Genomic DNA, 144,179 nt, shown 5'->3' with positions numbered 1-144,179 from the left:
TGTGCACATCATCTCAACATCAATCAATCATAAGCATCATTCAGCATTACTTATCACACAATCACAGTTAATAGCAAACCATCACAAGAAACCAGGTTTCAAATAGAGTACATCAAACCCTAATCTAAAAACAGATAATACTTACAAAACACTGGGTTGCCTCCCAGTGAGCGCTTGTTTAACGTCACGAGCCTGACCCAAACTTTCAAGGATCAACCAACAACATCATTGTAGAAAATTGTTGCACCTCTCCCCCTAGATAAGGTTTGAGACGTTGACCATTCACCACCCAACTTCTTTGTGGATCAGCAGCAACTGGATTAAATATTTCAATTGCTCCATGCGGATGCACTTCTTTTATCACATATGGTCCTGACCATTTTGACTTCAGCTTCCCAGGAAATATCTTCAATCTTGAATTGAACAATAATACCTGTTGTCCTGGATTGAAAACTCTATTCACCAACTTTCTGTCATGATATGCATGTAATCGCATTTCTTCAAGCTCCAAAATCTGCCGTCTGCGTGTGCATTTAGTTTCATAAGGATCAAAATTCAAGAATTTCAAAGCCCATAATGCTTTATGCTCCAATTCTACAGGCAAATGGCATGCTTTCCCATAGACTAATTGAAATGGTGATAATCCCATAGACGTCTTCATTACTGTCCTATAAGCCCAAAGAGCATCATCCAATTTGAGAGACCAATCCTTTCTTGATGAAGTCACTGTTTTTTCCAGGATCCTTTTTATCTCCCTGTTAGATACCTCAGTTTGTCCATTGGTTTGTGGATGATAAGGTGCAGCTACCTTATGTTTTACTCCATAGTGTTTGAGTACTTTCTCTAGCTGATAATTGCAAAAATGAGATCCTCCATCACTGATCAACACTCTTGGAGTGCCAAAACGTGAGAATATCTGCCTCTTCAGGAATTTAATTACCGTGCTAGCATCATTTTTAGGACAAGCTAATGCTTCCACCCATTTACTCACATAATCCACTGCTACCAGAATATATTCATTGTTGAAAGATGGAGGGAATGGTCCAACAAAGTCAATACCCCAACAATCAAAAACCTCAACCTCTAAAATACCTTGTAAAGGCATCTCATGACGTTTAGTGATTGTCTCTGCTCTTTGACATTTGTCACAATTTCTAGCATGATTATGAGCATCTTTAAACAAAGTTGGCCAATAAAATCCTGATTGAAGGACTTTTGCTGCTGTTCTTTCTCCATTAAAATGTCCTCCATAAGGTGAATCATGACAATGCCAGAGAATTCCTTCTGCTTCTTCATTTGTAACACATCTCCTCAGAAGATTATCTGCTCCAATTTTGAACAAATAAGGATCATCCCAAACAAACTGCTTGGCATCATGCAAAAATTTCTTTCTTTGTTGCCAAGTTAAGTCTTCCGGCATGACCCTTGCAGCTTTGAAATTAGCCATATCAGCAAACCAGGGTCTCTGCTGAATATACATGAGTGATTCATCTGAAAAAGATTCCCAGATTTCAGACTCCTTGCTAGTGACTTCATTGTTGACTAACCGTGACAAATGATCAGCAATTAAGTTTTCACTTCCTTTCTTATCACGGATGTCTACATCAAATTCTTGCAATAGTAAAACCCATCTAATCAGACGTGGCTTAGAATCTGGTTTTGTCAACAAATATTTGATAGCTGCATGATCTGTATAGACAGTTACCTTGGACCCAATAAGATAAGGTCTAAATTTCTCTAGAGCATACACAATAGCAAGAAATTCTTTCTCGGTTGTAGCATAATTCAATTGAGCATCATTCAGAACCTTGCTAGCATAATAAATTGGATGAAACTTTTGTTCTTTCCGCTGGCCAAGGACAACTCCTATTGCATAATCACTTGCATCACACATTAATTCAAAGTTTTGATTCCAATCTGGCGCTACAATTACTGGAGCTGACACTAACTTCTTCTTCAATGTGTCAAAAGCTTTCAAACAATCTTCATTCATCACAAAAGGTGCATCCTTCATCAAAAGATTACTCAATGGTTTAGCAATTTTTGAGAAATCCTTGATGAATCTTCTATAAAACCCAGCATGACCAAGAAAACTTCTAATCCCCTTTACATTTGTTGGTGGAGGTAGTTTCTCAATGACTTCTACTTTAGCTTTGTCTACCTCAATTCCTTTAGCAGAGATTTTATGCCCCAATACAATTCCTTCAGTTACCATGAAATAACATTTTTCCCAATTCAAAACAAGATTTGTCTGAACACATCTTTTGAGGACAGTGTTCAAATTAGCCAAACATCTTTGGAAAGAATTTCCAAAAACTGAGAAATCATCCATGAATACTTCAATGCATTTTTCTAAAAGATCCGCAAAGATTGCCTGCATACACCTCTGAAACGTAGCTGGAGCATTACATAATCCAAAAGGCATCTTTCTATACGCAAAGATACCAAAAGGACAAGTAAAAGCCGTCTTCTCCTGGTCTTTTGGATCCACCACAATTTGATTATATCCAGAATATCCATCTAGAAAACAATAGAAAGCCTGCCCTGATAACCTTTCTAGCATCTGATCCATGAAAGGAAGAGGAAAATGATCTTTCCTAGTAGCTTTATTCAGCTTCCTGTAATCAATGCACATACGCCAACCAGTAACTGTCCGAGTAGGAATAAGTTCATTCTTATCATTATAAATTACTGTCATCCCACCTTTCTTTGGAACCACCTGTACTGGACTCACCCATTCACTGTCAAAGATTGGATAGATGATACCAGCTTCTAACAGTTTCAACACTTCTTTTCTGACAACCTCCTTCATAACAGGATTTAACCTTCTCTGTGGTTGAGCACTTGGTTTATAATCTTCTTCCATAAAAATTTTGTGCATGCAGTAAGTTGGGCTAATACCTTTGAGATCTGATATTGACCACCCAATTGCTTCTTTGTTGACTTTCAGAATTTCTATCAATTGCTCTTCTTCTTGTAGAGATAAAGAGTTATTGATGATGACTGGCTTTGTTCCATCTTCTTCTAAAAACACATATTTCAGATGTGATGGCAATCTTTTTAATTCTGGTGTCTGTGTTTTGACTGTTTCTTCCTTATCAATTATTTCAAATATTGGATCTTCCTCTGGACTCTTTTTCAATGTTTCCAAGTCCATCAGACATTCATCAATCAATTTCTCTTCTTCTTCATCTAAATCTTCACATGCATCAATGAGAGTTTTTTCCAATGGAGAAATATTTCGCACCATCCTTTCTTGCACCATACAAACTTCGTCAAGTTCATCAAATTGAAAACATGCTTTGTCATCATTTGGATATGTCATGGCCTTGGATACGTCAAAAGTGACTTCTTCATCATCAACTCTCAATTTAAGCTTACCATTCTCTACATCAATCAAAACTCTAGCAGTCTTCATAAAAGGTCTCCCAAGAATAAGAGGAACATCACTAGTTCCTTCCATCTCCATCACAATAAAATCCACTAGGAATACAAATTTGTCAACCTTCACTAGAACATCTTCAACCACTCCATATGGATACTTAAGAGACCTGTCCGCCAATTGAAGAGCCATTCTGGTTGGTTTAATTTCCAGCCCCTGAATTGTTCTGCACATGGATAGCGGCATTAGATTAATGCTAGCTCCCAAATCAATCAATGCTCTTCCAACTTTCACATCTCCTATGGTGCATGGAATAGTGAAGCTTCCTGGATCTTTAAGTTTAGGAGGTAGTTTCTGTATGATTGCACTGCAGTTGCCCTGTATATTGATAGTTTCCTTCTCAATGTACTTGTGTTTCTTTGTGAGGAGTTCCTTCAAAAATTTCGCATATGCTGGCATCTGTTGCAATGCTTCAGAGAATGGTATAGTGATCTCCAACTTCTTAAACAATTCCATGAATCTTTCCAACTGCTTTTCTTTCTCCTTCCTTGAATAACTCTTTGGATAAGGAAGTGGCTTTTCATACTCTTTTTCTTTCTGTCTCTCCTCTCTCTCTTCTCTCTCTTTTTTTTTCTCCTCTCCTCTTCTTCTTTTTTCTTTTTCTCTCTCTCAACTCTTTCTTTCCACTCACATGTTTCTTTTTCACTCTCACTCTCATTTTCTTTCTCCTCTCTTTCTTTTTGTCTCTCCTCTAACACTCTACCACTTCTAGTCACAACCGTTTTACACTCCTTTCCAAGATTATCATGTTTCATCTCGTCAACTATTCTCTCAACATAAACCTCCATTTTTTTAAATGCAACATCCACATTATGACAATAAGACGCATTCGTCTTCAAGAATCTTTGGAAAGTCTCTTCAAGCTTTGTTGTTTTCTCAACTGGAGTAAATTGCATCTGCCATTTTTGTTGTTGCACTTGAACCATTGAGACCTGTTGTATTTCCTGTGGTATTTGAGAAAGTTTCATAGTTACTTCTTCAAGCTGTTGAGAGATAATTCTATTTTGAATAAGCAAAGCCTCATTTGATTGTAACAACTCCTTCTGACTAAGATCTCCTTTTTCAATGTTGAGTTCATTGTCATTAGTAGCCATATTTTCAATAATTTCAGTTGCTTCCTCTGGAGTTTTCCATTTAATGTTTCCTCCTGCTGAGGCATGAAGCATCATCTTAGTTTGTGAACCAAGACCTCCAAGGAAAGTTAGGACTACTTCTTCTTCTTTGAAGCCATGCGTGGGTGTTTTTCTTAGCAGACTTTTGTATCTATCCCATGCATGCCCCAGTGATTCTTCCATGCCCTGCTTAAATGAAGATATCTCTTGCTTGCCTTTTGTCACCTTTGATTGTGGAAAGTACTTGTTCAAAAACTTTGTTACCACTGCTTCCCACTCTGTGAAACTTCCTTCTGGAAAAGAGTTCAACCAAAGCTTAGCATTGCCTCCCAATGAGAAAGGAAACAAACTAAGTTTGATTGCTTCGTCTGGCACCCCATTGATTTTTACTGTGATCTGCATAAGATATACAATATGTAAAAATATAGAGCGTTTTAAACCTAGCGGTCGAACGTCAATAGGATCGCATGGTAGAGCGGTCGTTTCGATAGATGGTCGAGCCGTAGAGGTCGATCGTTCGTGAAAAACGAACACTGGGATGCTTGAGACGCAAATCGCCGAACGACTGAGGCGAAAGAGTGGAGGCCAGGCGACCGAACGTCATTGAGACCTACACGTTGAACTGAGGGAAGCAGACGAACGATGTTTGAACAAATGAGACCGATTGAGCGTTCGGGAGGCCGGATGGTTGATTGCCGGGGAGGCCGGATGGCTAACGGCCAAGGAGGCCGAAGTGTCGAATGGTTAAGGCCAGGTGCCGAACGTCAGGAGGCCTATCATGAGTATGGCCGAATGTTGGAGCGCTCGTGTTGGTTTATTGTCGAGCAGTAGAGACCGAGCGACATTTGAGGTCGAAAGTGAGGAATGTGTGAACGCTCGACATATAGGTTGTCGAGCGGCCGAGTGGCACATGAGGCCTAGCGCTAGGGACCGAACGTTATGACGAGCGAAGTGCCGAACGCTCTAGACCGAACGGCCGCGAGAACGAGTGCTTGAACGTGTGAGACGCTATTGGCCGAACGCTTTAGGCCGAACGGCCGTGAAAACAAATGCTGGAATTGCTTGAGACGCAAATGGCCGAACGATTGAGGCAAAAGGTTGGAGGCCAAGGGGTCGAACGTCATTGAGGACGACTGGGCGAGCCTCATTTTAGTCGAATGGGCGAACGCTTGTGGATCTGAATGACCGAACGGCAAGGAGATGGTCGACCTGGAAATTGTCGAACGACAATGAGGAAGGCTTTGTCGATCGGTCATTGTCGACACTCGGTCTTGCTGGCGACCAAGATGGACGACCTTGGAGGGACGTGGTGTCCATGTGTCGGACTTATCAAGGTGGATGACCTTGGAGAGTGGCGCGTCTTTGATGGTCGACCTTTCAATGGTCGAACGGTGGATTGCCAGGGAGGCCGAATTGTTGAACATCAGTGTGGTCGAACGCTGGAACGTTCGTGACGATGGGTGGTCGAGCGTCATTGAAGCCGAAAGGCAGAACGTTTGGCGAGGATGATTGCTGGACGCTTGAAGCCGAACGTCAATGATGAGCCAACATGTGTATGGCCGAATGGTGGACGCTTGAGACCACATAAAACATCGCAATTGAAGCAGAAGGGATGAGCACAAGTGACCGAACGTCCGTGAGACTTAATGGCCGAACGACGATTGAAGCCAAGAGGACGAACGTCATTGAGGCCAGATGGCTGAACATCAGTTGGGTCGAACGGTCGCGACGGTCGAATGCTTTAGGTCGAACGTCCATAGGGCAGAATGTCGGACGTTTTAGGCCGAACGCTTGAGACGCGGATGGCTGAACGACTGAGGTCAAGGTGCCGAACGTCACAGATGCCGAGTTGTCAACCAGTCAAGGCCAGGTGACAAACGTCAGGATGTTTGAACGCTCGACACATATGCTGTGGAGCTTGACATTGTCGAACGGTGATGAGGACGGTTTTGTCGATCGGTCATGGTCGACACTCGGTCTTGCTGTCGACCAAGGTGGACGACCTTGATGTGCGGCTCATTCTTGGTGGTCGACCTGGACATTGTCGAACGACAAGGATGCAGGTTTTGTCGATCGGTCATGGTCGACACTCGGTCTTGCCTTCGGCCAAGGTGGACGACCTTGGAGTGGGTTGAATGGTTGATCGCCAGGGAGGTCGAACGGTGAGGTCGGATGAAAAAAATATTTGTGAGGGCGAACGGCGAGAATTTCGGTCGTCCGTCCTCGCTGTCGTTCGTTCAAACGAGCGTACGATTGGTTAAGGACGACCGTACGTTGTCGATCACCAGTGGTCGACTAAGTGGACGATCGATCGAGGTGTTGTCGTATCAGTGGTCGCCAAAATGTACGATCGGTCGAGGACGACCGTCTGCTGTCTATCGCCAATGGTTGACAAAGTGGGCGATCCTGGAGGATCGTTGAGTTTATGTGTCGGACGGATCAGATGGTTCAGTATCTAATCCTTAAAAATAGGGTTCAGGCCAAGTTAGTTGGATGATGTGGAGGCAGAATCGAATGACGCGTGAATTGTGCGAGGGTTGCGGAAGACGTGGAGAATGGCTCTGACAAGACACCGAAAGGGCTTACCCTGGGTGACAACCGTCTTCTTCCCGCTTCTCTGTAAAATCCTTTTCTGCCCCAAAAAACCATAGAATCAGCCACACTGCGGAACGGCCGATCAAGGTGATGGAAAACCATGGAGTCCCCAGGTTTGGGATGGACTGGCGGAAATGCAAACCTAGCCCTGGCTCGTGGCGCTGCGGATGGCGCGGAGGCGGAACCGGACGGCAAGGTGATCTTTCTTGTGGGAGTCCTTCGCGAAAACTGCGAGTTTGCTGCCGGCGAGCCTGCTCATGTGACTGGAATCGAGCTCCTGGCATTGGGTTGTGATTTGGGAATTTTAGGGTTTTCGGTTTGCGGATTTGGGGTTTGTGGAAATTGGGAAATTAGGGATTTCTGTTGTAATTGGATTTTCATTGATTGGAATTGATTGGAATTGTGATTTTGATCTTGTTTTGTTTTTGCGAGTAGAGATTGTGAAGTTCTCGAATTGGGGTTGGTGTTGATTGCGCGTTTTGGGACCTGAGGAGTGGCGCCAATGAGGGTGTTAGTGTGGACTGTCATGGCGTCGCGGTGATTGGCGAGAAAGGCTGAGACTAGGACCGAATGGTGTCGCGTTTGTCACAGGTGTCGTGGATGACACAGAGGCTGGTATGTGATTGAGGACTCTGACGTGTCTACGAAGTTTGGCGGTGCATCCAGTAATCAGGATGAACGGCAGGCTGAAGGTGTTTGATGGCGGGGTGAAGCCAATGATTGGGGAGGTTCAAGGCCTCCGGTCGCGGAATAGGATAATGAGAGAATGTTGCTGATGAGGAATCGCATGGTACTGACGAGGTGGTCGCGGTGGAGTCAATGGCTCACGGAGGAGAATCCTGGCGATGATGTGGCAGCTTCATCTTGTTGGAGTAGCCTCATCCGAAGTAGTGACTCAGCGAGGCCGAGGCTCCTCTTGTGGCTTCTTTGGGTTGGCACTCGGCCCCACGGTGGGCGCCAAAATGTTTTGGTGTACATTTGTCCGGTGTGTCTTTATTGCTCCTGGTTGTCTGGGACGCTTGCTCTTCTCCAATTGTTGTTGTTCATACTCGCCGAAGGAGGGGGAGGTACCTGCAAAGATACTCCGACGCTCAAGTCAGATGTGAGTTATGGAGCCTTAGCTCTCAAGGGAGTGATTATGATACTGCTCTGAAATATTATTCAGGGTCTCTAGAGCATAAAGAGAACGTACCTGGACCTTGGCCCTGTTACTGTATTTATAAGCAAAATAAGAAATAACCACCTTACCTAAAAATGTGGTTAGTGACTTTATAAATATCTTAACCGTTTAAGATATTTTATGTAATAAATATAATATTTTAACTTTTTGAAGAATATAAATTTAATTTATTTTCTTTGCCAGAATTTTCATATTCTAATTTCATTGAGTGAAATATATTAACTTGGCATTTTATATGTTGAAAGTGAGAACAGCTGATGAATTAAAAAGTATAGTTAATTATAATTTTATCAATCACAAGAGAATCAGTTTCTCACTCCATATATTTTATTTCCTTTTCTGCCAAACGTAATTTTTGGGCTGCAGGTGAGTAAAACACTACAAAAGTTTTCAATTTTTTCGGGGATTTTTTTTCGTTTTTGGCGGTTTTAACCTTCGGAAAGTGCGTTGGTTAGAAAACTGTTGGAAAAAATCTTGTTGAAAATTGTGGAAGGGAATGAAACTATGTTGGTTTAAGGGTTTTATTGCGAGTCCCTAGATTTTCTAAAGATAGATGGAGGAGGGATTTCAAAGAGAGAAAAGCCAAAGAATTAGAGATTTAAAGAAGGGGAAGGCCGTGAAGGATGAAAAATTGAAAGACAAAGAAAAGTCATTTGCCAAGAAAATCATGGAGGCGTAAAGTAATCCAAGGTTTTAGAATTAAAAAACATAACTTTTAATAAATAAAACATAACTGCCGAAAAATTTAAAATTAAAAAAATAAACAAAATATAACTGCGGTTTTAGAAAATCCATCCAAAATTATCTAAGATTTTCAAAACCCTCGATAAAAAAACTCCTTCTAAAATACGTCATTTTTGTAGTGAAGGAGTTTCTCATTTTTATCATAAAAGAGTTTAGAGCAAGATTAATAAAAATAATTAGAATAATTACATCACACTACACTACATTTATTTTAGTTTTTTTTTTCATGTAAAGATAAATGTTAGACTATAAGAATTAAGAATCAACAACCACTCTTGCAGTTTGAAATAATTATGTTTGTTTTATAAGGTTTCCTTTTCTGGCAAAACATATTCATTTGTTCGTTTTAGAAAGTTTAACTAACAGCTAGGGATGGAAGTGTTTGACTCTTGGTTGTTTGTTTGACTGTCAGATTTTCTTCTGTCTTAAAAAGTAACACTGTGTTGTTTTAATATTAATTTTAAAATGATATCATGAACCTCAAAACTATGTGCTGAACAAAAAAAACTGATACTTCTTTATTCCCTCCTCAACTTTATCTAGAAAATTCTCTATTTTAGAATAAAAATATCACTAAATTATAACGTATAAATAGAAAATAAATTTATTAAATTTATTTTGTAAAAAATCTCATACTCTCTATTTTAAAATAGTAGAGTTTAAAATAAGGTAGACTCATACTTTCTTCATACAAAGAGCATGATTCAGATTGAGTGTTTTTCTTGAAAGAAACGATATTGAAGGAAGTTGAAGACCGAAGAATAAGTATTCAAAAGTATCGAATGTATGGGAAATGAATGTGCAGAAGGTATGAACTTAGCAGGATGTTTAAATGAATCTTTCTCCTTATAAGTAGATGTGCTCTTGAGTTTTTTTAATGTTAGTTTAGGTTTCATTAATAATTTCATTTTTATATTTAAGTTTATAATTTATTTTAGTTTTTATATATTATTTTTATTTAATTGAGTTTTAATATTTATTAAGTATAGTGATTTTGATCTTTTGGGTTAAATTAGCATTAACTCTATTTAAGAGTGTAATGTTGTAAATTTTGGTTTATCTTTGATATTAGAATTTAGAATCCTTTTAGTTTTATTTTTTGTTCTTTCTTTTTTTTTTCTTCTAAATTTCCTACCATCTTTTTCCACATTTCTCTCACCACTCCCTTAAGTCTAGATGATGTATATTCATTTTGCACCATTCAAGAGAATAAAAACATTAAATAACCCTATTTATGCAATTTCAAAAACAATAGGTGATAAATTTTAAAATCTCAACTTTATTTTTTTTTAACTACAACCACTAATAATAATAATAATAATAATAATTTAGAATTAACTTCATTTTTTTAATTACTTTTGGTAAAGAGAGTAAAGGGAGGTGAAAGAAGATATAAAAAAACAAAAAAACAAAAAATAAAGTAAAATCAAGGGTTTCATAAGTTGTGGTTGATACGTATTAATATTACTTAATAAAAGAAACTATAGGATTCTCAAGTAAATAGTTAATAAATTAGATATGATAAAGTAAATCATAAGTTATTTTTCAAATAAATACAACAGAATCTATTCTTAACAAATTAACTCTTATAAAAACATGGTTAGTAAAACTCAATGAAAAAAAAATGAAACTAAAGAACTAGCCTAATGTAATTGAAGTTAGTTAATATAAATTATTTGCAAAAGTATAAAGGTGATTTTGATAACAATAAATGAAACAACAAATTAATAAAATAACTTTAAAACAATAACATTTCAAAGCTAGAAAATAGACAAATTTTGACACGTATATATAAAAGACCAAATTGACTATATTTAATATAATTTTGAAACAAATATCAGATTACTAATTAAGTTTTTCTCTAAAAGAGTTAAAAAATTAAGAAAATAATTTATTTCATTCACTATTTTTCTCTTTTAAAAGAAAAAAAATAGTGCTGCCAAAAATTCGTGAACCAACCCGACTCATCACGGGTTTGAGCCGGATTAGACTTGAAAAAGATGTAATTTTTTTATGCGGGTTAGTTTTCAACCTGGTTCACTTAGAATCTGGTTAAGTAACCAATCCACCTAATTTAATTTAATTATTTATTATTTTGTGTTTCAATATTATTAATTAACATTTTTTTATTATATTGTAGATGGTGATAAAGAAGATGTTTTAAGAGAGAAAAATATTATAAATTTATCTATTCAAAACTCTAATATTATAAATGGACAAGTGATACAAAAATTATCAATATTAAAAACTTATTTGTTCACCTTTTGTACGTGTTTTTGGATTACGTTTGTATTGTATGATACTGTTTTTTAATTGTCTTTGTAGATTAAAATCATTTTAGTGTGACATTTATTTAGATTTGAATTAAAAATATTGTAATTTTTTTATTTTAAACATGATTTATAATTAAATGAGTCAACCCATTTAATCCATCAACCGTGAGTCAGAACAGATTCAAATTTTTTCAGCTCGCTAATATATGAACCGGATTAAATTGACTCACTAAATGAGTAACCCGTGGTGGTCCAAATCCAATCGAGCTGGATTATGGGTTTTAAGAACTATTGATTGTGAACACATCATCGTTAACCCCTTTTAAAACGGTTACTTTTATAAAATTTAATCCCCTTTATCATTCATTTCTTTATTATTTATTTTGTTAAGTCTCTTAGTAAGTAATATTATCTTAGATGAAACTTAAAAAAATTTATATCCTCCCGTTGTAGCAGTAAACGTTATAAATGAACAAACAACTAAATACATAAAATAGAATTCACATTAAAATTACTAATCATTCTTCATTGTGAATTATTAGTGTCCCACCAACATACTTTACAGCTACTAATAGTTATTCCCATAACTATTTCTAATTAAGTCCATTTTAAAAAAAAAACAATACATGTGATTCATTAAATTCGAATCCACCAATACAAAGCATTTATATATAAGATACATACTTACAAAATGACAATTAAAATATGCACAACTACCTACTTCTTTTTTATATATATAAATAAAACTAATAATACTTGACAATTGTCTGCAATTATATTCATCAAACAATTAGTTAACCTTTAGCTATAATTGTCTTATAACAAATTTTAATAAATTTAATCCATATATCAATATACTTAATAATAATTTATATCAATTTTTTTTACAGAATAAAGATTCTAAATTACACATAATAATGCTAATTAATATATATATATATATATATATATATATATATATATATAATTTAGCATCTTTATTCTGTAAAAAAAATTGATATAAATTATTTCTAATTTTGAATCATACAAACTTTAAATTTTGGCAGCTAAGGAACTTTATCATACCTTCATTTCTAAACAAATATATTTGATTTATATATTTATTTGTTATTAACTATATAGCATCTAATTTCATTCCACTAAAGTATCCGTGAAACTTTATTTTTTAATTAGACATAAACAAGTAATGTGTGATGGGACAAATAGGTGCATGGAGACTATCCATTTATACAATTTATATAATATTCTTCATGACATTTAATAACACACACAAAAAAATTCTTTCAACACAATTGGAATACATTTGAGTATGGACCATTGTACGGCAAAGGTCAAATCTTGATAAAGTTTAAACTTATTGTTAAACAAATCTATAAATTAGGAACATAGTCTTGATAGAAAGTATTAAGTAACGTCGAATAGCATAAAAAAAAGTTTAAGAAGCATTTGTAAGACTAATAAGTATTGGTGTTTAGTGGCGAATTTTTAATAAATATTTTTTGGAGTATAAAATATCTTTATATAGATGAATAATTTTTTTTGAAATATTATATATCAGTATTAGATAAAACATAAAACTTAGAACATCTCAACATAATCACACAATGTTTTAGGTGACCAAATGATAGTATGCATTTAAAACCAATCATTATGACTACACAACAATTAAATCAACATTAAGAATGATATAAGTTCATCCCAAAGCCCATTTAAATAAAGGTCCAATAAAAATAATATAAATAGACAACTATTTCAAAGTATAAAACATAAATATTATTATTTATTCTAGTATTGCATTAAGTGTGTTATCCACACGTATTAACTTAGAGTATTAGTAGAGTATCTTTTCATATATTTTACTTTCGAATTCAAGATTGAAAAATGACGGTGAATTGAAGAATTCCAAAAATTAAGATTAATCATAAAGGTCATCTGAATTTACAAATAGTATATAATTTCCTATAATATGCACTAATGAGTGGTGGCAAAGCAAAGAGAAAAAAATTAAAAAATATTTTTTTTCTCCTAAATACAAATCGTAAAATCTTAAAAAATTACATTTTAAAAATAATTATGGTTTAAAAATAATGAGACATGACTATTTTAAAATTAAAAGATTTTAATATAAATAGATTTGTTATGAAAGAGTTTTTTTTTAAAACACATAATTTTTTTATAAATAATTTTTGTAGAGTTCTCTAACTTTTCATTGAGAGTTCTTATCTTTGTTTGTCTGATTGAAGAATCAAGATCGTAGGATTGATTCTAATAGAGAGCTATTTAATTTGGACTGATTAGTTTCTCATATAAAATAAGTTGGTTTTCTGCTCTCTCTTTTGTTGGTTTCGTTCTTCCTATGCATATGAGTTGTGGTTCTTTGCATATGTCATCTAAGTCTTTTATAAGACTTTTTTTTTATCAGTGGTACTAATGGTATTCCCTGATCATGTTTATGTGACTTGTAGGAGCAGATAGAGTTCATTGAGTCATTGGAGCTGTCTTAACACTCTTAAAGCAATTTGATTCTTTAAAAGGTAAGAGAAGCTAATTACCTTGATTTTAATTGATACAACTTTTAATTGTTGATTTTAACTAATGGACAACTTTGAATTATTGATTGTATGTTTGCATGATAGTTGGTTTGTGTTATTGAGATGATTGATGAAATATGACCAATTGAGTTGGATTAGACGGGTTGAATTGTCGTTGGTGATTGTATGTTAAATTAGAGATATGTTGTATATTTGAGATGTCATTTAAGGTGATTTGAGTAATTGAATTATGTATAAATTGATGTTTGGTTGTTTTGAGCATTTATGGTCAGTGTTAAACTGGTTTTGTAGAGCTAGAATGACATAAATCTACATAATCCTATTTTGCATAGTTATTCAAACTCATTGGGCGAGCTTATTCTCGTTGGACAAAGTCAAAGTCATAGATTTTGTTGACTTGATAGTTGTTGGGCAATAATATACTCACTAGACAACTTTTGGGAGAATTTTAAGTTTGTAAGTTTTAGTGTTTTTCTCGTTGAGTGAATAGAATCGGTCGCTGAGCGAGTGTACTGTTGCGAGTATATTTGGTGGTTAAGCAAAAATATCAAAATTTTAACTAAGTTTACCATACCTCTTATGGCGTGCTTAATGTATATGATTATGTGAATGATGAAACCATGATTGGTTAATAACATGATTGTGGGTATATATGATGTTTATTCAAGTATGATCAGGTAATGATGATGAGGTTGTGTAGTTTTTTTTTTTTGTTTAATGAATCTTGTGTTGTTTGAAGTGGTTTCAATAATATAAATATATGTTTATTTGAAATTGAGAACGCTTATTGACTATGATATGATTGTGAATGTATTGACATGTGGTATGAGAAGAATTTCAAGGAAAAGTTCTTATATTGGTTATGTATAATGTATATATTGATATAGGGACTTCGTATTAGAGGTTATCTTGACACTCTTAATAACGATCCAGTCTCTAGTAGAGAATGGTTGGATATATCGTGAAGAGTACCAAAAGGTTGTTAGTCTAGTGGTTGTTTTCTAGTCATATATGTTTGACGAATTAACTTTTGTGTGTGATAGCTTGGGTGTGCAACTTGTTCCACCACACATGGGCGTTGGACCCCTAGAGTCTGATATCAATAATATCAATATATGTATCTGGATGGTCAAATCTAGAACGAATGATCGTATGTCTTACGGTTGACTGATTTATTTGTGCTATATGCTTACTTTTATAAAAATGAGATATGATACTTTTTGGTACACTAGTTTATCCTTTCCTTTCTGTTTGTCTGTGTTTCTTCTTATTTGAAAATGATCACCTTAACGGTGTGAGTAGATGAAGATGTTTTAATTGGTCCAAGACAAGAAGAGAGTAGTATTGAAATTTAAAGTTAGACTCTCATATTACCTATCTTATTTAGTTTTTATAAAACAGTATTAGGCTCTTAACTTGGTGTAATAATATTCTTATTAGTATAGTATGCTTATATATGTATACAGTGGATGCTATAGTTACTTTATAAGATAAGTGCAATAGTCTTATATACATATTTTTTGGAATAATACGTTCTTTTAATAGTTGACGTGTGAGGTTTTTTTAGTAGTTATATTATTTAAATGAAATTTTACACAAATCAAACAAAAAATAGGAACATTAGTGATAAAAAAAATCTCTAAATTTCATGTTCACAAAATTAAAAAATAATTACATAATTTCTATACCGCATATGTACAAATATTTGAATCGTATTTAATGATTCTCATTTTTATCTGAAAAAAGAAACATATTATACTTTTTTTTATAAGAGGCCAATCTTATATTTTTGTGTGAAAGACAACCTTTTTTATGGATCCTTCTAATTCTATTATGATTGTATTTTTTTTAAACTAATCTGCCATTTAATTCTTCATTCTTTATTTATTTTTCGGTCTTTTGACAAAATCATAAATATCCAAATTGGATCTATACAATAAATTATAAAAGTGAAGTAATATGTTGATACCTTCAGGATTTATGCTCCCTTGTTACATTTTATTAATTTTATTTAATATTTTAATTAAATACTTTATTTTAATATTTTATTTTATGTAGGATTGTTAAATGGTGGTAATGAAGAATGCAGGGTGCCAAAACAACTTTTTTTCATTGAAAGAAAATTACCATTTAACACTCACTTTTTTTTTAAATCTATTTTCTTATTCCTTCTAAATATAAAATACTATACTTAACTAATAAAGTAGATATAAATAAAGTTTTTAAATAAATAATATTTATTATCGTTAAGTGGTGGTATAAAATATAATAAGTGTCAACCATTCATGATTGATAGAAAATAAGTCAAAATGTCTTTAATAACTTCTTTTTTTTCACCATAGTCATAATATTCTTTAATTTAAAAGGAAATTACATTGTAAAACTCAAACTTGGAAAGACTAAATTCCATTAAATTAAAATAACAAGTTTCTTCATATATCATATCTTTTATATTACTTATATTTCTTCTGTTTCTCATATCTTAAAAAAAAATGAAAAGAAAACCCAAGAAAAAGATGACATTGTCTCTCTTTTGTGGTCTTCTCATTCTCTTTATGACCATCATCTTTATTTATATATTGTGTTATGGATGAACTTGTATAATTTGAAAATACATTTTTATTTTTAAATTATAAAATTGAAAAGTCACTTTCTCATTTTCAGATTGCATAAAAATAAATTTTGGATTGTGTAATATATTTTTTTCTCAATTATACAACCTAAATATTAGAAAATAGGTTTACTCATATAAATGATCTCTATTTTTGGTGATTTTTCTCAAAAAGATTTATCACTTTTTTTTTGTCTCAACTAGGTTTCTATTTTTGAAAAATTAAAGCAATTATGTCTTTGTTGTTAGTTTCGCACTAACATCGTTAAAGATGGTGTCATGTGTGAGTTCGTGATTTTTTAAAAAAATTTAAAAAAATTTTGAATTATTTTTATTTTTTATTTTAATTCTTTTATTTTTTTTAAATAAAAAATTATCACGTGTCAAACTGACTTTGTGTCATGTGGCAATGACAATGTGACGTGGCACTGATAGTGCCATGTGTCATTGTCAGGCCACATGTCATTGCATTAGTTTCAATTTGGTCCTCTATTTTTATTTTGTCTCAATTTAGTCATAATTTTTTTAAAAATAAACAATTTTGTCCCTCCCCAAATTCAAACAAAATTTAATTTGTATATAAATCTTTACAAATATTTTTATTAAAATTGATATTTTTATTATATATTTTTAACAAGATTAACTTTATTTATATTTATATTTAGTTAATTATATAAATGTTAGTTATGTTATAAGAGTTGTTGTGAATAAGGGCGAATCAAGAGTATTAGCGTTTGACAAAATCAAAGTTGTGTGTAATCAAGTAAGTTGTGTAGTACTTCAAAGAGGATATAAGATTATCTGAAGGGATATCAAGAAGGCTTTAGTTTGAAGTCAATGCTGGCTAAAGTTTTGAAAATAAGAGTTAATGGAAGACATTTGGTAGGTGAGTTTAGTTTGGCATATACAAATTGTTTGATCAGGCTAAAAAGGATCCTTAAAAGATTAGGTTTGGGAGTTGAGAAATTGTTTTAAGAGTAGTGACTAGACCAATCTACACTATTGAACAGTAGAGAATTTAGCGCAAAGTTAATGTTTTCAGTCACTTAAGTGTTGGTGATAGTATTTTGATCAAGCTGGGTGTTTGTGATAAGAAAGAATCAAGAGAGCATATTTTTCTTCCTACTTGATAAGTGAATTTTCAAGGACAAAAATTTTTCTTGTAGGGAAGAATGTAAAGACCTAGGCTATGACATTTTAGAGGTGACAGTGGTTTAAAAATAATGAGACTCGGTTATTTTTAATATAAAAGGTTTTAATATAAATATTCATTCTTTTAAAACACATTATCTATCTAAAAACCACTTTTCTAGAGTTGTCTGACTTCTCTTTAAAATTTCTTGCTCCTTGTTCATGTGTTTGAAGATCAAAGACCACCATAGTGATCCTTGTGACAAAATCTTCAAGTCTAACCGATCAGTTTCTCAAATAGAGTAAGTTGGTTTCCTGCTTCTCTTTTTGGGTCTGTTGCTTCTTCTTTGCATGCTAGCCCTTTTTGTTTTGCATGTAAAGTTTGAGTCTTCTATAAGACTCTCTGCTGATCAATGGTCCTAACAGTGAATCTTGATCGTGCTTTTGTGGTTCGTAGGAGCAGATAAAACTTCTTGTGCATTTGAAACTATTTTAGGCTTTCTAGAGAAGTTTAGTCATTTATCAAGTAAGGGAAGCTAAATTACCCTGATTTAAGTGTATGATGTGTTGATAATCTGAGTTGCATGTTTAAGTTGCTTGAAATTGGTTGAAATGCTGGTATTGGTGTTTATGCTGATGAAATATGACATGTAGAGTTGAGTTAGGGTCTTTGAATCGTTTTTAGTGATTGAATTTTGAAATATTGGTATACTATTGTTAAGATATGCGAAATATTCTATTTGTTCTAAAACTATTATTATTAATGTCAATGGGGTATCATCTCCTATTAAAGGTATATGTACTATATCCCTCTCACCCTCCTTATCGATTCCTGATGTTTTATTTGTTCCTACATTAAACTGTAATCTTATCTCCATCAGCAAGTTAACAAAATCATATTCTTGTGTTGCCTTGTTTTACCCAACCCACTGTCTTTTTCAGAACATCCATTCCAAGGAGAAGATTGCTAGTGGTAGAGAGAGTGAATGACTGTATTATCTTGAAAATGTCTCACAATCAAACCATAAAAAAAGATTGGCTTGTCTTGCGAACGATCACATAAAAGATAAAAAAAAAAAATTGGTTGTGGCATAGACGGTTGGGACATCCCTTTTTTGGTTATTTAAAAAAGTTATTTCCATCACTATTTCATAAATGCAATATTTCTGGTTTTCTTTGTGAAACTTGTGTTTTGGCAAAAAATCATCGTGTTGTGTTTCCTTTAAGCAATAACAAAACTGATTTTCCTTTTTCATTAATTCACACAGATGTTTGGGGCCCTGCCCCGCAATCTACACATAATGGAAAAAAATGGTTTATCAGTTTTGTTGATGATTGTACTCGGGTAACCTGGGTATATTTGCTTAAATATAAAAGTGATGTGTGTGATGTGGTTCGTTCCTTCTATCATTTGAGTGTTACACAATTTAACACATCTATTAAGGTCATTCAATCAGACAATGGAGGGGGATATTTTAAGACTGAAGTAATAGAGTTCATGAACTCTAAAGGCATCTTGCATCAAACTACATGTCCTTATTCATTACAACAAAATGGAGTGTCTGAGAGGAAAAATAGACATATATTAGAGGTGACAAGATCACTTTTGATAGATGGTAATGTCCCATCTCATTTATGGGGTGAGGCTGTGAGCTCTGCCGTTTATTTAATTAATCGAACCCCTTCTAGTGTGCTTAACTTTCGAAGGCCTTTTGATGTGTTGTCTGATCATTGTATCCTTCCTCCCATAGTTTATTTACCACCTCATATTTTTGGATGTGTTATATATGTTCACTTACACCCACATCAACGTACAAAGCTTGAAGAACGAGCGATCAAATGTGTTTTTGTTGGGTATGGATCAACTCAAAAAGGTTATCGTGCTTACCATCCACCATCAAGGAAATTTATATTTCTATGGATGTGACATTTAATGAGCATGAATTTGTTTATGTTGATTCTCCACTTCAGGGAGGCAATGAAAGTGAAATGCATAATCATGATGTTGGTATGTTTGATTGTGGAGATATATTATCGTGTGAGGATCATTCTACAAGAAGTGAGCCAATCTTAAATATGGACCCTTCTTTTCTGGATAATACAGTGTCTTTTGATCATGACCAATTGGCTCAATCTTCTCCACAGGTTCAACTTGACTCTTCAGAGGTACCTTATGATTCTATCTCTGATAATACTAATTTAGATGAAATTGATCATGGAATTGATTCTTGTCTGCGTGAGACCACCAACACACCAAACACTGAGTCTACTACTATTCAATATATTCTTCCACCTCGTTCTAACCGTGGCCAACCTCCAGTTAAATATGAACCAGACCTCCAAGCCAAAGTTAAATATCCCATTAGTAAATATGTGTCATCTCACAGGTTATCTCAGTCATATGCATCATTTGTATCTCAATTATCTTCAATTTATATTCCTAGTAATGTACATGAAGCTTTGGCAGATCCTAGATGGACCGAAGCAATGGTTGAGGAGATGACAGCTTTAGAAAAAAACAACACTTGGGGTCTTGTGTCCTTACCAAGAGGAAAGAAAATTGTGTGCTACAAATAGGTCTTTACAATTAAGCATAAAGCTGATGGAACTATTGAGAGGTATAAAGCACGACTTGTGGTCAAAGGTTACACTCAGTCTTATGGTGTAGATTACTAATAACAGTTGAAAAACTGTTATTTTCATGCTTGAAATTGATACTAAAAGCAACCTTTAACACTTAGAAACTAGCTTGAAATCATGCTTTTATTCATATTTTCAGAAAGAAGAGAGCTGGACAGGTTTATGCTTGATTTCAGTGTTTTTGTGCAGGTTTTAAGGTGAATTTGGTGAAAAAAGTGAAGAAGGAGAGAGATGAAATCAGAAAAGACATCAAAAAGTGCAAAAGGAGAAGCCGCAACTGCCGCTCAGCGGCAGTTTACCGCTGAGCGGCACTCAGAAGCTCACGGGGGATCCGCTGAGGGGCAAAATGGCCGCTGAGGGGAAGAAACCAACTCACGCACTTACCGCTGAACGGCACACTTATGGGCTTGGGCCTAAATTTTCTGTAATTTTAGAATAGTATATAAGCTTTAGGATGTCCTAGGGTTTGTATCTTTGGCAGAAACGAAGCAAACACTCTCTCTTCCACCCCTTTGAAGGAGGATCTTGGATGCTCAGGCTACCTCTTCACCTTTCTAGGGTTTTATCTTTCATTCTTTCATTATTATTCATCTAGTTTCACCATGAATATGGTGAACTAAACCTTGTATTGTTGTTGGGGAATCAATGTAGTCTTGTGAAACTCTCATATATGGAATTTGTTTTTATATCTTATATTTAAGACCTATGCTTTCTTTCATCATTAGTTAGGGTTTTTCCTCTTTGCTCAATGCTTGCTTTGTTTAACTCATTCAATGCATGATAATTGATTTTGTCGATACGGGAACGTACGGGGAAGTCTAGATCCGGGGAATTTCTCCCAATAGTATATTGGTTGCCGTTAAGCTCCTGCACTAAAAGAACTAATTATTAGGAATGCTAGGAATCGTATGAACTCGTAATTAAGGATAGGCCTTCTTGCAAGGTAATTTAGAGAGTGACATTAACAATGATGAAAAGAATGTTGAATTCCTAAAGTATATGAGAGTGGATAAGATGAAATTGATAACCCCAACAACATACTCATCCATATATTCCATTGAAGTGTTTGTATTTTGTTTTAGCCATTGATCAAATTCATGCATACATGTTTATTTTCTGTTTTGCATATTAAACTCCACTTATTTCGTTCTTAAGTCTTAAATAATCAACGAATCACATAACTAAACTAGGCCGTGAGTCCTTTGGGAGAACGATACTTGGTCTTACCGAGTTTATTACTTGAAACGATTCGGTCACACTTGCCGATTGTTAAACAAGTTTGTGGCGTCGTTTTTCGGTGTTCATAAATTTGTCATCAATTACCAAGAGGCGTTCGCACCAGTAGCCAAGCTCAATACTGTGAGAATACTTTTGTCGCTAGCTGCAAACCAAGATTGGCCTCTTCTACAATTTGATGTGAAAAATGCTTTCCTACACGGAGAAATTTCAGAAGAAATTTATATGGATTCTCAGGCATGACTGATTCAATTGGAATGAAGGTTTGCAAATTAAAGAAGGCTCTATATGGATTAAAACAATCCCCAAGAGTATGGTTTGAAAGGTTTACCAAGTCTATGAAAGCTTTTGGCTATAAAGCAAGTAACTCTGATCACAATTTAATTTTTAAGAGAGGAAAAGGAAAAATTACAGCTTTAATTATATATATAGATGGCATGATTGTTACAGGAAATGTCCAAGATGAGATTTCTAGTTTACAACAATACCTTGCATCTGAATTTGAGATAAAACAACTTGGAAACCTCAAATATTTTTTGGGTATTGAAGTAGCTAGATCAAAACATGGTATTTTTCTATGCCAAAGAAAATATACTATTGATTTACTATCGGAAACTGGGCTGCTTGGGAGTAAACCATAAAAAACAACCTGAAGTAGCAATATATAGTGTTGAAGCAGAATTCAGAGGCATGACACTAGGTGTATGTGAACTTTTGTGGATTAAAAATGTGTTATCAGATTTGGGCTTTAAACAAAATGAAGTTATGAGTTTGTATTGTGACAATACTTCGACTATAGCAATTACTCACAATCATGTGCAACATGATAGAACAAAACATGTAGAGAATTATAATTTAGGCAATCAAATATTATGTTAGTTATAATTTAGATATTATTATAATTTGTGCAAATTTGTGCACATGTCATTTCTTTAATAAATGAAGAATTATAAGATCCTTGAATGTATATATATATGGTACTCTACTCTTTGAAATAATACATCATAATTATTCTTTAAACATTTTATTAACTATGTGATTAAGATTGCATTTGAGGTGAATTGAGTCATTGATTTGTGTTTAATCTAATGGTTGGTTGTTGTGGGCATCTAAGATTAGTGTTAAATTATTTTGTAGGATTGAAATAACATACGCATGTAGAATTCTGTTGTGCAGAATTATGACCTGGTAGAGCGAAGTCAATTCAACTAGGATCGGGTCAACCCCAAATGTATATTTTCTTCTGCATAAACATTTCTCCATTACTGGAGCTCGACAGTAGTACTGGCGACAACACACAGTGAAGTTTGACAGAAGACGACAATACATGACGGAGCTCAACGACAGCACTAGACGGTAGGACATGGTGGGTCTCTTAGGGTCTCAAACATCTCATGGGCTTTCTTAACCCTTTGATACTCCTTTTTAGCTTCTTTGGATGCTTGAGTTTGTATCTCTTTCAACTTGTCCAGAGCCTCTTAGCATGATTTTAGACCTGTGACAACCATCAAAGTTCTTGCTTCTTGTCTTCTATCATTGTCCCAACACCAAAATCATACCCTTAGAGAATTGGATCTGTATCATTTTAGACCTGTGACAAGAATTGGATCTGTATCAAAACAATCTTACAGGAACCATACCCTTAGAGATTTTCAATCTGTCATCTCTAACAAACTTTCTTGATTTGACACAAAACTCTGAGTGGTAGCATACAAGAAGAAATGGGCAACCTAAAACACGTTGATTATCTATCTCTGGCTAACAACTATTTGTCTGGTAACATTCCTAGCACTATCGGGGAATGCATAATGTTGGAGTACCTCTTTTTGGAAGGAAATTCCTTACAAGGAATCATACCATCTTCTTTGGCATAACTCAAAAGCCTTCGATGTTTAGACATGTCACAAAACCACATGTCACAAAACATTCCTTTCTAAGAATATTTCAATGTATCTTTTAATACGTTGGACAGTGAGATTTCCTGAAGGTGTCTTTAGAAATGCAAGTGCTTTAGGTGTAACTGGAAATAGTAAGCTCTGTGGAGGTATTTCAGAACTGCATCTACCACCATGTCCTGTCAAAACTAAGAAACTTGCAAAACACCACAAGTTTTGGTTGATTGCAAACATAGTTAGTGCAGTTGTTTTTCTTCTCATACTGTCATTTATTTTAATAATCTGCTAGATGAGGAAAGAAAGTAAGAAACCATCAGTGGATTCACCAGAATTGACCAACTAGCTAGAGTTTCATACCGAAGTTTGAACAACGGAACTAATGGTTTCTCAACTACAAACTTGATAGGATTTAGAAATTTTAGCTCTGTCTACAGAGGAACTCTTGATTTAGAAGACAAAGTCGTTGCCATAAAGGTCCTAAATCTTCAAAGAAAAGGAGCTCACAAGAGTTTCATTGTTGAATGCAATGCACTTAAAAATGTTAGGCATCGAAATCTTGTTAAGATTTTGACATGTTCTAGCACAGATTACAAAGGTCAAGAATTTATAGCTCTAGGTTTTTAGTACGTGAGAAATGGAAGCTTGGAGCAATGGCTGCATGCTACAACATTAAATAGAGCACTCAAGAACATTGAGCCTTGATCAAAGATTAAATATCATGATTGATATTGCTTCTGCATTGCATTATCTATATCATGAATACGAGCAATCAATCATTCACTGTGACTTGAAGCCTAGCAATGTCTTGCTTGATGATGACATGGTTGCTCGTGTTAGTGATTTTGGAATAGCACCACTTCTAAGCAAACAACTACAACTGGAATAAAAGGCACGGTTGGCTATGCTCCCCCAGGTATTATGTAAACTTTTGAATAGGATTTTTTTTTTTTTATTTGTTCTCTTTTATTAAGAACTTATTTACTAATGAAAGTTTTATTTCTGTACTTTTATTTATTCTTTTGTCAATCCTTCAAAGTTATCTTATGCGTATGTATGTAATAATTCATGGAGTAATGGATTCGATGTACTTTCTGTACTTTTATTTCCCATGATTTGGTCAATTTTAGTATTATTTTTTGCAGTCCATATACTTTTCTTTAGTTCCCAGGATGCACTGATTGTATTCTTTGCACAGACAATCTCTCTATCGAAAGGAATTTCACATTTCCTAGTCCAAGTTCTTGTGTAAAATCATGTTGAAATATTAAGATAACAGGAAAAGATGTCAAACATATATGCAGAGACTTTTCAATCTATCCAAAGAGTGGTACTTGTAATTTGTAAAAACAATAAATGAATTCAGAAACAACTTTTCTAGGATACATACAATAAAAAAACAATTTAATCTAGTGATTGTCTGTCTGTTTGAGACAAATCATCAAACGTGACTGAAAATATAGACTATGAAACATTGTAGAGATCAAATTCCATTTTCTACTCGTCCATCACTTTTTAATTATAATTTTAGTTGTTTGTCTTTCTCATTAAACGTAGCTTTTAGCGAAACAGCAGGTACTTTTATTATCAAATATGAGCACTATGTTCTATATCATCAGTTGTTTCAATGTACTTCAAGTTTTGTTGTATGTTACTCAAACTGAGCATAACTGAGTTTTTTCAGTACTCATGAGGCCTAAACTAATTTAATGTCATTTCAAAACCCCTTACTTTTGTAACCATGTGAACTCTTAATATTATGCAGCACGGTTAGTTGAAACACCACTTCTCTTATAGTTCTTTTAGAGTCTGCTCTGTTAAAGTCAATTAATGAATTCTTTTCATCTGCATCCACTGATTTTGTTGTAGTTTCAGAATTAGAAATACACTAGTGCAAGTCATGACAAAACCATTAACTGTTTGAAGACTGGTTAAAGTGAGTCGTGTCATATATATTTGACAATTGTTCTCATTATATATATGACGATTTCTAAACAAGCAATCATTTAGTAGTCCTCACTGTTTTCATGCTTATGGTTATCTAATATTTAAATATTGAACCAAGTATATCTAATTCTACATTTTTTAGTATTGTTGATCAGGAACTGGTTGAAGAACAATATTTTCTTGATTGATCTTCTTTGCAGAAGAGTACTATTGGTTGGAAAATATTTTCTTGATTGGTCTTCTTCTTTGCAGGAGTATTATTGGTACGAAAATATTTTCTTGATTGATCTTCTTCTTTTCAGAAGAGTATTATTGGTATGTTTAAGTACACAACCATTACTGACAAACTAATATTGGTATTTTTTAAATAAACATGTTAGGTATCACTATATGTATCTTGACATCTCAGCTAAGCTGACATCTCAAAGTACACTATATTGGTATGTTTAACTATACAACTGTATAGTATATGTATTGGTTGCTACATACCAATTGAAATACCATGACTGATCATTCAAAACTAGGAGAAGACCGATCGATTACGATCAGAATCAGTTAATCATCTAGTTAAGCTAAAGAGATCAGTAATCAGGTTTAAATTGTGATTAGGTCTACCCTAATTATAAGTCAGAAAACTATAAATATAGATCAAAAGTGTGATTGTTGAGACTTTTTACAATGCATTTATTACAACATTAATTACTTAACTGATCAAACCCGAACTGACTTAAACATCGAAGTATCTTGAGTAGATACACTCGATTGATTGGAGAACAGACTGTCCGAACAGGAAGAGAACAACTTAAGAATAAGAAAGGGGAGAATTATTTGAAGTGGACACTTGACCTCATATACTCGAAAACAGACAAACTAATACTAGTAATACTAGTATTTTTTTAATAAATTACAATTAGGTATCATTATGTATTTTGACATCTCAACTAAATTGACATCTCATAATACACTAAGATTACTAACATCGAAATAGTATTAGAATTCTTCCCTATATAATTTACAATGACAATAACACAAAGACTCTAATATCATGTTAGATTTTAGCTTTAGACAAGCGACGTGGGACTTTCCAATATTCTCGTTCACGCACTAACGTGCCCTGCCAAACTAGGTGATTACTAAGAGGAGCTACAGGCTCTTATACCATAATAACATTAAAACAAAGGATGAGACACATGAAAAAGAAGAGGAATATAATTTTTTACATTAGCCCAAATAGAGTCTGAATACACAGGACACTAATATATAAATATGTAGCATAACACACACACACACTTTGTGTATAATTATCTAACAAATATATCAAGCTTAGTCAGTATTCTTTTTTTACTGTATATACACGATGATTACACCAAACTGCAATATCCATACAGCTTGAATAACCCTTCATGATTACACATGCACTTTATTCTCCACTCTTCTAATGAGAATGATTTCTCATATAATGAAAAGAGCTGAAGAAAAGGATGAATTGGCCAGCTCAATTTCACGTGAACTGGTTGTCTAAAACTGTAAATCCATACCGTGCAGCACAGCATGTGCATTAATATTCAAACCATACACACAGACAAAGGCAAAAGATAATTTAAAACTTTTCCAAATGGAATGAAGTAAAGACAAATACACTGCCACGAGCACAACACCGCCATAATGTATCTGTGCTCTTTCGTTTCAACCCCATTTTTATTTCCAAATATAGCTTCTCGGTGCTATTTAACTTGTCTTTCGATTAATTGACTCTCACCAATTTCACATTTTGAAAATCCATACTGATATGATTAAAATGAAATGTAAATTTCAATTTATAAATCAATTTTTGTAAGATTGATTCTATCCAAATTCAAATTTTAAGATGATATTTGAACTTATTTTAATCATTGTTGATTGCTTACAAATATTGTTTTCATGTTTAGGATGTAAAGTTTATATTAAAAGAATGAAACTTTATGTTACAAATCAGTTTGGTGTGATTGGGTTATGTCTAAATATATTTTTCTAGAGTTTTCTGCTACTTAAAAGTCATTATCAATCAACAAAGAAGGACATTACTGTTTCATCCTAGCTTCCAGTTTTATCTAATGACAAACTTTCATATAGCTAGGTTCCACATTTTCATGGACGATAACTAATACCTATTCATGTGATTGAGAGATAGTGAGAGTTTATAGTGAAAACATTTTAAAGATAAAATCAGAAAATAATGAATAAACCTACAGAAATCTGATCCATGCAGGTTTGTTTACTTAAGTTTTTTATAGTATATGGAATACTCCTTCAACAAATTAACTACGTCTTTAGAAAGTACTTGCTGACAGAACAGCTACGAAATTTGTCAGTATATTTTACCATGAAACTTGTTAAAATAAGTTACAAGCTAAATGATGTTAAATAAGTATTTAGTTAAGTTATTTATGCAAACTTAGCTTAAGACATATTAAAAATCTAGGAATAAGGATTTTCTGTGAAGTGAATTTGTTCGTACAGCAAATAGGTAAGGACAAGTTCATATTTGAGCAGCAGTTTTTTATGATTTAAAAAAAATACTTCAATTAAATTAAATTAAAAAAAAAACACCCTTTTGTATATTTATCTGCCACAAACTGATTTCTAATATCGAAGCCTTACAGAAGTAACAAAATTTGTGCTCCAAACCATGTAATTGAGTGATCCATGATTCCTTCCACCCCCAACTTGCATTTCATTGAAGTTGAATGAATATGACAGTGCTATCCAGCTTGTTCTAATAGGTCCTACACTTCACGTGCCACGTACTTGTTCCTAATTCTATGGGACCCTCTTTTATTTCTCCCATTGCTTTTAAACCAGTAACACTAACTGTTGCTAGGCCTCAATTTGTATTCAAACTCTGATGTCACACTCATCATAGGCTTATTATTTAACTTGAACAAGCTGATATTAAGTTAATTTTATCAGGCATTTTTAGACTCAGTTCTTTTCTTAATTTTCCTCTTCTGAAGGTGAAGATAAGTCAGATATACTTTCCAAAAATCTCCCACAATATTAAGCAGTTTAGCTTTTGTGAAAGAAAAATGAACACATACTTTTTGGAAACAGAAACTTGGTAAATGATGAGTTTACCTAAACTTATGAGCTATTCATGTCACTTTCTATCACAATTTCTTGTGCTTGTCAGTTAGTGTGTGCAACACAACAAAGGGTGTGAAAAGATAAATATTGGCCTAAAAAATCACACCAGTATAACTTCAGGCCAATGCTGGCCTTCTCTATATAAAGGTCCTCATCATTACAAATCTCAATTAGAATTTAGAAGAGAGGTGAGAGAGAGAACACTCCTTGAGCTCCACCCATATCACAGCAACACTCTTGTAAAACTAATTCCTGGCCACGTACATGGCTTCCCATAGTGTTGTAAGATCCAAGAGACTGATGCACCGTGCAGCCTCTTATGGAGAAAGAGGGAGCCTTTGCTCACTGTCTCATCTCCAAAACTATGAATATCTCCGAATCCAACCCCAAGGTAACTTCAAAGAACATCATACTAACAACATGGGACGTGAAAAGGGTACAAAACGTGGCACGAACCGAGGTAGACAACAAGCACAAAAGCTTCACAGGTTGGGCTTCTCGTACCTTGCATCTTCTTTTCTTTACATAGTCATAAAGGTTAAAGCCTTCTACAATGGATTCCTTGGAGAAGTTTCTGGTGAGGCAAAAACAATGAGCATTGAAGCACCAATGACTACTGAGACATACTTCTCAGTGCCAGTTCTTCCAAATTAATACAGTTCCTCCCTCAGTAGGGGCAACATGCATGTTCTCATGTCTGGTTCACTACTATGTTGGAGCACATAAAGCAGAAAATAAAAAATGTCCCGATTGTTTATATTATTAAAATTGAGTAGAAATTTGTAAGCGGGTTCTGACTGGAGTTGCACTTCTATGGGCAGGTTTCCTGAGAAGTTCCCTGCTGGATTATGAAGTAAAAATACATTTTTAGGGAACTAATTGTAATGATGTAATAAATAAAAGTTGAACAAATGTTATGTTGTTCTACATATTGGTGACTTTTTTTTGCCAAAAAGTTGCTGATGTGCCAATTAACTACATCAGTATATGTGTGTTAATTAAGATGAACTAATTGCACCACTAAAACATTGAATACAAATATGTTACATTTTGAAAGTTCTGAGAAAGTCGAGATATTTGAACTAAGACTATATTTTTAAGAATCGTTTCAAGCTCAGAGACTGTGATTTGATTAGACCAGCAAACGTTATTCCAGAAGATTCAGAGACACATTTACATTGTTCCAACTAAACTTGAATGTGAGATTAGCTAGCCCACATATATTCTTTTTCTGTGTGAGATCAGAATAAGTTCACCAGAATTTGTAGAAAATTCCAGAACATGGACTAACATATGCCATTTCCCACTATGAGACGAGTCATGAATTTGTCACCACTCTACTTGATGGATTTGTTTGGCTTCTTCATCAGTGGAGCTTTCTGAAGAGAAGGAAGCATGACATAAAAAAGAAAAAGCTAATACAAAAATAAATTTAACAGTAATTAATGTATGAGATGGAACATGTCGATTCTCATCATCCAATAGGAGAAAGAAAGAGCAGTGTAAGACTAATAATAACAGCACATGTGGAAAACACACCCCAGCAAAAGATGAAATTGAAATGTTTGAATCATGAATGTGTTAAAAGTGAAGATTAAAATTTGGGTGCCTTGTTTGCCGTATAGATAACGGTTGATGAGCACTCAAAACTCAAAACGTGAAACTATATTATGAAAAATCAGAGAGAAAAGTTATATATTTACATGAGATTTAATGTGACTAAAAAAAGACAGGCAGAGAACAAGGATGTGAAAGAGATGCTCGTTAAAAGTTAGGATAAACTTGTTTAACTTTTTAAGGCATTCCTTGAAACTATTTTATTTTAACAATGAACATAGTATTTTGGTTACCTCAAGAATCTAGGTCGAGCTCGATTCCATTTCATGGAAGAGTTAGTTGAAATGTCAAATATTTGATGTACCGAACACGGCATCCCAATTAAAGTTTCTGATGGTGACCTGCGATATATAGCCATAAAAGGTACCTCTATCTGTACACACTGTTTCCGAATTCACGAGGGAAAACTTTCCTTTATGTTCCATCCAAAGACAAAAATGCAAGGATTTTTGTTAATCGCCATGAGCCCCACTTCCTCACTTTCCTTCGGCTCTGGTTCAGATTTCGGAGACAGGTAAATGCTATCTATCTAAAGGCTTATATGACCATGTGACGATCTAATTTTTTTAAAGATATGAACTTTCCTCAAACAAAGTCATAATGATTTCAATTGGTATTAAATCTAAGCATTTTAGAATGAAGCTCCCGTTAATGCATCTGAAGAATAACTACTCTGCACACTTCAGATTATGTAGTTTACCTCAATTGATACGAAGCAACATGAGTGATTAAATTGAACCAACCTTTAAAACATGAAAACTGAGAACACAAAACCTACAACACCCGCTCCCCAACTTGCAACTTGCAATGTTGGTGGTCCCAAACGAAACGCGCCAATCATAACTGTTGGTGTCAATTTGTAAGGGCCCTGCTGCAATATATGCCATTGGTGATAACAGTACACTGTGCTGAGCATCACGCGAATAGACAGATGAGAGCCGTCCAACGATTATACACAACAGAGCAAATTAGAACATCTAAAATTTCAGAATTCCTACACCAGCAAAACAAGTAAATTGGTGTCATTATTGCACTGACAATGTAAAAATATAGAGAGCAGTTCTGCATCCACTTCTCAATCTTCCTTCTGCACCATAAATTTAAAAAATTTACGGACATTTTAAAAGTTTACTTTTTTGTTTTTATTTAATAATAATAATAATAATAATAATAATAGAAATAATAATAATAATATTAAAATAATAATAATAATAATAAAATAAATAAAATATATAAAATTTTAAAAATCATTAAAATCTTATTTATTAAAAAAAATAAATAAAATATATAACAAAATTAAAAAAAAATATGTTAACCGTATTTGAAAATACTATTAACATATTAAAATATTCAAATTAAATATGTTAATCATATTTTACTGTTAACATATTTTTTAAAGTTTTTTTGTTTTTAATTTTATAATATATTTTATATTTTTAATAAATAATATTTATAAATTAAAATATTAATATATATTTAATTATTTGAAAAATATTAAATTAATTAAATATTTATTATATTAAAAAAACAATTTTTGATTATCAAATTTAAATAAATAATTTTTTAATTTAGTTTTCCAATTAAATATTAAATTTTTAATTTTTTTAATATGTTTTATTATTATTATTATTAAATTAAACAAAAAAAGTAAACTTAAAACAAAAAATCTTAACTGACGTTTAAAGCCAATAAATTTCTTAATCCGTTTGATTGATGTATTTTTGACATTTTAGAGATGCAGGAAGATGCAAGAAAAACTGCTCAACAATAGATAGTTAGCTAATGAGTTTAAATTATTTGTTTGATAAAAAAAAAGGAGAAATATAAAAGATGAAGATAGAGAAAAAAGTGATGGGAATAGGTAGGAAATAAAGACAAAAGTGATGTCTGGAATTTATAGCCAATAGGAAGTTCATTCTCGCAAGGTAATGTGTGTTGTGGGAAAACAGTGATATGTGAAATCTGATAGGGTATAGGCAAACATTGACTTTGTAAATCAATTCGGTAGTGTTTAACTGCCAGCCGTTATCGTTGGGCCATCAAAGCATGCCACAATCATGATGAACATCAAATTTCTGTCTCGTATGGACAGGTTCAAAACTTGCACCACAACCATAAAATAATAATATCCAACGAAAAAGATCATGGTCATAAGGCTGAAGGGGCCGGTAACTGATGATGGCCTGAAAAGACATCCGACAGCCAAAATTAATCACTTTGGTTTCAAGATTAACAAAGAAATTTGGAATAGACACTTTTTCCAGTATTCCTTTGAAATAAATAATGACATTTAATCAAAAAAATATTTATCTCCAAAAAAATACAAAACAAAATATTGTCTTAAAATGATACATATGTTCTCAAAATTTCTGAAATTGACTGGCTGAGAATAAAACTCAAACGAATTTTTCATCACAAAACAAGGATTCCCGCATAACATTAGCATTTTGGTGACTGTTAGCCACCTTGCCAAGTGCCTGTGATGATTTTAAGACATAATTCATTGTACATTTGCTCCTCGAGCCTTGCTTGCATCTCCAAAAAGGGGAGGAGATGGAACATGAAGCCTGGTGATTTAAAGAATGTTTACTCCTTGATGATTTCGAACTCAGCACCAATTGGCAGATGATCACTAGGATAACTAAAGTTTGGCAGTCCACCAACAATATCGGCTGCATCAGAGTCTGGAAGCTCAAGAAAACTAATTGGTTTAATGTGATCAGAAGGGGAAAATAAAATATAGTCGAGTGTTCCAGTGAAGCCAGGTGTGTAGTTTGTAAATGGTGGCTCTCCTCTTGTAGAAGCATAGACACTACATAAGGGAATAGGAGGCGACTCGTCTAAACAGTTCAGCACCAGATTTGATGAAGGATTTCCAGATACAAGGTACTGGTAGACCTGAAGAAAAAAGGGGAAAATGCGATCAGTTAGTAAAGCATTAGAGGAAATACAGCTCGTATTTTGAAGGCACATCCATAGCTATGACGAGTAATCAAGCACGATTAAATGTTACACAGACAACAACAAATTCATACAAGAATAGAACTATGACTGTACAAATTAGTCAGTGTTGCACTGGTCATTCTAGTGCTAACTAAACAAAATCTCGAAAGCTTCTATATTTAATATAGTAAAATATTTTTCACTGTGTTAAATTGATTTAGCGATTATAGTCATACTAAGAGTTTTATATTTATTTTTGAACAATAAACAGTTTTTAATCAATTGCTATGAACATTGAATTGTGTACAACATCTTTTGTCAAACTCAGAATTCGTGCGTCAGATCACTTGCATAGTTTGGTCAAGAGTTTATTGAAAAATATTGTAATTCTTCAAGGGAGAGGAGTTAAACTGTGCAACACTCAACTATGACATCCCAGGACACATTTTTGTGATTTCCTTTTCCCAATAACTTTTTTTATGACATTCTTCTCTTTTCCACTGAGGTTGAAGGTTAATCCATGACTATGAATTGCTAGCAGATTATCAGACAGGATCTCTTCAAATTCCAAGAGAAGAGAGTTGGGCTAGATATGACTAAAGCAAAAGCACAGGGACATTAGAATTTAGACAAAAATAGAGAAGTTGAGATTTAAGGAATGCTAGTACCGTGTCTCCTGGCTGAGAATTGAAGTCACCAGCCACAATGACTTCAGGTATGCATTCATATCTATCTGAGACCAGTGTTTTAAATTTTGCCAGGCGGGATAGAAGATATTTAGCTTGTGCAAGCTTGACATCAGCCCATTCAGGATCCCTGGGGAAAAATTATATGTAATTTATTAATTCCACCACCAAAGCTAAGCAAACCCATGTTGCCATACACACAATCCAAATTGAGTTAAACTTTCATTCGAAGACAACAACTGAAAAAATGAAGTAAAACACACATAAGTCACTTCATTACCAATAAAGATGTGTGTTGGCCACAATAACAATATGACGAGAGGGATCTTTGAATTTGAATGCAGCCATTATTCCAACACAATCACGCTTAAGTCTCACACGGGGGTCATTGGGATCTCCACGATCTTCTGTATTCGATTTAGAACCTAAATCAAGAATTTAGTTAATGAAGAAATAGTATACTCTAATCTGTACAGACATCCAAGTAACCTCAAATTCTATGTATCAAAACAATGAACTTAAACCATAAGAAAATAACAAAAGGAAATAGCTAAGAAAAGGAAAACAGGGAACACTGCTGCAATAGAAATGAAGTTGAAGAAATACAATTGAGCTTCCGCCAGTTCATCAGTCATTCAATAACAAAAACCTAAACAGTATATAGAAGAAAATCGAAAATCTTTAAGTATCCCTAATATGAGAAGAAAATCTACATTTCAAACAGATCTTTAATTTCATTTTGCATTTACCATTTTTGGGTGCCACGTCCTTTTGTTTATCAGCATGGACCGTCTGAATATTGGTGTGATCATCATCGTTTGAAGAGTTCCCATCTGGAATGGACTTTACAAGATCATTGTATTCAATTTTTTCCTCTAAGAGCAACTCTGCACTAAATGAAAAAATTTAAGGATAAATGTAAGTAGATAAATAGGACTAGCTAATATTTTAATATTGTAATATTAAATTCTTTTGGAGAGAAAAAAGTAACTAATAGTTAACTCCAAAAGATGAGAGGGGGAAGAGAGATAAAAGAAACAAAGAACCATTCCAATATAAATATTAAATAACCAATATCAAGCAGAGTATGGTTATTACTAGCAAATTAAGTTCGAATCGTTCCAAGGTATGTTGGTTATTGCTAGCAAATTAAGTTCGAATCGTTCCAAGGTATGTGTGTGCATGTAATACACTGACTTTGGAAATTAGATTAGCAAAGTTATTGTAGTTCTCCTCAACTTTCTAAAAAATACTTGTCTCCACTCTAGTTGCAAAACTGTAGCCACTCACAGCCACTGCTCCAATACTCGAGGTAAAATTAAAATCATTATAAATCACTCCCTTACTTTCATAGCTGCAAGCTTATGCTTGTAAAACAACCGAAAAAAATTTGAACATACCATTCATGCTTGTAAAATAAGCCACACCCATCACGCTTCTGACCACTTCTCTTCATATAAATCGAAGAATATCCTAAATTCTGCATGTTTCCTTTGTAAAAGCTTTCAAATTCATCAACTTCCTGAAATGATTCATGATAAGAAGAGCGTCACTTGAAAGAAAGTAATCAAGGGGTTAAAATTTAGTCATAAGTTATAAATTAAAATAAACAAATTGGAGATTGAAATTCAATCTTCTCACTCATTTAGAGTGACATTCTCGACAATCTCCCTATTCACTCTTTTGGATAAGAATTCACAAATTACCTTGACAACTAACCAAAAATTTCTCAGCCATCCCCAACTTTCTGAGTGTAGTATATGTAATCTTCTTAATAACCAATTCTTTTCTATCTTACTTATTCCATCTTTTATCTCCATGTTAAACTTCAATGCTTTCAATGCTTAAGAATAACCTTGTATCAAAATGTAAACTACTCTCGTTGTAAATCCAAAATATAGTTTACATTCAACAATATTTGTTTATTGTGAATTTAATCAAATAATAATTGACATATTCAAAATATCTATTTATTAATTGGTTTAATAGGTTCGGAAGTTCCTATATTTGCAGGTTAGTTTTAATTGGGTCTTCCAATTTTGGAAGTGATCAATTGAGTCCCTGTTTTGATAAAATTAAATCAATAGTGTCCTTGCCGTTAATTTTAGTAAACGGCGTTAACTTTCTGGCGAAGTGTCATGCTGAGGTGGCTATAGCACGTGGCACTGGGAACCTTCTCCCCTTCCCCTTCCTCTCCAACTCCAACCTCACCTTCTCCCATCTTTGGGAAACTTTCTTCTCGCCCTCCCACACCGACCTCTTCAACATCTACATCCACACCCATCCCCAATCCAACCGTCAAGCGCACCTCCCTTGCTTCCCCATCTCTCATCGTCGCTCGACATCTCATTACTGTCGCACTCCTCCACAACTTTACAAAAAAAAACTTTACAGAGTATCAACTCATCCTCTGTTAACTCTAAAGATTGTAGTATGGAAATAAAAAAGAAGGGACTGATGATGACATGATCTCAATCTAATTGATTTAGTTAGAAATGACAAATTTTGACAACATATTCGTACATGCCTCATATATTTTAGAGGTTGGTTTTTGCTGGAATCAATCAGATGTCTAAAAAATTCATAATCTGCTTCTGTGATCAGAAATTAAAAGGCTGTTACAGAAATACACCAAATTTCTTGTGGTTCCTTTTGCCATGTATATCATGTTATCCATATGATTAACTTGCTGCTCCCTTGATGAACCTGCAGTGTAATTAAATATCTGTCACTTAATTTTCCTTCACCCATGTCTTTCCAAATACCTAAAATGAGTTACTGTATCCAGCAAATTATGCTTCCTTGTGCATAATGACAAACAATTTCTGTTTGAAATTCATTTATTCCTCTTGTTTGCATGAGTAAACTCACCAAGATCTAGTGATTTACTCAACTATTGTGACAGACTCTCGGTAACGGAAACATGAACATTGTCCAATCACCCCTTGAGAGGCCCTTTCTCATCAGCAACTGCACCAGTGAGGAACGCTTCCAAAAGCTCTCCAGGTACAGGAATAAGAGGACAAAGAGGAACTTTGGGAGGAAAATCAAGATAATTGTTTCCCAAAGATGGGAGAAGGTGAGGTTGGAGTTGGAGAGGAAGGGGAAGGGGAGAAGGTTTCGAGAAACGAGAAGGGGAGAAGGTTTCAGGAAACGGGAAGGAGAGAAGGTTTCGGGATACGGGACTGGGAGAAGGTTTCCAGTGCCACATGCTAATTAAAAGCCACTTCAGCATGGCACTTCGCTAGAAAGTTAATGCCATTTACTAAAATTAACGGCAAAGACATTATTGATTTAATTTTACCAAAACAGGGATTCAATTTATCACTTTCAAAATTGGAGAACCCAATTAAAACTAACCTGCAAATATAGGAACTTCCGATCCTATTAAATTTTGAAATTCACAATATTTGTTTATTGTGAATTTAATCAAATAATAATTGACATATTCAAAATATCTATTTATTAATTATATCAAAATAAGCATGTAACTTGTACTGACTACTAATAATCAGTGCCCAACTACAGTTTGACAAAAATAAAAAACCTGCAGGCAGAAAAAATCAGCTCCCAAGTCCTTGATAACTTCCAAAATTGCGTTTGAACGAGGTTTCCATCTACAGGAAGCAAAATCAATCAGTCAAATCAGCGTGCAAATTTCACATTCATCATTTGAAACCTTAATAATTTCAAAGCACATTAATTACTTGAGAGACGAAGATGGAGAATGCGGGAACAGCGAGCTCTTCACATAAACCTACATTACAATTAGACATTTTATATATATATATATAAAAAAAAAAAGAGTAAACGAAACTGTAAGCGTATGTTCGTCCATACAAAATTCAAAACTGTTACAATTAGCGTACCTGCGCCAATATGTTATACGAAACAAGGCTGAATCTGAAGCCTGAATAATAAAAATTGAGAAGCGAAAAAACGTAACTTAATTGAACAACGTGAAATTCAAAGGAGATTGAAAAATCAAGGTTAGGTTCGTTACCATCAGGTTTACTTCTGGAATGTATGTCTGAGCCTTCCACGGAAACGAACTTGCGAGATGCCGGCGCAGAACTCATCTTACTTACAACACTTCATCCATTGATTCATTCAGCATACACTGTTAAAAGGAACTCAAAGATTTGTCCAAAAGATTGTTAATGGGATTTGAATGTGTAAGCACAGTACCTAGTGGAAGAAGAGTTCGAGCATAGCGCTGCACATGCACCCAATGCTTTCAGCATCTCTTCAGACGATAGAAACAATGTGGCGGCGCTTTTCGTGATTCTAAATACAGGCCCAAATTAGTTCACTGTGGGCCCAGGGGACCTTTTCGGCCCATCAAATCTAGCAAAATCTTTGATTTGAGGGTTTTTCATCCTGCACCCCGTTTTTCATCCTGCACCCCATCACAGGCTTCTGAAAATTTTGATCTGGAATAAGGTGGGATGAGTGTCAATCTCTAGCGGTTTCTTCCTTTTCAAGTGTAATTTGTCTTATTGACTCCATTAAAGCCAAATCATTGCTCTTGTTGTCTTTTATAGAGACTTATCATACTGAAAAAATACACTCTAAATTTTATTGTCTAAATATTTTTTATTTATTTTATGAATATATTTTATATTTCGAAATGTATAATCTAAAATTTATATTATAAAATAAATTATATATTTTGCTTTATAAATTTAAATTCTGAATGGTGTAATTTAATATGTATTTTTTGTTTTATATTACAAAATATACAATTTAAAATATAAATATCTATCACAAATTGTACATTACAAAATATAGAAGTACAGTTAAACATTTTTAATTATGCATAATAAAAATCTGTCCAGACACCATCATTAACTAAAACTAAAAGTCATAAAGGTAAAATTTAGAAATTTTCAATTTATGTGATGTAAGTGGAAGTTACAGGAGTAGATAAAGAAATGACCGTTATTTTATGAAAAGGACCTATAAATGGAAAATAAGGAAGCGTGAAATTTATTGGATGTGAGAAAGCGTGGTGACTATGGATAAGCTGAAGCAATCCATTCGTCAATTTAGATTGTTGAGATTCCACTTGCGTGGCAAACAAGTCTTCAATTTTCGTTCTATAAAATGGCAACAAGTTCAGTGGACATAATCTTCTTTTTCATTATCACTTTCAACCGTTTGGTGCACCAGATTTTGATTGTCATTCACATTGATCTATCTGCCATTAATATTATTTCTGCTCATTGATTGAATTTCTGTGGGACATGTCTTCTGATGAAGACAATTTGGTTTCATCATAACATGTTTATGTTTCAAATTCAAACCCAATAGCATCACTGTATTTGAGGCTTTATATCTATAAAATAACAAAATATATATTGTGATTTTAATCAAATCGCATGGCTATTTTCCATTCAAGTGTCCAATTATTGACCAGTTACACTGTCATCCATTACGATAAGATCGCATAATCACCACCACACTTCTTTTTTTTCTGAAATTTATTTAAGAATGGTTTCCAATCTTATTTCTTAGTGTTTGTCGTCTACCACTTCTCTTCCACTTTATCGCAAGTTTTTCATTTATTCTTTTCACCTAAATATTTTATTTGTTTGATTTTTTAATTTTTTTTCATAGTAAATTTGTACACTATGATGACATGCTTAGTGAACAATCAACAAATATTTTGATTCTACATAAAATGGTCTATGGACCGATTGATCATATGGATGAAATTAACACTAAAAATAATTACATCAATTCTAAGTGAGATAATTATTGTTTGGATTGTAATTAGATCAATATTATTCCATAAAAATCTATAAATATAAATTTAATATTCAAAAGTAATTAAATGTTTTTATTATGTATTTATTATTAGAATATTTGGATAAACATGAACTTTAAGATGGAAGTATTTTTTTTTGCATATAACATCTCGATTAGACTAAAAAACAGACAGAAAATTGAAGATAAAACCGTAACCTAAAAGTTAATATTATCTTTCTAAGACTAACCTCAATCTTAAAAATCGAAACACACCCATCTTGAAAAGAAAAATTCACAAATTAATCTCTATCAACATTAGTTACCATAATAAACATGTTCAATGTTCATATTCATAATATTTTTAAATAGTCAAATATTTTGATATAGTGTCAATCTGTATTAGAAAGATGATTGTCATTTGATTTTTATGAAGTTGATAGAGTATATGGCCTTTTCACAACAGTTGTCATAAAAAAGACAGATACGGACCGCGGTGAATGCCATTAATTGGTTTAAATAAACACATAACGGGCACCACAGAAATTCTGAGAAGCACGTTTCCTCGGCATGTTAAGCCGTTGCTTATTCTGATTGTTGAATAACTTGCAGGTGCAGTTGGTGGCTTCCTTGCTTGTTCCGTTAGTTTAACCAACTGAATTAATATATTTTTACTTGAGGAAATGCAGAGTTAGGTTTAGCAGTGACGTTTTGCGATTGCTTTCTTCTGCCAAACTTTGCATAACATGTTATCCAAAAAAGTCCTTTTCCACTTTCGCTTTCCGCGTTCTCTCTCAACTTCCGGTGGTTCCATATTAAATGCATTTGGCCATCACATGTCCCATGAGAAGCACTTAATTTTTTCAGCTGCCACTTTGTTCCATCTTGCATATGCCTTGCCTCCTCCTACATACTTTATTTCTCTATGCTTATCTGCTTTTCTTTCCACAAATCATTAACATTAATTATTTTCTGCAAGATTCTCATCAACAATCGATTAAGACTGTTTTAGACTTGTACTCAATGTATGCATCATATATATATTCTTTTCATAAACAACCATATCTTCTTCTACAATTAATATTGTTTGACTCAAATCAATAGTAAATATTCTCTAAAATATTTAATATAATTGTAAAAATATTCACGACCTAAACTAAAAATTATTGTTTTCGTTTTTCTTCCAAATATGATTCCTAAGTAATGGTTTAATATTGATTTCTTTCAAAAAATTATTGAAATGAGTTTTGTCTTTATCATCAAAATTATATGGTCAGAAATGAAAATTATAACAAAATACACCTTGTTAGTTTCTCATAATTGATTCAATACAAATAGTTTTATATTTTCTTATAATTGGTTCAGATTCAAGATGTATTAAAGTGACTTTAATCTTAGTCTTCTAATTTATATTATATCGTTATATTTTTTTTCTTGTTTCAGAACATATACTTAATAGGTAAGAATAATATTAAATCAATATAATTATTCTGATAATACTTTATTTAACATAATAAATATAATTATAATATGTCCTATAATATTTTATTATACAAATATAATTATATATAACACAAATCTCATCAAATTTAATAAATTTAATAATAGTTGATCACATCAAAATAATAAATCAAATATCAAATATTCCGTTAATTAACTTTATTTGATAATCGCATTTATTTTTTTTTATTTCTACTTATAAATAAAATGTAAGAAGTAATTATTTAACTTTTTCTTATACTCATTTGTATGTTTATATATTTTATATTCTTACTTATATGAGTATTAGAGAGAATTAAGACTCTACTGAATTAATTTTCATTATCAATAATGCATTAACAATTCTTTAATGTCAACAGTATATTAACATGTTTATTGAATGAATTGGGGTATCCTAATCCCTTGATTTGATGGGAGTTAGAAAGTGCTTTTGCGTTTGGCACACAAAGGTGAAATGTGAGGTTGAAAAGAAAGACAAGAAAAGGAGGTTGGTGGCTTTTGGTGGCATTGGAGGACAGCTTTTCTCATTAATGGGAATATAACAAAACATCATGTATAAATTTAGTATAGGAAGTGTTTGTTTAGTGAAACTATGATGTGGTATTTAAGAAATCACCGTCAATCGCGTGCCACTTTTTGTACCTCAACATTGCTACCAAATTCCTAACTTTTCCCACACCCACTTTACAATCCAATCATGCCCTTCACATTCCTTAGATTAGTACTACACTATTCGCTACTTCGTAACACTTTAATTTCTGTATAAACTTTATTCATTTCAAAATTTTATTTTAAATTACAAAACTTTGACATCATTACACCGATCAATGAGGACGAATGCATGCCGATATGTCTCTCCCAGAAAGCAATAATTTACGTTTGGACTCAACGAAACATCGATGCATGTTTACCTTTATTTCGCAAAGACAATCTTAGAAGAACATCATCATCGCCGTGATGAGAATTTGTTTTGTGAAACTGAAAACCCTAAAATTCAATTACTTTAGCATTTTGTCAAAGGAAAAGAAGTGGAGACAGAGAGAGGCGAGCTCATGATGATAAGAAAAGGAGCGTCCACAGGAGAATATTGTTAGGGTTTTGTTTTGTTCCATACTTTTATTTAGCCGGCGCCAAGATTACACATTTGAACCACTCATTCATGTGGGAACACTAAACAACGATAAGATTCGATGCTTTTCACAAGAAACATTCGGGTCGGACCCTGGAGCCCCAGACACAGTATCAATATTCTTATTGCCGTAATTATTCAATAAAGTAATTAAAGTATTTAGTTAATTAATTATGAACTACCCGAAGGCAGAAAACACCAGCACCGTGAAAAATTTGCTGTCTTTGAACTTAGATCCCAGTTTAAGGACATTCTGCGACTAGGTTTACTATGTCGGACTGTTTTATTTTTTTTCTTAAAAACAAGTAAAGAACTTTACTATATAAATCTGCACATTCTTTCACAGAAAAATATAAATTAGCACATTTTTTTAGTGTAGTTTTTGAGGAAATGAGTGTCGGCTCTGGGTTTTTCTGACCAACTGAGAAAAACCTTTGTACTCACAGAACTAACTGACACCATAATTCCATTACTTAGACTGAAGATTTAAGCTCGATCCTCTCTCCACCCAACACTGTCACAGAAACAGACTTCTTAACGATTGTTAGTTACATTGTGTTTCTTCACCACCTTATAAGCCTTCACCACCTTCAATTGCCTTTCATTAACAAACCTTCTTCAGTGTTCCTTCACCTGTTTTCCTCAACCCATTCTCCATCTCAGGTACACCTGCTACCGTTTATACTCATACACAAACTGTTATCTTTTTAGTTTTGCCTTTGATCATCTGAATGTTTGTGGGGTTGGAGTGAAGATTTTGATCTGCCTTTGCCTTAGAATATGGGATTAGTTATTGGAATGGAATAGGATCAGTGATTGTGTTTGTGATTCATTTTGTGAAACTTACGGGAAACCTGTGCAGTGCAAGTCGGCAGTTTTGACTTCCATTACGGTGTTGTATTAATTTCTGGTGATGACTGAAATAAATAAGCCGAAATCAAGATTTTAGGAAGCTGTTTGTTTCACCATTTTGAAGGCAACATCGGAGTTTTTCTAGTCGCTGTAACTGCAATTATGGCACATGTGTATATAGTTTCTGGCCATATCAAGGATCACGAAACGTCGATGAAAAAGCAGGTTTTTGGATTTGTGTGTGTGTAGAGGCTAGTGGGAATAGGGGCATTGGGTTTTTTCACCGTGGAAGGAAACCAATATTCGTACAAAAGTCATAAATTCATCTGAGTTATTCTATAGGAAATCAAACTCTTTGGCTCTATGATTTTTGGAATACCAACTGCATGAATAGATCCTTTTTCGGTGAGTGTTAGGTCGAAGTGAAAAGGGAGTTGGAACGATGTATTTTTACTTACATATCGATGGAAAGATCTTGCTCTGTTTTTCTAGTTCTATATGCGTATGTATGTTTATCGTTTTCTATTGGTTGGATTTGTGCAGAATGGAGGGTGGGAACATAAGACAGTGGTTGAACTTTCTGGTTTGTGCACTGCTGTTTCTGATAGCAGAGGCTTCTTATGTGCCAATCACCTATCTTCAGAACGCTGTAGCAAAAGGAGCTGGTTAGGAAATTTGGTTATGTCTTTTCGTATATTAATTAATTGTGCTCTTAACATCATGCTTATTACTTTCAATGATGTTTATAATAATTGGGAAATTGGATTTCAAAATATCGCGCAGTTTGTTTGGATGGGAGTCCACCAGCTTACCATTTTGATAGGGGATCTGGAACAGGGATTAACAATTGGTTGGTTGCTTTTGAGGTTGTTCCTCCCTAAAAGTTTCCATCAATAATGAGACTCAAATATGAAATTTGGTTCATTGTTTTATCTGACTTTTTTTGACAAACTATAGAAGTTCATTGGCTCTTCATCTATTTTCTTTCTGCTAGGGAGGAGGATGGTGCAACAATGTCACTACTTGTCTCTCTCGCAAGACCAATCGTTTAGGTTCATCTAAGCAAATGGCAAAGCAAATTGCCTTTTCGGGAATTATGAGCAACATGCAAATCTTTAATCCAGGTCTTCCCCACTGATCAACAATCTTGTTTCTTTTCATCAATCCAACATTGGTTTAACTTTCTAACGAGTGTTGTAAATTACAGATTTCTACAACTGGAACAGAATCAAGGTTAGGTATTGCGATGGTTCATCTTTTACTGGTGATGTAGAAGAAGTCAATCCAGTAAGTTCAGCTAAACTCTAGGAACTTTGACTTCTAAATTTAATCAAAATATTAATCATGAGTCATTCTGGTTAAACTTTAATACTGTGGTGTGTAAATAAATTAGGTTACTAAGTTGCACTTTAGAGGAGCAAGGATTTTTGCTGCTGTCATGGAGGATTTACTAGCAAAAGGAATGGAAAATGCTCGAAATGTAAGAAATTTTGGTGTTTTGCAACTCTTTTCTTCCTCTTTATTGTTTTTTTTCATTCACTCACCAGAACTTGTTACTACAGGCAATTATTTCTGGATGTTCAGCTGGAGGATTAACTTCAGTACTGCATTGTGATCGCTTCCGAGCTCTATTACCTGGAGGAGCCAGAGTGAAATGCCTCTCAGATGCTGGTTATTTTATCAATGCGTAAGTTATTGCTTTTTACTTTGCCTCTTCCAATAAATATTAAGAGTTCCTTATATCATTTTATGATTCAATGTTACTGTTAACAGAAGGGATGTCACTGGGGCATACCACATTCAACAGTACTTCAGTCAAGTTGTTACTACACATGTACCGCTACTTTCCTTTTATCTGATCAATTTCCATTTTGGCATATGCTGTGTTCTACACACGCACAAAAACTTCTTTCATGGAAGATCTAAGATATTCAAGTCTTTTTTTTTTTCATTCTAATTTTAAAAGGGCTCTGCAAGGAATTTGCCTCAGTCATGCACTTCAAGACTTAGCCCAAAGCTAGTAAGTTTATGAATTAGTTTTATCTTTCTACCTCTGCAATTCCCTCTTTGATTTTACTAATTCTTCTGATTTCTGAACAATCTTGCAGTGCTTTTTCCCACAATATTTGGCGTCACATATCACTACGCCGATCTTCTTTGTAAACGCGGCATACGACTCATGGCAGGTCAGATAATTCTTTTGCTCAAGATACATGAGTGTATTTGCAGAGTGAGGCTTCTGTTTTATTGTTTTGGTCATGCTAAACCGACATTGATCTGTGTAAAACTTGTGGTTTCTTATGCAAAATAAACTTTGTATCAGAAGTTGAACCAAGATTATTTTACTTACTCTTCTTAAGATTTCTATCATTTGATGTTTTACTACTAGCTCTTAATAACTGGAGGGATGATTCCAGTCCTTTCCCTGATCCTCAGAATGTTGTTTTGATTCAGATTAAGAACATTTTGGCACCTGGTGTTGCTGATCCTGAAGGCCATTGGCATAGCTGTAAGCTGGATATAAACAACTGCTCACCTGATCAATTAGATCTAATGCAAGGTGAGTATTCTTATATTAATTATTTGTGTACCATGGAATCATGGTAAAATCCAAACTGAGAAATTTTATTTTGTAAAATAACCCTCAGAATGATGTCTGTTGTTTAGAACGCCTCTGTCAACAAGTGTTCATACTTTTAATCGAGTTATAAGGAAAACAACTTACTGAGATCACAATATCATACCTTGTCATATCTGAACTTTGGCCAAAGCTTTTAAGGGCCAACGAAATTCCTGATTTCAAGTCATACGTGGGTTGATTTTCAGGCTTCAGGACAGAATTTTTAAGGGCATTGACAGTGCTAGGCAACTCTTCATATAAAGGAATGTTTATAGACTCTTGCTATGCCCACTGCCAAACTGAAATGCAGGAGACATGGTTGAGAAGTGACTCTCCAGAGCTGGAAAAGACAGTAAGAAGCTGCATTTTCTAAACCCCACCCCCTCTTCAGAAAATATAACATACTTACAAACATTTTTCCATCTCTATAAATATACCAACTTTTAGTTATAGTTTCTTCAAAATATATTTATGATCCTTGTGATGTTCAAACTTTAAGTTTTTCTGTCTTTCTTATCAGTCTTCATTACAAAAATGTCTGGTGATTCCATAAAGCATTGCCATGTGACAATGCCACATTACAAAATACGCTAGCCTCGGGTGTCAACGCCTGATGAAATCACAAAACCTTTTTGTAATGGAGATTAATGGGAAGACAAATAAGTCACAAAGTTTGAACATTATAACATAAATAAATAAAAACACCGAAAGAAAAAACTAGTGTGTTTGTATAGATTAAAAACATATTTGAACATATATAACATATGATGAGTTACATAGTGTTTTTGCCTTGTTATTGTCTTTCCTTCATAGCTGACTTGTCTGCGTAACACTCTGCAGACAATTGCAAAGGCTGTAGCAGACTGGTTTTATGAAAGAAGGACATTCCATCAGATAGATTGCCCTTACCCCTGCAACCCCACTTGTCACAACCGCGTTTTCGGACCAGAAGACGACCACCAAGGAGTATAGATACATTCATTTCATCAAAATTTAGCACACATTTATTTCTACCATTCCTAAAAACCACACTTATTAGTTATTGGTTAGCAACATCAGATTGAATAAGAAAATATGATTTCCAATTCTATTAGGCCATAAAAATAAGGAAATGCCACCACTGCACTGAACTTGTGTGCTGGGTGTACCTCCACCATTGTTTAATGCCACTTATTCTCAATAAAAACTAGTGATAGTATATTCTTTCTATGCTTCTGTTACTTGATACGTAAGAGCTTTATGTGTTGTGTGTATGTTAGAAAAATGTGACCTCGAAAGGAACGTCAGATGCATCAGCCAGAAAGCTCAATTTTCCGAAACTAACAAACAAGGTGAGCTATGCTTAGTTGCAGTATTCTGCTATGAACCACTCATTTTATTCCAAGGGTTAGAACCAGACACGGGAAAAACTGAAATAGACCACAATGTAATTTGCTTCAATCATTGATTGTGGTATTAAAAAAATATTATTAACATACATGCTTTTCTTTAAAACAGAGAAACCTTATCTTACTGAAATATATTATTGACTAATACAGTGCCATATTTTCACAAATCAATTCGACATAAATTTAATTAAACACGAGCTTTGAGCGATTGCAATTGTCCTTTCTCAATTTTCATCTCTCGAAGCTCTAATCACCGTCGCTAGCCGCCGCGAACTAAACTCACCTTGGCCGGAATCCTATCGTTTGAAGCGGCGTTAGCTTTGTAACCTGTCTTGTCGTTTACCTTCTTCAATCATGTCGTTTTTTCTAACACAACTACAATTTCTTCTCACTGGGGTGACCAAAGTAAAAAAACATATATGTCTGGATTTTGAGGATTCGCTTGTTCATACTTAAATCATCGGTACCACGTTTTATACAGTATAAATGAAAACATTTTTTGCGGTACATAGGATTTCATTCTAGTATTTTTATTTTGACTGTCTTATGCACCTTAACATCATGAAGTATGACGAGGAAACTTGAACTTTGTTTACTTAATGTTTCATTTTGTTTTTCTATTCCATTTTTAGGCACAATGGATTGAGCTTGTGTGCATTAATGGAGGAATCAATGGGCTTCTACTAACGTTGGGTCTTATGGTAAACATAAATGTTTAAAGCTGTTTTTTTTTTTTTATAATTCTTAGTTCATAAATTCTGCAAGAGGGGTGACATTTATATGGGTCCTACTTGCATCTTGTAGATCATCGTATAAAAGCTGGTTCGAATTCTGACACGGCTGGACCATATCTTCCACTGTCTTCCATGTAAATGATTTACTGTTGTGAACTTTCGACTGGTGTGAATTTTGTTTTATTGTTGAGTGACATGTTGCTGGAGTAGTTTCCAAAGCTGATAGTGATAGAATCCTCTAGCTTCTCGCACTTGTTCAGTAACAGTTTCCCAATTCATTTCATGGGACCACAATCTTTGTTAGTATCACAGGGTCTATGACCCTATTCACAGTGAAACTGTTTTGGTTCTTGTGGATAGATATTGTATGATCCCCTTGTTTGTTGTAACATAGCTTTTTCTTGTGTGAAATGGAATTATGTGTTGATATGCCGTTTGAGATTATCAAAATTTCCGATGTTGTTTGAAAATCAGTGGTTGAAATTTAGTACTTGTTTTTGTTGAGAATTTTCAGTTGTTGTCTGGTAAACTTTCTGTTGACTTTGTTGAGGAACTGCTACTTGGATTTTTCTTTTTGTTGGTTAAAAATAATGGATTGATCAATTGGGTGCTGCTTGTGCAGAGGAAGCAGGAAAAAGCCAATCCCATTGGATTGAACAATTTTGTGGCCTTGTACAGACTGCAATAAATTCCAGACACAGCTTCATAATTGGATTCAGTCAGAGTAAGCTTGAACTTACTGCAATTGCTTGGCCTAAATAATTATTTTCTGCCTTATTTTTGGGAGAGAGGATGTTCTGGTGTTTCTGTTTGACTTCTTTTTCTGTGCCATCTATTATGAGAAACATTTATGCATCTTTTGTTTAAGGTGAAACAGTTGGAGGAAGGGCGTTTTGGTAGGATGAAAAAGAAATGAAAGTTCAAAACTTTGGTGGGCTAACTTTCACTCAAAAAGAGAAGAAAACTTGAAAAATTAGGTGGATCATAATTGATTATACGAACAACATGCATCTTTATTTTCAAATGCTGTGTCAATTCACGCGAACTGGCTAAGTTCAAGGTGCATAAAGCCTGCTGGTGAAGCTGCAATTGTAATACTGACAGCATATATCATAGTATCTTGTTTTGTAAGAACAAATTCATAATTTCTAATTCACCATTTTAAGGAGTTGCTTTCAATATAATTTTAAACATGGCATTAGTAAAAGAATGTTACTGATCATGGAATTCATTTGTTTTTCTCTCTTTGCAGACTAATCTGTTACTCCAACAGGTGTGAAGAAGTTCCATTGGCTCAGCATCTTGCACCTACTAGACACTTTGTTTTGTTTTGTTTCTTTCTGTAGTATTTGCTCATTATAGTTTTGAAGGCTCAACTTGTCAAAGGAATACAAAATAAAATAAAAATATCATATGATCATTTACATATCTCTGTAGGTGACATCATCATTGTTAGATTTTCTATGAGGCTTTAAGATGAGAGCTCCACTGGCCACTAATGGGTTATCAACACACATAACTAGTGCATCCATATCCACTATTATTGTATCCATTCATATCAACATTGCTGAAACACCAAGTTTATTTCTTTTTTCTATCACTGCTTAAAGAGTTAGTGTTAAAATCATTATATTTTAAAGAAGATTCTGATATCATTTTCTTTAGTAATCTGACATTTTTCTTCTTTCAATTATTTGTTCATTTCTAGCAACATCCATGAACAATTTTTGTGTTTCAAGTGATACAAATATACATTTGTCAGAATCATGTAGACCATGTTAATATGTTATCTGATTCATCATACTGCATATATTTGGAGTTTATGTATCTGGGCCTTTGACATTACCATTTGAATATGGTGTGACAGAATAATAAAATCATCCTGTTAGGGAAACCACAAAAAAAATTAAAGGTTAAATTATTTAGTAAATTATTGAATAATTCATGTAGACCATCTCAGTGTATTATCTAATCCATCACCGATTGATTTGGACTTTACGTATATGTGCCTTTGATGTTACCATCTGAATTTGATGGGACACTAAAATATCACACAGATCATAAACTTACAAGTTATTTATAATTGAAATTTAAAAATTTCAAACATTTTTTTTAATTTGAATTATAGATTTGAAACACATGTTATCTAAAAATTGTTAAATAGTTCCATAATTTTCTTATTAATTCACCCCAGTAATATAACCTTTAATCAGTCAGTTTGATTTTTTTAGAAAAAAATTCTTATGTTTTTAAATTTCACAGTTAGAATTAGAACATTTTAGTAGCACGTACTGATCCTTGATGCTGAGTTTTGAGATATTGTCAATACAATGTCTGAAATTTTTTTTACAACAAAAGTTTACTCCATAAATCTCATTAAGGGATTTAATAATAATAATAATATACATTTATTTGAAACATTCAAAACATTGCAAGAACTTATTCCTTAATTTAAAAGCAATCTTAAAATTAAAATTAAAACACCTTCATCTTAAGCAAGAATCTTCTACTTGTGGATCTTCTATCAATCTGATAGCTCGGTCCAGATTACTTGATGGAAACAACGTTTGGAAAGAGTTGACTCCGTATTGAAGACTCTTTAATGATTTCTACTAATTTTTATTTTATTTTCAGACCAATTAACGTTTGTCTTTCAAAAGATGAAAAAAAAAACTTTTTCAGACCTTTTCTTTAGGTTACGTTGAACACGACACGTTCTTTTAGGTGGGTTTGGAAGGAAATACATCTGTGGTTCTGTAACACATTAATAATTAATAATAATAGAAATAGAGAGTAGGTCAAATTAATCATTTTATTATTATTACAGGTAATATTTATTCCAACACAATCAGTATAAAATAAATTCAAGATTTAATGTTTTTTTTTTCACAGAAGCGTTCGTAACGGGAGTTAAGTTAGTTACCGTTACCATGTGAGTACGGTGTTTTTCCAACAAAAAGAAAAGGTTGAAAACAAAAGACGTGGGAGAGATTGAATGTTAAAATAAGGTAAAATGAAAGAAAATAAAAGGTGTTGTGTTGGGGGCAGCTCCACCTGATTTGTGAAATTGAATGCGATTGAAAGACACGCTGCACTCATCGTACACCAGAGACACCTATATTTTAATCCCCAGAATCGTGGGGGCACACAAAAATTAAATGTCATTTTCTTCTTAAATTAAACTACAAAATTTTAATTTTAATTTTAATATTAATTTAATCCACTGTAATTTTCGTAAGAACAAAAAGTCTGCTATGATTAATTATTGGATAAATTATGAGTGTTATTTATTGAATTAATTTAAAGTATAGAAAACAGCTACTACTTTATTTTGCTTGTTAATTATTTTATGTTCTCGTCGCTTTTCTTACAAAAAAAGCCTCCTTTTCCGTTTCCCTGCGAGTTGCTTTGTCTCATTCCCTCAGCTACTCCCATCACCACCACACTATCTTTTCCCTCTTTACCCTCTTCTTTTCCCTTCTCTCTTCTTATTCACATATTCACATTCAAAAAATTCACACACTTCAATCCAATGCACCACAACATCCCGCAAAAATCTCACTTTACTTTCCCATCTCTGTAGATCTGAACCACCCGGGATCTCAAAAAAACCGCATTTTGATTTCTGGGTCTTGCCGTTTGCTCCATTTGGGTACTCCAAAACGCTTTTTTTTTTGCCGGGTATCTGGTTGTTGGCAGAGGAAGATGGGGTCCAGTGGCAGCAAAGCCAGGTCGTCGTCGTCGTCTTCGGGGAGTTTCAGGAAGGGTCGATCTAAGGGGCACAGAGGTTTCCCATCTTATTGTCTGGGAACGTCGTCTGGATCTCGTGACATTGATAGTGACGACCAGGTAATACTAACTTCCTTGGTTTTTCAAACTTTTTCGCATCCTTTTCAGTGTTACGTCAATTAGATTTTAATTTAAGGGATAATTATTTTCAAAATTTTCATTAAGTTTACCTTTTTTTTTTATATTTTAAAATCAAATATTACTTGATTGAATTTGCCGTTACTTTCAAAGGTGTTTGAAAGCTATTGGTTTTCGTGATTTACTGGTGAGACTCCTAATAAATCGATTCTTAATGGAAGAGATGACGTTATTTAATAAGGTTCTTGAAAAATGCAATAGTATTTATACAGTAATGAAACAGCTAATTATGCATTGAATTCCTGATAAACAAGTGTTGGAAAGTGCTGGTTAGTCTGCTCCGATTCTTGTATTGGGGAAACTCGCCTACTGCCAATTGGTTTATGGGTGAAATCTGAAATGTGGCAGAACCATTTTGGTTTATGGGTGAAATCTGAAATCTTCAAAAACAATTATAATGCATTGTGATTCTGTTTCAACTTGCAAATTTTTTAAATATTGATTGGTGGTGTATTAGGACTTTCTTAACACCTATGCCTCTGTCTTGTTATTAGCCTCTTTGTTCTATCAAGCCTTATTTTGTTTTCAGGCTAAGAAATGCCCGTAAGATTGTTTAAAAAGCAATATAATGGAATAGTTTTTCTTTTTCATTTGTTCTCATACATTTGTTTCCTTGTGTCAGTGTCATGTAATGGAAAAGTTTTGGAATTGGTCAAGGTTTTATCTTACTAACTGGCTAACTGTAGTTTGAAACACATGCTTTAGGTTTGTGATCAGAATAAAGTAAACCGAGATGATGTGACATACACCAGTGGCAATGAAATAGACTCAGATGAAGGGAAGACAGAGTCTTTTAGAAAGGTGAAACCTGGTAAGTCTGATGAAGTGCCTTCTAACATTGACCTTGAAGAGTGGCGTCACAGTGCATCCAGAACTGGTAGCAGCTCTGCACATTCTTCTTCAAACCACTCCTTGAACCCCTCAAGTCGGTTCTTGTCTCGCTTTAGCCTTGTTCCTGGTAATATAAGCTTCAGACTTAGCAGAACCACAAGTTTGGGGTCATCTAGGCCTTGCCCTGTTTCTTCAACAAGTATCTCAATATTTAATGATGAAGATGAGCTTAGTCTACATTCAGGGCCTCCTGGCAGCTTGATTAATAGAAATGAAACTCAACACCGTAGTGATTTGCTCAATGCATCTTTTGTTAGTCAAGTGCCTATGCAGTGTCATGAAGAAGCTTCTAATAATTTGCGTCCTAATGCCCCAGCATTGGTTTCACCTGGTAATTTGGCTAGTAGTCGCCCAGTTTCTTCTATCCAGGATGTGGGTAGAGATGGAAATGGTGCAAGAGAAGTGCCTGATGCCAACATGTTTTCTCCAAGAATTCATACTGATACAGAAAATATTGAGACTAGACATACTGATAGGCGAAATGGAGCTCGAGAACCTGTGGAACGTAATGTTCGTTTTAGCCGAACTTTAAGTGTTGGAAGGCTCCGTGACAGAGTTCTCCGCCGATCAACGTTGTCAGACTTCACCTTTTGCCCCATGCAACGAGAGAGAGAAGTAAGAGAGGCTGGTCAAGAGAATGGAAGACGAGTAGGGGATAGAGAAGCAAGAGTGTCACCAACTGGTCGTAATGCTTCAAATTCTTCTACACCTAGATATCCTCTACCCAGTACACCTAGCTCTTTGTTTGGCATCCAAGACTATGAAGTTGAGACTTCACGTTCTAGAGAAACTAGGTATCAGGATCTGCTGGAACATAGGTCCAATTTCCTGGAACGGAGAAGAAGAATACGGTCCCAGGTTTGTGGATTTTATGAACTTTATAATTAACAACTAACTGATGGTCTGATAATATGCTTCCAAACCCAAAAATTCCCTCATTATTTGAGGCTTTTGAAACAACAATAACAAATATTCAGACTAGTAGTTTTTTCTATGGAAACATCTGTGCATGTTCTCTTAACCAATCACTGGAATTTGCTTATTGTTAATGATGCAAATTTATATGGTCTAGGTCCGTGCTCTTCAGAGGTTGGGTAGCCGGTTTGAAAATCTTTCTGGACATGACAGATCATGTATCTTGTCTGGTCAACACAGAAACGGTCGTTGTGCATGCAGAACCAATAGTCGGGATACCAATTCAAATGATGATACCAATGCTAGAGCTAGCATATCAAGAATTGTTATGCTAGCTGAAGCCTTGTTTGAAGTGAGTTTAATGTGCTGTTTATCTATTCTAGTGGCCATTCATTATATATTTATGCAGGTTAAATATTTGTACATATTTTAATTAGGTTCTGGATGAAATTCACCAGCAATCTGTGGTTTTATCTTCTCGCCCTTCTGTGTCATCTATCGGTTCCATTCCTGCACCTAATGAAGTTGTGGAATCCTTGCCTGTCAAATTATACACAAAGTTGCACAAACATCAAGAAGAACCTGTACAGTAAGTATTCAAGCTCAACCTCCTCCCAGTGTGGACTCATTTTCTTAAAATGCCTTTTCATTTTTCTTTTCCATGTCCACTTTCATTTCCATTTATTTTGTGTAAGTTATTCCCTCTTACATCTTCTATCCTGTGTGACATGTCTAACAAATTTTAGAACGTATGTAACTTTTCCTAACAAAGATTAAAAAGTAGAAAGCGAACAATAAAAATTCGTATTTAGTCGTGTCTTGTGAGGCAAGACTTGAGTCGTTTTAGTATGCAATTTGGATGCTGTAATGTTTACATCATGGCATGAAAATCCAAACTGATACCAGATACTGTGAAACTCTTACCTCCAACCTCCATACCCAGTTATTATGTAACTTGCTGCATACTATTTAGCTTTAACTATTCACGACTGTCTTCTTTTTTTTTGGTTTGTCGTGGCATGTGACCTTTACCCCCCACTTTTCCTTTCTTTAGTCAACATACTGATGTGCCTTTTATTTTTAAACCTATTTAGTACTATCTAACTAAACTTGTTTAACTTTTCCCTTACATGGATTATACTAAACAAGTTTCCCTTTTCTTTTTGCCTTTACTTTTTGCAGATGTTATATATGCCTTGTGGAGTATGAGGATGGAGACAGCATGAGAGTTCTGCCTTGTCATCATGAATTTCATACAACATGTGTAGACAAGTGGCTGAAGGAGATTCACAGGTATGTGGATATAGAGATTTGGGTGCCCTTTTGGTTAATTTAGGATTGCTATGACTAAAAGCTTAAAATTTATGTAAAATGTTCTATTGCTACATCTATTCATTCATGGGACTGTGGAACCTATCTAAAATGGCACAGAAGGAACATAGATGAGTGAGTTTTACATGTAATCTATAGACTAGAAGCACTCTACTGAGTAAACTGTAAAACAAAGCAGGTAAAAACAGAAAAACTATAGGATGCTAAACATTGGTGATTGACAAAACTGACTAAATGTTCTGCGGTTTTATGAGCTTTCCCCATGTTTTCTTCAACATATCCAACTTGTGGTCCAACCACCAATGATTTTCTGAGATGGATAATGGAAGATTTGGATGCCCTTCTGACATCATGATGTTATGGATTTCTACCGTTTTTAATTCTTATCAATTCATATAACCCCACTGTAATAATTGATTGAATTTCTTTGCATCTTAAAACTGAGCTATATGTGTCCCGATACCATGTTGTCCTCTATTCATATGATCATTATGTCATTATCTTTACTTGCAACTTGTGCTAAAGATACATGGAAATTTGTATCTCTTTAACTTTTATTATATTATACACAGGGTGTGCCCGCTATGTCGAGGGGATATCTGTGTATCTGATTCACTGCCAAGGGAGAACTAAGGTGGCCAATTTTTGATCAACATCTTCTCTGAGATACTCATTGCTCCTTTGATCATTGATTGCACATAAGCTGATGTGACACCATCAGAAGAAGCACTCTAGTTGTTGTCAATATTTACTACAATTTCTGAATAAACAAATCGGACCATGGTAGAAATAGACTGACCTATTGGCTCACCACCCTGTATTGCCAGGTGAAGCAAATGCCAAAAAGGAGGGCTGTGGTATTGTTTAATGGAAATTCTTTTCCATTATGTTTCAGAAAAAAAGGTTCTCTTATGATATATCCGACATCCTTTGTTTTGCCCCACTTGTTAAACAAAATTTGGGGAAAAAAAGCATATGTCAAATGAGCACTTTTGGTCATCCATGAAACTGCAGATGGGCACAGCATCTTTGACTGGATCATTCTCTTTCTCTGTAGACCAGTCAACCAAGTGGCTGCAAAACCATAAGCAGTGGTGCATGCGTGTGATGATATCCCTTTTTCACTTTTCAGAGGAAAAAGGGAAAGAAGCATTTGAATTGCCGTGTAAACTGAGGAAGACAAGTTGTAGTTGTCTCCTAACAGACCTGAAACACCACCATCTACATTTATTTGTTGTACAATTTGGTCTGCCTCATGTGCTTTGAATTGTTTTGTCCCTGTTCTTCCCATGCATGATCATGATGCAGGGTGGCTAAAGGATCATTTCCTTGAGTTTTGGATCACTCACTTTCTTGATTAGTCTGTCAAATTTTTAATATTTGCTTAATATTTTTATACTTTTATATCATCTTATATTATTGCATTTTCCATGTTGCACTCTCACTCACTGTTCTCAGCCTTCTTAGATCACTTGTAAAATTGTTATTCCTATTTAATTCAGAATATCATTTTAATGAATTAAAAGTCTTGATTTTCAATAATATTATGTCTTTGGGTCACCGAGGAAAATATTATCGTTTTAGATATTAGCGGAACTTCAAAACCTAACTGTACCTTCGTGTCTACAATTTTTATAATTATAAAAATTAGTTAATATAGTGCTCACATTTTTATGATTATAAAAAGTAATTAACACAATAAAAAAATTCATTACTACAATAAAAAAAGTAGTTACCACAATATAAAGGATAAATTCGTAAAAAAGAAAAACTGTTACAAAATAATGAATCAGCTGCTATAGACAGTAGTTTAAGATATACAATGTTAATTTGTTGTTTCAATTGACGTGTCAAGTTTGAGGTGAATGTATAATTGTATTTAAAGGAGACACTGAGTTTGTTGTTTATATTACACTGTTTATGTAACTGGTGACTTGTAACAGAACACTGGTTTAGTTAATTATTTATTCCTTTTATGTTGTAATCCTTATGTTATGTCTCTGTGTTGTGGTAATTCTGTTAGATATCAAAACTAACAGAGATCAGAACTTAAAAGTTTACTGGTATAGTGATGAGATTAAAACATAAAGTTTAAAAGTAAACAGATTATGGAATTGTTTAAAGAGATAATGATGCAAAGTGTTCTGCATAAAGCAGTCCATGGTTGATTTATTTGGTTGGTGAGGTGACAGTTGGTGTGGCATAAGTAGGTACAGTACTACACTGTTGGTCTCAATTCAAAACATACAGAGATGACAGAACGGTCGGTATCATACACGTCACTCACTCCACCAAAACTGAACGATTTTTCATTTCCAAAGCTTATCAATGACCAAGGTCATTTCTTTTATTTTATTTTTCAGTTTTTTTATAATTATTTTAATATTATAATTTAAAAAGATTTACGGTCTTAAGTATATATATTTTTTTGAATTTTATGCTCTCAATTTCACGTGATATGAATTATATTTTTTAATTTATTAAAAATAAGTTCATCATTTCAAAATTAAAAATAACACTAATCTCTAAATAAGTTTATTGGCTTGTATATACAATAATCAGCTCAAAACTATGTTTTAAAAAAATTAATATAATTTATTTATTTTAGTTTATTCTTCTCTTTCTAGAGTATATAAATTATTCTTTTCAAACAAATCCCTTGCATTTTCTTATATTAATAAATTATAGTTGATTAAAATTGTATTTCATTTCGAAAATATTTTTGATATAATTAAATAACTTTAAGTGATATGAATCAGTTTTTCATTATTGTTATTCTGTTTTTACCTTCTTTGTATGTACTTTTCTATGTATGTACTTTATTATTATCATGTGTTGAAATAAGAAAAAAAAGGATGCATATAGAACAAACCTGCCAGATAACATGTGGTGTGTTATATGATATCCAACCCTCAAAAAGTTCAAGTATAGAAATTATTTTTTTTTTTTTAAAAAAAAGGTTTTGTTTTTAGTGACAGAGAGAAGTGAGAAATGAAGGCCCAAGTAGGAGGTGGCGTGGTTTACGTTGGGCCAGTTCGTATCAGAAAATCAGAAAAAATAATGAGAAAACGGCGTTGAGTTGAGTTGTGAGAGGAAGAGTGAAGAAGGTGAGAAGCGTCAACGCTGAATTGTGAAGATGAAGAGCATAAACGACGACGGTTCCACGCAAGATCTCGACCCTCAGAGCGACCACAGCTCCGATTACTTAACTCACCCAAACTCTAACCCCCAACCTCACCCTCACCCGCGCCGTCCGCGGGGTTTCGCGGCGGCGGCGGCGGCGGTCACTACCAATTCCGTCGCCAAGGGAAAGAAGGAGAGAGAGAAGGAGAAGGAGCGAACCAAGCTCCGGGAGCGACATCGCCGGGCCATCACCAGTCGCATGCTCGCTGGCCTCCGCCAGTACGGCAATTTCCCCCTGCCCGCGCGTGCAGACATGAACGACGTACTCGCCGCGCTCGCGCGTGAGGCTGGTTGGGTTGTTGACGCCGATGGAACCACCTATCGCCAGTGTCCCCCTCCCTCTCACATGGTTCCTTTCAATTCTCCGAAAATTTCACATTTGAGCTTTAATTCACTCATGATTGCGGCTTCTTATTATTGAATACTCCAGTTTGTTGATGGTTCGGAAGTTGAGATGTGACAATGTGATTGAATTTAGTTAGTTGCTTGTAAGTTAGATCATTGAAAGAAAAACTGACAATAAATAATACACGCCGACAGTGTAAAATTTACGCTGTCATCTAATTACAAACTGCCATATCCTTTAGATTGTTGAGTTTTTGGTGACTACCTTAAAAGTCATCCAATGTATGACTTATATTTGTTGACAGTAAAAATTTTTACACCGAGAGTGCATGCATTTTAAAGCTGAGATGTAAAATAAAAAATTGAAATGAAATGAAACGTTGAGCTGGGAAATGATTTGTTGTGCTAATTTTAAGGTTTTCCCCCTTTGTGTAAATGTAATGTGTTACGATGCAGGGGTCATTTGCGGCTAAATCAGTCGAAAGTCAACTCTCTGGTGGTTCTTTGAGGAATTGTTCTGTAAAGGAAACGATTGAGAATCAGACATCTGTGCTTAGAATTGATGAATGCTTGTCGCCTGCATCCATTGATTCTGTTGTAATTGCAGAAAGGGACTCAAAGAACGAGAAATATACAAATGCAAGCCCTATCAATACTGTTGACTGCTTGGAGGCTGATCAGGTGATTTTGATGGCTAATTCTAGTGGATTTATATCATATTTGATGTTGATTTTGATATGCACGGGCTATGGTTTTAATTGCTCTTGCTGTTTTCCTCGTTTGCAATTATCTGAAATCTGAACATGAACTAAGTATAATGGCTGTAATTTATAATGTGATTCTACATTTGCACTATTGAGTTTTCTTGATATAGCATGACTTTATGGTTGTAAATTTGATATTCCTCCACCTAACTTTTCTGATGGGCCAGATTTGCACTCCAATTGCATAATGCTTTTTTTAATGTTTTTGTTTTTAACATGAGTAATGGGTTTAAATTTAATTTAAGATGGTTGTGGAGCGATATTTGAAACCATAAGTTTGTTCTATTTTTTTTTTTATCAAAATTGACCGCCTTGCAACACTTCTGTTCCTTTTGAAACAAGTCACCAAATGGTTTATTAAGTTACAGTTTGCCCTTTGCAGAAATGAAAGAAGTGATGGAGTGTGTTAACAGATAAACTTAACATTTAGAATTTGCTCCTCTTGATATGGAAGTATTTTTGCTTAATATGATGGTATGTGAAGCTCACAACCGTTGGGGACAACCTGAGTTTCAGGATAAGTAAAATTCACTATAAATCTTTATAAGCAAAAACTTCACAATGACAATACTGATATAGAACAATATAGAAAATAAATATTACACCTGAATTTGCGGAACTGATACTAATTTTGTAAATATGACTTCCTCAATGGCTTTGTTTTGGTTCTTGGTATGCCATGTAGTTTTTAGAATGAAACTAAATTATTTTCTATATTAAGTGATTTTAACTTATGCATAACCATAATATTGAGCCTTATGTATGAGCAGATGTGATCCAGGACCAGCTGATAGTGTAATTTTTTAATGCAGCTTATGCAAGATATTCATTCTGGGGTGCACGAAAATGATTTTACTGGCACACCATATGTTCCTGTTTATGTAAAGCTTCCGGTAAGTGTCCTTCATTTGCTGCTTGCTGAATAACTAGCTTTGATCATGTTTAATTTCTTCACTCTGGACAACAAATTGTAAATGTACGACTATCATTTGTTTATCCTATTTAGTACTTTGTTTTCCTTGTATTTGATTATAAGGTTTAAAAATTAGTCTTTTATTGCAGGCTGGTATTATTAACAAATTTTGCCAGTTGATTGATCCTGAAGGCATTAAGCAGGAGCTAATGCATATGAAGTCTTTAAATGTAGATGGTGTTGTTGTGGATTGTTGGTGGGGCATTGTTGAAGGCTGGAGCCCGCAGAAATATGTGTGGTCTGGCTATAGGGAGCTTTTTAACATCGTTAGAAAATTCAAACTTAAGTTACAGGTATTATTTCACTTGCTCATATAATCCTATCCATACATAATGCATTGATATTCATTGGAATCTAAGTTATTTATTTTCTTGGAATACATTTTCTCGTTTGGACTTTTGATCATGGTTAGTAGTATCACACAATTCATGATACAACTAGTGCAATATAAGTGTGAGTTGTACTAATTTTGGGTTTGACTTGCATATGAATTGTGCAATTTGCAAACAAATTTTGTCCCCTGCATATGTACGGCCTCTGTTCCACTTAAGCTGCACTTGTTGCTGGTGGGTCAAGAAGGGAGATGACCCTCAACCTTAAAGTTAAATGACAGGGTACTGAGTTTTATTTTTTAATTGAGGAACTTTTATATTTTAGTTCCAAGACAAACACTGCAACATACAATTTTTGACTTTGGGCCGCAAGTTATCCACTGGGCCATGTATTCGTATAGAACTTTCTAATATCTTTTAATCACAATATAGAGAATAAAAAACAAAAGATCTAGGTTCATTACTATCAAGTTTTATTTCGTATTTAAATAGATATTTTCTACTCATGACATTTGGAAACTGAAATAAAAATTATTTTCAAACTTATATGTTTCTTTCATAGCTATTTAATTTCACGATGCTGTTATATGTGTGTATTTTTTTTTATTATGTTGCTTTTAGATTTATCTTTATTATGATTTTGAATCTTGCTATTCATGATTCTGAAAATGAGCCTTCGGATCCATAATTTCTATCCCAATTCAGCCGCCATGCTTTTGATAGATTTCCTGCCTATATTTAACACTTGAAACTAGTAAAAAACAGGAATGACATAATATTGAAGAGATAATTTCAGGATGAACGGATGTTGTCTACTACCTATGACATCTATTTTTTATATGGAAATTTAAACATAATAGCTAGTGGATGAATTCATTAATACTATTCCTTGAAGAAATGTTTCTTCAGTGTAATTAATAAAACCATGCTCTAGAAGCATAATATTTGAAACACCACTTAGAATGTCTTTAGAGGTTTCTATGATTGGATGTGTATTTTTGTCATGGGAATTGGGAACCGTCTTTGAAGTTGTTGGAGAACCTCTTTTCATTCTTGTTTAAAATTCTGAAGGTTGTTATGGCATTTCATGAATGTGGAGGGAATGATTCTAGTGATGCATTGATTTCCCTCCCACAATGGGTTTTGGATATTGGAAAAGACAACCAGGATATATTCTTCACAGATCGTGAAGGACGGAGAAATACTGAATGCCTTTCTTGGGGGATTGACAAAGAACGAGTTCTCAAAGGAAGAACTGGAATTGAGGTATGAAAATTTTTAGCCCTACTGCTAGATTCAAAGATTTGACATTCACGGTTATTGTTAAATGTCTGTTAGTTACATTTACATACTAATTTCCGGTATTGTTGTACATTTCACCTTATTAAAAAATAAAAGGGCAGTTCTTTCTAGCATGTGCAGAATTCTTTGTGGTCATAGATTATATTCTTTGAAGTATTCTTCAATTGAAATCTACTAGTGTTTTCATTTCTCATGTTTGTTAGTGATTATCCTTTTCTGAAAATATGCAGGTCTATTTCGATATGATGAGAAGCTTTCGGACAGAGTTTGATGACCTGTTTGCAGAAGGTCTGATTTCTGCTGTTGAAGTTGGACTTGGAGCATCCGGAGAGCTGAAATATCCTTCTTTCTCAGAAAGAATGGGATGGAGGTATCCTGGTATCGGTGAGTTTCAGGTACCTCATATTGTGGCTTAATTGCAAAATTGTTGAATTATTCTGTACCATAAATAGTGTGCGTGCTATCATATTTTAAAGTAGTCCTGTTTGCTGTCTCATCTTCTATGGGCAGTGCTATGATAAATACCTGCAACATAGTCTGCGGAGAGCAGCCAAATTACGTGGTCATTCTTTCTGGGCTAGAGGACCTGATAATGCTGGACATTACAATTCTATGCCGCATGAAACTGGATTCTTTTGTGAGCGAGGTGATTATGACAATTACTATGGACGATTCTTCTTACATTGGTACTCCCAGACATTAATAGACCATGCAGATAATGTTTTGTCTCTTGCAACCCTTGCTTTCGAGGAGACAAAAATAATTGTCAAGGTAGTGTTCCCGGTATCAGTTTCTTTTTCTCCAGTAGTTTTGTCTAGGTCGTATGACTAAATTTGGATGATGTTTGTTATTGGCTGCATTATCAGGGATTTAGATTCAGTTTGGTATCCCTTTTCAAATTTGGGTTCCATTTACTACACGTTTTACATTTAAGAGAAAAACTTTTCATGGAATAAATGTTAATGGTATATAACTCCTTACTTGTGTAAAATAGAATTTGAGTGCATAAATAAAAGCTTTGGTTAAGAAATGGATATAGTAAAAGCCAAAGGGAATAGAGTGAAGACTTGTGAGCAAAACTGGTAAATAAGATGATATCAATATCTGAAAGGAAACTCAATTTTAGAATTAACATTTGGACACAGATTTGAAAAACGAACAATAGCTAAGGAATTTATATCCACATATCAAATGTGATAGCATATTTCAGGAATCGTTCTGCAGCAGACCCAAATGGATCATGATGATATTTTGTTAGTATACTATCGTTTCTATAGTTGACTATAGTTGACTTGTATAAGGAAAAACCAAATTTTAATTTTTCTCTTCCGTATTTTTCTTAAGATGTTTGTCTCATATATTTAACCTTAGGAAGCATAGTCATCGTATCTCCTTTAAAAGTCATATCCTGCCGTAGAAAGTACAAGTATATAAACTGAAACTAAGTGACAATGATTTCATGTAGGTTCCTGCTGTATACTGGTGGTACAAGACTCCTAGTCATGCGGCAGAGTTGACAGCAGGATATCACAACCCAACAAATCAGGATGGGTACTTTCCTGTGTTTGAGGTTTTAAGAAAACATGCTGTCACCATGAAATTCGTCTGCTTAGGGTTTCATCTTTCCAGCCAGGAAGCTAACGAATCATTGATTGATCCTGAGGGTCTGAGTTGGCAGGTAATGCTTTCTATGTTCTAAAGAATGTTGCTTAATTAGGTACTTTGCAGAACATATTTTGGTCAACATGGACGATTAGTCCCAAGTATGTTATCTTTGTTATGAATGATCATTGTTTGTTTTATGTTTACACAGGTGTTAAACTCAGCTTGGGATCGTGGGTTGATGGCTGGTGGAGAGAATGCACTCCTCTGCTACGATAGAGAAGGGTACAAGAGATTGGTTGACACCGCAAAGCCGAGAAATGATCCTGATCATCGACATTTTTCATTCTTTGTTTACCAGCAACCATCTTTGCTGCAGGCTAATGTTTGCTTGTCCGATTTGGATTTCTTCGTTAAATGCATGCATGGTAAGGACCCCTGGAATTTACTCTGTTTTATGTGAGAATTATTCTTGTCACGTTCTTTGCACAAAGCACGATATTTTTCAAAATCATTGTCTCAATCAATGTTTTCTCTCCCTTTACGTCCCGCAATATCCACCATTTCTCAATCTCAGGGTATCGTGTATAGTCTGATAGAATTTAAGTTCAGTTAAATATGTTTTTAGTCCATCTAAACTTTGAATGTGATACCTGTAATACAGGGAATTTTGATCTTTTTAAGCACCATTATCAAAACCGATTAAAATTATATTTAAACCTTTCAAATTTGATATAAATTATGCCTAAAGCATTGATTAAGTTTCTTTACTACTAAACGTTTTCAAGCCGGCTTCGTAATTGCAAAATCTGTTATCAAGTTCTTGTTCAGCAAATATTTTCCATCTAATGTTTATTAAAGCTAGCTATTCTTGCAGGTGAGATGACGGATCTGTAATGGCTGCAAATTGTAAAGTTTTAACTGTAGGTCATTTCGTGGGGGTAAATGATCATCGCAATGCCATTTGTAACAATGTCATCTACATATAATAATATTCGTAGAATCGTTGCCTACAAGAAGTGGCCTAGTCCTCAAGCAACGCCTATTTAAGGCATTCCAACATCTAATCTTTCTAACCGATTAAAATAGCCAATTATAAAATGTGATTATGGATGGCAATGTTTGCTAGCGATAATAAAAAGCATTTTAGTCTATCTATTGTTGGTTTGGACCTTATATTATTATTCCAAAGTATTTAGGGGGTTCGGAATCCATTCAGCTACCGAACTGAATGAATGTTTAATGCGATGAATGTATACATAGCATTGGGTTAGTGCAGTTAAGATTCATCATAAAACGACCACGTTTCCATTCATGTGCTGTTGTTTTTGGTTGTATGGATTCACCCAGACTTCCATTTACATAAATATATACTGGTTTAAAACTGAGTGATTTAAAAGATTTGGTCAGCATAATGCTCTCCATCTGAACGTTAAACACCAAGTGCTCGCAAAATAATGTAATCAAAACAAAATTGAAAATGAGTTATATGAATCCGACCCTTGACAGAAATGTTATGCCAGGGAAGCCCATTTGGTTACCACTGAAAAATTATTGGAATACTCTTGTGTGGAATATCTGGAGCATTATGACACGTTCAAAAAAAAAGAAAATGCACAAGTGAGTAGTTATAAGAATTATACATTTCATCAAACGAATCAGATGAGAAAAAAATCTAATGTGACGATGGTGTAGACATAGAAATGTTGGGGTTAAGGCTGGTAGTGACCTATTTAAATATTCCTAATCAAAGAAACATCTTGCATGTCGTGAGTATTATAATATCAAGAACAAGCAAACAGATGCAGAACACACCTCAGGTTATACCAGTCCAACTCTCAATTACTCATTCTCACTGCCGCCTCAGTTAAACCTTATCTTTGAGAATCGCAATACTGCGGAAAATCACATTTGCATAAACCTGCTCTAACCTGGTACACACAAGTACTTGTTTTTAACATGAGAATATATATATAGACAGTAAAGACAAACCTTGCAACAAACAATTACTTATTAATTGTTGTAGTATAAAAGTATGCAGGAAATGCTAGATTTCTGCACTGTCAAATGCATATTAGATTTCTGCAAATGCATATTAGATTTCTACACTGTCAAATGCACTAAATAATTAGTGACCAATTTAAACACTAATTATTTTAGTAGACAAAATCATGGTAGTTAAGGTTAGAGACCATTGAGAGTTTAATTTCCAAAAAATTATAATTTTTTATTCATAATAGAAATTATTTTAGATTCCAAATTTATAAATTGGTATCTAAGTTAGTCACTATAGTGACTAATTATTTTTTATCTATAAAATCGGTTGCTATTTAAGAATTTTCTTGTAGTGTTTTATTTTCCAAACCTGCTTATTAATATAGGAATACTGCATTGGAAAATTATAGCCAATGCAAACTGATCATATTTACTAAGAAAATAACAATAAAAATACTGAAATGTGCATTTCAAAATCAAAAGTCCATACATCAAAAAGGATTTCATATGAGGGTATGACAGCTACTGAAATAATTGCATTACCAACATTTCTGTATTCTTGTGCTGAAGTACTAGATACTGAATCAGAAACAATAATATGGTGTTTACAGGAAGATCCGAACCAAAAAGACAATGACATCCATCAACTTACCTTACGAAATGTAAAAGATACCCTTCTTGAAGCCCTTCTAATGACATTGCCATTAACTTTATCAATCTGTGGGGAGACAATATATTTAGTTGGAAAAATATGTTATCAAGACACCTGAATGCACTTCAAGTAAAAAACCAATCTTCATGTTTTCTGCTAATACTAACAAAAATTGTCAGGAATTAGGATAATAAAGTTGCCCTGCTAGGAAACACATGAAAAGAGCTGCAAAGTTATGGGACTGATACTATTAGGAGGCACCTCAATTGAGTAAAAGGTTGTAAGTCCATCAGAATTCAACATTTTGGGTCTTTAATATGCTCTTTTATAAATCCAGCACGCTTATCTGAAGTGCTCAGTGTGAAAAGCATAATAAGGAAATACAGATTGTCTAGTAACGAAAGAAACATTATGAACTTAATATCTTAAATACAGAAATTTTCAAACAAGGATCTCTTGGAAAATGGGATCTTTTACTAATTTTATATTGAAAATTTAGGAAAAATTTTGGCTTGCTAAATGAGCCAAAAAAAAAAAGGTTTTTTGCTTTTGGACTCTCATGCCTTTTAAGATATATTTTTCATAATTTTTCCATTCAAATGACCACAAATACACCACTTTCAGACCATGATAGTAAACAGGATTTTGAAATGTAACAATTTCTTTCCGCATGTAAAAGTACACAGCATAATCACACCTTGTGATGTGGAATGTAATGATGCCAGGCATAACGTGCTTCTCCAGACAAGAGTAGCAAAGACCGAGGAGGAAGATAGATAGCTCTCCTTTTAAAATTTGATTGATCTTCTGTATTTTCTGATTTTGCAATAGAACTTGAGGCAACTTTAGGAAGCCAATCACCATTTTCATACCGTCTGAACTCCATTATACAGGGCCCTGATAATGAAAGGCTGAAAATTAAATCTTCAAATGCAGAGTGAGTGTCTATATGAGGGGACAGACCCACTCCAGGTGGGTACTCATTTACCTGGTGGTGCATAACAACAATTAACTTAGAACATCATAAACAGTATTGACTATATGCAATAACTCATTTTCCCTTATAAATGAACTAATAATAGCATCAATTTATCACCCGATTAAACAATTACGGAGTACTAGTAAGTATGAATACCGTAAGTTGGTCCAAAACTATATTTTTAATATTCTTGAAACTTGGACATGATGAAATTCTTTCTAGTATTGGAGAAACAAATGACGGAAGTTCACCTAAGCAATGCCTTGTATTAACGTTCCTAGTCTGCAAAGCCAAATGAAATGGAAAGAGAGTATAGATTAATCAATCTTCTCACAATACTCAGCAGCCCATTTGTTAAAATATAGCACATTTCCAAGCGGTTTGGAATAAGATCATCAATCTGATAAAGTAATTTTTTAGTTGTCTGGAAAAAAAGGTTGGACCCCTCTAATTTAGGCACAACAAAAACAGATAATGAGAAATCCAAATAATCCTTGAAACTCACATCATAGCGAAACTCATAACCGTAGTGTTGAACCCTTCTTTTTGCAAGACTGTTCCAGGGCCTGCAGTCAACAGCCTGAAGCAGTTCCTGAGAAGATAGAAAAGACCAAAATTTGTACAGGAAGCACCAACATAAGTAAAAAATTATTTCAAACAGAACAATACAAGAAAAATGCAAACATGGTAAGCTAAACAATTTGCATTGATACGGAATGAAAAGTTCATAACCTCTTCTTCTTTAGCACTAATGAAGTCATGAATTAGGTAAAGGCCTGAAATGCTCACTTCTGATGCAGAGATAGATACAGGAACCAAGTCACTAGCTTGATCCTGAACAGATATGTAAACTCGTAAGTGTTAGAATAAAGAATGTAAATTCCACAAACCACCATTGCTTGTTAGAAATGCAAACCTCCTCCTTCCTTGTTAATTTAAAACAATTTTAAGAAACTTATGCGTGTAGCCTGTACATGGAAGTTACTTTAAAGAACATAGCAAAGATGTTTCTTTTACTGATTGACTGTTTAAAAACCTTCACACTAGTAGTTTATCAAAATTAAGCTTTATGAATAATACATAAAATAAGGAGTGGCATGAATCGTCAACCAATAAAAATCATTATGAGCATGACTCTTCAAGTAGTCATTGCAAAAGGTAGCAAACTTACTCTACACAACAATTTTACGATTGAAGGGATTGCATGCGTTATATATCCTTAAACAAGTAAAGTAAATATAAGAGAAAACTCTTACAAATTTGTCTATGCATAATCTAATTTTAACTTGTGAAGAAATGAATTTCACTCCTTTTCTTCTTATTTTTGTCTCCTACAAGTCCTTATGGAAAATCTCGTCCAAACATACTCTATTATTCCAATCAAATAGAATGTAAATGAAATAATGCAAATAAAGCTGTAATAATTAGAAAGCCCTAAATATAAACACGAACCGATTTATAGTGAAATGAATGGTGTTAGTAGTAGAACCTGTATATTTGGCTGAAGCACGGAATAACGGATATGCATGGACCGACCTCCAAGTTGAGGACATGGGCGTCCATGTAATGCCTTCAAGGCAGCTTGTGCAGAGCCCTCTTCAGCATAGGCCACAATGACACGTGTCCCACTATCGTCTGCTGCATAAACTCCCTTAAGCTCTCCAAATTTGCAGAACACTGATGCAATGTCATCATCAGAAATCCCCACCGCGGGCCCACAATTGGCCACGTAAAGGTTCGCACTCAACTCACCACCATTCTTGGGACGTCCAAACCTTGGCAAACTCATATCAATACCCACATCGAAGCTGCATAAATAAATCAAACAATTTTCATTAGAATCATCGGAGGACTTGTTTGGTTCGACCCAGTTGAGGATCACGAAAAACTATAATGGAATAATATGAATACGCACTTCCCCTGATGAGGGTAAGAATCAAGTTTCAATTTTGCCGAATCCAAGCTTTATTGCTGTGTGTGCTGCGCAATCAAGCTCATAGAACCTACACCAAATCAAAGGATTTGAATCTGTATTGGGTCAAATTAATCTATCGGTTGGAAGATGCTATTTGCACCCCTTTTAAAAATTGAAATTAATTCCCGTCATATAATCTTTTAGATATATTTCGGGAAATTAGTCGCTGCTACGTAAAAAAATGCATTGTGAAAATTTTCTGCAAAGGTTAGAAAAATAAGAATTTGGAATATTAAAATAGTGGAAGTATACAGAAAGCTTTTTTATTTTTCAGTGTGCCATTATACTATTATACTATGACTTCAATATTATAATCAAAATTAAATTACTAAAATTGTGTGATGTTCTCAAGACTTTCCTTTGCAGGTCATTAACTTTAATTAAATAGTATAAAATTTTCATAATTTCAACTTATATATTAAAGTCAAGTTATTTTACCACAACTTCAACTTAATTTAAGAAAAAATGTGTTTCACTAGCAAGATTTCTTCACCATAATGTGTGACACCAGCTTTTCACGACTTGAGTGAAAGTAATATATATATATAGATATATATATATATATATATATATAGATATATATATATATAGATTTTGCTATAGTTTTGGACGACTTGAGTGAAAATAGTTTTGGACGGTATGGAAAGGAATGGATTCTTCTACATTGGAGAGATCTTCTTAGGTGTAATTTTGAGAGGAATTGATTCCCCTAACTAAAACTGATTCAATGTGTTTTTAGTTGAGAAAATCAATTCTTCCCTATCTACTAAAAAGAACTCTCAATACATTATCATGATGTAAGATACACTAACACTTACAATTTCTAGAAAATGAATAAATAGCAACCGACTACTTCAATAATTGCTAAATGTATTAAATCCACGCACAAAGCAAAACATCATTATTTGTAAAAAACCATAATCCTTAATAATTCTTATTCAATAATAATAATAATAATAATAATAATAATTCCTTAAATATTTCAAAACCAAGCATTTTAGCTTCAATCATGGACAGTAAGTCATGTCTCATAAATAAGGCATAAACTACAACATTGTCTTGCCTTGTTCGTGTTTAATAATAACATAAGAAAATTGTTCAATAAATTCTACTTATTTAGCATGTTTCTTATCGAGCTTGTCTTGGCTTTTAATGTATTTAAGAAATTTATTATCACTTTGACATATAAATTCCTTAAGAAGCAAATAATATTTTCAAGTATGCAAAGCTCTCACTAGGGCATATAACTCCATGTCATAAGTGGAATAGTTTCCCACCGCTCTTTCAACTTTTCACTAAAATAGGATATAAGAACACCATAGTTCTCTTGTTAGGGCATTGAGATGATATATGTCCGTTTTTTAAACATTTGAAACATTTTTTAGAACTTGAATGTGAAGAGAAGAAGTAGTAGGTTAAGAAGTTATTTTACCACTTGAAGACTCATTCTTCTTAAGTTTGGTAGTTGTAGAAGTATATTTCTCCTTCTTAAATTTCTCCTTATCCTTCTGTGAGGTGGATAGTTTTTTATACGAACTTCTTCTTTTGAGTTGTTGTTCTACCTTAGTTGCTTGGTGAATGAGATCTTCCAAAGTTTTGTAATGGTGCATCTCCACTACATTTGAATCTCCTTATTTAACCCATTAAAAATCTAGCCATTGTAGCCAAAGGTGTTTCCTCCACTCTCACCTTCATCAATGTGACTTCCATATCTTGGACATAATCTTCAACACTCTTATTTCCTTATGTAAGTTTTTATAGCTTGTTGAAGATCTCATTTTTGTAATAAGGAGGCACAAATTTCTCCCTCAAAGTTAACTTCAATCATTCGCAGGAAGAAATTGATTGCCTTCTCCTCCTAGCTATGTCCATAGTGTTTTGATAAAACTAATTCAAAACATAGCTTCAAACTCCAAGGATGTCGTAAGAACCTTATCATCATCATCATAATCATAAGAGTTGAAGATTTGATCAAGCTTCATTTTCCATGCTAGGTAGGCTTTCAAGTCATTAGCTTTAATAAATTTAGGGATTTTAATCTTTCTTAACATCGTATCTCTTATAGATGTGTGGTTCCCAAACTCCTATGGTCTTCGGCCTCGCCTTGGTATAAAACCATGCTTCTTTTCATCATTATAAGAAGAATGGTCTAACTCATCATGTCTCCTTCTCATTCTCTCCATTTCGTCCAATCTCACACTCACATCTTCATGAGACTTTTGAAGTCTTTTAAATTATAGTTAAGTATGTTATTACATTTGAGTCATTTGTAAGTTGATTTTATCAAGTAAAATCATAATTGTTGTAGTCTTAGGTGACGGAAGATAACTATTCGGTGAAGAAGTCATGTCCTATAAGAAAATGTTAGTAATAATAAAAATATATTTAGGACCTCACCACACTTTTAAGTGTTTCACTCAAATTTCACTCATGTACCATATTTATAGGTTTTTTCATGAATATACTATCTTACATTTTACCACTCAAATTCTCATTAGCACTTGGCAAAGAACTTCATTAGCTTAAGCTAAGAGTGAACGAACAATATAAAAAATGTTGAGATCTAAATCTTGATTCAAAAGGTAAAAGAAAATACAAAACTCTAGATAAAACTTCGAGGCATTTTAAAAGACATAAAAATTATAAAATTAGAAAATAATAGGAGTACCAAAAAAATTTAAATGAGACAACACATGTACTCTAAGAAAAAGATTTATTGCAATTCAATAGATAAATAAACCATAAATAAAAAACAAAAAAATGCAAAAAAAATTTGTGTTGAATTCTTCAATTTTTTTTCTCTTGGATCCTTACTTTTTCTTTTTCTTTTCTTTCAATATATATTTGCTTCCTTTTAACTTGGATCCATTATTCTTTCTTTTCTTTTCAATTTTACAGTTCAACACACAAACAAAGAAAACTAAATAGATTACTCTTCAAACACCAAAACTCATGGAAAATAAAAATAATCAATTAATTAGGACTATAATTAACAAAAAAACACAAAAATAGATAATTTAAACGAATCAAATGTAGAATTTCACAATTTAAACAAAAAACACAAAGAACACGAGAAAAGTTAAAAACTCAACGGAATTGGATAAAACCTTACGGGTTTTAATCCTTACAAAATTCTAAAAATAATGAACTTAACAAAGTTTCAAAACAAGCACAAAACACAAAATATTCAAAAAATTTTTTTTTGATTTTTTATATGACAGAAAAATTAAGATATAAGAGAAAATAAAAACCAGAACCTTACTTTAGATATCAAATGATACAATTTGGATAATAGATGATACGCTCTGGTACCATATGATACGATATTATCTAGGAAAGAGAACAATCATTCTGAATTTTAATCCTTAAGAGGAAAAAACAAAAATAAATCAAAGAAAGAATAAGACAGATATGAAGACGTGACAACCTAGTAGATTGATAAGTCAATGAAGATTCACCACAAAGATTATCATCGTTGATAAGAATCAGAGTTGGAGACGTCACAATCTAATAGATTGATAAGTCAAGGAAGATTCACCATAATGAAATCCATTTATGATAAGAATCAGAGTTCTAATTCAAGAACCAAGATAATTCTTACTTAATCAAAATTTATATATTGACCAATCGAGGTGTCTACATATACATTTAGTGTCTCTTTATATAAGCACAAATGTTTAAGCAACCTAAAAAACTCTAAAAATATCTCAAAGACATTAAGCACAAAAATAACTTGAAAAATTAAAAAATAGAAACGAACTTTTCGCCCAATGAACTTACAAAATTAAAATAAAATTATAAAACTTTTAATTGCCTATACTATTTTATAAGGGTGCTACAAGCCATCATGATCTTTATTTCATTTAAGTTCTAAGCTTTGTGAAGCTTCACGAGCCTTAAGGAGATTTGTTCTTTTAAGTGTTTGTTTCTTGAATTTATCATATGTCTTTTGAATTGTAATAGCAGTTTTTCCTATATAAGATCTAAAGATAGTCCTCTATAAGGAAAACTTATTAGAAAATGTAGTATTGAAAGTGGTATAATGTGTGCATTTTTATATATAATACTATATATAAAAATATGGTATTAATGTAGTATTCGTTTATACTAGTGATCAAGTGTGGATAAGAATTAGAAACCTTAAAGTGAAGAGAAATCTTGAAATTGCATAAAACTGATCTAGTATAACGTTCCATAAACTTAAAGTGGTTTATATCTTGCTAAATGATTTTCCTTGTGTACTACATGTTATGGTTATGATTGTATTACCATATTTTTGAAAATACCTATGTATGTGTGAAGATTTTAGTTTTATATTTGCAAAAAGGTTATTTTCAAAGAGAAATGTTAATGTAGGATGAATCCAAGTGTATTGAAGGGACTCTTGTAATGTGAAATTATCCCAACTCTACTAATATTCAACTCACATAGAGAATGATAACTAGGTGATGAGAGACTTCATAGGATATTATGAAAGAGGATTATACTCAGAAAACTAGTTAAGTTAATCCTTTTAGTACAAAATGAAATATATGATGTTTATTGTTATTGTTGAGAATCATTATTGATTCTTTTACTGTAATATGAACCGAAGTCCTTTTCTTCTTAAGGTTTTAGTTTCTGTTATTTTCCCCTAACTGTTTTCTGTTTCCAAGAGCTCTATAAATAGAGCTCTCCTTTTACGTCTTCACATATATGAAAATACAGCGATTACAAACAATAACAAGAGAAGAAAGAAAGGATTAGTTTTACTTACTTGTCTCTTCATTCTCTCCATTTTTCTCTTCTGCATCCTAGCCGTTTGACGCCACCGGACCACCGTGCTGCCATCGTCTTCTTCGGTCTCCTGGGAAGAAACCTCTGGAACCTCTGATCTCTCTCTTCCCTTCGCACAGAGTTATCTGCCACGTCCACGCTTTGCTTTTTCCCTGATGGCTTTAATCACGTTGCGGGCCAAGAGCTGTTGGGCCATTCCACTATTCACAATTGATTGGGCCACGGTTTGATATGGTATCAGGAGCTACTCTGCTTCCGCTACCCCCACTGATTTTCTTGAAATTTTCTGGGTTTGTTCTTTCAGTCTTTAACTTCCATGGAACTGGCAGATTTCAACAACCCTTCCAGTCCTTATTACTTACACCCGGGAGAGAACCCAGGTCTAACCCTCATCACTCAAACTTTAAGTGAAAATAACTATTCATCCTGGAGCAGAAGCATGAGAAGAGCTTTGCTGTCCAAGAACAAGATTAAATTCATTGATGGGTCAATAAAGAAACCCCAAAAGGATGATATCCTATATGATGCATGGGAAAGGTGCAACATGATGATATTGTCTTGGGTAACAAAAACTCTTTCACCACAAATAGCCGAGAGTGTCATATATGTGGAAGATGCAAAAGAATTATGGGATGAGCTACAAGAAAGATTTTCCAAGGGTGATCATTTCAAAATTTCAGACTTACTCCAAGACATACATTCCATTAGACAGGGAGAAAGAGGAGTGAGTCAATTTTTTACTGACTTAAAGATTCTTTGGGAAGAATTGGAGTTCTTGAGACCCATACCCACCTGTACTTGCAAGATTCCTTGCAGTTGTGATCTTTCAAGAACCTTCTTGAAATACAGAGAGATGGAGCACGTGATATGCTTTCTAAAGGGATTGAATGAATCCTACAATACAGTAAGGACACAGATCCTGTTAATGGATCCCCTCCCAAACATCAATCGGGTCTTTTCCCTCATTATACAGCAAGAGAGACAGGAAAAGCATGGGTCTGCCGATGCTAAAGTTTTGGCCAGCACTGCTGACAAAAACAGTCAATGGAAAGGACAAGGAAGGGGCTATGGGTCCCGTGGTCAAGGAAGAGGAAGAGGAAAAAATCCCAATTATGGCAAACAGTGTTCCTATTGCAACAAAATGAATCACACTGTGGATGAGTGCTACTCTAAACATGGGTATCCACCTTGGTACAAGAAAGGAGAAGGGAGTCAAGACAGAAAAAATGAATGGAGCTCTGCCCATGCTTGCCAGAATACCACTGAATCCGAAGGAGCTCAGAAAACACAGATTACAAATAAGGACAACATATTTGGCTCTATTACTGCAGAACAGATGCAGAAACTACTCAGAATGATAGACAAAGAAGATGAGCCCACTCACAAAGTTAATCAAATTCAGAGGAACGATATTGCAAACAAGCAAGGTAACTCTTCCTGGATAATTGATACTGGTGCCACAGACCATGTGACACATGATAAAATGAATTTTATGACATACCATGAAATTAAGCCTATTTCTATAAGATTGCCTAACAATACTACTCTCATTGTTAGACATGCTGGTACTGTGAAATTCTCTGAGGACCTCATCATTTTTAATGTTTTACATATTCCTGAGTTCTATTTCAATTTGATCTCAGTTCAAAGTCTTATTAAAGACTTGAATTGTAGTCTAACTTTCTCATCTAAGACTTGCCAGATAAAGGAGAACCACACTTCGAAGATGATTGGATATGCTAATTCTTGGAGAGGGCTCTATTATCTGCAGGGTTTCCCTAAACTGGATCAGGAAAATATTTCCAGGAATGTTCTTTCTTTTAATAAAACTGATGTAAACCTATGGCACTATAGGCTAGGCCATCCAGGGGACAGGGTCATGAAACAAATATGCGAGAACTTTCCCTATGTTAGTTTAGGCTATAATACTGTTTGTGATACCTGTCACTATGCTAAACAAAGAAAACTGTCATTTCAAAAGAGTACTTCTACTACTGCTGAATGCTTTGATATTGTGCACTGTGATATATGGGGTCCTTTTAACACTATCTCTGTTCATGGGCATAAATATTTTCTCACTATTGTTGATGATTACAGTAGACACACTTGGATTTTTTTGATGAATAATAAGGGTCAAACTAGAGATTTATTGCAAAGCTTTGTCATTAAAATTAAAAACCAATTCAACAAAGGGATTAAGACCATTAGGTCTGATAATGGTCCTGAATTTAAGTGTGTGGATTTCTACAAACTACATGGTATTCACCATCAAAGAAGTTGTGTTGAGACTCCTGAGCAAAACTCTGTTGTTGAAAGGAAACACCAACACATTTTAAACGTTACCCGTGGCCTGCTTTTTCAGTCTAATGTACCCAATGCATACTGGTCCTATGCGGTCAGTCATGCAGTTTATCTTGTAAATAGGCTACCTACTCCCACTCTTAATAACAAAACCCCCCATGATCTGCTTTATAATTCACCTCCTACTTATTTGAACCTCAAAATTTTTGGATGTTTGTGTTTTGCTTCCACTCTTGAACAAAACAGAGGTAAACTTGACCCAAGAGCTCGAAAGGCCATTTTCCTGGGCTACAAAACTGGTGTGAAAGGTTACCTTGTGCTTGACATAAGCACCAAGGAACTACTTATAAGCAGGAACGTTATCTTCCATGAAGATGTTTTTCCTTACAAATATGTACAGGACAACAATCCAAATGCAGATAGTGGAAGGGACAGAGTTGATTCACTCACTGATTTTTTTAAAGACCACATCTACACTGGTGATGGCATGCATAATGGAGCAGCTGACCAGGAAGCAACACAATCAATCACTGCTGATGCAGACAGCAGTGACAATGCAGGAGACAGTCAGGAAATGCAAGTGTACAGAAGGTCTAACAGGCCTAGAAAGACCCCTGACTACCTAAAGGATTACATCCACCAGGTCAATCAATCCCTATCTGTGAAAAATAGCCTTAAAACCCCTTACCCGATATCTAATCTGTTGTGCTGTGATAATCTTTCAGAACAGCATCAAAAGTACACCATGGCTGTCACTGGATGCAAGGAACCTAGGTCTTACAGTGAGGCAAAAGGAATAAATGAGTGGGTAGAGGCCATGCAAAGAGAGATCAAAGCTCTGCAGGATAATAACACATGGGTTCTAACAGAGCTACCCCCAGAAAAGACTGCTATTGGATGTAAGTGGGTGTATAAGACGAAATATAAAGCGGATGGTAGCATTGAGAGATTCAAGGCTCGCCTAGTGGCAAAGGGCTACACACAACAGGAGGGAATTGATTATCTTGACACTTTTTCTCCTGTTGCAAAACTCACCACGGTTAGACTACTCATTGCTCTGGCTGCCTCAAACAATTGGTTTCTACATCAACTAGATGTGGATAATGCTTTCCTCCATGGAGATCTTAATGAAGAAGTGTACATGGAGCCGCCTCCAGGTTTGACTAACTACAATAAAGGGCAGGTTTGCAAACTAACAAAGTCTCTGTATGGCTTGAAGCAAGCCAGCAGGCAGTGGTTTGAAAAACTGTCTTCCTTTCTAATATCTGTTAACTACATTCAGTCTAAATCGGATCACTCCTTATTCACTAAAACAACCCCTACAGGTTTCACTGCTCTACTTGTGTATGTAGATGACATTGTTTTGACAGGAAATTCTATGATGGAAATCGACTCCATAAAGGAACTCCTAAACAAGAAATTCCGAATAAAGAATCTTGGAGAACTCAAGTATTTTTTAGGATTGGAAGTGGCTAGATCAAAGAAAGGCATTCATTTGTGCCAAAGGAAGTATGCTTTGGACATACTGGAAGAGACAGGAATGTTGGGATGCAAGCCCTCCTCCACTCCTTTCCTAAGTGATACAACTTCATTATACAAAATGGACAGCTACCTGGATGATCCAGGCCCCTATAGAAGATTAATAGGGAAGTTACTCTATCTCACAAATACTAGACCTGACTTGTGCTTTTCTGTTAATTTGCTTAGTCAGTTCATGCAATCACCCACTGACTACCATTATCGTGCTATTCAGCACATTCTTAGGTACATTAAATCTAAGCCTTCTGAAGGGCTATTTTTTGCTGCTGACTCTCCTATGCAACTGAAAGGCTTCAGTGACTCTGACTGGGCTACTTGCCCTAATACCAGAAGATCCACTACAGGGTTCTGCATTTTCCTAGGATCCTCTCTCATTTCATGGAAGTCTAAGAAGCAGAAGACTGTTTCCAGATCTTCCACAGAAGCTGAATACAGGGCACTTGCAGCCACTGTATGTGAAATACAGTGGCTTTGCTACCTCTTACAGGACCTCCAAATTGAAGTATCAGGGATCCCTGCCTTATACTGCGACAACAAATCCGCAAGACACATAGCTCACAACCAGAGCTTTCACGAACGCACCAAGCATATTGAGCTTGACTGCCATGTTGTTCGTGAGAAAATCCAGGAACGTCTTCTCACCCTTCTTCCAGTGAGATCCGATGAGCAGCTTGCTGATGTCTTCACCAAATTCCCTCACCGCGTCAAGTTCAAGTCTATTATTCCCAAACTTGGACTTGTGACCATACACCGTCCAGTTTGAAGGGAGGCTGTTGAGAATCATTATTGATTCTTTTACTGTAATATGAACCGAAGTCCTTTTCTTCTTAAGGTTTTAGTTTCTGTTATTTTCCCCTAACTGTTTTCTGTTTCCAATATATTAGTCAGAATCTAAACATTAGTCTTAATAATGGAGTTTAAACATTAGTCTTAGAAAAAAGTCTACACATTTATCTAGAGTGGTTGCACTTTAATTGACTGCTTTTATATTTGTTTTTATATATATTTCAAAGACTCTATTTTAAGGTTTTGATGAAAATTATATCTTAAATCTAAACATTTATCTTATTATGTATAAACTTTATAAATGATTACCTCTGTAAGGTTAGGCCGATTTTCCCACTTTCCAATGAAGCACCACCCCAGTGGTATGAAAATAAATATTAATAAATAAGCACGCTTTGATTAACAAATCATAATTTATAATTTAAAGGCAGATTGTTTTTAAGATAAAATAAATAAAATGTGTGAAAAGATCACAGTTAAAGTATCACATTTGATAAATGATTTTCAAACTAAAATGGAATTAATTTTAAATTTCTGAGATATAAACTGTGATACATGTGTGTCAAAAAGCCTTACTGTTAAAATAATACACGCCTGTGTTGCATCGAGTACTTTACTTCAATAAAATAGAACCCATTATTGGACTTTTATATTTATATATTGATGGAAAATTTGATTATTAATTAAATTATTACAAATGGAAATTTTTAACGTGTTTTGTGTACAACATTAGATAAGTTGATTTGGCAAAATCCAACTATTCAATGTCACTATTAATTTTGTATTAGAAAAAATGATCATGCAAAGAAATGATAATGTTGGTTTTTGAAGTGGTGGGAGAGATTCCAATTGAGTTTACATTGCCAACGATTTGTTGGGTAAGTGATCTTAACACCACAAGTCACTCTACATTTGCTCGTGTTTTCCGAAGAACTGGTTATCTTTGCTTGATTGATTTGGAGTTATATTATTTTTACAATATTACTGTGTGTTACATAAAGTTAATGCCTTTTATATATTTAAATTTAAAATTAATAAACATCTTTGAAAATATAAATTATATTTTGAATTTTAAGTAAACAACTTAAATTATTGTATGAATGTCTTGTAACATAATTAATTTGGTGACCTTTTAATATATAATTGACAATCATAAATTTAGGAAGAAAAAACCATTATTCATTATATTTATAATTAAAAATTGAGATTAATTTAAAACAGTAACCCAAATTTTGGTAACTAATATCATATTCCAATTTAAATACATTTCATAAATCAATTATAATTTTTTATTAATAATAAACACTATTTTAGATAATAAAAAAATATAGTTTATAAAATTAGTTAATATAGTGAGTAAGTATTTTTTATATTAACGAGTAGTCTCATAGGAGTTTACACATTGAACAATATATCTAACAAACTAAAATTTTTATTATAATAAACTCTAATAATGACTCTCATATAGAGATGACAAAAAAATTTGTGCCCACAAATATCTGCGGATAAAACCTGCGACGGATAGTTAATATCTGCGGATATTTACTATCCGCGGGTTGCGGGTAGCGGATGTTTTAATACCCACTTATAAATGGGTCAGGTGCGAGTATTATATTATTCGCCGCAAATATCTACTACTCGCAAAAGATAAAAATAAAAATTTAGTTTATAATTTATTAAGTTAAATTTAATTAAAATTAACATTAATTTATATTTTATAAGGTTAAATTTGATTAAAATTAAATTTTAATTTTAATTTATATTTTATATATTTTTTTTTAATTTTATTTATATTTTATTTTAATAATTTTTAAGTTTAATACATCATTTGGTCCCTAGTTTTGGGGTTTTTGTTCAAAGTCGTCCTACGTTTTAAAAAAGTTCAGTTAGGTCCATATTTCATTAAAAAATGTTCAAAATGGTCCTTTTGACTTACGGCGTTAAAAACATAACGATGCAGTTGCCTTTGTGGCCAAAACTGAATGACGTGTAAAGTTTTTGCAATACGTGGCACATATGATATAATTGAATGTGTAAATTAAAAAAAAAATATAATGACGTCAACTAGGTTTAACGAAATGGGTTAAATCAAATTGTCCTTATCTAAGAATCCTATCATGATTTCTAGGTTTAACAATATGGTGAAATTGGTCTTGTAATTACTGTGGCGTGGTGATTCCTTGAAGGTCAAATTTGAAGAGCGTACGTACGTGAAGTAAGTATTGCTAACCCTAGCCTACTTACTTGATGTTCTTGTTGTTGGATTTGGGGGTTAGGGTTTGAGGTGGAAATAGAGGGTGGAAAGTAATGGTGGAGTGGAAAGTGGACAGAGATGGTGGACTGAAGGTGGAAAGTAATGGTGAAGAGGAGGTGGATGGTGAAGTGGAGGTGGACAAAGATGGTGGCCTGGAGGTGGAAACTAAGCCAAATATCTTTCATGTGTTTTTCGTTGATATCTATTTGGGACCAAAGTACACAGTTTTAAATTGAAAAGGGGACCACATTGCACATTTTTTGACTAAAGGGAAAACTAAATTTAACATTACATATAAACACATGAACGTAAACATTGAGCTTCACCTTCACATTACATGAACACCTACAACTGAACGTAAACATTGAGCTTCACCTTCACATTGTTTCTGCGTTTCTGGCGTGTGCAATTTACAGGTTGGTGCCCATGGATGCTGCTTGCAAACTAGGGTTTCTGCGACTTGGGTATGTTGTGAATTGGGTTTCTAGGTGTCGCGATTGCGATTTTCTTGTTCATATTTGGGTTGGAATTTCTGGGTTTTTTGTTGCTTTTCTCTGCTTTGAATTGTAGGTCTGTGTTGATGCTGGTGAAGGCGACATGGTGACCTGAGGGTTTGGTGGTGGCGCGTTTCGTTCTGCGGCAGCAGCGATGGTTAGGGTTTCACGGTGGTGACACAAGGGTTTCTGGTCTTAGGAAAATTAGGGTTTCACGGTGGTGACACAAGGGTTTCTGGTCTTAGGGAAATTAGGGTTTCACGGTGTCCTCCTATCCTTTTACATTAACATTGTCACATCAATGGGTCACAGTTGTCACGTCATAAAAAATTGGAGAGATCACAGTTGCCACATCATTGCACCGTTATGTTTTTAACGCCGTAAGCCAAAAGGACCAACTTGAACAGTTTTTAACGAAATATGGGACAATAGTGAACTTTTTTAAAAGGTAGGACAACTTTGAACACAACGCCCCAAACTAGGGACCAAATGATGTATTAAACCCTTATAAAAATATTTTTTTTTAAATATTTGCGAGTATCCGCAGGTTTTAAAATATCCGTGAATATCATTTAAGTATCTGTGCGGATAGCGGGTCGGGTAGTGAATGATTTTTTTTTGTCGGGTCGGATTGTAGCTAAACACAATCCGTGTCCGACCCGACATGCTGTCGTCTCTACTTTCATACTATATTAAAAAATAAACTTTAATCTTAACTCAATATCTTACCGAACCAACTTGTAAAATGAGCCATATATATATATATATATATATATATATATATATATATATATATATATAATTAATTGTAGATTGGCCTTATCACTAATAAAACTTTTAATTATCATCAACAATATCGATCATTGATTATATTATCAGGTAACAAACTTAAAAAGAAATTGGTGGATTTGGATTACCCTATCTGCTATAAGTTTTGCTTTGAATTATAAAATTATCAAGATATTTATTGAAATTGTAGAAGAAAATCTTACATTAATTAAACATAATAAACTCATATTTTTTTAATTGTGAGATTTCACATCAAAAATAAAATGAATTTATAATATATCTCTTTAAAGTTTGTTTGGTAGAATTAACTTATATTTAAAGTTTACTTTATGAGATTATGTAAAATATATCATAGTTAAATTTAATAACGTCTAATGACATATGTGATGAATGGATATGTGTGTGTCAACCTTTAGTTGCTTTTAACTTTGATTGATAAAATATATTATTGTTTGCTAGTGGAAAAATTATATTATCTTGTTGTGGTATTGTTGCATCACGTTAATGTCCTGCTATTGGAAAGGAAAAATTGAAAAGGGTTTATAAGTTGAAAGAAGATGGATGTAAGAATGAGGTTTTGGTTTGTGAAATGTCATGTGGTTGGATCTGTTATTTAAAAATGATTACCGTCACTATTTTACTTTTCGTCCTGTTTTTATATTACTCGTGATTCGGTGAATAAGTACTTGTAGATAGAGTTTGGCAAGACATTCACTAAAGTTCTATGATTGCGTTTGCGTTAATGGGTCATTTCTTCCATTTTCTCAAATATATAAGTTTGTTTTGGCCTTTTTGGGATCAGAATGAAGAATTACAGCACGTAATCTGATTTGACTAAGTGCTAAAACATGATGATGATTCCAATATTTGCCTCAGTGGAAACTTGCTTGATCTTAGTTAATTCTTTTTGTCTGACCACACAGGAACCTCAATGCGATTCCTTTATGGCTGCATCACACAAAATCTGTCTCCTAAGAATCATAACCACCTGGAAAATACGAGGTTGAAAAACTCGTGACAATGGTTGTAAGTTACACACACAATATATATATATATATATATATATATTCAGGTGGAGTTGCTACAAGTAGAATAGGTTAGTTCAAAGTTCTTTACATAAAATGCTATTATGAATAGTTGATATAATGCATAGACATTAAGCACTTTGGTGCACTTAAAATTATTTATTAATATTTTAGTAAAAGATTAATATTGTTGTTATTTGAGCATTTGAATGCTGTTGATTTGAGAATGACACAAGCTCACACTTTTCTAAAACTTTTGAATTAATTCTTTTACTGAACAGAATTACTTATAATCATGTTGCTTTGAATAAAGAATGAATATTAAATTTTTGAACTTTTAATGTTTTGATTCTTTTTATCATTTTATGACAGAAAAGAAAAACTTTTACATCTGACAGTCTAAAATTACATTTTAGAAAAAACTAGCTTTTATCATTGCATGTAAAAACAAAATATGTTTCCTTTATCCTTTGAAAAGGATTGAGAAGTAATCTTCAAAATGTTAAATGTGGAAACTTTATAATAAGGGAATGTTGGCATGCTGGCATTCATTACAGTAAGTTTCGATGAATTTCATGTAATATATAGTCGATTAATTTTTTAACTGATACATTCAGAACACACATGTAGTTATGTGTGAACCTAATTACAGGCCATTAAAATTAAAATTAATTCCCATCATGAACTCCATTATTTAAGTCCTTCCTGTGTCAGAGACTATAGTTTCCAACCAAAGACAAATAGCATTCGGATCATCCTAGATATCTGTCTACCTACCTAAATCATTTCCAAAATCTATCTGTACTGTCTTGTACTCTGAACCAAATGAACACTTTTTCTGTCCTTTTTCCATCGTTTTGTTTTGTAGCATGTCTTCCCATGCTTGTCTTCTTTATTATCAACTCTCTCTTGTGTGTCCCAAGCACAGCTACCTCTATATTGGGAAACCAGACCGACCATTTGGTGCTGCTCAAATTTAAGGAATCAATATCAAATGATCCTTACAAAATCATTGCCTCTTGGAATAGTTCCATCCATTTTTGCAACTGGCCTGGGGTTACATGTGAGTCCATGAATCAAAGAGTTATAGAGTTAAACCTAGAAGGAAAACAGTTACAAGGTCTCATACCACCCCATATAGGCAATCTCTCTTTCCTAACCAGGCTTAACCTTGGAAACAACAGCTTTAGTGGAAAAATTCCACAAGAACTGGGTCGGTTGTTACAGTTACAAAACTTATCTCTCACCAATAACTCTTTGAAAGGAGAAATACCTGCAAACTTGACAAGATGTTCTAACCTTAGAGAGTTACACTTGTTTGGTAACAATTTGATTGGTGAAATACCAATGGAAATTGGCTACCTGCAAAAGCTTCAAGAACTGACCTTGGCAGTAAACAATCTCACAGGAGTAATCCCATCTTCCATAGGGAATCTTTCATCTCTCGTTTCTCTCTCAATCGGTGTCAATTACTTCGAGGGATATATTCCACAAGAAATTTGTCTCCTCAAAAACTTGTCATTGATGTCATTGCATGTCAACAAGCTGATAGGTACATTTCCTTCTTGTCTTTACAATATGTCATCTCTTACCATTATTTCAGCTGCAGACAATCAATTTAATGGCTCCCTTCCACCAAACATGTTCCACACTCTCCCTAATCTCCGAGAATTCCTTGTTGGTGGGAATCATATCTCAGGTTCAATCCCAACTTCCATTGCAAATTCATCTGTCCTCCAAACACTTGATGTTGGTACAAATCATTTACAGGGCCAAGTTCCAAGTCTTGGAAAGCTGCAATACCTTTGGTTCCTTAGTCTGTATAGTAATAACTTAGGTGACAATACGACAAAGGACTTGGAGTTTTTAAAATCCTTAGCCAATTGTAGCAAGTTAGAAATGGTTTCTATTTCCTATAATAGTTTTGGAGGTAGTTTGCCGAATTTTATGGGAAATTTATCCACCAAACTTAGTCAATTATATCTTGGGGGTAATCACATATCAGGAAAAATTCCTGCAGAAATAGGCAATCTAGTTAGCTTAACTATCTTGACCATGGAAGTTAACCACTTTGAAGGAGTTATTCCAGCCACTTTTGGAAAGTTCCAGAAACTACAAAAGTTGGAGTTAAGTAGGAACAAGTTGACAGGAGATATTCCAGATTTTATAGGCAACCTCACTCAGTTGTATTATTTGGGCATGGCAGAAAATATGTTTGAAGGAAAGATTCCTCCAAGTATAGGAAACTGTCAAAATTTGCAATACCTTAACCTTTGGAAAAACAACCTTGTAGGAAGCATACCCTTAGAGGTTTTTAGTCTTTTCTCGTTAACAAACTTACTGGACTTGTCACAAAATTCACTGAGTGGTAGGCTTCCTGATGAAGTTGGCCGGTTAAAAAATATAGGAAAGATGAGTGTGGCCGAAAATAATCTGTCTGGTGAAATCCCTGAAACCATTGGAGACTGTATAAGCTTGGAGTACCTTTGTCTGCAAGGAAACTCCTTTCATGGAATCATACCTTCCTCTTTAGCTTCACTCAAAGGTCTTCGAGTATTAGACATGTCACGAAATCTTCTGAATGGATCAATTCCTAAGGATCTACAACATATTTCTTTCTTAGAATACTTCAATGTATCTTTTAACATGTTGGAGGGTGAAGTACCACTGGAAGGTGTCTTTCAAAATGCAAGTGAGTTAGCCGTGGCTGGGAACAATAAGCTCTGTGGGGGTGTTTCACAGTTGCATCTACCACCGTGTCCTATCAAAGGTAAGAAACCTGCAAAACACTTGAATTTTCTATGGATCGCAATGGTGGTAGTTAGTGCAGTTGTTTTTGTTCTCGTTCTGCCATTTTTTGTATCTATCTACCGGTTGAGGATAAGAAAGCACAAAAATCCATCGTCTGATTTGCCAATTATAGACCCAGTGGATAAGGTTTCATACCAAAACCTACACCAAGGAACCGATGGGTTTTCAGTTAAAAATTTGATAGGATCTGGAAGTTTTGGCTCCGTATACAAAGGGACTATTGAGTTAGAAGGAGAAGAAAATGTTGTAGCCATAAAGGTCGTAAACCTTCAACAGAAGGGAGCTCAAAAAAGTTTCATTGCCGAATGTAATGCGTTGAAAAATATTAGGCATCGAAACTTGGTGAAGACTGTAACATGTTGTTCTAGCATAGATCACAGAGGCCAAGAATTCAAAGCTCTTGTTTTTGAGTACATGATAAATGGAAGCCTAGAAAGATGGTTGCATCCAGAAATAGAAACCTCAAAGCAGCCCGCTAGATCATTAAACATTGACCAAAGATTAAACATTATCATTGATGTTGCTTCTGCTATTCACTATCTTCACTACGAATGTGGGCAAGCAATTATTCACTGTGATTTGAAGCCAAACAATGTTCTTCTCGATGATTGTTTGGTAGCTCATGTAAGCGACTTTGGTTTAGCTAGAAGACTCGCAACTATTGCAGTTTCTCCAAAACAAACTAGCACTATTGAAATAAAGGGCACAGTTGGTTATGCTCCTCCAGGTACATTGTTTAAGTCACGAAATCTTGTTCTCTTCTGCATTTAACTTCATTGTTTTGATCAATTTCTCTTCTGCATTTAACCAATTTCAGAATATGGAATGGGATCAGAGGTGTCTGTAGAAGGCGACGTGTACAGCTTTGGAATTATTGTTTTGGAAATGTTGACCGGGAGAAGACCAATAGATGAAATGTTTGAAGATGGTCTTAATCTCCATAACTACGTCAAAATTTCAATTCCAAACCACCTTCCCCAGATTGTGGACCCAACTATTCTTCCAAATGGTATAAAGGTGGCTGCTATTAGCCAAAATCTTCTTCCAGTGCATCCTTTGGTAGAGAAATGCTTACTGCCACTTTTTAGGATTGCACTTGCTTGTTCAAAGGAGTTGCCGAAAGAAAGAATGAGTATGGTTGATGTCATTAGGGAGCTTCATTTGATCAAAAGTTCCTTTTCATCATGAAAGATCAATGGAGGTTGGCTACATGAAAACCACAAAAATGTTAAGTTATGTAACTTGTATACACTAGCTTATCAACCGATGCTGGAAGGTGTTTCTTATCCTTTCCTTCTTCATTACTTTGTTTCAGTAAAGGAAGTTTTTTACTTTTCCTACTTTTTATATGTGAGTTGACTGAGACAATAGAAAACACAAAAGTAAAGGAAGTTTGGGAAAAAGGTTGGAATACAATATCTGAAGAAAAAATGGATGATTTATGATGTTCATTATTATGGTTTAATGATGAAATAATGGATTGTTTAGGTGCAATTAAATGCACTAACTATTTATTTTTCTCTGTGCTAAAATTGGAGCTTGACAACTAGTTGCATATATTGATGGAAAACAACAAAATACAGAGAAGCTGCTTTTGTAAACCAACTCTATTTCTGTATTCGATTTGGATACCAGGTTGAACAAAATACAGAGAAAATATCTAGGCAAAAATATTTATTTCAATATATTTGCATAAATTAGTTTTCTATTGCAACGAGCCCAGCACTGTGCACTTGAAATCTTGACGGCCCAATATCTCTGTTGGTCCATGGAACGTTTTATTCCGAAGGTTGAATGCATGCGTGGCATTATCATGTAAATGGAAGAATGGAAGAGAGAGAATGATGCGACAGAGTGCGAGAGGCGATGGAGAGAGAAGTGGCCGGCGATTCCTTCGACGGTGCTCCGACACGGTGGCTGCCGGTGATGCAGAAGAAGAAAACGTAGATCGTAACACGGTGAGTAAGAAAAACTAACTCTTTCTTTATTCTGATTAACATGAAAATTAACAAATTTTTGTATACATCACTTAATGGGAAAACGGGGAAGGAACTCTATATATAGAGTTCCATGGAAGAAAGGAAAAACTGAAAAACACCATAAAACAGAATAACTGTTGAAAGACAGTTAAGAGAATCAAAAATGATTCTCAATATTTTCAACTTTCAAAATTCTTTTTTAAATATTGACAAAAATATGAATAATCATTTACGTCTAATGTTTGGGTTATTTCCAACTCTGAGCCCAGCATGTAGTATTCACAAAAGTATGACCTAACTCTACGTACCACCAATTCAACGTCATTAATTTAAGAGTAACAAAAAACAAAGTTGGGCATGCTGCATCAAGTTTGTTTGTTTTTTTCTTGGTAGGCAAAGGAAAATTCATTAAAAAGGTACAAGATGTACCGCATATATAGTAGATTACAGGAAAAACAAAAGGAAGAAACAATAATAGAACATAAAAAATTACTGCATAATTCCTTTTTAATATTTTGATATGATGCATCGACATTTTAATTTTTGTATTGTGTTTAATATTTTATGATACCATACCCCGATGTTTATTAATGAAGTATGTAATTTATAAAGTAGTAATATAGTTATGATAAAAATAGTTTATGACAATGTTTAATATATATCATTTTAATTTGAATTTATATAATAACAATTATATATTTATTATATTTAATTTTTTTACATTTTTTATTATGTGTATATAAGTATTATATCTTAATATTTTTAAAATAAATATATTGACTCGCATCACATTCGATACACATATACATAGACTCATCCAAGCATCACTTAGCTATCACTTTAAATATATTAAAATTTATACTTTTTAGAGTCTTCTTCTATTGTATCATACACTAATTTTAATATTTTAAAATAGGATTAATATAAGTTTTAAGTTTTGATGAATTTGAAAACTTTTAATTAAATTTCAATTAAATTTTTATGATTTATTAGTTTTCAAAATTTAAATCTTTTCAATTAAATCTCTCGTTAGACTTTTATTTTAATTAGTTGACATAACTTGTTATAAGTTGATAACGTGACTGTTATCTTATCTTGCCTCTTAGCTTACCTATTTTTTTTGTAACATCCCAAATTTAGTAATATAAAATTTACTAAAATAAAACATTATATTGATAAAGAAAAAACATAACTACAAATTTGGTGAATAAAAATTTCATCGGAAGAACAAACATAACTGCCTATACTATAAGCTTCACTTCTCCTTCTCGCCCCCCTTCAGCTTCTCAATCTGAAAAGACTGCATCTCTAAGCTCATACTATCAAGGTGATCATTACAAAAGAAAAGACATACCATAAAAAAAACAAGGATAAGGTAAAATAATTTAATTGATCATACTACTTATACTATTAAACCAATTCATAAGCATGTAACAACAGAGCATTTCAAGCATGCAAGGACTATCCACACAATACAGGTAATGACCGAATACATTATACAGTTAATGACTGACCACGTGACTTGACCATCCAGATTATATGAAATGTCAATTCCAGGGGTTTGTGCACCGGTGTGGTGAAGTAACTCGAAACTCATCAGTTGTCACACCAGGTTAGTCCGTTATAAATAACCTACAATACCCTATAGACAAGTACCTCCTGCTATTCTCATCACATGACTCATCACTCTCTACTTGAGCATGGATGATCATTAGAATGTCAGGATAAACCCCATTAGGACACTCCGGCCATTCACACGGTCAATCACAACAAAAGGCACCACCATGTAACATCTCCGTGAGGATCATGGAATTACGTCCATCAACCATACTTTTCTTTTTTACACCATTATGATAATGCATACATAAGTCATCAAAGCAATTTTATCAATTAATTAAAACAACACACTGGAATAAATATAAATATGGGCTGAACATAAATCACCAAACATATATGAACAATACCGAACACCCTGTGAATGTTGGAGACCGATCGTTCTATTACTACCTAAAGAATAGGACTGAATGGTCAATAATAGATATAGCTGAAGAGAAGGCCGAACATTATTACTGACCGACAACTAGAGGATTCTGAGTACCACAACATGATCGAATACTACCACCATACCAAGTATTAAGTTTAGACCGAACGCTTATGGCTTAAGCCGAACACTTATAACTTAGGTCGAACACTTAGAGTTGATATTGATTACTAAAATATCACCGAACTGTCATTCACAAGTAGGGCCCATGAGAGGCCGAACGCAGTTAAGACCGAATACAAATATTAGACCGAGCGCTAGTACCAGATCGAACGTTAGTACCAGACCAATCGCTACTAAGAGGCCCCACACCCCACTAAGAACGATCGCTACTAAGTGACCAAACTCCCCACTAAGATCGATCGCTACTAAGAGACCACACACCTCACTAAGAACGACCGTTATGACTAAAACAGAATACTAGTACAAGACCGATCGGTCATTAACTGAAAAGCTCTACAGAAGTAGATCTCAATTAAGACCAAACACAAGAAGAAAGCCAAAAGGTCAATGAATGACACTCAGCGAGCTGTATAATTCTGCAGAATAGCTGCATAATTCTGCAGAATAGCTGCATAATTATGATCAACCATTATCTTCACCAATTCCTACCACTTCCCAACTTCTAATCCTCCAAACATAATTCATATACCAATTTAAGCCTATCCAAAGGTACCTAAAATCGTTCTAACATCATCCTAAAGAGTCCCATATCAGATTTCACTCCCAAACCCAAACTATCATACTCGCATACCCACTTTCTTAAGATTAGACAGACCGAACACTTATGCAGAGAAACTCCAACTAGTTCACAGGTTCCAGCATTCACAGATTTAATTCAATCAAACATTCAAGTTACACACATGTAACCATCCAAACAATAATTTCATATATAGAAAATCACAATTAAATTAACTAGCTTCCCTTACCTCTTAACCAAACAGAATCTTCTACCCTTCCAGAAATTTGCTCACACTTCCAGAAAATTTCAAGAACACCTATAGCTCACCGATTGATGAGGATAGGCCACCAAAGGACCAGAAAGGAAGAAGAAGCTGATGAACACATGCAACCAGAAAATTGGCTTGCATGTGTCAAAAAGTTTCGGAATCTCACAAGAGCTCAAGAAATCGAGACTTACCAGCTCTAAACAAGACTTTGATCGGTGGAAAAGGATGTTTTTGACTCCAGGATTACTTAAGCTCGGTCTAATTGAAAATCAGATGAAGTAAAATGAAAGATTTTTAGAGAGAATGAGAAGAAAAGAAAAACGAAGAAGATTTAAAGAGAAATAGTTGTATCAAAAAATGGAACGAACATTTGAAATTTTTCTTTATATAATAATGTTATTTTAATATAAATCATTCAGTCTCATTATTTCCACACACTCCACTCTAGAATCTTTAAAATTCTCGATTATTACAATTTGCACCACCTAATTTTATAATTATATAATTGAAAATTTCATATATATAATTTTATAATTATATAATTGAAAAAATTGTCGATTACCTCTTTATTTATATAAATTTCCTAGACCTCTGCAACAATGTCTCCAATTCCTTTCTACGCTAGAAGGTGGAAAATGCGACAGTGTTTTTAAAATTTTGAATATTGAAAAAAATCACATTGTTCACATACTATTTTTCTCGTGGTTGGCCCTATATAAATATTAAAAAAGTAATATATTAAAATCGATATATTTTGAATAGCACAAAAATCTTAGAATATGGACTCATGAACTTGCTTGTTTTTCTTTCCTAACGATTAATTGCATTTATAGCACGTATTCTTCTCGATCCTCATGCTTATCACGTTTTTTTTTATTTCCTTTACGTCATAATCTTTCCTCATAAAAAGAAAATAATTAACTTGTTAGTGACTCATTTATGTAAATGATATCATTATATATCTTGTTTTATTCTATACATAGTTCACCGTGTTCCGTTATTTTTAAACTTTATTTTAATACAGAAATACAAGATGCCCAATTTTATATTGGAAAATTATATGTTGATAGCTGGACATCACTTAGAAACAACATTTCAATAATAAAATAAAACAAATGGCAATGGAGTGTAACCGGACATAAAGTCGCAGTTATTTTATTAAAGGAATCATACTAGAATATTTTTAAGTTATAAATTGAAATAAATATAATTAAAATATTGTTATTCTGAGTTAGTATGCGAGTGTTTTTTATTTGGTAAGTGTGAAAATATTATAGACTTTTATTCAATATATTTAATTTATATTTTAATATAAATATAAATATTTTGTAAGATAATAAAGTTTTTTTTTTGTATAAAGTCTAGTCAAATTTAATAAGAAAATGACGCTTTAACAACTTTCTAATACAACTTATTAATCCTTTGTTATAACAATATAATAATTATCAAAAGATGTGACATTTGTCTAACTTTCATGTCAGCAAACCTTTATCGTTTCTATAAGTAGAATAGTTGGTTACAAAGAAGTTGCTTTTCATGTCAGAAACAGCGCTGTGGTGAGTTTTCTTCCTTTTGTCTGTGCAGATTGCATTACCGAAATGGCTTGGAATGGAATTTCCGTGAGGCGCAGTGAACCGGAAGTGGTGGTGCCGGCAAAAGCTACTCCGAGTGAAGTAAAGCATCTTTCGGACATTGATGACCAAGAAGGGCTTCGCATGCAGCTCTCCTTCATCATGTTCTATAAAAGGGAGGAGGCAATGAAGGAGTTTGATCCTGCCATGATCATAAAAAGGGGAATCTCTGAAGCTCTCGTTCACTACTATCCCTTGGCTGGGAGGGTGGCGGAAGGGTCTAACAGAAAGCTGGTGGTGGAGTGCAGCGGTGAGGGGGTTATGTTTGTTGAAGCTGAGGCTGATGTTGCATTGGAGGAGCTTGGTGACTCAATTGGACCACCTTGTCTCCATAGGAAACACTTCCTCTATGCACTGCCTGCATCTCAAGGAATTCTTGCCTCTCCTTTGTTGTTCATTCAGGTAATCAAATACAAACATAACCATATATATATATATATATATCATTAATGGATATTAATAGGTAAAAACAGTTTAATTACCTATTCGAAAATGAAGTATGCATGATATCATATATCCACTCATCATTAGCGGTGACTTTTATTTCAATGTATGATTTTAATGATTAAATTATTAGTAAGAAAATATTAATTATTCAAGAATTATTTAAATTTAATTTTATATATTGTTATTTAGTCTCATGAAATTACTGATTTAAAACAATTAACTTTTCAAAATTTACATTTTATGATACAACTCATTTAAAATAACATGTGTGACCAAATTTATTTACATATATATTTTATTATGTAATTTTATTTGAATTGTATTAAAAATTTTATCCTATATTATATTTTAAAATAAAGGAATTTGTAAATATTCATATATTCATATATCTTAAATTATTTTTAAAAATTATTTTACGTCTAAATTAAATATATATTTATTTTATTTACTTGAAAATAATATAAAACATCATTTTCTGACACATGAAATATATCATATAACAAACATATTTCTACAATATATTATATATAATATAATATCTAAAAAAAACATATTAAAAGTTTTTTCTTATATTATACATAACCAATACAAAAAAGTGAAAATATGGTAAATGTTTTTAGACAAAATGAGATAGACAAGATAGACAGTAATTAAGTAATAATTAAGACAACAATTAAAAAACAATAATAATAGCTTGACATTCAACTTTTAGATAAAGAATATCTTAGACAACAAAGTTTTATATAAACAATTAGATAACAATCTTTTTAATAATAAAATATTAAATTGAGATGAGTGATTATAGCTTAAAATAAAGTTATAATATATTTGTCACATGAATAACATGTTTGTAGAATGATTATACAAATGGATATAGGTGTGAACATATTCATCATTTTTTCTTTTAAAATGAAAACCCTAAATCGCATGTCTCAGGTAACTCGTCTTTCATGCGGAGGGTTCGTATTTGCCGTGTGCATGAATCACGTCGTGAGCGACTCTTTCGGGCTGGTTCAGTTCCTCAACACGGTGGCAACAATGGCAAGGGATCCACACGCCGCAATCCAACAACCGGTGTGGAGAAGAGACATATTTAGCGCACGCAACCCTCCATGTGTGACTTGCACACACCACGAGTACGAGGATGTTGTCCACCATAGTACTACAACTACTTCTTCACAGGAAGACTTGTCTCACGAATCATTTTTCTTTGGGAAGAAAGAGATTCAAACGCTTCGAAATCATCTTCCCCAGAACCTTCAGAAATGCTCAACTTTCGAGTTACTTACGGCATGCTTATGGAAGTGTCGTACAATGGCGCTTGATCTTGACCCCAACGAGGTGGTTGGTGTGTCGAGTTTCGTCACTACTCATGGGAAGGTGGATGTGCCAAAAGGGTATTATGGGAATGCGTTTGTGTTTCCAATGGCACTATCAAAGGCTGGTTTGCTGTGCAAAAGCTCGTTAGGGTATGCTTTGGGGTTGATCAGAGAAGCCAAGGGTCGAATGAGTGAAGAGTACGTTAGGTCAGCGGTTGATCTTATGGTTCTGAAGGGGCGTCCTATGTATAGGACACATGGGAGTTTCTTTGTAGGGGATATGACTCGTGTGGGTTTTGGTGAAGTTGATTTTGGTTGGGGAAAGCCCGTTTATGGAGGTCCTGTTGGAGCCATACCATTAGTCAGCTACCTTGCAAGGTTCAAAAATGGTAGAGGCAAAGATGGGATTATGGTGCCAATATTGTTGCCACAGCTTGTCATGAAAAGGTTTCTCAGGGAGCTCACCAAAATGACTAGTCCCGACATCAAAACAAGAGCTAGATCCATGATATAACGTTGTTTAATCTCTCACTTCCATTTCATAAGGTTGTTTCAGGTTTTATTGGGCATTACTATGTTTGTGGATCCATGTCCTACATAAAGCGGCAATTTCTTCCTGTAACTTTCGTCTATAAACGATTTCCAGAAATAGAAAATGATTTCCACGTTACACAATCTGGAAGTCAATTTTATTTTTCTAGATTTATGAATTGTACAGTTCTAATTTTAAAAAATTGCGCGATAAATTTGCCCTTTTCTTTTACACGAATACAATGGATAATTCCCACATCGCATACATCTTAATGGTCCCATGAGTAGTGTGTGGTGTGTAAGTGTTGATAACAAAACATACATTATTGCTGATAAATGTGTTACCTGACTCTACGAAGACGTACAACACCAGCTAGCCTTTTTGTGGACCAGCCTATAGCCCCACAAGTTCGGAATCTTACTGAGTTTAAGTTTCAAATAAGTGAATTTAACTTTTATATAAGCTTAGGTCTAACAAACTCATCATTCAATCTTTTTAAAACGGTACCAGTTCGGTTAAAAATTTCAACTTGTTAATTCTTTCAAAAGACGGTGTTAAAATTTCACCCACATGACAAGCGACATAATGACACGTGATTGTCATGAGTTTAATATTTTTTAAATAAAATTAAATATTTTTATAAAATCAGTACTTCCTTTTAAGCTTAAAAAAATTTATCCAGAGTTTCTTTGTTTCTTCTACACACTATTTCCACCACTAACCAATGTTTTCCATTTTTCCATTTCTCAACTCTTCCAAATTCTAAAATGGTGCCATAATAATTATTCTCACACACGCAACACAGAACATATATACAAATCAATCAGTATCTTCAAATTCCAACTTTATACATGAACCTCATCATCAATCATCACTATTTTTCTTCCTCCTCTCATCTTCACCATCACCTATTCTCCTTTATTATCTTCAATCATCTCCACCTTCATTACAATTTTCTCCAATATTTACCTTCATACATATCATCCAACATAGACCCACACAATCATCATCACATCCACCTTCACCTACAAAAACCACTTTTGCATAGTGATCACAGAGGCATCTCATCTTCACCTTTATACAAACTCAAAGACCAAACTAGAAATTCTTCCTTCGCTCTCACTCGATTTTTTTCATCTTCTTCCTTACCATATTGTTCACACAACACACTAATTAAGATACATACACATACTAGAAAATTTGGAGTTTCTTATGGTTGGATTTATCGAGAAATAAGTTTACTAGGAATATGAGACCTAAACTTAACCGATTGACAATATTCTCTACTCAATAATAATGATGAAGAAGGAGACGTGACATCAATGCCGACAATGTTATTGATGTCAGTTTCTCCGTCCCACTGTGGAAAGTGTGACCATGAATAGGGGAGGTGGTGTTGGGATTGAGCACGAGAGAGGATACAAGGGGATAAGAAGTGAGTTTAATCCAACTTTTCCAACCTCCAATTTTATTTTTTACACCTTCACGAGTTTATTGGACTGGATTTTTCAAAAAAAAATATCTAATTTTGATTAAAAACAAATAAACACATGACAACCTAACTAGAGTATTATTTGCCATGTAGACGAAGTTTTAAAAAACTAAAATCATTGTTTAAAAAAAAATAAGATCAAAATAATTCAAAGTTTCACTTAACAACCATTTGCAATCTTAATAGGACCAAAATGATTTAACACATGGCATTTTTATGAAAAGATAAAAGTATATACAAAAGCTAAAGGGAAAGCTTTTTATAAAGGTAAAATAAAACCCAAGAGACTAAAGATAGTAGGACAAGCAAGACAACTGTCATATATTATTCATTTAGTCCTCTATCTACCATATGTACGAGAATATCTCAATCATTTATAAATAAGGCATTCATTTTGAGACTTCATCATATGTGGACTCAGTTCAAGTTAATCTTTATTCTATCTTTCTTTGTTTCTGTTTCCTTATGTTATGTAGTAAGATATTTATAAAATATCTTAGATATTATATTTATTACATAAAATATCTTAAACGGTTAAAGCCACTAACCCTATTTTTAGGCAAGGTGATTATTTTTATTTTGCTTATAAATACAATGACAGGACAAAAGTTCAGGTACGTTCTTTTTATGCTCTAGAGACCCTAGACAGTATCATAATCACTCTCTTGAGAGCTGAGGCTCCATAATTCACATCTGACTTGAGCGTCGGAGTATCTTTGCAGGTACCTCCCCCTCCTTTGGCGAGTATGAAACAACAACCATTGGAGAAGAGCAAGTGTCCTAGACAGCCAGGAGCAACAAAGACTTACAGGAAAATCCACACCGAAACATTTTGGCGCCCACCGTGGGGCCGAGTGTCATCTCACAAAAACCGCAAGAGGAGCACTCGGCCTCGAGGAATCACTTTTTCGGAAAGAGCTACTCCATTAAATCGCTGCATCACTGCCAAGATTCTCCTCCGCGAGCCGTTGACGCCACCACGAGCACCTCTGCGAAATCGCGCCCGTGAGCACATCAGCGAAATCGCACCCCTTTGCGGGTCAGATTCAGCGCAAGGACAACCCCCAAATCAGGTCCGCCCATCAGCCTCCGTCGCGCCACCAGGTGCTGCTGTCACAGGAGCACCATTAGGTCATCTCCCTCGTCTCCACTGTCGCACAATCCGCAAATCAAAAAAAAAACAAACCCTAAATTCCCAAATCGCCTCCCAAACACGATCACGCTGATCCCACGACAGTGGTGGAGACCACCGAACTCCTGTCCACGGTGTATCTCAACAAGAACAGCCCACACCAGCACCTTCAATGGCGTCACTCTTCAGATCCCAAAACGTGCAATCTAAATCAACCCCAATTCGAAAACTTCACAACCTCTACTCGCAAAAACAAAACCACAATTCCCACCAATGAAAATCCAATTACACCGGGAATCCCTAATTTCCCAAATTCCACAAACCCCAATCCCCAAGTTGAGCCCAGGCGGAATCTGCCGTGTAAAATGCAGACACATTCCCGCCAATATGCAAGAGCTGGTGCGCAAAACTAAGGTTTCTGTTCAAGAACTTCGAAGGTCCCTCAGCTGCATTGACCATGGTGGAGGACCTTACTCAGATCGCTCAATTGCTCAACAGCCCCATGAAGCACCGATTCTAAGGTTTTTTGGAGTAAAAAGGGATTTGACAGAGAGGCGAGAAGATGACGGTTGTCACCCAGGGACAAACCCTTTCGCCGTCTTGTCGGACCCATTCTCCACGTCTTCGGCAACACTCGCGCCATCCACGCGTCGTTCGGTTCTGCCTCCACGTCATCCAACCCAATTTCTATTCCTTATTGTCGTTCGACAATTTCCAGGTCGACCATCAAAGACGTGCCACCTTCCTCATTGTCGTTCGACCATTTCCTGGTCGACCACCATGAATGAGCCGTACATCATGGTCGTCCACCTTGGTCGACCAACAAAACCGAGCGTCAACCGTGACCGATCGACAAAACCTACCTCATGGCCGTTCGACAATGTCCAGATCGACCATCAAGAGTGAACCGCCACCAATGTCGTCCACCTTGGTCGACGAATAGACCGAGTGGCCTCAACGATCGACCTCCCTGGCGATCAACCGGTCCACCTCGCTCACGTTTGGCCACTCGGCTCAATGACGTTCATCCTACAGGCTTCGATAGTCGTTCGACCCTTAGGTATCACGGACGTTCGTTCGCTTGCCTCAATCATTCGCAGGTCTCATCGACGTTCGAACCGTCAATCCCCGACGTTCGGCCATCCGTGGCCTCAACCATTCGGCCACTTGTCTCAATATCGTTCACCCTTTGGTTTCGAGCGCTCGACAATCAATGTGTACGAGCGTTCAAACAATCGGCCGTTCGGCCCCCCTTTTTGTTTCAATCGCTCAATATTCTATGTGTACGAGCGTCCGAACCGTCCTCGCGTTCGACCCCCTTCTGTTTCAACCGTTCGGCCTCATTTGCCATCCGGCCGCTCGACAACCTATTTGTCGAGCGTTCAAACCGTACTCATGTTCGGCCTCCTGACGCTCGGCACCTGTGCCTTAACCGGTCGGCACCTCGGCCTCTTTGACGTTCGGCCATTTGGCCTCACCGTTCGACAATCCATGTTCACCAGCATTCCAACACTCGACCATTGGGCCTAACTGACGCTCGGCCCTTCGGCCTCTATCGCTCGACCATCCATCGGCACGAGCACTCAAGCACATGGCCATCCGACCCTACTGATGTTCAGCCAGTGGAACTCTAACGTTCGTCCTTACTAATGACCGCCCATTAGTCCTGGAGTTCGACATCTTGGCTTTAACCATTCGGTCAATAGCATCATTAGCGTTCGCCAACTCGCGTAGGAAGCGTTCGGCCATTCGACTAACTCGACGCTCGCCCATGGGCCCTCAATGGCGTTCGGCGTCTTAGCCTCAACCTTTCGGCCAACAACTTTCATTGACGTTCGGAAAAAATAAGCATGAAGCGTTTCAGCATTCGTTCTGACGCCCGTTCGTTTGGCGGAAGAGGAGGTTCACTTGGAACACTTTCGCCACTGCTTTCCACGTGCTTCACCGCCAAGACCTTCCTGATTCTACCGAAATACCACCAATAGATCACTCGCAAATCTAGAAACGATACCTATTGTCCGCCAAATTGGAACCACAAAAGACAACCGAAAACCCTTGACAAAACCCTCTGCAATTTAGGGATTTCTCCTTCTCATAAAACACTCACTGATTGTGTTCAAAATCAAAACGTTGCGTTTTGATTTACCATAAACCACTCGCTGATTGTGTAAAAAACTCACCATAAAGCCAGGTCAATGCCACGTCAGTAACATTTCCTCATCTCAGCATCCCACTCATCAATTTTTTAAACGCCGTCCAGCCAACTTAACGGGAAGGACTCAATTGATATGAATTTTCAAAATTAAGGACCATTTTGATACACTTTAAAAAACGAGGACCCAATTGAGACATTCGTACATAAATAGGGATGTATTAAAGGATTAAACCTTTATTTAAGTATACTCTCTCTGGATAAAAGTATGCTTCTATCCAGTAATATTTTGGGAATCCTTTCCAACAATCCGAACAATAGATAGGTAAATTTCAGAAAATCAATTCTACACTCAACATATTCTTTTAAACATTCCCTATGTAGAAGAAGAAAACTATAAAACACTGCTATATAGGATTGAATATCAAATACTATCCATTTCGTCAAAATCTTAATACTAAAGTTTTCATGATTAAAATCTAGTTTGTATCAGAAAAAATATAGAAAAAGAGAAAAGTTTTTAAAACTTAAGATTTTAGAATAAATTAAAAAAATAATATCTAACTTCTATCCTATTTATTTTGAAATTTAATATTAAAATGTCATGGGTCTTTTGTTTAATTTATTTTTTATATAAATGCATGCAAATAATCTTGGTAAAGTACGTACACTTGATTATTTGTAATTATTTTATAGATTACTAATTTAAGGCTTTCAAATATTTGTGATCTAAAGTTTAAGTCCCTAAAACAGCGAAAGACAAATTTAAAGAAATGAAAATGACAATTTTATATGATTTAAAGAACTTATTCAATTTGATAAAATTTTCACTAACTAATACAGCATAATATTTAAGATCCTAATAAAACAAATTTACTATTGTTTTTTCTTAAGTGATATATTAATCCATATAGTAAAATATATACTAGTATAAATATAAAATCAATTTACCATAATTCATATTAAAGTATGGATATTGTATTATGTTGTTAAAATGGATCGTCTTTTGTTGGCTTTATTGACAGAATGAAAATTACCAGTCAAAACCGGATTTCAACACAGAAGAAATACACTGTCATTGAATTTTTCGACATTTGATGATTGTGCAGGTAATCCGTTTAACATGCGGAGGATTTGTTTTCGCTGCTCGCATGAACCACACAATCTGTGACTCATTGGGGTTGGTGCAATTTCTGACCATGGTGGGTGAGATTGCAAGAGGTGCTTCCATAACCAAGTTCCCTGTGTGGCAGAGAGAGTTATTCAGTGCAAGGAACCCACCAAGAATCACATGTGCACACAACGAATATGAAACCCAACATTGCCAGAAAGAAACATGGGACACCCACGAAATGGACCATGGATCATTTTTCTTTGGTCCCAAAGAGATTGCAACCCTTCGGAGTCACCTTCCCATGCACCTCCAAAATTCTTCAACTTTTGAGGTGCTCTCTGCCTGTTTGTGGAAATGTCGAACCATAGCACTTGGGCTCAAACCCAACGAGAGTGTGGGCTTGTCACCCTTTATCACTGCTCGAGGCAAATTGGGCCAACAAGTGCCCAATGGGTATTATGGCAATGCCTTTGCCTTCCCAATGGCTCTTGCCAGGGACGGGCCTTTGTGCCAAAACCCATTGGGGTATGCATTGGAGTTAGTAAAAAAGGCAAAGGCTCAGATGGGTGCGGAATATGTCAGTTCTGTGGCTGATCTTATGGTTCTAAAGGGTCGACCCAAGTATAGGACTGAAGGGAACTACCTTATTGGGGACACTACTCATGTGGGGTTCTATGAAGTGGATTTTGGGTGGGGGAGTCCTATATATGGAGGACCTGCTGGGGCTATACCTTTTGTTAGCTTCTATGGACGTTTTAGGAACAGTGAAGGAGAGGATGTAATTGTGGTGCCAATTTTGTTGCCACACCATGTCATGAGGAGGTTTCTCTCTGAACTGGTAAAGATCACAAACAAGGACCCTATGGACTTTTCTGATGAGAATAAGCCAAATAGGTCCATGCTGTAACTCTGCTGTAACACTAAATTTGTATACTGTTAGTATAAGCAAACTATTTCCTAATAAAATATAGTTCTGTAAGCTTTAATTTATTTGATTTGGACCCATCAAAAGTTTGGTTGCTATCATTGAGACTGAGACTGTGATTTGGGTGGCCAATAACCTGTTTGATATCAAGTTTTTGAGGCCACTTTCAAATTTGAAAATCGTGGTGCTGTTGCTGATGTAATTTGTTTTACAATTATCTTTTCATGTGCTTTCTTGTCACGAGAGAGACAATCTGTGATGGGATCGCATTGTGTAATTGTGCATGTGAAGCGTTTACTATTTTCAAAAACGTTCTTTGAATTCAACACAATAATATAGGCATATTGAGGCATGTGAATTTGACTAATGGAAGCAAGCTCTTGTGTATGAATTTTCTCCCCAAGAGAAAGTCAAAGGAAGTAGGCCGAATTGTAAGTGCTGCAGAGTTTGTGAGGTTGTTGAGTTAATGAGGCAGGTTTGTGTCCATGTGCTTAGGAAATGCCAGCATCTTGATAAGTGCTGCAGAGCTCCCAAAGCTTTTTCACTTTCTTGCAGTAATGTTTAGTTTCTTTTAGTGCTTTCACTGTATGCATGATGGCAATGGGACGATTTGCATGAGATTTGTGACTCTGTTTTGATTGAAAAATAATGATTAGGGGGGATGAGTTTTCAAGGTATGTTGCGTGAATGAGTGGTGTGAAAGACAAAGAAAGTCAGATTAATAGTTTCTATATTTCGAATCTGTCCAAGGATTATAGTCACTTTATAAAAGTACTCTGTTGATCTATGAATAAATTATAAGAATAAAAGGCAGCTTTCAAAAATTCTCTAACAACAACTTGGATGGATGATTAAAATAATATCTCAACGGTTCTTCTCGTTTCAATTAAATCAATAAAATACCCTACAAATTCTATTCTTACTTCTGCTAATTTAAACCTTAATCTTTTTTTCCTTTTTATTCATTCCCTTATTTTTCTTCCTCTTTCCAAACACAAACTAAAATATGAAATTATTTTTAATGCTTTGAACAAAAAAATAATTATGTTTTTATTTGATTTTAAAATATATAAAATTTCAAATTTCACACTTTATATCTTAACTATTTAGTTTTTATTTATTTACCAAATTCATCATCTCAATACTTTTTTTTATTCTTCTTATCTTTTTTTTGTCTTTCTCATAGTTTTTATTATTTTTGCAATCAGACAACACTATTGAGTCTGCATGAGATTCAACTTTGATTGATCAGAAAAGTAAGTTTATTTTTATTTTTTAAATATTTTATTTGTTTTTTTTATTGGATATATATTTAGACATTTCACAATGTTATGAGATGAGAAGATAGTGTTTCATCAATATCAACATTGATGTTGATATTTGGGGTTCTGACTTTTATATCTTAAGACATATCTTTGCAGCTTAGAGAGCAAACGATTATCATGAGAAGAGCTGATAACTTAAATTTATTTTAATTTAGTTCTGAAGTTAAGATGAAAATTTATTTGGAGTTAATATTTGAGATATCTATTCTGGATTTATAAATCACAATGTTAAACTAGTTTGATGTTTGCAAATAGTCATTTTAAATTAGGATTATTTTTTGATAAAATTCATATTTGGATTAGTTATCGGTATTTTAATCTTGTTAGAACAAAACTAGATAAGTAGAAGATGTTTCAATGAAATTTTTGTTTGAAATGAAATTATTTTAATTTTGAATTCTATGTTAACATGAAATGTAGTGCTTTATTTGGATTAAAATGTCACAATGTGATTTTGAAAACAATAAGAAACTATAACGAAGTTATGAAACCTATTAGAATTAATACTCTTTTTTTATCCTTGCTTGCATGTTATAGACTTTGTATAATTTTATTTTTTTGACATTTTGCTAAAAAAAATAGGAGAAATCTTTCTCTTTATGAATATTTTTCGATTCAAGTGAAAATTATTCGGACACAATTCTTTTTTTCTTAAAAGGATTTTCTTTAAAGTAAAAACTATCTCACTTCGAAATTGTTGTTTACTTAGTGAAAGTTTTTGCAAATAAACACTTGTTACAAGGTGAATTTTATTATATAATTGAAGTTTTTTGAGTTTATAAGTGTTATATATAAGTTCTATGATTAAATAAAAATGCTTACAATATTATATATTGAATAACATTAAATGTAAAATGTGTTGCCGATGATAAAATTATGAATAAAAAAAGTATTTGATAAACAATGATGTGAGTAATTATCTAAGTGATATTAAGATCAATATCTAAAGATTTATTATTTATTTGACATGTTGAAATGTGGTTCATCTGTGTTAAAATAAACAAATATTATGTAATGAAGAAATAATGAATATATCATATGCTAAGTATTCAACTAGAATTATAGAAATTATTTATCAAGTCTTTAACGAGATTTATATTAGAGTAATTAGATTAATAGAAATATTGAATTGATAAGAGATTTTAGTATTTGATGTTTGAACTTAATACTGATTTTTTTTTACGATCAATAGAGTTTCTTGTGATATAAATATTTAATGTAACTTTTAATAGAAATCTATTGAAATTATTTGTTTGTTATTTGTGTTATATATTTAATTAAAATATAACTCGTTCTTTTGCTTATATTTAATATGAATTGTCTATTATGATAGTGTTTTAATATAAGAGTGTATGATTGTGCATGTGTTGGATAAGAAGGAAGTGAATGATTTTCTTAGAACTTTAAACATTAATGTTTAGTTGTTATGCTTTTTATTTATACATTTAAAGTTTTCAATATTTAAGTATAATTACATATTGAAAGTATATGCATGGTTTTGGGTGTTAGACAAAATGTTTCAAGAGTTTTTATAAACAATTTACCTAATTATCAAAAAGGAAGAATTTATTACTTTAATTATGATGTGATACTATTGAGATATTTTTTATCTTATCAAACTAACTTAAATTTGACTATTGCTATCTTTTTCATGACTAATATATCTTATGACTTAATATCGATATGGAATCTTGAATTAAAAATTATTTATTGATGACAAAATTATCTCATATTTCATTGTTGACTTGAATTTAATTACCATATATTTACCCTATCAAACATAGATGAATTGAATTAATATTCTTTCTAAAATGATCAATTCAATCTAATACTCAAATTCACTTAATTAGTCCAAAACTTATGACTAAATAAATTAGAAGTTCATGGGTGTGGATTTTGTGAAGAAAGTGTGAAAAGTAATAATACAAAATAATTCAATTTTCCATTTTCTTTTTTTCTCAAATTCATATTTTTTTACTCCCTCAGATCTACTTTGAGAAACAAACAAAGCTTTATGGTTCAATGAATAATAACCATGTCATGATTTTATCATTTAGATTGTTTTATCCTCCTATCATTGAAGAAGATGAAATGGATTGGTGTGTCATTTTAGTAAGGACAAAAGAAGAAGAGAAGACAAAGGTTGGAAGAAGTAGGAATGTCATGTATGAAAGAAAGCAATTGTTATTAGTCCCACAACACTGAAATAAATTAATTAATAAAATGAAAAAATGTTATGAGATTTAACCCCCGCACGATTACCGGGCTATTCTTTGTCTGGATGGTGTTATAGAGTAAGTGTTCAATATTTTATGCCCATTCAAACATCAAAATACACAAAGAACAGGCACCACACACATATATAAGTAATTTTTAAATTCTTTACACAATTTGATATATTTAAGTTCAAATATCAATTTAAAAGATCACATTAAAAAAATTGATATTGTGTTAGATTAAAATAATTTTATTTATTTATTTTTAAAATTTAAAAAGAAAAATATATCCGAAATTTAAAACTGAAACTAATTATAGTTTTAAAGAATAAAAATATATTTAAGTGTTTAACATAAAAAAATTAATTGATAATTAAATTTAGTTTAATCCTTTTCGACATCCGAATGTCTCAATTGGGTTCTCGTTTTTTAAAGTGTATCAAAATGGTCCTTAATTTTGAAAATTGATATCAATTGAGTCCTTTCCGTTAAGTTGGCTGGACGGCGTTAAAAAAATTGATGAGTGGATGCTGAGATGACGAACGAACGCTCGTCCACCAGCGAACGAACGCTCGTCCATCAGCGAACGAACGGTCGTCGACCACCGAACGAACGGTCGTCCAGTGTGGAACGAACGGTCGTCCAGCAGTAAGAGGTCGAGCGTTCGTTCTCTGGTGGACGAGCGTTCGTTCGCTGGTGGACGAGCGTTCGTTCGCTGGTGGACGAGCGTTCGTTCGTCATCTCAGCATCCACTCATCAATTTTTTTAACGCCTTCCAGCCAACTTAACGGAAAGGACTCAATTGATATCGATTTTCAAAATTAGGGACCATTTTGATACACTTTAAAAAACGAGGACCCAATTGAGACATTCGTACATAAATAGGGATGTCGAAAAGGATTAAACCTTAAATTTAAGTGTGATTCCAAACGGAGACAAAATATAGTGGTGGCCTGGAGCTTGTGTGGTGGGGTTGAGCATGCAACTTCTTATTAAGCTTTTGTTTGTTAGCATAGGGAGTATGTGATGATAGGAATAGGAGCGGCAAACGGAGGCAAGCTACTTTTCTGCTTCTTCCAATACTAGACAACTTAGATACAGCCACGCACCAATAATTCATCCATAATTTACCCCATCATTTTTAATATTAAATTTTTAAGTAAATAATTCTTTTTTTCCCTGTTAATCACCTTAATATTTTACTTAATGGAATTTAATTTGATGTACTAAAAGTTATTACTGTGATGAGAAAATGGACAAACCAAGAGACAGCATCCCCTGGTAGCGGCGGTTTTCATGGCACCGAAATTGGGGAATTAGGTGAAGTTTTTTTGTGTCTGTTCTCTCGTGTTATAGGTTTTCACAACCCTTCGTGCTATGGCATGTGTTATGTTTGAATTCTCAACTTTTTTTAACCTTTTAGAATCGTTGCTTCTGTTTTTATATAGGAAACAGTTCTGCTTATTGCCAATTTTTCAAATTAACGTTACAATTACTTTCATAACGTCTACTTCTATTTCTTACATGTGAAACTCACTTGTTTGTTTTTATTATATTCAGTTCATTCCAAGTTCATACCTTGGATCTCGCATGTGAAAACGTACTGATTCTTGGTTTCAACTTACTTGAATAAGTTGGTTTTCGTGAAACTATTGTAAAACAAAAACAAATCATAACAAAAAGTAAATTATGTGTTTTTTTTTTACTATTTCAGCTAATAATGTTGATCATTTTTAATTTAAATATGTTAGATGTGTATGTGTAAGTTAAAATTACACAAAAGATGTTATATATTATAAGAATCTATTTTTTTTTCAGGAAATTAAGAAAATATATTTTATTTGTATTATGATTATCGTTATTATATAAGCTTTATTCGATTTCTATTTCATATGATTATCGAATCTAAATAAAACAGTCCAAACAGTAAAACTATTCATTAAATCACTTAGAGATTGTGTGATTGGATTTTATAAACTTAATGGTTATTTCTAAGTAATAATTAAATTTAACAGTGATTAACTTACACTGAAGTATGATAATTATTAGTTGACTCGTAATTAAGTTCTGAAACCTATTCAAAAATATATAAATATAAATTTGAAGTTTCTACATAAATGATTTATTACGTATTTAGCTTGTTGAATTTTTATTAATTTTGATAGAAGAAAAAAGCATCTTAATTTGAACAATAAAATGAAAGACAACAATTCAAACAAGTATTAAAATATTCAGGACTTAGTATTAATAAGTGAGACAATTTATCATGATGGTGTTAGCTTTTCTTTATAAGTAAATTAAAGACTTTATATATTTTTTAAAAATATTAAATCAAGTTAAACAAAAATAAAAATATTTGTCTAAAAATTAACTTTAATTCTTATTTCAACATTTCCTTCATCTCACGTATATATTTTTTATATAATGTTCTTGTCCATAAGTACAAATCAGTAAATTTAATATATAGTTAATATTTTATAATTAAACAAAAAAGATAATTTCCGATTCCATTTCTCATATATTATGGTTAGCAATAGAAATGAGGTAGTCTAATAAAGACAAAAAGAAGAGAAAAGCTTCTAATGCATGCATAGCTTTTGCGGCAACTTCCGTATTAAAAACACACAAAAACTCAAAACTATTTTTTACTAGGATCCACCCATCATCTTTGCCCATGATTAAGGGAATATCAAGGAAGAGAGGTACTAAAATATTCTCACAATGGAACAACCTCAACAAGGATAACGAAAGTACCTCTTTCTTACACATAGTATGTTTATATCATAGATTTCTTTTCTCCATTGAAGAAATAAAAATGTAAAAAAGAAATAAAATTTAATTTTTCTTCATCTTTCATTCTAAATTGGGAGGATTCATAGAACAATCAACCTATTAGTACTATCAATCACAGAAACAAATTCATTTTTGTTAATGTTTGTTGAAGACATTTATTTAATTCTAATAAATTATAAAAGACCTAAAATTTTAAGATAATAAATTTATAATCATTATTTTTAGTGTAAAAAGCATTGAAATATCAAGTAAAACATAATTTCAGTTTTATTTTTTTAAAATTATATTTAAAAACTAAAACTTCGTTACCACTCCTGTACAAAGTTTTAAGTAATGGCGTGATTTTGGTTTTACAAGAAGCATGCATTAAAAATAATAGGTAAAAAATAGTAAGTATAGGAGAATTCACAATAAAAGAACAAAGAAAAAGTTAAAAAAGGCAAAAGTGTACTAAAGATATAATTTACCCTAAATAAAAGTACAAAAAGTGCATTTTTTTTTAGCTGAAATGCAGTTGAGTAGTAATAGTGACTCTACTGAACAGGTTTAATTTGAAAATTGAAATTGAAAAGCTTCATTATGAAAAGATGATTTTCCATCTTAAGGGTGATATTTTCCAACTCATGCATGGTCCCTCATCACAGCCGTCCAAACACACACGGGCCCCAGTACATCCAACGGCCCGAATGATTGTCGCAGAGAGCCCTCTCTTTTTCTCTCTCTTCCCTATTAAACACACACTCCATTCTCTCTCCAACCTTACTCTGTGTCTTCTTCTCATTTCCACACTTTCTGTAAGGCGCCATTGTTCTTTTGCTTGCTTATGCTCAACATCGCCATTCCCAAACAACAATGCTATTCGAGGTACGCTAATGTTGTCTTCTCTTTCCTCGTTAAATCATCTTAACCTGTCGCCGTTACCGTCACAGTTACAGGAACCTTCTGCCCTGTTTGCTCTGTTTCCATTTTCAACTATGAACCGTTATTTCCATTTACCTCCTTAATTTGAAACCCCACCTTTCTCTTTCCATTGGATCTTCTTCAACTCTTAAGAAAACGTTTTGAAAAACAAATCTTTATGAAAAATCAGGGAATCTGCGTGACCTGTGGTCTACTTTTCAGACCATCTTCTCTTGACTTTTTGACCATCCCTTTGTAAAGTTTCCATAAGTAACACCTTTTACTCCACTCCGTCCCAGTACTCTTTTATTAATTTTCCCCTTATGGTTATTTAATAATAATATTAGTTAACTCTGATTACTTAATAATTACGTAATTAAGCTCAACCTGCATGATCTATTTGTATCTCAGAATGTATAATAATCTACTGTGTTGTAAAGTATAATATGACCTGAATAATACTTTTAAGTTATATGTGGTGACCAAGTTTGGTTTGGATGGAGTGGACAAGCACATGTAGGAGACAAAATCACATGAGCAAGTTCATTTCTCATTTATTTTTGTTTTGATGATTCTTTATCTTTTTAATTCAGTAAATTCCTTTTTTAAAATATGATATCAGTGTTAACTGTGGTTTTTTCTTTTTACCAAATGAATACTAATGGTGAATGAAACAATAATAAATCTTTCCTTTTTTTTGTTAAAATTTATTTAACAAATGAGGATGATTAAATAATAAACAGCTCCAGTAAAAGTTTATACTTTTTAATCATTATAAAAAAAAAATTGTGCTTAAAAACTATCTATTCTACTATTGACATTTGTCATAATAATTTATAATATATTCTATTTATTTTTGTTTGAGTGCGTATGTAAAGCAAGTTGTGTAAATCCATGGAATAGTATGATTTTTTCCTTTTGAAATTTGAGGAGATGGTGGAAGTTATTTCCAGCGTGACTTGGTGGTAGGTGAACTTAAATGCTTAGGAATGGTTGGAGTGACAGTGCTGGCCCATGGTGTGTCCCGAGCATGCATTTATCTCGAAATTTTATCAGTTTTGGAAATAGTGCAAAGTGTTGAAAAAATGACTTAGAATAATATTTTGATAACATTGTTGATGAAGGACTCATCAGAGCAAGAGTTATTGAAGGCACAGTGAGTCAGTGACTTTTCACTCAGCCTATTGGGGTTAAACAAACACTGACAGTGGAGAAGCAAGAAATTGAAAAGGATGTTGAGGATGAGAAAAAGGCTAGCATGCTGCACCAGAGGAAGCAAATTTAGCATCGATCTTGATGAGCGAGAGAGTAAGTTCAGATTACCCATCTCTCTGGTTATGTGCTTCTTTTAGCCGATTTGGTTCATAAGTTCTATGATTTTTCTGATCAAACTGTGAACATCAATTTTAACAAATTAAAGTTTCTTTAAGTATACAAATTAGTTAAGTTAGTAGAAATTATATTTCTTTTCATTTTATAACACTACTTGTATGGTTTTACCATCTCACTTATTTCTTCAAAACTAATCATGGTTGTAGGGTCTTGAAGTGGAAATAATTTTCTTTGAATTTATTCTTAAAAATCTTCCTTTAAATCTGGGTAATGTACCTTACTTTATACTTTCATATATAAAAAAGATAGCAATTTGGATACTGTTATGTACACATCTTATTCTTACAGTTTTAGTAACTGCTTTTATGTTATGATGACTGTTTATCATTTCCTTATGTGTGTTTCAGCAATAGTAAGTGAGCTATATTTGAATTTGAAATTTACACCTATTTTTCCCTGCTATAATGATCTTAATTCTATTTAGTAATGATACTATAGGTTCAATAGTCAATAATCCCCTTTATTTAGGGGCACATTTATTCTTCCCTTAGTCGCCAATATTAAATAGCCATCTTCACAAACTTCACTGACTTTTTTGCTACAGCATACCAGCTGTGAACATGGCCATTCGAAAAACATTGTTGTCCCCAAACCGAAAAGAAAAAAAGGATAAGTACAAAATTGTTTTAATCTGAATTTCTTTATTCAACAAATTAATTATCCTGCTGATTAAAAATAGATAAAAGCGACTTTAGACGTTTGTTATCATATTTTATCCTTGATTTCAAGCCTGTTCAGAAATGACAATTTTCAGAGTAGTTGGTTCTGTTCTTGTTGTTGTTGTAGCTATGTTTGTGGACCAACGAAAAGTACCTTCATTTTCAAAATTTGTATGGTGATCAATTATTGTCACTGTTGCTCTGCCAAATTCAACTAGCTAAAGGATAAACAGTAATGTTCACTAATTCCACTTGAATTTTGAGTACCAATTATTTATTAATAATCCTAAATTTAAGCCAAGCTTAGCATATTGAGCTTCCAATAATTTTGTACAATAATCTGAGACAAATAAGACTCACTGGTAGCCTAAAAATAGACAAATCAAAGGGGACCAACTGATATTCCTGACATTTTATTTTTCTCGTTTTTCTAAACCAGATGATTGAATCTCACAATTTGAACAGCTTGCCTTGTTCCGTTATTTTAGATGTGACATGGGTCTTCTTATTTTGGTTATGAACAAGTCCGAAGTTGCTAGAATAATGGTACAAAGTATGAAGTTTTGAGGTTTTATAAAATCACAGAAATTGTGGTGGAAACCTTTCTCAGTCCTAATCTTGAATTCATTAACTGAACATCTTTGACCGATATAATTGTTGACTTGGGGCCACCATGAGTGTTGATATTAGTGTAACTACTAGCTCTGCCATTTCCACTGATAAGTGCTGACAAATTGAAGAAAATGGGCGCAGAGTAGGGATGCACCATTCATTGCCATATTTTGGTACTCAATTTCAAATGTCTTTTTTCTATATATGTTGGATTCTTTTCTGGGGTTTCTCTTATATCTTTTTTGAGGCACTCTTGTCCTTAGCTTTTCATTGGCTTCAATTCCATGTTGCTGATGTTCTATCCTGTCATAGCCTATGGCCTTGGAAGCTTTTCTGTTCTGTTCGAATCTTTGCCTGCAAATCCTGTGAACACTGCATGGACACAGGAATATATATCAAGTTTTAGAATTTATAGGACCCCACTACATAAAATTGTTCTAAAGTTAACATTTTTACAAATAAAAATAAATATTATAAAAATATAAAATAAAAAATTATTCGATTATGTTAAAAGTACAACTTTTTTTTAATATTTGATAAATATTTAAGTGCAGTTTGAATTAATTTACTCAAGCAGAATAGCTTCTCATGAAAATTTTCGTTTCAGGCTAATTTGATTTCTTGATAAATACGTACAAGCCCGAAGGTCTTCTTCCGAAATCTGAATTTAAATTTGTCAAAGTTGAAGGATTAATTTGTTATTATTGCAAAGGAAGAAAAGTGAAACTTTTTATTCTCAACTCAAGTCGTATGGCCAAACGCCAAAAGGAAAAAAAAAGAATAAAACGTTTGGCTGGTGACATTTGCATGTGACTATATGTTTCGTTATTATTCATAATTATCACATGGGATTTTATTAAAGAAAGTGAATACTAAAAAAAAGTCATTCTCTTTATTCCTTAATATAAAATACTCCTCATATAAACATGCAAACCAAAAAATAATTAATTTGGCTAATTTTTTAAACTTCGTCATCAATATACTAATTAATGCTCATTATTAATGATTTTTAAAATTCTCTTCTTACTATCCAATACAAAAAACACAAACACTTATATAATAAACTATTTCTTATAAATTGTGTGTAATAAATAAGAGTATAAAAGTATATTAATTGTCATGGATATTGATAGAGAGTTTTAGATGTTAACGTAGTGTTAGGACAGAAGTGAGTGATGGATATGTTCTTGTTAATGTTGTCGCCTTCTTGGTGCGAGATCCACCATGCATTTTTAAAGACTCACATACCATAACAATGAAGTGGATTAAGTCTAAAAATATAAAAAAGTTTATTAACACTCGATTATAATGTGCTTTAAATATATTATTAGAATATTTAACAATATATATTGCTGTTTTTGGCAACAATAACATATGTTCTAGTCAGCGAATTTTGCAACAGGTCACATTAATTTGCATTTTGATCTTCAGTTGCAGTGACAAATCATAGTTGGGTTTTAATTGTAAACATGCTATTTATTCATATGCTACTTTTGGAGGTATGCTTGCAGCAATGACGTGTATGACAGCAAAGAGAATATATTGTTGCGTTATGTTGAAAATGACAACCATGTATTGTTCTGATGATTGTTTGGTTAAATGAAATTTGTAACACTGTTTAGATTTGAGTATAGCACCTTTGAAATCGTATTTTGTGAGTCTACAACATTGGAACATTTCAGGGATTATGACATACAATGGCCTTGAGAGTTGCATGTTGAATAACCAGTCCTACGAAGATGAGAGCAGAACAAGTAGGGGAGATGAATGCATAACTGATTCATTTGACGATGATTCCAGTTGTTCCTCCAGCAAGGATGCTTTTGGATCATTCTCTTCAAACTGTTTAACGATGAAAAGGGACGATAAAGGATTGGAGGAATGGGAGCTCTCAGAAAGTCCTCAAGATTTTTATGCCAAAGAGAAGACTTTTGCCAAAGAGAAGACTTTTGGTATGGACCATTCAGATATAGAAGCCATGAAGGAAAGATTTTCGAAGCTTTTGCTTGGTGAAGATGTTACAGGGGGAACCAAGGGTCTCAATACAGCTTTGGCGCTATCTAATGCCATCACAAACCTATCAGGTCTGCTCTAACACTATTTTACAGCTATCTGGTTTTGGTTTGTTTAAAAATTGCATGAAAATGATGAAGTTTGTCACAAATGAAATGACTGGTACGAACCTACGTGCTTAATGAACATATGCAGTGACGGTTTTTGGAGAGCTGTGGAAATTGGAACCTCTATCTGAAGAAAGGAAGAGAAAATGGCAGCGAGAGATAGACTGGTCATTGTCTCCTACCAACTATATGGTTGAGCTTGTTCCCTCTACGCAAAGCGGTGCCGATGGTGGGATGTTTGAGGTATTTATATCATTTCAGCTAAGATAATATAGGTTTGATTATTATTGTGGATCATATGGCAATAAAATAAGAGTCATCTTCTCAAAACAGATAATGACCTCAAAGCCTCGTGCAGACATCCTCATGAATCTTCCGGCACTTCAGAAGTTGGATTCTATGCTGATTGTATGTCACATTGTGATCTCTTACTTCATCAAAATTTGGAACTTTGTTTCAAATGACTTACTATGCTAGTATATTGTCTTTGGTTGACAGGAGACACTAGATTCGATGACGAATATGGAGTTTTGGTATGCAGAGGGAGGAAACAAGGCAGAAGGGAGGGAGACAAATGCACAGCATAGCAAAAAATGGGGGCTTCCATCACCCAAAGTTCCAAAATGTGGTCTTTCTGACACTGAAAAAAAGAAGCTGCTTCATCAGGGTGGGGTGGTGCGTCAAGTATTCAAGGCTGCCAAATCCATCAATGAAAGTGTCTTGTATGAAATGCCTGTGCCAGCGATTATTAAAGACGCACTTGCAAAGGTTATCTTGTAGTTTTGAATTGAATTGAAACTGTGTACATGTTATCCTTGAGGTTTTGAACAATCTTTAATCACGATGAGAGGGTACACTTCGATAAATTCAATTTCGTTACATCTTTACTCAATCTGTTTCTATGTCGCAGTCTGGAAAGGCAAACCTTGGACACGAATTGAACAAGGTTTTGGCTGCTGAATCAAGCTCTCCAGAAGACATGCTTAAATCGCTGAACTTGAAATCCGAACATGTTGTCCTAGAGACTGTTAATAAACTGGAAGCTGCTATATTGTCATGGAAAGAGAGAATTGCAGAACATGCTGGTGGCAAACACCAAGCTCGTTCCACGTGGTCATCTTTTGTGAAGGATCCTGCGTTAGAGGTTGATAAACTGAAGTTATTATCGATCCGTGCTGAAACACTACTGCAGCTGATTAAAATCAGACACCCAAACCTTCCTCAAACATTTGTCGATGCAGCCAAAGTTCAATATGGCAAGGTGAGTTATATTGGAATGCTTGAGTGATGATTCTCAATGGAGAGATAGATGTGTTTGATTCTTTTCCAGCTTTTTGTATACACCTCAGTGGTAATGTGGTTTGTTTGTGTTTCTGTAGGATATTGGACATTCCATTTTGGAAGCATATTCCAGAGTTCTAGCAAATTTAGCCTTCTGCATTCTGTCTAGAATAGGAGAAGTATTGCAGGAGGATTCTTTAAGCAATCCGAATTCACCTATGGTGGCAGAAAACTCTCCTGGGATGAATCTTTCTCAAACTAGGGTGGTGGATTCACATATCAAGCAGTCCTTACTTGATAAGATGAACAAAACAGATGGGCAATATTGTGATTCTAGCTCTTACAGTGCTTGTGATATAGAACATTCTTCATTCCATACGAAATCGAGATCTATGACAGCCACGCCAAACCAGAGTGGTAGCTGGCGCATTAGTAGAGAAGTTTGTTCAAGTCTGTCTCCTAGAAATTCTCCATAGTGGCTTTTGTTTAGACGATTCTGTAAATGTTATTGCACAGTGAGAATTGAAGCAAACTGATATGTTTGCCTGCCCTCAATTTTTGGTTGGTTTTAAAACCAACTATACAAAATCCTTGGTCGCATATTGTGGAGTTTTATTCAACGGATTTTGTACAACAGGGTTACAAATCAAGGAGAGTGTATTTAGTTTGATGTGTTAGCACTCATTTTGAGCTCCTATTAAGGGACATGTAAGATAAAAAAGATGTGACATAAAATTTGTCAAATAAATTCTTTCACCCAGACCTAATCATCAGTTAAGTTTCACTTTTTAATAAATGAATTTTAAATCTAATTTAATTTTATAAAAATTAATTTGTTAGGTGATATATATATATATATATATATATATATATATATATATATATATATATTTATAAACGGTAAAGTTATTTTATTTTTAATTGGTATGATACTTTTTAACATATTTTTTTTCATGTTAAATTATATAGATATTTAGAGTAAGAATAAACATTAATGAACGGTTTTATAAAAATTCAATATCAGATTAATGTTGGGTGTTTCAAGAACATTTTGAGGGAGATGAAATTGTAACTTCATCTTATCGAAGTCGTGTCATCTATCAATTGAAAAACAAATTAAATTTGTACATGAGGTTCCATGTACGCTTTTGCAAGAATTGTGGATTTCAATCCCTCATATGGAGTCTATATAAACTACATCAACATTAGTTAAGTTAAAAAGTGATTGAATAGTCCAAATGAAAAATTACAACTACAAATATTAATTTTAATTTTACCTCACTAGGTTGTATATGATCTATCCTTGATCGATAACCAACTATACCATTGTGCAGGATGTAACACAACCACTACTCTATCGACATTAAAGGAGGAAAAGTCAATTCAACCTACGAAATTGATGCATTAAAGGGCATACAAAACCATGCCCATGAGTATAACAAAGACACATAACTACCATGGTCTTGGCACGTTGATGTGGTGCTCTACACATTTTCTTATACAAAACAACTAAACAAATAGAATCCTAACTATATCGTTGCTAACTTATTGACAAGTGTACCAAATCGTTCAAATAATATAGATTGTAAGTCCAAGTGTTGTTTCCTATAGGATTTGTGTTTGTTTAGATAATTATGATTACTTACTAGTTTAAGCAATGAATATAAACAATTATTGATTCAAATATGTTGCAAACATATAAAGTTATTGAATACAAAACGTTATAAAGTGATACATGTAAAAACTCATCAGGGTTGGACTTCATGATCTAAACTTTGTGCATTCATTCACACAATATATCTCTAACATATTCAAGTATTCACATTACAAGTATACAAGTCCTAATTCTTTAGAGACAAGTTCTAAATCTTTAGGTGAAGATACTAATCCCTTAGATATTCAAACACAAGATTTGTATTAAGGAAAGATGTCTAGAATGACCAAAAGCTTTGGTCTATGTCTAGAACCATGCCACTTGGATGTTCTATCCATATCTAAATTCCAAAACATTTTCCAATGATTAGACACCACTAAAATAGCAAAGATATTTCATCATGCAAGTGAATAAAGAGGGTAGAACATAAGAAATATGAAAGATATTCTATTGCATAGAAAGAACTACAAAGAGTTTAGGTACATTACATCCAACTCCAATGAAATGAAGTTTATCTACTCCTATATATCTAGAACACAAAAATGGATTGAAATGATGACAAGGATGAAGGAAGACAGAGTTATTGAGCCCTAGAAATGCCTCAATCCATGTCTTGAGTGTCTGGTTTGTTTCCACATTCAAAAACTATATTTTTCTTCAACTTTCAACACTTTAAAATGTTCACCAAAAAATGTTTTCTCGTTAGGCCACAAAATCCTCTCGTTGGGCGAGAGATAACTTTTCTAACATGTTGGCTTCTTCAGCTCGTTGGGCTAATGCTGACAAGGTCTCGTTGGGCAAGTGTCGATGGCTCGCTAGGTGAGTAGCTTCTGGTAACATCTCTTTAATATTCTTCAATCTTTCATTTTCGTGCAAAATAACCCAAAACCATATAAGCATCTCTGTATATAAAAACTATATACAAGTTTTGCATCTTTTCATGGAATTCAACACAAAATAAATGATAAAAGGACAAATAAGGAATTATAATACGTGTGAGTAATAGGTAATTATCACACTTATCAATCGTCAACTGCACAGATTATTTTAAAAATGTAAATACACTAGGTATACTTGATTACCTATTTTATCAAGGAATAAATTCCTCTAATAAATCCTAATATATATGTTCTTTGCATTGGCATGTATTTCCTCCATTAATGAATGGTCTCGAAGTGACACAATGTTTTCTCTAAATCACTTTAACTTAACCATGACCTGAGTAGTGACTCCCCTTTTGAAGAGTAACACCTAATAACGTATTACGCATATCCTTCGAACCAAACATAGTTGGTCTGATTATAAGGACACCATTAATTCGATGTCTCAATTGTATTGCAACATCTTGTAGCATTATAGTGGTCTCTCAAGTTGATAGATGAAATGTACGAATCTCATGCCTCTACCTCTCAACTAATGTTGTAAATAAAGTGTGATCCACTTTCAAATCTCTTATATTAACAACTCCTCCAAAAACCAGTTTCCTTAGTTATGAGTCTTAATTATCACAAGATCATCAAAAATACTATCAACATCTTTAATTAACTAAAAAAATTACAACAATTACAAAATAACAAATAACTTAAAATAATAATACATCTCCAATTGTTCAATAATTCAAAAAAATGAAATAATACATTTAAAAAATTTAATTTTACAAAGCCCAACCATAAATATAGATATACTTTCAGCTAATAAACATATAACTTTTTTTTTAAGTTTTCCTACACTTCATTTTAATAAAATTAAAAAATTAAAAAACCAGATCACAATTCAGTTTTTCAATAATCGAATTCCGCTGACGAAATTGGATGAATATGAAGGTTAGAATTGTTACCAATGATATATGAGTCAAACCATGTAAAGGATTGACACCACTCTCTACCCAAAACTTGAAGGCAATGAGTTAATGAGTCTTTCACCTTTATATATTATTCTATTTTCTTATTTCTATTCAATGTGTGACTAAGACTCACATTTGGATTCCTAACACTATCTTACCAGTGTGGAGATTTATGTGTATGTGTATGTTGAACCTCCTAACAAGAATTTAACTATCCAAAAATGAAATTTTGATCTAAAAAAAAGTACTATGGATAAATATAAAAAAAAGTATGTTATTTGGGTAAAATTGTTCCATGTAAAAAAAGATGGATAAAATTGAGGGGTTTGTGTGTATGACAACAGAGCAAGATCTGATTTGAGTAGTGGACATAGATCCCGTGAATTTGAGCAGCGTCAAATCAGTTTTGTTTCTTTTGATGATTTCTCTTAAAACAAGCAAGTCCAAATCAAAAAGTGAAAGTACACACTTAAAATTTAGATTTTGTTCTCCAAAAGGTATTTAAGGAAATGAAATTTCAATCATTTCCGACATAGGATAATGATATTAAACAATATTTTTTTATAATATTTTAACCTCGTTTATGTGTCATTCTATGATTGATCCAAAATTATTTTATAATCAATAATAATAATCATAAATACTAACATGAATTAATTATAAAATAAACGTAAATTATATTAAAATGTTATAAAAAATTATTTTCAAAAGTCTCGTTTTCCTTATACCTGTCAACAAAATATGAGAATTTGAAGAAAAAATAATTATTCAAAAGTTAAGAACATAGTTGGAGGAGCAGGGCCAAGCCTTTTGCTCCGTTAGGAATGACAGAGTTGATGGTTGGAAAAGTCATGTTATGTCAAAATCACTCACATCTTCAGTAATGTCGTAATCGATAAGGGCGTTAATTTAAATTAGGTTTAATCCTTTTCGACATCCCTATTTATGTACGAATGTCTCAATTGGGTCCTCGTTTTTTTAAAGTGTATCAAAATGGTCCCTAATTTTGAAAATTGATATCAATTGAGTCCTTCCGTTAAGTTGGCTGGACGGCGTTAAAAAAATTGATGAGTGGATGCTGAGATGACGAACGAACGCTCGTCCACCAGCGAACGAACGCTCGTCCATCAGCGAACGAACGCTCGTCGACCACCGAACGAACGGTCGTCCAGTGTGGAACGAACGATCGTCCAACAGTAAGAGGTCGACGAGCGTTCGTTCTCTGGTGGACGAGCGTTCGTTCGCTGGTGGACGAGCGTTCGTTCGCTGGTGGACGAGCGTTCGTTCGTCATCTCAGCATCCACTCATCAATTTTTTTAACGCCGTCCAGCCAACTTAACGGAAGGACTCAATTGATATCAATTTTCAAAATTAGGGACCATTTTGATACACTTTAAAAAAACGAGGACCCAATTGAGACATTCGTACATAAATAGGGATGTCGAAAAGGATTAAACCTTTAAATTACAATAAATGATTCATCACTCATAGTCAAAGTAAAGATAATGTCATGCATATTTTGAATTGAAAGAGGTAGAGAACAAATTAAGATGTTTGAATGATGGAAATATCTAAAATGCTTATATATAATTTAAGTGATGTAAAAAGTAATTACTTTATTATATTTATGAAATATCGTTTTAGAAAGAATTATAAGAAATGACATTTTTAAAAATAAAATTAAAGTTAAAATAAATTTTAAATTGTATTAATCATTATTATTATCAAATTTTAATATATAAAAGTTATGTTTTAAATAAAATTACTTTACTTGATATTAGAATTTAAATTATTTTATTTATTTATTATTTTAACATTTGTTTTAATTTTTTATTTATGAAATATAACTATTAATAAAATATTAATGAAAATCTATTATATTGGAAAAGTTAATTGATTAAATATAATTAATTAGACATATTTAAATATAGCATAACTACGCATTATCTCATAAATATTACATTATATTTACGTAAACAATTAGTTATATTATCATCCATAATTTATACAGTGATTTTCTTTGAAATTTTCGATGAAAAATTAAGACATATTTTTTCAATTTGTGTGTGTGTGTCGTTTTTCTTTTTTCTTAACTTCTATTTTTTTCGTTTTTTTTTTTACTTTTTTTCGTCAAAAAGACATCTTTGTTTGCTCATTTCAACTAAGTAGATTTGATTTTAGATATGAAATTATGTATTTAGATTTAGGATAAAGAATTTAAAGAAATATAAAGGAAAGGAAAATGATACTTGAACAACCTCTTTTGACAACATTTAGACACGGGACACGTGTCTAAATGTGAGTGGTCCGCGTGGAAAATGAAAAACCAAATGAAATCTGACGTGGAAAGGGGGCGGGCAGGGTTTTCAAGTTGGCGTTTCAAATTTGAAATTCATTTGGAAGATTGTAGAGAGAGAAGCGCGAACGTTGAGAGGGAGACTGTGACCTAGAGAGAGTTGGAGAAAGGGAGTTCGAGAGAGAGAGGTCCAACGGAGTGCTTGCCGGAGTGCCGCCGGACAACGTTGAAGGCTGTGTCGGAGCTAGTCAACCCCTCCAGCCGGTTCCGATTCACGGCCGCCGCAGCTCCGACGTTGGCCAACGAAACGGTATCGTCTTCCGTCCGGTCCGGCCCAGCGAACTAGGGGCGCGTTCAAGGTCTCGCTTCGTCCCACCTGCTTCCGTCCCTGTCCCGGAGTGCTGCCGGAGTGCCACCAGAGCATCGCCGGAGTGTCGCCGGAGTGTGGACTGTACGGTGGACAAAAAAGAGGGGTTTTCCGGGTTGTCAGTCCCACCCACACCTTTTTCTTCGTCTGTGTTCCAACCGCCACACCTCGTGTTCACTCAAGGTTCGTTTTTTTTTTATTTCAGTGGAATGAAGGTTTAATACATGCATGATGTTGTTTGTGGATGGTTTTGGTTATGTATGAAATGTCTCCCAAGTGGATTTTGTTGTGTTACTGATTTGTATAGATGTTGTTTGGTTAATCTTACATTGTTGTTGTAATTTTGTTGGATTGGTAGACGTAGCTGAAGTAGATGATGTTGTAATTTTGTTTGGTTAATTTTGTTACCAGATTACTTAGAAGTAGCTGAAACGAGGGAAAACAAACAAGGCACCCCAAAATGAGAGTGGTGGACGTAGTTGGCCTTGCTGTGCAAAAACTGGAACCCAGGTACCCAATTATTTTGCCTATGGTACCAGTTTTGTTCCTGTACCATGAGTGTTAGAAAATGTATTTTTATGTGGCACGAATTTGTTAAAAAAATGTTAAGAAATTGTTCCCAGATTACTTAGAAGTAGATCAAACGAGGGAAAATAAACAAGGCACCCCAAAATTAGTGTGGTGGTCGTAGTTGGCCTCGGTGTGCTAAAACTTGAACCCAGGTACCCAGTTAATTTGCCTTAGGTACCAGTTCTGTTCCTGTACCACGAGTCTTACAAAATGTATTTTTATGTGGCACGAATGATATGAATTAATACATTACTATTATTTTTTTTTCTCTTTTTGGTTGTCTTTTAACAAATGCTCACAATGTTTGTTATCATTTCCATTTTGTTCTTTTACTTGATTGTGTTGGTGTAATGTAATTTCACTTTTTGTGTTGGTGTAGTGTGATGGAGGAACTTGGTGAACAAAGTAAAGGACGTGATAGAAGGAAGAAGGAACAAAGTAATGAACCGTTTGAACAACCATTTATTTATAATAAATGAGTTGTAATTGTGGCAATCTTTTTGACGTGGTGGTTGGGGTACATTAAATGGAAAACAGAACACTAAAAACCACATTATGTGCACAGAAGTAAAAACCGACCGCTATTAACATTGAGACCGAACGGTATGAAAAAGGATATTAGGGAACGGTCGCTAAATATCGACCGTCCTAACAACGAACAAGAAAAGGCCAACGTTAAAAGTCAAAAGTAAAGCACAAGTAAAACCCCATCATTTCAAGCACAAACCGAATGGCCCTAAGAATGGGGCGAACGGTCGCTAAATAACGAGCGTCCTAACAACAAACAACACAAGCCGAACGTTAAAAGTAAAAAGTAAAGCACAAGTAAACACGGATCATTGGAAGCAGAAACCGAACGACCCTAAGAATGGGCCGAAAGGTAACCATGGAGAACGAACGGCCTCATAACGAACGAAATATATATGGACCAAAGTCGAACCGAACGGTTAAATCAACTTAAACAGTAAGGTAAAGGCCCAACGGCCGTACAGGTGACCGAACGGTATGAAAGTTAAGAACGAGCGCTCTCTAAACAACATACTGTTTGCTGATCATACCATACTGGGCCGAACGCTCAAAACCGAACGCTGAAGAGAAACATCATGGAGACCGAGCGTTCAAATGAGAATTCACCAAGACCGAACGTTCAAATGAAGACCGAATGTTCACTAAAACACTATGACCGAACGGTTGAAGCTGAGAATTGCCGAACGTCCTAAAGGAATGAACGGTGGAGGACGAACGGTGGAGGACGAACGGTCTTTTTTTTTATTTTTATGTTTTAATTTTATTTTATTTTATTTTTTTATTTTTATTTTACACTCATGAATAAAACAAATCTATTAGTCAATCCGGACGAAATTGGGTGTTGACAATTATCAGTTTAAATAGATTTAAAATATCCTATCTTAAATTGTTTAAAAATTGGATTTGATACAGTGCTGCTTCAACTTTCTATACATGAAAATATAAAATTAATATTAGAGAACGTTCCAAGCTGGATGCAGTGCTGCTTCAACCTCTCATTCCAAGCTCTCCAAAGACGTTCCAAGCGAAACCATTTGCAGCTGGATGTGTACGTACGCGGTGGCTAGTGAACGTGCGCCTCCAAGTTGGCAGCTGGATGCAGTCCTCCTATCTCCAAAAGCAACGTTCCAAAGACCAAGAGCCAAAGGTGAGAGAGTCCGTCTGAGAAGTATATGGCAGCTGGATGTGTACTGAGGTGTGGGCTGGGTGCAGTTCTCCTCTCTCAAGGCAACGTTCTCCAAGAAACAAAAACAATATGAGAGAGTTCTCCCGTCCCCATCTGCATGCTCAATGTCGTCCCCCTTTCTTCCAGAGCCCCTGGAAAAAAGATGAGAACCTAGAGTTGTTGTTGGAGAATCTCCCTGCTCCTGGCCGTCCACCTTCTCTTGTTCTCCACCTCTCTTACAAAAATAATTTCTCCACTCCTCTTTTCAGAGAATTCCTGAACCAAAGTGGCAGCAAGCGTGCAGCTATTCTTTCTGCATTTCTGGAGGTGGCAGTTATCAGTCCCCGAGCGTGAATGAGTGCAGCCTCTTTCTTTTCTATTTTCTTCCTCCGGACCATGCTGGATGTGTTTGTTATTCTCTTGGGGCGTCAGTGTGCAGGCCATGCGTCTTCCAGTTGAACCAAAGAAAATAATATCTCCCACGCTTATTGTATGCTCTGCTGCCTCCAACGTGTAGTGTGCTTCTTGTTCCAAAATGGAATGCACCGTGTCCAGCTCTACATCACGAGTACACCACTTCTTGCTTTCTTCTGTTTTCTCTTCGGCTGGAGTGCTACATTCCCTTCTTCCGTGGGCCTCATTGCCTTGGTGCGGGATGTGTGATCTTGTGTTGGACCGTGGCTTTACTAAGCTGGACAAGCATCAACTGTTTGGACCGAGTGCACCCTCCCAGCTCAAGTGAATTAGTAGCTGCTTCCTTAAATTGCCAAAGCCCAATTGTCCAATGTGAACCGTGTTAGCTGCGTGTGTTTCTTTCCAGTCAGTCTGCTACAGTTTGAATGTAATAATGCACTTTTGTTTCTCCAACAATTGGAATAAAATGTGAATCAATGTGCTACGGTTCTACACTTTTAATGATTCCATGTGATAACCCATGTGTCATGTCCATAGTATCAATCACCACACATTTAATTCATCCAACAAATACTATTAACAAACCACCTCCATCATACATAAACAACATTCCACCGTCATCGAACAAGTCATATTTTTACACCTTACAAACAACATATCATACATAACCAAAATCATCCACAAACAACATCATACATACATTAAAGCTTCATTCCACTGAAATAAAACAAACGAACCTTCAGTGAACACAACGTGTGCCGGTTGGAACACACAGGAAGAAAAATGTGTGGGTGGGACTAACAACCCGGAAAACCCCTCTTTTTCGTCCACCGTACAGTCGCCACTCCGGCGGCACTCCGGCGGCACTCCGGCGATGCTCCGGCGGCACTCCGGCGGTGAATGCAAAGGTCCGGCACAGGGAGGGAAGCAGGTGGGACGAAGCGAGACTCAGAACGCGCACCTAGTTCGCTGGGCCGGAGGGAAGACGACGCCGTCTTCGGTTCGTTCGCCAACGTCGGAGCTGCGGCGACCGTGAATCGGAATCGGCTAGAGGGGTTGAGGACCTCCGACGGCCTTCAACGTTGTCCGGCGGCACTCCGGCAAGCAATACGTCGGACCTCTCTCTCTCGAACTCCCTTTCTCCAACTCTCTCGGGCTCTCTCTAGGTTAGACTTTCTCTCTCAACCTTCGCTTCTCTCTACAATTGTTCAAAAATGAAATTCAAATTTCAAACACCAAACAAAAACCCCTGACCACTCCCTTCCCACGTCATATTTCATTTTCATTTTAATTTTCCACGTGGACCACTCCCATTTAGACACCTGTCCCGTGTCTAAATGTTGTCAAAAAAGGTTGTTCAAATATCATTTTCCATTTTGTTTTATCTGATTTTGTTTTTAATTTCTAATCAAAATTTTCAAATGTATTTACACTATTTATTCTGCTATTAATTAAGTAACAATGTTAACAATTATAAACCATCAACCTACTGATACACGGTTGTTAGTGATATTAATAGACGACACTAATATAAGGACGAATTTAGATTTTTTTTTGTTATCGCTCTACAGTATTTTTAAAATACACTAATAAACATTGATTTTAATATTTTAAAATATATTAAAAAGAATTTTAATAAATCAACATTAATTTATTTTTAATGTTGAACATAAAATAGTATAAAACAATCCCACAGAGATTAAACCCTCTCTAAAATTTGATATGTACATTAAAAGTAAAATCTGAAAAGTCTACTAAATTTTAAAATTTGTCTTTAGTTTAAACAACCACATCTCAATTCAAAATAAATTTATAATATCAAATTATTACTTTTCTTTATTTATACTAATCTCCAAAATTTTATTTTACCTTAATTTTTAAAAATCACATTTTAATTTAATATACTTTTATCAATTTTAATTTTTTTCAGTTTAAATAATCACTCACATCTCATTATAATATAATTTACACTATTTACAATTTAATTTAAATTAAATTAATATCTTTTTATAAATTAATTTATTTTTTAATCTATCACATCACTTAATACTTTTCATAAAAATTACTTTCATTTCTCTTAAAATCTCATCATCTTTTCCTTAACCCAAATAATCTTATTTTTACATTTCTTTCCTTTCAAATCCACTTCCTCGTATCTATTCCAAGAAACAATCACAAACTAAATGACATGATCAGAATTTTTGGTAAGTTTGCCTTGTCATAAATTTGTTGGTTTTATTACTATGAACCACCTTGGTCATACATTGTGGTTTTATATAGTCTAGAAGTTTTGTACAATGAACTTAATTACCACGAATATATGATTTATCTCGCACTATATTAATTAGATTCACTATCCTCCAATAAAAATTGTTGGAAAACTTGTGCTTCCAAATCAGTATTGTATTGTGCTTCCCTTTCAATTTTGAGGTGTGTATAATAAGACAAAAAGAGAATGATAAATGTGTATGATCTGAATATTTTTATATTCCTGCAATGAAACTGTTTCTACTATTCTCATTCTCCATAACAAGTGAAACATGACAAGAGGAGCCATTGAGTTAATTTGAAGTAGGATCTTTTTTCCACTAAAACTTCAAATATGCAGCAGAAAAATCACTACTAATAAAAATTGAAAGATGTCGAATGCAAGGACAACTAAATAGCAAATGAAAAAGGTTTTACCTATATATGAAAAACAAACAAGGATCACATTAAAAACAAACATTACTACTTAGTTTGGATTAAATAAGAGCATGCTTCAGTGAATGTTTTGTAGAAGTCATCATTGATCTGTATGTTTCATACAGAAGCTTTTCTTTTTTTCCCTTATTTATGGATTCAATGCCTCGTAACCTAAAGCTGAAAAAAAAAAACTCAGCTAGTTATGTCTTGAATTACTGTAAGAGGGTTAATGAGCAGTCTAAACAAGAAAGAAAAATAACTAAATTTGTGGTTAATATGGATAATAGTTTTTAAGAGCATTTTTATACTTTTGCAGCAAAATTTAGAAAATCATAGACATATGAAACAAAAATATGGAACTACAAGTTTACCAAGCAGAAGGAATATTAAATCCCTCAGTACATAGTATATGTTACTTGAAAGATGGATTTGATTTATACAGATAGCTAGAAAACTGAGGAAAATTAATAGACAATTTTGCACCCTGTTCAACTTTTATTGGAAACACATGGCACTGCAAACACCTGTTTCCTAAATGACTGAAGCACATTTGATTTCAGCTTTAACTACTTTGATGTTTCCACACCTGAAATTCAAGAATTCCATCACATTTCTAGTTCTGGAATTTTAAAAACGTAACAAGATGGCAGAAAAGTAAAACTATATACAAGTAAAGCAAATCAGCTAATACCCTTTGATCTAAATGTTTGTTAAGTTGTATTCTAATGAACTTAAAGATACACATAAAGTGTTTAAGTTTGTCATTTTACTGTATTATTAATTTTGATGAGGAAAGCTTCTTGAAAGAATTCATGAAAATGAAGGCAGAGAAATAAATTCTATGGCTTCTTTTGACATAAAAGTTTACTCACCAACAAGAAAGTGCTCACTGATTCGGTTAAGCTCCCTAGTGACATCAGCAATATTCATTCTATCTTTTGGTGATTTCATAGAACAAGAAATCCCAATCCTGAAAAGGGAAACTAAGCACATCTCAACATTTGGATCAAGATTCCAATTGTTCCCTGTCAATGCTGCTGCTTCCTCTGTTGGAACAAGTAGTGGATCCAAAATTTGCAAAAGATTATCAGGAAATGAAACTGTAACAAAGTTATGCAGATTTTGACCATCTTCAAACATTTCATCTGTGGGACTTTTTCCTGTAAGCATTTCCAGCACAAGAATCCCAAAGCTGAATATGTCACCGTAAGTTGATACTTCAGAGCTCACTCCATACTCTAATAAAACATATACCAACAACTGTCAATACACAGATCTGATAACTAACAAAAGTTGACACCAAAAGGTAGAAAATTTTGAGAAACACTGATGATTCAAAGGCTAAGATCATACCTGGAGGAATATAGCCAAGAGTTCCCTTTATTCCAATTGTACTTGTTTGTTTAGAAGTGGTATCATTGATGGTTGAGAGAAGTTTTGCTATGCCAAAATCACTCACACGAGGAACCATCTCATTGTCGAGGAGGACATTACTTGGCTTTAAATCACAATGAATTATTGGTTGCTCACATTCATGATGAAGATAATGTAATGCAGAAGCAACATCCACCATGATATTTAATCTTTGATCAAGGCTCAATTTTCTCGTTTGCTCTGCACTTGGTGTCTTGGGATGCAGCCATTGCTCTAAGTTTCCATTTGTCATGTACGGAAAAATTAGAGCTTTGAATTCTTGACCATTGTAATCTATGCTGGAACAACATGTCAAAACCTGAATCAGATTTCGATGTTTGATATTTCTGAGTGCGTTGCATTCTGAAACAAAACTCTTGTGAGCTCCCTTTCTCTGAAGGTCTAGGACCTTTATGGCAACAACTTTTTCTTCTAACTCCTCAAGAGTTCCTTTGTAAACAGAGCTAAAATTTCCAGACCCTATCAAGTTTGTGGCTGAGAATCCATCAGTTCCTTTGTGCAGGCTTTGGAACGAAACTGTAGCCAACTGATGATCAGTTTCTGATGAATGTGAATCCAAAGATGTTTTATTACTCCTTTTCCTTGTCCAGTAAATAGTTAGAGTAATTGACAATATGAGAAGAAAAGCAATCACACTAACTATCACTGCTATCAACCTGAACTTGTGGTGTTTTGCATGTTTCTTACCTTTGACAGGACATGGTGGTAGATGCAGTTCTGAAGTTCCCCCACAAAGTTTATTATTTCCCATAACCAGTATAGTTCTTACATTTCCAAAGACACCTTTGGTTGGTACTTCACCCTCTAATGTGTTGAAGGATACATTGAAATATTTTAAGGAAGAAATTTTTTGTAGATCATTCGGAATTGATCCAGACAATTGATTTCGTGACAGGTCTAAACGTTCAAGCCCTTTGAGTGATGCCAAAGAAGATGGTATGGTTCCTTGTAAAGAATTCCCTTGCAAATATAGGTATTCCAACATTATGCATTCTCCCATTCTTGGAGGAATTACTCCGGACATGTGATTCTCAGACATATCTAGCCAACCAAGATTTGTTAGGCTACCTACTTCTTCAGGTATACTGCCACTCAATGAGTTTAGCGACAAATCCAACAAGATGGATAGAGATGAAAGCTTAAAAAGGTCCATGGGTATGGTTCCTGTAAGGTTGTTACGTGAAATGTCTAAGTACTCTAACTTCTGACAGTTTCCTATACTTGGAGGAATGTTCCCTTCAAACAAATTATCTCCTAATTTCAAACTAAACAATTGAGTAAGGTTGCCTATGTGGGCTCCTAACTCTCCTGACAGCTTGTTTGAACCTAAATTTAACTTCTCCATTTTTTGAAACTTCACAAAAGTTGTTGGGATATTCCCACTGAGGCTGTTGTTTTCCATAGCCAAAAAAGTTAAGTTAGTTAAGTTTCCTATTGTTGCAGGGATTTTCCCTGATATATGATTTCCTCCAAGAAATAATTGACTGAGTTGGGGGGATAAATTTCCCAAAGAGTTTGGCAAATGACCTCCAAAATTATTGTAGGATATGGACAGAAGTTTCAACTTACTACTGTTAGCCAATGATTCTAGAAAATCGAAATCAGTAGTTGAATTGTCACCTAGATGGTTCCAAGACAGAGATATGATATCAAGATATTGGAACTTCCCCATGCTTGGAATTTGTCCAGTGAGACTGTTTCGACTGGCCTCAAGTGCTAAAAAGAATGCGGATGCATTGGTGATGGAAGGTGGGATTCGACCAGAGAATTGATTGTCACCAATGTAAAGTTCTCGAAGATTTGGGAGGGTGTGAAACATGTTAGGTGGAAGAGAGCCACTTAATTGATTATCTGTAGCTGAGATCATAGTAAGAGCTGACATATTATAAAGACAAGAAGGTAATGTTCCAGTGAATTTGTTTTGACCAAATGATGCAAATGTCAAGTTTTTGAAATGGCATATTTCCTGTGGTATATGTCCTTCAAAGTTGTTACTATCAACATCGATAACTGTGAGGGATGTAAGATTACCTATGAATGAAGGGATTTCTCCTGTTAACTTGTTAGTAGAAATAACCCACCATTCAAGCTTTTGAAGTGAGCCAATCTCGATCGGTATTCTGCCAGTAAGATTATTTCTCTGTAAGTACAAGAATCTGAGATCATTACATCCAGTCAAGTTTGTTGGAATTTCTCCTACCAATAAGTTGTTTCCGAGAGATAGTTGTTGCAGACGTGACAACCGTCCCAGTTCCTGTGGTATTTTGCCATGGATGTTGTTGACTGCTAGATTGAAATTGATCATATAAGAGAGATTTCCTATGTGGGGAGATATGGATCCCTCCAACTTGTACCTTGACAAAACTAACTGTGTAACTCTTTGAAGCTTGAGATTGCATGTTATTCCAGACCAGTCACAAAAGTGAGTAGAAGTATTCCAAGAAAGTAAGATTCCATATGGATCTCTGGATATAGATTTCTTGAATTCCAGCAGAGCCAAATGATCAGTCTCATTTCCTGATGCAAAGGCCGTTACAGTTGGGATAAAACACAGTGAGCTTAATGTAAAGAGACAAAACAGTTGAACAAGTAACAGAAGAAAAAAAGGCTTCATTTTGATGAGGAATTGAAGACTGCTAGACTGAGATGTAATCACAAGTTGTTCCTTCTGCTATTAACATAAAAAGATAGAGTGAACTCATCCTGATAATAACCAATTTGTCAATTGCAATTCATTAATATGACAAGGAAATAACTTATACTCATCAACTACCACGTGAAGTTTTGTCAATGTTTCATTTATTATCACAAATAAATATCAAGTCTATTTTACCATGACTATATAATTCTTTTTCTTATAAATCCGACTGTACTGATTTTGCTAAAGAAAGAGTCCGTTAGAATATGGACATTAAACATGGTACATATATTATCACAGCTTGGTATCAGTAAGAAACTTTCTGGCATACTAGGAAGTAAGAAAGTAGCATAAAGTCATGAGTTGTTAAGAAACTATAGCATAAAGTCACTAGTTGTTGGTGCAGTATAATTGACATGAATAACATAAGCTAAGATCAGGTGTAGTTTACACTTGTATATATACGGTTCCATATGAGCTTTGTTTGTTTCCTTCGATGCATTTCAATAAATATTGTTTATCTTGATCCTTATTTTGCCATTAATGGCTGTGTGGCCAAACACACCAATATGTCAATTTGAGTTTTATTGTATAAGCCATTTTAACTGATTATTCTAACTGGAGAAGACACAAACTACACCTTTAGATTAGAGGTGGGTGTAGAAGTACTCTTATTACAAAAACAATTGTTCTTCATTTAGAATATTAGAATTCATAAAACTATATTCTGATCATTAATTCCACATACCCTAATTTTTTTTATTTATTTTGGTTTTATATTATTTGTTTACATTCCTGCCTACTACCCTAAAATACTGCAAATACAATTTTATAATAAGTTTCAAACAATAATAAAAAACAGAAAAAATTGAACATATACAATTTTTTGAGGGCAGAATGTTTGGTATAAGTGAAGAATCACGTGGCTATTTTGTCAAAGACAAATCACTCACACCAAGAGAAACTTATCTGAATTTAGAAATCCAGAAAATTAAAAGCAATTATAAGTTGTACTTAACTTTTTAAAATAAGTTTTAGAATGTATATTTGAAAAAGATATAACTTAAGTTTTTTTCTTTAAAAAATAATTTAATCTGTTAATTTTAAAATCTGAGACATAAAGTTGTCTAATTGAAGCTAACTTTGATAATGTCCAATATTTTGAAGATTTTTTTTTTTGTTAATAATGAGGCATTTAAAGGATCACTGGTTGTGTTTCAAATTATTATAGTTAAAAAATGTAATTATAAAATAAAAAATATAGTAACATATATTTTAATTGTTATAGGTATTTTTGGGTGTATATTTTCATGAATTTACCTTGTTTTGTCTCAAGTTTAATGTGTTTTTATGTTTTCTTATGTTTTAGTTAGTATATGTTTGTTTTATCTCATTTTTTAGTGTGTGAAATAAGGAAATAGTAAGCAATTATAGTGAGGATAACAAGTTGAAACTCAAGGAAGCATAATTGAACAAGAAATAATTTTTTTAGACAAATACCCACTTCAAGGGTTTAGAATCGCACCCACGACCACAAACATGAAGAAAAATTCACATGTAGGGTTATATTGCCATGGAAACCTCTTGGATGATCAGAAAATGATCATTGGGCGCCAAGCTGACTCGCTGGGCAAGTTGGCTGCTTGTTAGGCAAAAATGACAGTCCAAACCTATATTATTTGAGTTGTTGGGCAAAAAAATGGCTCGTCCAACAAGTTACAAGTCAAAGAACATCAATTTTTAGGCCTCGTTGGAAGAGAACGAAGCCACTGGGCGAGAATGAAGCCACTAGGCGAGTTTGTTGGCTTTGATACGCAAAAGTGGGTATTCAATCATGTTTTCATGAGGGTTTTGGGATATTCCTCATTTTATACAAATAGAATCTCCTAGGGTGCTTGGGACAGGCTCTTGGAGGTTGCTTGGAGTGCTAGGAAGTTCTTCCTCTCCTCTTGGGTTTCCTCCTTCATGGTGGCACTAGTAAAAAAAGGGGATTGGAAAATGCTATATACGCTTCGGTTTAAGCAAATCCGAAGCGTATAAAAGCACGGTGGCAGAACCGTAAATAAAGCTAACATATATGCCTCGGTTGCTCCAAACTCGATGCCTAAAGCATGATACTAACTCGGTCCTACACCAAACCGAAGCATAAACCTACCTCTGATAGATGTTAGTAACTCGATTTCCGTGAAATCGATGCCTAAAGGCACCTTCGAACTCGATTCTAAGCAGAACCGATGCATATGTCTCTGCTTCAGACCTGCCACCCACCTGCCAAACAAGACTTGCCATGCTACTAACTCGGTTATGATGAGAACCGAGGCGTAAAAGTCACCTTCGAACTCGGTTCTAAGCAGAACCGATGCATATGTCTCTGCTTCAGACCTGCCACCCACCTGCCAGACAAGACTTGCCATGCTACTAACTCGGTTTCAGTTGAGAACCGAGGTGTAAAAGTTTGCTCCACTGCCAACCTCTGACGTTCTTGGTTTCAACTGGTGTTTATGCATCGGTTGGCTTCTTGACCGAGCTGGTAAGGGTGTTATGCCTCGGTTAAGTGAAGAACCGAGGCAGTAACATGTTTAAATTTCTTCCGCGAACAGAACCACCTTCGTTCATCTTCTTCTCAGCGCGTCGCGAGCTACAGAAACCCTACCATCTCCGTTTGCTTCCATCTCTATTTGCTTCCATCGTGTTTGCTCCCATCGCCGGTGACCGTCGTTTATCGTCGTCGTCTCCTCCTCTCCGTGTGGTCACCACCGCCAAGTGCTTTGGTGTTTCCTCGGATTTGCTTCCATCTCCATTACGTCTCAGTTTTGGTGGCTGTTGCGTCTGCCTCTGCTTCCATCTTCGTCGCCGGTGCTTCCATTTCAGTTGCGACTTTCAGTCTCGCCAAGCTTGCTGCCATGCTCCCAGGTACTTGATCCTAAAAGTATATCCTTCTTCATTGCTTGTGTATAGGTCATTCATCCAAATCATTTGTGGTATTGATAAAGAAAATTTGGCATGAAAAAGGAGCACGTAGTTAACCAAATCAATTCATTGTTTATTTAAAAGTGACCAAAACCAAGGGAAAAATAGAAAATTGCGAAAGCAAAAATGAAGCCTCACTTAATTATTTCTATACATTTTGTTAATTCTCTTGTTTTGTCTTTTATTACAACATTAAGATAAGGCAAGAAAAACTAACAGTGAGTAAGTGGTGATGGATAAGGAAGAATTAAGGATCAAAAGCAATGAATGCTCCACGTGTGGTATGAGATAAATGTGAGGGTTATTTTAATGTGTAGATTATTATTGCTTGTGTAGAAAATTTTATTATTGATAAAATGGATTTAATTAGAGATATATATTCTTAAAATCTTATTATATGCTTGAATATACTGTTTGTTGTTGTGAATTGGCCTTAGTTTCCCGTTTAAGATTCACTACAAAAATTATTTACTATCTCCATATTTTTTTAACAAACGTACTTTTTACAAATGAAAATAGAGGAGATGGTAATAATAATTTACAAGTATTGAATCTTGAATTGTTCGGTTGGACAGTTTAAGAAGAGTAATAATTTTTTCATAGTTTATTATAACATATCAATTTTAATATACATGTCTTAAATTTCACGAAAATTTGTCGTTGTGTTTTATATTGATCTTCGGGTGCATATTTGATTGTGATTTATAATCACTTTCATTTCGTGTAACCTGAAGACCAATGCGAAATGCTGGCAAAATTTCGTGAAATTTAAGATATGTTGTTTAAAATTGATAATGTTTAATAAACTTAAAAAAATGAATCTTCTTCAATGAGATAGGGTCACACCTTGAATACAAACACGATCAAAGTGATCATTCAAGATTATTGAAATTGTGTAAACAATTTCAGTAAACATGCGTACGGATAGAGGGTGGATTAATTTACCACGCATCAGCACTCAGTACGAGAGAGGGGTAGAAGAATTTATAGAGTTTGCGCAACGTAATGCGAGTACAAGTGGTGATGATGAAGCCAAGTTCAGATGTCCCTGTGTGAACTGTTTGAATGAGAGGAAGTTGAACGCAACTGATATTAGGGAACATCTTATTTGTGATGGTTTCATACGAAGTTATACAGCATGGATATGGCACGGCGAATTAAAAGACTTTCCAACTGTCTCTCCAATTGAAAATGTTTATGATTCCACAATAAATATGGAAGATCAAGCAGAAGAAGACAAATTAGAGGACATGATCCACGATGTTGGCGCAAAAGCTTTTGCCCAAGCGCATGTGTATGAAACGATGTCCACTGATGCGGAGACTCCTTTGTATGCGGGTTCAACTAAGTTCACACGGTTGTCAGTGGTGTTAAGGCTCATGAGTTTAAAGGTGAGCAATGGATGGAGTGATAAGAGTTTTACATAATTGTTGTCGTTGTTGAATGAAATGCTGTCAGATGGAAATACATTACCCAATCGTAATTATGATGCAAAAAAAATTCTTTGTCCGATGGGTACGAAATATAAACGGATACATGCATGTCCGAATGATTGCATATTATATAGGAATGACAATGAAGTTTTGATAAAGTGTCCAAAATATGGGTTATCACGATACAAGTCAAAAAACAACGGTGAAGATGGTGGTCACACAGAAAAGAATGGTTCTGCTTTAAAAGTAGTTTGGTACCTTCCACTAGTTGCCAGACTTAAGCGTTTGTTCGCGAATCCCAAAGACGCTAAAAACCTAAGATGGCATGCAGATGAGAGAACAATTGATGGACTGTTTCGTCATCTAGCTGATTTAAAGCAATGGAAAATTATTGATCAAGAATTCCCCCAATTTGGTGAAGAATGTAGAAATCTTAGGTTTGGCTTAGCTACTGATGGAATGAATCCATTTGGTAATTTAAGTACCAATCACAGTTGTTGGCTCGTTATACTAATAATTTACAACTTATCTCTTGGATTGTGCATGAAAAGAAAGTACATGATGTTGTCAATGTTGGTATTTGGTCCAAAGTAGCCTGGAAATGACATCGATGTTTATCTAAGGCCACTAGTTGAAGACTTGAAGTTGTTGTGGGTGGATGGGGTTGAAATATTTGATGTCTTTGCTTCAGAAACTTTCATGATGCATGCCATGTTATTTTGCACCATTAATGACTTCCCAACTTACGGTAATTTGTCGGGGTACAGTGTGAAGGGTCATAAAGCATGTCTTATATGTGAAGAAAATACTGCAGCTCAACAATTAAAACACGGAAGGAAGATAGTGTATAATCGTCAAGATATTCTTCTCACAGCTATTGGACGACCTGAGCACCCAGGACGATTGTGTGGTGCTGAGACTGGCATAGGCATAAAACAATTTTTTGGGTCTTCCTCGCGTCCATATTCATACGAAAAGATGAAGGAGGACATAAGAAAAGAGATGACGCAGGAGATCACAAAGAAGGTTCGGGTAGAGTTGTATGATGAAGTTGCTAAATGGTTGCGTGCCAGTTCCAACATCATTATGAGGATTATGGCAATCGTCCTCTGTCATCTCTTGTAGCGGAACATGTTGTGCCCCCTACAAGTAAACTTATTTATTTTTGGTTAGTAATTTACTTTTTGCATAACCTAACATTTAATTTGACAGATAAAAGCGGTAAAGGAAGTTGTTCAGCTGCTGGTGCCCCAAGGGACGACATGGATGAAACTCGTCCATGTCAGTTATATATTCTTTCTGATACTGGGACCATGCTAGTGGCTCGTGTTACATTTTATGAGACAGCCACTGTAGTGCATGGTGTACAACTTTCAGAAGATGAGTTCAAGGTCACGGTGGATAAAGTTGTCATAGCAGATGTCGTTCTTCCTGTGCCTACAGATGAGTTCTTCACTGTGGAAGAAGCATTTAAGTCCTTTGTCGCCTGACCTAGACATTTGGTTGGTGATGTATCTAATCCCCCGGTAAACACTCGTATTATATACTTCTCAATTTTAATATTTACTTCTAATTGACGTTATAACATAACCATTTTTGCATTAAACAGCAGATAGGTCAAGGGGGAAGTCCTACACCGAAGAAGACTCATTTATCTGAGGATGACCCTCTTGGTGTGTTAGACGAGCTTGCTAAAATCATTTCAGATGCGCCGATGAATGTACACTGGGATTCTACTACATTTGGAAGAGAAGCTCAGATCCCATTGTACTTGCATCAACAAGATGTTATGGAGCTTGCGTCGGGTAGAGAAGAAATTAATATTACACTCATTCAGCTGTGAATGATGTAAGTTTATGAAAAAAATTTTATATAAATTTATTTTATCAACTTACTTATATCAGATTATTTCTTCATTTTAGGTATATGTTTGATGTTAGTAACAAGAAGGGGTTCAACGATGTATATGGGTTCATTGACCCCTCTATGACTCATGAAATAAATAAATTTGATGATATCCAAACATACATCACCACCTGCTTTGGAATGGGGAAGGAGATATACTTTCTCCCTTATATACATGGGTAAGTGAAGTTTGTTAACTTCAACACATTCATTTATTAATTTTGGTATATGATTCATAAGTTATTATCAATTTCAAGTGTCATTGGCAGCTACTTGTGATCTCCATACCGAATAACACTACTGTCTGGTTTTGTTCATTGTAGAAGTCTCCTCCTAGCCCTCTTAGACATGTAGTAGATTGGTAAGAATCTCAATGTTTGACTTTTTTGTTATATAAATGTATGCTAAAGGAATTGTTTTTAATAATTCCCTTGCAACACATATGATGTTATCTGGGAGATCTACTGTTACAGCTAAAAAGCTTGCATGGGTTGCCCTTAGGGTTTGGTATTTTAGTCCATACTTTGTTACATTTGGTTCCATTCAAATGATGTTACTTAACATTTTATAATTATGATGATATATTGTAGTGTAATATATAAACGAGGTCATATGAATGTGGTTACTACGTCATGTTTTGGATGATGACCATTATTCGTGCACATTACACCAGTGGATGGGAAACGATATTATTTAGGTTTGAATTTTATTTTCCCTATAGTTCATATTTCAAATACACTAATTGAAATAATTGTATTTTATGCAGAGATTCAATAGAACTGCTCCAATTCCAGAGAAGTCACTTCAACTTGTGAGGAAAGCACTGACTAAATATGTAATTCATTTATATAATAGTATGTAGTAGATATTAGGATATAGTAAGTTCTAAGTTTATTTTTCCAAGTTGTTTGATGCTTTTCTACATTATTATTTGTTTAACTTTGTACATTACATTGATTTATGTTTCAAACTTGATTTATGATTACATTGGATTGATTTATGCTTCTAAGAAGTTGATTTATGATTCAATTGAATGTATTTATGTTTTATTATAATTTTCATTCAAAATATACGTTTCTAGATTCTTCTAAACTGTTCTGGCTGTAAATATATATGCAGGTCTGTTTCTGTTGTTGGGAATGTTGCAGAAACAGACCTCATTTAAAAAAAAACAAGGATCTATGCCTCGATTCAAGTCAAAACCGAGGTAGAAAAGCACCTTATGAACTCGGTTATAACCACACTATAAGCAGAAAAAAATAAAGGACTCTATTGCCTCGGTTCAAGCTACAACTGAGGCAGTAGGGTGGGAAATACGACCTCGGTTCCCTTGAACTGACGCATATAGTCTTACGAAAAAAAATAAAGAAACCAAAAACTATACTGCTTCAGTTATGGTTGAACCGATGTCAAATCATCTCCCTTTATGCCTCGGTTCACACCCGAGGCCAAAAGTATTACACTTTTTGCCTCGCTTGAATATGTCTCGGTTCGAGAACTGCTGCCTATAAGGAAAAACAACCACTGTCATTTCTCTTGACTGTAATAGTGTGGTTTTTCCCCTTTTGAGGTTGAAAAGGAAGATGACTTACATATTAGAGGAGGAAATGCGAATGAGAGACACAATTGAAGCTTGGAGTAGCTGTTAGGAGTCTTGGGGAAACCCCAGGTTTTCCACCATAGAGAGTGACTTCTATTTGTTGATATTAAATGTAAAACATTAAATCTTGTGTATTTTGTGATGTAAAACATTAGATGTAAAACATTAGTATTTGATTTTTGTGTTTAATGTTTGTTGTGGCTTGATCACCCATTGCTTGATTTGTGGTTCTTGATGTATTGAAAAATATGAATTGAACTTAGAGCTGTAATTGAATACCTATTTGAGCTTATATTTATAAATATAACATGATTCATTAGTAATTTTAATATTTTTGAATTCAATGCATGGTTTCTTGTTAAAGATTCAAGGAAATAAAACTTGATAAGTTACAATATAGGCTCAAAGTCATAGGTATAGGATTTGATTATGTTGGTGAGTTAATTTTGACTTGAATATGGAATTAAGATGAAATCTAATTTTGACAATTTTAAATACTTTATGTTACATTTCCTTGCATATCAATATGTTTGACGAAGATACCAAAAAGAGTTTCTTGTTCTTTCGGTAGTCATGCGAAATCGTTTACAATGTATTGATATTTGGTTTTCTGTTGGACAAACACAACGAGAGCTCGAAATTTTTTAAGATACACACATAGTGGCGAATTTTCTGTTATATTTTTTTTTATAGTACTTCATGTAAATGTGATTTTTCCCATTTCATTTTCTTCCTCTAGTTGACGTTTATTACTTTTAATTTGAAAGTAAAAAAAAATTGTCCTTTCCTTTATCTAGCATGGATATTCAACTGATGGTGAGCTTAAACTGGGAAATTTTGAAATTTGAGGAACTATTACATGTCTGAATTTGAAAATGGATTGGCAAAATAGATTAGATTAAATAATTTAGAGAGATTACTAGAGTCATTTTCTTGTCATTGAAGTCATGAGTTAAGCTACCGTGTTCCACGTGACAACTAGATTTTCCGATAGAGTAACGTAACTCAGAAGAAAAAGATATACTAGAGTTGTAGAAGTATTCTAACTATGTTTTGTTAAAATTTGATTGATTTGTTGGATTAATTTATATAACATTTAAAACACATTTTCTTAGAATTTGATTGATTTGCTGAACTGATTTAGAGTATTTAAAACACTTTAATCTTCCATCATCACCACGTAGTGTAATTTTAAAAATCAATACACGTAGTGTAATTTTAAGTTATATAAACACGTGCTTCCCTCTTCATTGCGATAGTAGTGTATAACTCCAGTGTTCGGAATCCCCTCATATTTGCATTCTTCGAAATTGAGATATAGTAGAGAAAAACATCCACAATAATCATCAGAGTTATCCTATAAAAAAACTGGCCAATTTAACGCCATTCATTCCATTAAAAAAAGTCAATCTTTTTTTTTTAAGGATGAAAAATGGAGGTGCATCCCGAAATGTGTGCCCAGGTCCAATTCTTCTTCTATTTATTTTTTATTTTGTGTTATTTGCACAAAATGGGCTTAAGCCCGAATGGAAGGGGTGCAATTGAAATATTGGGATGACACTTGCTGGTCCAGGCCCAATACCTCTTTTATCCTCTTCAATCAGAAACCACTAGAAACCACTAAGGTCTTCTTTCTCATCCAGAAACATGAAACAAATGGGAACGGGAGCTACTTCTTCACCACCCACGGTGACCACCATCTTCGACCAGCCCGCCGCACATCCCCGTGGCCGACCGAGAAAGTCGCCGGCGTCATCACCCATGCTGGGAGCACCGCCGCACCCTCCATGCGTTCGTGAGGCAAGCTCGGACACCGCGAAGCGTGGACTGCGATGCCGCCGCTCGAACCTCCATCGTCGGAGCAGTTTTGGCCTCCGTCTTCACTCCCTTCTCTTCACGCGAGATAAACCTTCTCATTCTGGAACAATGCCAGCCGTTCACCGTCGAGAGTTACAGATGCCACCAAGCTAGGGTCGCTGCCCTCCGTCGAGCTCGTCGCCGACCATGGAATCGAGCCTCCTCCTTCCTCTACTCCTTGCGCGCGAGGGGGACACTTTCCTTCGTGAATCGCCTCCCAGGCGAGCTCGGCCACCGCGCCGGCCAGGGTTCACTTCTTCATCGTCCACGACAGCTCCACGGCTAGTGTCACCGCACATCCCTTGGCCTCCTAAAAGCCACCGTCAGTGGTGTCGCCCGCGCCAGAAACGGTGTTGGCAATGTCGCCGACGATACCGCCGACGATTGCCTTCAATGTACTCTTTAGTATTCCAGTTTTTTGATTCCTTCCTTCTTCTTTTTGAATTGTTGGATTCTTTGTGATTATTGGCAAAAGTGAAGGATGAATCGTGATTGCTAGTGAGAGTCTGATGGTTGGGGGTTTTTGACAGTTGAAAGATGAAGTTGAAGTTGGGTATGAAAAGGAAGTTTTGGAGTGAATATGGTGGTGTTGGCCGTGAGTGATGAGGAAGAGATGGGATGAAGATTATAGGTGTTGGAGACGGTGTATGGAGCTGAAAGTAATGGATGAAGGGTTGAAGGCAATGGAGTTGGGAGTGAAAAGGAAGTGGTTTGTTGAGGTTACGGGTGTTGGCCGTGAGGTATTGGAGGGTGAGGATAGGTTGAAGATGAATCCTGGAGGTGGTATCAGGATGAGGATATTGATCTGATCGTGAGCTGTGGGGAAGAGATAGATGTTGGCCGTTCAGTCCTGTCCCCCCAAGACGAAGTGCACTCCTTAAATTGGCAGTCGCTCCCCTTTGTTTAGGGCCCAGAAATGATTCCCACTATCTTCCACTAATGATTCCCACTTCACCAACCCTCCAATTATGTCTACCAAATTATTCCAATGGTCCCCCAATCAAAGCTACCGACAGTTTCATCCAATAAGGCTTGCCCCCAATCAAACAAATTTCTCAAACAAATTTTCAAGCAGTTTTCTAAAAGAACTACGGAAAACTGATTTCTCATTCTTAATGAGAATACGTAGGAGCAAGGTCAATCCTTGTCGGGCCCAAAAAACTAAAAAATATATTTTGTTTATTTATAGTTTTATTTTAAGGGATAGTTAAACATTTTGAAAACCACATTCATATTCGTGTATTTAGTTAAAGGTACTGCCTTAGGGCAGGCGTTGTAGGGTGCTAACACCTTCCCTACACGTAATCGACTCCCGAACCAATAATCTCAGTTTCGCAGACCATGCCTTATCATTTTATGGTTTTTCCGTAGTTTTCCAGAATAAACTATGGTGGCGACTCCAAATCTCTTTTTCAAAACCCCGCGCGTTCTTTTTTCGGGTCGTCGTCCCGTCGCGATCCCGGTTGCGACATTAACAAAGATAAAATGAAAGTTGGATAAAAAATACACATGATTTGTGATTACTTGTATGATGATATTATGTTTCTGGACGTTAAATTTTGTAAAAAGGAAAGCCCATGGGCTGGCCCTGGCCTATAGGGCTTTAGGGGTTTTTAGCCTTGTGGGCTTTTTTAATAAAGAGTTTTTTTGGCCTTGTGGGCTTTTTTGGCCCCAACCCACATGGGCTAGGGCCAAATCTTATTAAAGGGGCTCATTTGACAGCTCTACCTATGTACATCTTTGACGTCAAAAAGAGAAAAATGATTACATGTTTATCCTAAAAACAATGTAATAGGCTTTTGTAAGTATACAGGCAAATTTAAAATAAAAATTATGGATTTAGAAAAAAAAATTTAAAATTATACAGGATTTTGTAAGTATACAAAAGTCTGTCTCCCACCACTTCATTTTGACACATTATTAAAGATGAAATCGTCCTTTCCAAAAACGATTTTAAAGTATAATCGATTATCACATATTTTTATTAAAAATTAATAAAAATATTAAAATTGCAGGATTGGAGACTTCTATAATGTATCTCACATTTTTACTTTTCTATTTTTTTTATTTCTTTATTAATTAAAATGATGATTTATAATTTGTAACTAATGTATTTAAATATATTTAAAATAATGTAAATTATATTTAATTAATAATTATTTTTTTAATATTATTAAATAAATAAATTTTATAATTTTAATTACTTTTATAATTAAATTAAACTTTTTATAAAAATTTTAATTAAATAATTTATAACCATAATTATTCACGAAGTTACTTCTGGTACCACTCCAAAAGACCTCTTTTTAATGGAGGTACCTTATGTGTATATAAATTCATGTCTATCTCTTATTTTATTTGATGTGGGACTTTGTTTATACCCATCATATCTAGCGCCTTTGATGGCACCCAGCACGACCAACTCCTGGAGCATTGGCGCATTGACACTGAGTAGCTCTGATTGGTGCCTAACGCAACAATTCTTCTCAAATTTCACATTCTTCTTACTTCTCACAGATGCAAACATGTCTATCTTGGGACAAAAGCTTTTTTGTTACAAGATTAGACGGAGATTGGTGTTATAATTATATTAGTGTAACCCAAAATGTGATTAGTTACAAAAGCAATACAAAAATGAAAAAGATCAAATATACTAAAAGCTGCAAAAGAGTTGATTTTGTTAATAAAATATTAGTAAAATAATAATAAAAACTAACATTATCACTATGACTTTGGCTTGTCATGCGAGTTGGCTCATCCAAAGAATATATCATCTAATGTTTCTTTTGAAAATAATTTCAAATTATTTTGCTCACAAGGTAATGACTTATCTTATGAGTACAGGTCTAACCCTATCGTAACTACAAACAAGTACATAGTTTTGAAATTATTGACTATTACTAACCTTCAATATATTTTAAAATATAAATTAATTTTTCCCTTTTTAGTTAAATAATTTCTCAACACTTCTCTGGAACACTTCTAAGCTATATCACGTATTTAGTCTATCTAAATATCTCATTAGTTTTCTAATTTAATTTTTTTAGTAAAGTTTTTAAAATAATTTTTTTATGATACCCCACTTAGCTCAAGTGAGATCTCCTTAAGAACTTTCTTAGTTCTTTAAAAATCTCTACACATTAAATATTTTAGAGAACCCATATAAACATCATCACATTTTCTCATCTACAAACATTTTTCATTTTCATCTTATCAACTCACCTACACATTTTGTCTACTCTTAGCAAAAACAAAATCCTACACGTATAACATACTCCACCTTACTTACATATACTCTTGTCTATCTAGACACACATCCTCTACTCCTACACAGAATTTTTTGAGTTCTTAAAAAAAATGAAATTAACTTATGGATCAACTTTATCTACAATCTAAAATATTTTCAATATAGATTCCTATATAGTACACCTATATCTATAAATTCTGTTATCACAATTATAAAATTATAAATTTCACTTTTCATACTATGTTTCATAATAAACACTTAATCTCAAATTAATATTATGAATTATCTAATTCAAAATAATTTTATATATCATTAGTAACAAAAATATAAAAGCTTGTATCAAAAACTCCAACATATTGTAACAAATAACACTAACCATACATCTAATTTAACTTTATTAACACGGTTGATTCTACGAGAATAATCTGTCAGTCATAAAAATAAGTCATTTTTATTTTATTAAAGAGAAAATAACACCCAGAAAAATCAAAGAAGAAGAAAGAATTTTAAACTGCATCAAATAAATGAATACTCATAAAAAGAAAAATCCAATCCATTTTATATATCAAACAAAAATAAAGAGATAACAAAATTTGTCTCTTACCTTGATTTTATTTCTTCTCCAACTTTGTCATGAATTTGAGAACTGGACAATGCAACTTAATCTTATAAAAAAACAATTTTGGAATAATTATGAAAGGAATAACACATTCTTCACCGTGTATAGTCTCTAGCACAACTCTGGGACACTATTAACATCCTCCCATTTTCGCTGTCTAACAAAGTTACTCGTCACCATTCACAAAATTGACAATGTGATCATGTAATCATGCATACTTAGTCACTAGACATGCAAAATTTAGAATTATTTAATGATAATATAGCTGTTATAAAATCTGTGTAATGGTTTTCTAATTTTAATTT

General features: G+C 34.1%; 9 protein-coding genes, 1 long non-coding RNA gene and 2 pseudogenes across 27 annotated transcripts in view; 8 read left to right on the top strand and 4 right to left on the bottom strand.

Moving 5' to 3' along the window:
- Nucleotides 1-19,716: 19,716 nt before the first annotated feature.
- Nucleotides 19,717-24,518, top strand: LOC148192100 (putative LRR receptor-like serine/threonine-protein kinase At3g47570; annotated as a pseudogene).
- A 7,843-nt stretch (nt 24,519-32,361) lies between these two features.
- Nucleotides 32,362-38,065, bottom strand: LOC124821662 (DNAse I-like superfamily protein). 3 transcript variants are annotated; one of them, XM_088100849.1, is made up of 10 exons: nt 37,913-38,065; nt 37,728-37,816; nt 37,594-37,634; nt 37,432-37,481; nt 37,272-37,341; nt 35,125-35,246; nt 34,474-34,616; nt 34,005-34,131; nt 33,707-33,854; nt 32,362-32,993 (listed from the first exon to the last, which is right to left on the bottom strand). In XM_088100849.1, exons 1-10 carry the CDS (start codon nt 37,966-37,968, stop codon nt 32,682-32,684), a joined length of 1,158 nt encoding a protein of 385 aa, XP_087956975.1. In that variant the 5' UTR covers nt 37,969-38,065; the 3' UTR covers nt 32,362-32,681. The 3 variants fall into 3 exon arrangements, with proteins under 3 accessions (XP_087956975.1, XP_047149538.1, XP_047149537.1); XM_047293582.2 differs by having other exon boundaries at nt 34,005-34,149; nt 37,728-37,844; nt 37,913-38,064; XM_047293581.2 differs by having other exon boundaries at nt 34,005-34,149; nt 37,913-38,062.
- Nucleotides 38,066-42,340: 4,275 nt separating this feature from the next.
- LOC124821659 (pectin acetylesterase 8-like) lies at nt 42,341-49,123 on the top strand. 11 transcript variants are annotated; one of them, XR_015782567.1, is made up of 19 exons: nt 42,345-42,764; nt 43,497-43,618; nt 43,737-43,819; nt 43,948-44,077; nt 44,161-44,240; nt 44,347-44,433; nt 44,516-44,640; nt 44,727-44,787; nt 44,920-44,973; nt 45,062-45,139; nt 45,408-45,513; nt 45,780-45,925; nt 46,414-46,539; nt 46,833-46,904; nt 47,594-47,662; nt 47,766-47,829; nt 48,318-48,419; nt 48,573-48,822; nt 48,948-49,123. XR_015782567.1 is itself a non-coding variant. In XM_088100241.1 (17 exons), the coding sequence occupies exons 2-16, from the start codon at nt 43,498-43,500 to the stop codon at nt 48,381-48,383; spliced, it is 1,404 nt and encodes a 467-aa protein (XP_087956367.1). In that variant the 5' UTR covers nt 42,341-42,764; nt 43,497; the 3' UTR covers nt 48,384-48,419; nt 48,948-49,123. The 11 variants fall into 11 exon arrangements, 3 of the variants coding, with proteins under 3 accessions (XP_087956367.1, XP_047149531.1, XP_087956368.1); XR_015782568.1 differs by having other exon boundaries at nt 48,564-48,822; XR_015782564.1 differs by lacking the exon at nt 47,766-47,829 and having other exon boundaries at nt 42,341-42,764; nt 48,564-48,822.
- Nucleotides 49,124-51,071: 1,948 nt separating this feature from the next.
- Nucleotides 51,072-56,191, top strand: LOC124821660 (RING/U-box superfamily protein). Of its 2 annotated transcripts, none has more exons than XM_047293580.2 (6): nt 51,072-51,544; nt 52,328-53,371; nt 53,586-53,780; nt 53,887-54,017; nt 54,611-54,721; nt 55,333-56,191. In XM_047293580.2, the coding sequence occupies exons 1-6, from the start codon at nt 51,401-51,403 to the stop codon at nt 55,391-55,393; spliced, it is 1,686 nt and encodes a 561-aa protein (XP_047149536.1). In that variant the 5' UTR covers nt 51,072-51,400; the 3' UTR covers nt 55,394-56,191. The 2 variants fall into 2 exon arrangements, with proteins under 2 accessions (XP_047149536.1, XP_047149534.1); XM_047293578.2 differs by having other exon boundaries at nt 51,075-51,544; nt 53,866-54,017.
- A 1,556-nt stretch (nt 56,192-57,747) lies between these two features.
- On the top strand, nt 57,748-64,415 carry BMY2 (beta-amylase 2). Its single transcript, XM_047293573.2, has 10 exons — nt 57,748-58,292; nt 58,745-58,969; nt 59,865-59,945; nt 60,115-60,318; nt 61,429-61,623; nt 61,890-62,054; nt 62,170-62,430; nt 63,125-63,337; nt 63,473-63,689; nt 64,139-64,415. The coding sequence occupies exons 1-10, from the start codon at nt 57,897-57,899 to the stop codon at nt 64,156-64,158; spliced, it is 1,977 nt and encodes a 658-aa protein (XP_047149529.1). The 5' UTR covers nt 57,748-57,896; the 3' UTR covers nt 64,159-64,415.
- Nucleotides 64,416-64,826: 411 nt separating this feature from the next.
- On the bottom strand, nt 64,827-69,029 carry TRM9 (RNA-binding (RRM/RBD/RNP motifs) family protein). 2 transcript variants are annotated; one of them, XM_088100351.1, is made up of 8 exons: nt 68,803-69,029; nt 68,377-68,695; nt 67,620-67,721; nt 67,393-67,479; nt 67,139-67,169; nt 66,606-66,805; nt 65,909-65,974; nt 64,827-65,192 (listed from the first exon to the last, which is right to left on the bottom strand). In XM_088100351.1, exons 2-8 carry the CDS (start codon nt 68,674-68,676, stop codon nt 65,136-65,138), a joined length of 843 nt encoding a protein of 280 aa, XP_087956477.1. In that variant the 5' UTR covers nt 68,677-68,695; nt 68,803-69,029; the 3' UTR covers nt 64,827-65,135. The 2 variants fall into 2 exon arrangements, with proteins under 2 accessions (XP_087956477.1, XP_047149530.1); XM_047293574.2 differs by having other exon boundaries at nt 66,606-66,896; nt 67,044-67,169; nt 68,803-69,022.
- A 14,554-nt stretch (nt 69,030-83,583) lies between these two features.
- On the top strand, nt 83,584-87,364 carry LOC124821329 (LRR receptor-like serine/threonine-protein kinase EFR). The gene is made up of 2 exons (XM_047293199.2): nt 83,584-86,364; nt 86,455-87,364. The coding sequence occupies exons 1-2, from the start codon at nt 83,652-83,654 to the stop codon at nt 86,823-86,825; spliced, it is 3,084 nt and encodes a 1,027-aa protein (XP_047149155.2). The 5' UTR covers nt 83,584-83,651; the 3' UTR covers nt 86,826-87,364.
- Nucleotides 87,365-87,443: 79 nt separating this feature from the next.
- Nucleotides 87,444-94,704, top strand: LOC124821328 (methanol O-anthraniloyltransferase-like). 2 transcript variants are annotated; one of them, XM_088100486.1, is made up of 3 exons: nt 87,444-87,599; nt 92,192-92,640; nt 93,622-94,704. In XM_088100486.1, the coding sequence occupies exons 1-3, from the start codon at nt 87,479-87,481 to the stop codon at nt 94,516-94,518; spliced, it is 1,467 nt and encodes a 488-aa protein (XP_087956612.1). In that variant the 5' UTR covers nt 87,444-87,478; the 3' UTR covers nt 94,519-94,704. The 2 variants fall into 2 exon arrangements, with proteins under 2 accessions (XP_087956612.1, XP_047149154.1); XM_047293198.2 differs by having other exon boundaries at nt 87,447-87,595.
- A 5,642-nt stretch (nt 94,705-100,346) lies between these two features.
- LOC124829184 (benzyl alcohol O-benzoyltransferase pseudogene) lies at nt 100,347-101,530 on the top strand (annotated as a pseudogene).
- Nucleotides 101,531-108,429: 6,899 nt separating this feature from the next.
- Nucleotides 108,430-115,317, top strand: LOC124829183 (rop guanine nucleotide exchange factor 14-like). Of its 3 annotated transcripts, none has more exons than XM_047302647.2 (8): nt 108,430-108,549; nt 109,710-109,893; nt 112,931-113,332; nt 113,457-113,611; nt 113,702-113,776; nt 113,867-114,136; nt 114,279-114,629; nt 114,748-115,317. In XM_047302647.2, the coding sequence occupies exons 2-8, from the start codon at nt 109,818-109,820 to the stop codon at nt 115,123-115,125; spliced, it is 1,707 nt and encodes a 568-aa protein (XP_047158603.2). In that variant the 5' UTR covers nt 108,430-108,549; nt 109,710-109,817; the 3' UTR covers nt 115,126-115,317. The 3 variants fall into 3 exon arrangements, with proteins under 3 accessions (XP_047158603.2, XP_047158604.2, XP_087956942.1); XM_047302648.2 differs by having other exon boundaries at nt 108,454-108,549; nt 109,720-109,893; XM_088100816.1 differs by lacking the exon at nt 108,430-108,549 and adding an exon at nt 109,549-109,602.
- An 11,138-nt stretch (nt 115,318-126,455) lies between these two features.
- Nucleotides 126,456-130,291, bottom strand: LOC148192099 (LRR receptor-like serine/threonine-protein kinase EFR). The gene is made up of 3 exons (XM_088101074.1): nt 127,525-130,291; nt 127,044-127,409; nt 126,456-126,757 (listed from the first exon to the last, which is right to left on the bottom strand). The coding sequence occupies exons 1-3, from the start codon at nt 130,217-130,219 to the stop codon at nt 126,738-126,740; spliced, it is 3,081 nt and encodes a 1,026-aa protein (XP_087957200.1). The 5' UTR covers nt 130,220-130,291; the 3' UTR covers nt 126,456-126,737.
- Nucleotides 130,292-143,792: 13,501 nt separating this feature from the next.
- Nucleotides 143,793-144,179, bottom strand: part of LOC148192098 (uncharacterized) — a 3,861-nt gene continuing 3,474 nt past the window's right edge. Inside the window, exon 2 of the long non-coding RNA XR_015782532.1 lies at nt 143,793-144,179. This exon is cut by the window's right edge and continues 1,697 nt beyond it. This is a non-coding gene — a long non-coding RNA (uncharacterized LOC148192098).

The sequence above is a fragment of the Vigna umbellata genome, chromosome 10, assembly GCF_029865625.1.
Source record: "Vigna umbellata cultivar VRB3 chromosome 10, Vumbellata_1.0, whole genome shotgun sequence".
Classification (NCBI taxonomy): domain Eukaryota; kingdom Viridiplantae; phylum Streptophyta; class Magnoliopsida; order Fabales; family Fabaceae; genus Vigna; species Vigna umbellata.
The sequence above is the reverse complement of the archived record's forward strand: the minus strand, read 5'-3'. Positions and strand labels throughout refer to the sequence as shown.

Bases quoted from the DNA above. Each gene is read 5' to 3' on its own strand.
- LOC124821662 (XM_047293581.2), bottom strand. From the start codon at position 37,968: ATGCTGAAAGCATTGGGTGCATGTGCAGCGCTATGCTCGAACTCTTCT. The intron at 37,482-37,593 runs GTACGCTAATTG...ATTGTAATGTAG, and splicing joins CGTATAACATATTGGCGCAG to GTTTATGTGAAGAGCTCGCT. The intron at 32,994-33,706 runs GTACTAGCATTC...TTTTTTCTTCAG, and splicing joins ATTCTCAGCCAGGAGACACG to GTCTACCAGTACCTTGTATC.
- LOC124821659 (XM_088100241.1), top strand. From the start codon at position 43,498: ATGGAGGGTGGGAACATAAGACAGTGGTTGAACTTTCTGGTTTGTGCA. The intron at 44,974-45,061 runs GTAAGTTTATGA...ACAATCTTGCAG, and splicing joins CAAGACTTAGCCCAAAGCTA to TGCTTTTTCCCACAATATTT. The intron at 45,926-46,413 runs GTAAGAAGCTGC...AACACTCTGCAG, and splicing joins CTCCAGAGCTGGAAAAGACA to ACAATTGCAAAGGCTGTAGC.
- LOC124821660 (XM_047293578.2), top strand. From the start codon at position 51,401: ATGGGGTCCAGTGGCAGCAAAGCCAGGTCGTCGTCGTCGTCTTCGGGG. The intron at 51,545-52,327 runs GTAATACTAACT...CACATGCTTTAG, and splicing joins ACATTGATAGTGACGACCAG to GTTTGTGATCAGAATAAAGT. The intron at 53,372-53,585 runs GTTTGTGGATTT...TATATGGTCTAG, and splicing joins GAAGAAGAATACGGTCCCAG to GTCCGTGCTCTTCAGAGGTT.
- BMY2 (XM_047293573.2), top strand. From the start codon at position 57,897: ATGAAGAGCATAAACGACGACGGTTCCACGCAAGATCTCGACCCTCAG. The intron at 58,970-59,864 runs GTGATTTTGATG...TTTTTAATGCAG, and splicing joins ACTGCTTGGAGGCTGATCAG to CTTATGCAAGATATTCATTC. The intron at 62,431-63,124 runs GTAGTGTTCCCG...GATTTCATGTAG, and splicing joins AGACAAAAATAATTGTCAAG to GTTCCTGCTGTATACTGGTG.
- TRM9 (XM_047293574.2), bottom strand. From the start codon at position 68,676: ATGAGTTTGCCAAGGTTTGGACGTCCCAAGAATGGTGGTGAGTTGAGT. The intron at 66,897-67,043 runs GTATTCATACTT...ATGCACCACCAG, and splicing joins TAGTTTTGGACCAACTTACG to GTAAATGAGTACCCACCTGG. The intron at 65,975-66,605 runs GTGTGATTATGC...GTCTCCCCACAG, and splicing joins ATTACATTCCACATCACAAG to ATTGATAAAGTTAATGGCAA.
- LOC124821329 (XM_047293199.2), top strand. From the start codon at position 83,652: ATGAACACTTTTTCTGTCCTTTTTCCATCGTTTTGTTTTGTAGCATGT. The intron at 86,365-86,454 runs GTACATTGTTTA...AACCAATTTCAG, and splicing joins AGTTGGTTATGCTCCTCCAG to AATATGGAATGGGATCAGAG.
- LOC124821328 (XM_088100486.1), top strand. From the start codon at position 87,479: ATGATGCGACAGAGTGCGAGAGGCGATGGAGAGAGAAGTGGCCGGCGA. The intron at 87,600-92,191 runs GTAAGAAAAACT...TTGTCTGTGCAG, and splicing joins CGTAGATCGTAACACGGTGA to ATTGCATTACCGAAATGGCT. The intron at 92,641-93,621 runs GTAATCAAATAC...CGCATGTCTCAG, and splicing joins CTCCTTTGTTGTTCATTCAG to GTAACTCGTCTTTCATGCGG.
- LOC124829183 (XM_047302647.2), top strand. From the start codon at position 109,818: ATGTTGAGGATGAGAAAAAGGCTAGCATGCTGCACCAGAGGAAGCAAA. The intron at 113,777-113,866 runs GTATGTCACATT...TTTGGTTGACAG, and splicing joins AGTTGGATTCTATGCTGATT to GAGACACTAGATTCGATGAC. The intron at 114,630-114,747 runs GTGAGTTATATT...GTGTTTCTGTAG, and splicing joins CCAAAGTTCAATATGGCAAG to GATATTGGACATTCCATTTT.
- LOC148192099 (XM_088101074.1), bottom strand. From the start codon at position 130,219: ATGAAGCCTTTTTTTCTTCTGTTACTTGTTCAACTGTTTTGTCTCTTT. The intron at 127,410-127,524 runs GTATGATCTTAG...ATGTTTTATTAG, and splicing joins TCTTGGCTATATTCCTCCAG to AGTATGGAGTGAGCTCTGAA. The intron at 126,758-127,043 runs GTGAGTAAACTT...CTTGAATTTCAG, and splicing joins CAGTGAGCACTTTCTTGTTG to GTGTGGAAACATCAAAGTAG.